The 123,314-nt window shown below is 31.8% G+C and overlaps 11 protein-coding genes across 22 annotated transcripts; 7 read left to right on the forward strand and 4 right to left on the reverse strand.

Moving 5' to 3' along the window:
• The first annotated feature begins 6,678 nt into the window (after positions 1–6,678).
• Positions 6,679–24,639, forward strand: LOC107477894 (probable protein phosphatase 2C 47). 2 transcript variants are annotated; one of them, XM_052256158.1, is made up of 6 exons: positions 6,679–7,039; positions 7,144–7,272; positions 20,129–20,320; positions 22,109–22,314; positions 22,925–23,133; positions 24,184–24,639. In XM_052256158.1, exons 1-6 carry the CDS (start codon positions 7,031–7,033, stop codon positions 24,537–24,539), a joined length of 1,101 nt encoding a protein of 366 aa, XP_052112118.1. In that variant the 5' UTR covers positions 6,679–7,030; the 3' UTR covers positions 24,540–24,639. The 2 variants fall into 2 exon arrangements, with proteins under 2 accessions (XP_052112118.1, XP_015953475.1); XM_016097989.3 differs by lacking the exon at positions 6,679–7,039 and adding an exon at positions 19,290–19,459 and having other exon boundaries at positions 7,143–7,272.
• LOC107475874 (glutamate receptor 3.3-like) lies at positions 12,215–16,140 on the reverse strand. The gene is made up of 5 exons (XM_021136742.2): positions 15,870–16,140; positions 13,794–15,145; positions 13,430–13,707; positions 13,276–13,307; positions 12,215–12,865 (listed from the first exon to the last, which is right to left on the reverse strand). The coding sequence occupies exons 1-5, from the start codon at positions 16,138–16,140 to the stop codon at positions 12,390–12,392; spliced, it is 2,409 nt and encodes an 802-aa protein (XP_020992401.2). The 3' UTR covers positions 12,215–12,389.
• A 3,049-nt stretch (positions 24,640–27,688) lies between the features above and the next one.
• On the forward strand, positions 27,689–28,966 carry LOC107477904 (amino acid transporter AVT3B-like). The gene has a single exon (XM_016098001.3). The coding sequence runs from the start codon at positions 27,689–27,691 to the stop codon at positions 28,964–28,966; it is 1,278 nt and encodes a 425-aa protein (XP_015953487.1).
• Positions 28,967–59,015: 30,049 nt separating this feature from the next.
• LOC127743982 (uncharacterized) lies at positions 59,016–62,452 on the forward strand. Its single transcript, XM_052256251.1, has 4 exons — positions 59,016–59,274; positions 60,239–61,009; positions 61,961–62,008; positions 62,125–62,452. The coding sequence occupies exons 1-4, from the start codon at positions 59,086–59,088 to the stop codon at positions 62,446–62,448; spliced, it is 1,332 nt and encodes a 443-aa protein (XP_052112211.1). The 5' UTR covers positions 59,016–59,085; the 3' UTR covers positions 62,449–62,452.
• Positions 62,453–63,067: 615 nt separating this feature from the next.
• Positions 63,068–66,462, reverse strand: LOC127743956 (uncharacterized). Of its 2 annotated transcripts, XM_052256211.1 has the most exons (6): positions 66,257–66,462; positions 65,909–65,964; positions 65,709–65,788; positions 64,359–65,592; positions 64,044–64,212; positions 63,068–63,771 (listed from the first exon to the last, which is right to left on the reverse strand). In XM_052256211.1, the coding sequence occupies exons 4-6, from the start codon at positions 64,719–64,721 to the stop codon at positions 63,143–63,145; spliced, it is 1,161 nt and encodes a 386-aa protein (XP_052112171.1). In that variant the 5' UTR covers positions 64,722–65,592; positions 65,709–65,788; positions 65,909–65,964; positions 66,257–66,462; the 3' UTR covers positions 63,068–63,142. The 2 variants fall into 2 exon arrangements, with proteins under 2 accessions (XP_052112171.1, XP_052112172.1); XM_052256212.1 differs by lacking the exon at positions 65,909–65,964.
• Positions 66,463–71,283: 4,821 nt separating this feature from the next.
• Positions 71,284–83,227, forward strand: LOC127743891 (uncharacterized). 2 transcript variants are annotated; one of them, XM_052256078.1, is made up of 24 exons: positions 71,284–71,466; positions 73,436–73,569; positions 73,865–73,949; positions 74,063–74,116; positions 74,419–74,510; positions 74,604–74,707; positions 74,810–74,879; positions 75,279–75,684; positions 75,905–76,231; positions 76,454–76,660; positions 76,853–76,948; positions 77,040–77,100; positions 77,200–77,327; positions 77,517–77,763; positions 77,929–78,029; positions 78,135–78,259; positions 78,384–78,507; positions 78,587–78,645; positions 81,288–81,384; positions 81,567–81,756; positions 81,846–81,953; positions 82,185–82,312; positions 82,822–82,881; positions 82,975–83,227. In XM_052256078.1, the coding sequence occupies exons 1-24, from the start codon at positions 71,422–71,424 to the stop codon at positions 83,077–83,079; spliced, it is 3,153 nt and encodes a 1,050-aa protein (XP_052112038.1). In that variant the 5' UTR covers positions 71,284–71,421; the 3' UTR covers positions 83,080–83,227. The 2 variants fall into 2 exon arrangements, with proteins under 2 accessions (XP_052112038.1, XP_052112039.1); XM_052256079.1 differs by lacking the exons at positions 71,284–71,466; positions 74,419–74,510 and having other exon boundaries at positions 73,507–73,569.
• An 86-nt stretch (positions 83,228–83,313) lies between these two features.
• On the reverse strand, positions 83,314–89,914 carry LOC107475909 (uncharacterized). 7 transcript variants are annotated; one of them, XM_052256083.1, is made up of 16 exons: positions 89,507–89,914; positions 88,628–88,920; positions 88,112–88,550; positions 87,584–87,832; positions 87,274–87,406; positions 87,085–87,165; positions 86,925–87,007; positions 86,705–86,802; positions 85,790–85,927; positions 85,559–85,668; positions 84,482–84,839; positions 84,335–84,388; positions 84,158–84,247; positions 83,994–84,080; positions 83,813–83,875; positions 83,314–83,723 (listed from the first exon to the last, which is right to left on the reverse strand). In XM_052256083.1, exons 4-16 carry the CDS (start codon positions 87,651–87,653, stop codon positions 83,655–83,657), a joined length of 1,434 nt encoding a protein of 477 aa, XP_052112043.1. In that variant the 5' UTR covers positions 87,654–87,832; positions 88,112–88,550; positions 88,628–88,920; positions 89,507–89,914; the 3' UTR covers positions 83,314–83,654. The 7 variants fall into 7 exon arrangements, with proteins under 7 accessions (XP_052112043.1, XP_052112042.1, XP_052112041.1 ...); XM_052256082.1 differs by having other exon boundaries at positions 88,112–88,547; positions 88,624–88,920; XM_052256081.1 differs by having other exon boundaries at positions 88,624–88,920.
• Positions 89,915–104,105: 14,191 nt separating this feature from the next.
• Positions 104,106–105,912, reverse strand: LOC127743979 (HMG1/2-like protein). 2 transcript variants are annotated; one of them, XM_052256247.1, is made up of 8 exons: positions 105,746–105,912; positions 105,473–105,603; positions 105,183–105,281; positions 105,039–105,096; positions 104,870–104,914; positions 104,660–104,740; positions 104,512–104,586; positions 104,106–104,407 (listed from the first exon to the last, which is right to left on the reverse strand). In XM_052256247.1, the coding sequence occupies exons 2-8, from the start codon at positions 105,511–105,513 to the stop codon at positions 104,387–104,389; spliced, it is 420 nt and encodes a 139-aa protein (XP_052112207.1). In that variant the 5' UTR covers positions 105,514–105,603; positions 105,746–105,912; the 3' UTR covers positions 104,106–104,386. The 2 variants fall into 2 exon arrangements, with proteins under 2 accessions (XP_052112207.1, XP_052112208.1); XM_052256248.1 differs by having other exon boundaries at positions 105,473–105,606; positions 105,746–105,893.
• Positions 105,913–106,419: 507 nt separating this feature from the next.
• On the forward strand, positions 106,420–110,142 carry LOC127743936 (protein GET1). The gene is made up of 7 exons (XM_052256177.1): positions 106,420–106,592; positions 107,060–107,139; positions 107,665–107,735; positions 108,703–108,761; positions 108,847–108,928; positions 109,200–109,249; positions 109,590–110,142. Exons 1-7 carry the CDS (start codon positions 106,479–106,481, stop codon positions 109,662–109,664), a joined length of 531 nt encoding a protein of 176 aa, XP_052112137.1. The 5' UTR covers positions 106,420–106,478; the 3' UTR covers positions 109,665–110,142.
• Positions 110,143–111,450: 1,308 nt separating this feature from the next.
• LOC127743977 (uncharacterized) lies at positions 111,451–113,507 on the forward strand. Of its 2 annotated transcripts, none has more exons than XM_052256240.1 (2): positions 111,451–111,710; positions 112,527–113,507. In XM_052256240.1, exons 1-2 carry the CDS (start codon positions 111,694–111,696, stop codon positions 113,305–113,307), a joined length of 798 nt encoding a protein of 265 aa, XP_052112200.1. In that variant the 5' UTR covers positions 111,451–111,693; the 3' UTR covers positions 113,308–113,507. The 2 variants fall into 2 exon arrangements, with proteins under 2 accessions (XP_052112200.1, XP_052112202.1); XM_052256242.1 differs by having other exon boundaries at positions 111,546–111,710; positions 112,616–113,507.
• A 3,003-nt stretch (positions 113,508–116,510) lies between these two features.
• LOC127743886 (protein RKD5) lies at positions 116,511–120,944 on the forward strand. The gene is made up of 5 exons (XM_052256072.1): positions 116,511–116,674; positions 116,884–117,136; positions 118,627–118,865; positions 119,372–119,592; positions 120,267–120,944. Exons 1-5 carry the CDS (start codon positions 116,620–116,622, stop codon positions 120,507–120,509), a joined length of 1,011 nt encoding a protein of 336 aa, XP_052112032.1. The 5' UTR covers positions 116,511–116,619; the 3' UTR covers positions 120,510–120,944.
• The last annotated feature ends 2,370 nt before the right edge of the window (positions 120,945–123,314 follow it).

Below are 123,314 nucleotides of genomic sequence, written 5' to 3' on the forward strand. Positions count from 1 at the left end.
TTGTCGGAGCAAGTTGCAACTTTCTTAATTATCTTAGTGCATAAAAAATCGTAGTCTGCAGGTTAGATTTTGTAGATCCGGAGAAACAGTTAGTAAGTATTTCAATAAGATTTTAAAGGCTGTTATGCGTATTCAAAGCATTTTATTTGTCAAGGCTACACCAGTTGAAGAGGATTGTGTTGACCATGGAGAAGGTTTAAGGTAGAGCTTACTCGATTATGTGTATGATTTGTTTTTCAGCCTGAAGGATTTTATATCTGAGTATCATAACTTTCTATGGATTATATAAAGGTGACAATCCCCGAATCTGAAAAGATAAGATATTGAATAAGAAAGGGTAAAATCTGCACCAATGTCTTAGGAGTGTGTAACCGGAAGATGGGATTTGTTTATGTACTTAATGGATGGGAGGAATCGACATCTGACTCACAGATACTTCAAGATGCAATAACTCATCGCAATAGTCTTAAGATACCCCACTGTAATTATGCCATTTTTGGATTTAAGCCTATAAATAGAGCTTGAGTTCATGATAGTTAAGCTTACGTTGTTTGTGTTACTTGTCTATAGGTAATTACTATTTAGTTGATGCTGGTTACACAAATGGTCCGAAGTTTCTAGCACCGTATAAAGGCACTCAATATCATGTTAGAGAGTGGGCCCAAGGAGCACGTGCACTTCGCAATTACCAAGAATATTTTAATAGGGTTCATTCTTCTGCCAAGAATATTATTGAGCGATGCTTCGGTTTGCTCAAGAAGAGATGGTCAATCTTAAAAAGCCCTAGCTCTTATCCTCTAAAGACACGAAGTCAAATAAATATTGCTTGTTGTTTGCTGCAAAACTTTATTCGAAGGAATATGGATATAGATCCGGAGGAGCAAGGTAGCATGTTGGAGGAATTTTCGCCTGATGGAGATGAGGCACATGACGAAATGATTGATGTGGTTTGAAACACGAACGAGTGGACACACTGGCGTGTCAACATAACAACTAAGATGTATGAAGAGTGGCGAACAAGTCGTATGGAGTAGTAATAGCTTAATTTATGTTGTACCAGAGTAATGAACGTTGTAATCGATTAAGCAGTGTTGTAATAGCTGCATTTTAATTGTAAGACTTGTTATGAAAGGAAACATTATAATAGTAACTTTTTATTTGTAATAGCAACTAATTGTTTGTGGTTTAGTATAAAATATTTGTATTTGCTTTATGGAGTGATTTGTGGTTTGTGGTTTATTTATGGTTATTTATGTTAATTTTGTTAATTTTGCTTTTAGGGTAAAATGTTTGTGGTTTGTGCTTTGTGGTTTATTTATGGTTATTTATGTTAATTTTGTGGTTTAGGATTTATTTATGTTAATTACAAATTCTCGCTTATGGTTATTTATGTTAATTTTGTTAGGTGATAATGGACAACAAATGCATATGGAGTGATGAAGAGACTAATGCTTTTGTTGGCTTCATGGAGGAGTTTGTGGTAGATGGTCAGAGGGATGACTGTGGTCAATTTAAACCCGTAACATTTGAGAAACTAGCTTTGAAGATGCTGGAGGCCTTCCCTAGGTGTACCCTAACTGTGAAACACTACAAGAATAAGCATAAGCGATAGAAGGAGAAGTATTAGTATGCCGCTGACATGCTTGGATACAGTGGATTTGGCTGAAATCATGAAAAATAACGTGTTGAAGTTGACAGCAAAGATGTCTTTAATACATAGTTGAATGTCAGTGTGATTCCTACTTTTTATTATAGCATATAAGCATTTGGCGCCCTTTAATTATCTTTCTTTTTGTAATTCAGTTATAATTTTCTCAAGATAAAGAAAATTCAAAGTCAAAACCTGAGGCCGCTTAATTATTTCAAACATTGCAACTAGAGATATAATAATAAAATGCCATAAAAGAAAAGAAAAGAAAAAGAGAATTCAAAGGCAAATGGGGCAAAGACAGTATTATTTAATTTTCACACAACATCAACACTAGAACCAAGTCAACTTGAGCAGTTTCCTACCAACCCCGATTCCCCAATTTTATTGTATTAAGGACTACAAAAGGTCACAGGTTCATGTGAAGATGCAAACAAATTAGCAGACAAAGGCAAATTTCAAAACATGATCTTATTTATCACAGGTTTTTCGTTTCTCACAGGAGGATAGTCTAAAGGCATACTGGTAGCAGAGATAGTTTTAGGAAAATAACGATTTCACTTTTCTAAAATAATTTCAAAATTATAAGCAATTTTGAACTTGGAAAAACAGAAAAAGAGAATCAAACACACGATTACAGTAGGTTCTAAACACACTAGGCTTCGTTCCTTAGCTTCAATATGCAAATAAGCACATAAGAATCGTACCTTCGATAAGTGGACTCCTAGGCTTCTATGTATGCCAGAACATTGGATGCAAGTAAATACTCCAAGACTTGAAGACCTGATATTCAACCAACCCAGTAGAAGTTTACATTTTTACTCTCTCTGCAGTTGAGAAGAGGCACTAGAAAAGAGCAGAAAGAAAATACAGTAGTGATATCAGATTAAGTTTTCAAGATATGCCAAACCAGATATCAACATTGAACTTCACAAACTTACCAGGTCCATTGAGGGACAAACACCCGAGACAAAAGACATAGCTCCGAGACGGTGGCAATGGTGGTGGCGCAAACCCAGAAGCACGCAATCCGCAGCAATGAGAGGACCGTCAGAGGCTTCAAGATGCGATTGTGAACCGTTAGAGACAGACGCACCGTCATTGCTCGGCGTTTCTGCCGGCGACGGGGAAGACCAGAAGATTTGGGGAGAGGAGACGAGAAGAGGTCTGGAGTGGGTTATGGTTGGAGTGGGTTAGGGCGACATTTCTGAAAAACTTAATTTGGATTTGGGATTAGGGTTGCATACAAAATTTAAGGGTATTTTTGTAAATTTAACAATTTCAGTATCTAGTTTTGATTCAAACCAAACAGCATACTGAGAAATAATCCAATCCTGTACACTTCTACGGCAAACATAATACTAAGACTTTTTTAAGTTTCCATCTCTCAGTCACTGTCTCTCAATCACTATCTCTCAGTCTCTATCTCGCAAACAAACGCTACCTTAGAGTTATTGCTTTCTTCTTTTTATCGTAGGTTCTTGTGAAGGCATGTTCTTTATGAATTGTTGAGTTGTATGCACTTTCTATTGTGTTGTTTGATCCATCTTTTTATGTATGTTCTTCTTTTAAAGATGTGTCTTGAATTTGTTTAATTTTCTTTCTCCTTAATCTCTTGATAGGTATGTGGTCTTTGTCTGATGATATTAGTGTTGACGAAATTGGTTCCTATAATCAAAGAATAATTTAAATTAGAAATAAAAATGATATTTTGAATAAGTGCTTTTTTTTGGAGTATTACCTATTCTATTTATTGTAATGGGTAGTGAGGTTCAATGTTTTTGGTTGGAACTAACAGTGTATTGTTAAGAACCTTCTTTGAGATTAAAATCATTTACTTTAACTTCAAATATAAGTGTGAGGTTGCACAAATTTTTCAATTGGAGTGATGCTTCAATGTCATTATTTTTCTGGAATGTCATTAGATTTCAAGCAGTTGTGCCTAACAATTTTTTTGCTTCGCCATCAAATAGTATAAAAGTTATTGTAGCACTTTGATATGAAACCTTTAATTGAATTATAAACCTAAAATAAGTATTGGATTAGTAACTAATAATTTGATAGATGGGATTATGAAAAGTATATAGAGATACCTTATTGTTGGATATTGTGGTGTTTGATTACATGTGCCACAAATATAGTTGTCTCCTATTTTATATGCTTTCTTCTAACACTTTTTACATTCAACATAGTTCCATCCAAATTTGTCATCAATTTCGTTTATAGTTGCTAAAATTGTGAAGATATTTTCCTATTCCAATATTCATTTTATGTTATCATTAGGTATATAATATTTGAGTAAGTATAAATGTATGATGCATAATGTGAGTTTTTTTTTTGTCTTACATGATCATCAGATTCCAATTGCATAGCCATTAGATCTTGGATAATTATTTGATTTCTAATCATTATGCTTTGAAGATTTGTGTTGGCATTGTCTTGGTTTGGTATCTCCATTACTTCTTTATGTTGATCAGTTCTATTTAGGATTTTTTTTATACTTTTTAAATTGAATAAATAAATAAATGAATTAATTTTTGAGAGACTTATTAGTTATGAAATACCCATAAGTCAGTTGTGCGAATTCTTCAATTTGTAGATTGATGTAGATTTTTGTATTCGAAATTGTGCTAATCGAATAATCACTTAAAATATTATAATATAATAGGTTATATAAAATAAGATTGTGTTGTATTTGTCTCATTTAATGCATTATATAAAATATAATTATTTGAACTAAGAAAAACAATAGATTTAAGATTTTTTGAAAAAGATCGTACCTTTATATTCACTAACCAATGTTGATGTGATGCAATAATTTTTTGACTCTTTATTTGTATTGTAATTTCTTTATTTATTTGACTTGATAGATTTCTTAACAATGTGACTTTCAACACATGTTTCTAAAATTATTAGTATTTTTTTGTAACGATATATATAAATGAAAAATGAATTGCTTTAATATTTTTTTACTCTTTTAGTATTAATTTTATTTTTCGTATTTTTGTGGGTTTTCTTTAACATCTACTTATTCTTTTTTTTAGTGCATGCAGTTTTTCAATGACATCTACAATAAAAAGAACAAAAATGTGTGAATTTTTTTTGAATAAGTTATTTTTGATAAGAATAATTGAAATAGTATAAAGTAAAAATAATTAAAGTAATTTTTTTGGAAATTCAATTTAAAAATACAATAAATATGTTTGTTTGTACCTTTTCATCTAATATAATCATTTTTAAACAAAGAGACTCCTCTTCATGTGTGGGTGTTAATGTTTCTCATAGACAAACTACGTGAACTTTGATAAACCAATTGTCTGTTTGTTTGGTGATATTGTCCAAAGAATAATGCTCCATTGAGTAAATTTGAGATGTTGTGTAGTTCAGAAATAAATTTCTTATGCTAAATTTGATATTATTTGAAGGAATAGTGATAAGAGACTTATAAGTAGTTCAAATAGCATGAAATTTAAATATTTGTAATGTAAAATTTATTATGATTAATAATAATATTGTGACATATGTAATATGGATGTTTATTACATTTAATGAGTTATTTATAAAAATTAATAAATTAATTATTAGAGTTATAAATTTATTGTATTGTTTATAACGGTAAGATATAATAAATACAGGGATATGGATTCAATGTCTTTGTAAGTTACAAATTTGGTTGGACATTATTAATTTTTAATTATTGTCATTGGTAATTTTACGCCCTAATTTGCATATATTTCTATTATTTGTATTTTTTTGCTGATTTGAAAATAATAATTGATTTGACAAAAATTAAGTAATTACTTCTAAAATTTTGTCAAATAAACGATATTGCTAATATGGCATTAATAGAAGAAAAAAAAATCTTACAAATAATGTAGATAAACTTATCCACCTATTTTTATATGTTAAGAATAGAATAGAGTTATTATTCAAGTGAAAAAAAATGAAAAAAAAAGCGGAGAATGCGAACAAAAAATGCATCTTCACAATAAATTTGAATAACATCCAAACCAACTTCTTTTGCTTCTGTATAAGATTTGGCCACATTCGCAAATAGGCATACATCATGGCATGGCATGTAAAATAATAAACACGACAAAAATTAGGGGTGCACACGGTTCATTTTGTCTCGAAAACTCAACCCGAGTCCGAAGTATTTGGGATGATGAAAATCTGGATCCGAAATGATTCGGAGTTGATTCGGAGAGAAGAAATAAAATCTGAGAAGACAGTAAAACCGGCTCGAATCACCTGGATCCAGCCCGGTCATCATATACATTACACAATTAAGGCTAGGGTGGGGGGTGTAAACACAACAACGCAACAACGCAGCCCTCAAGCTCCCTACCTCCCTCAGCCATTCAGCCTCACTCCCCCAGTCCCCAGTCCCCAGTCCCCAGTCCGGCAGTCCCCACTACCCACGCTAACCCTTGGCCTCGTCTTCTCTCCCACTCCTAGTATCCTAACACGCACCACGCAGTCGCACCCTCCTCCCCTCCTCGTCTTCTCAGCCCTCCGTGTCTCACACAAGTCACCGGCGAAGTTCGTCGTTCGACTGACGACCTACGGTGCTGTCCTGTTTCTTGGCGACCATTGACGCTTTTCTGCTTGGTCCGGTTGTCTACTTCTTCTTAGGGATGTTCAAAATTGATTGAACAAAACTGATCAACCGAATCGAAAAACCGAAAACTAAATAAACCAAAAATAAAAAAAACTAAAAAAATTGTGTTTGCTGTTTTTATTGCGATTCAGTTTGGTTTTGAATTTTAACACTGAAAATCCTAACCGAACCGGTTCAAAAAAACTCAAACAAGACCAACCCTCCCCCAACCTCCAACAACGTGACCTAACCTAGCCACCAGCCCTCTCACTCTGCGCTCTCTATTCTCGAAACCCACTCCCACTCTCCCAACAGCCAGCACCTCCCACTCCCAACCTACGTGAACCCCGTCCTCCCACCACCTCCCTGCGCCGATGAACCCCTTCCTCTCACCACCTCCCAGCGCCGTCGAACCCTTCCATAGTTCCAGTCTTTCACACAGTGCCGCCGAACCCTTCGTCCCAGCACCTCCTCGCGGACAGCACCAGCCAACACCATCATCGCGGAGCCAGCACCACCCCCCGCCGCCACCCACAGCATCATCTTTGGCCTCGCGGAGACGCGGACACTAGCCTACCCAGTAACCCCCAAGCCCCACCCCCAAACGGAGTACGAAACCTAGCCGCTCTCTCCCTAGGTCTCACAGCCTCGCTCTCTGCACCTCCCAGCTGTGGCGAGGGACCGTTCCGACCACCACCTCCAGAGTTGTCAACGGTAGCTCCCAATGGTACTGAAACTGATACTATGAATGGAATCAAGAAACCCTAAATTGAGTCAATAGCATGCAGCAGGTAATAAAAAATTCCTAGCTTCGAATCAATGTTCCTTTGAATCGCAATCTTCTTTCTATTATTTTCCCTCCTATTTTATGATATTCCATTTTTCGTCGTTGAAGGGAGGAGGATCCGACACGGAAGTGACATGGGAGGACGAGCAGAACATCAATAAGTTGGGAAGATTGAACAATCGCTTTCTGCTAGTCCCGCTCCTTCTGCTCCGCTCTCTTCGCCGGTCTTCTTCTCAGGTAAATAATTAATTTTATTGTTTAATTAATATTCTGATTAGGGAACAGGGATTTTGATTATTAGAATTTGTGAATTTAGGGATGTGGGTGTTGATTTTGGTTATTAAAATTCTGATTAAGGGTGTGGGTGTTGATTTTTTATTATTAGAACTCTGATTAGGTGTGGGTGTTGATGCTTCCAAACCCAAATGGAGCATATTTCTTAGCTTTTGCTACTGTTTTGAACTGAAGCAGATATTGTTACATAATTTAATTTCTGTCATAATTTCTCTTCTTGATTGCTTTGTCTTTAAATGGAGACTCAAGCTGCAAGCTTATTAAAATAAAATTATGCATTTTGCTCAGCTGAAGTCACTCAATTCACGAGCACGAAATAATCTTGTTCTTGACCTTCATTTCAATTCCATTTAAACTTTTTGAGTGTCTCAGTTCAAACTTGTTCATGTTAAACTCCACATATGTAGTTATAATGAAATATAACTCCCAAAATTATGCTTTTTAATATAATGAGGGCATGGTTTAAAGATTGGATTCCTGCACTTTTGTTTTGTCTTTTCATATTTTTGGCACAATACATATGCTGGCTGATTTCTCCCACTCTGTTAATATATGGCCGTAATATGTCATATTATCAGCCACCTCCAAACCCGATCATGCTGATAGACAACCAGCTAAGTTTGGCAAATATAGACACAATCAAAGTGGTTGGAAAAGGAACTGGAGGGGTTGTGCAGTTGGCGCGAGAGAGTTCGAAGTGAGAGGGGTCGGAAATGAGTTTGTTTCAAAGCTTGGAAACACTCTTGAGGCGCAAAAATGATTTGACGGGAAGCCTCAGTAAGATTTGTATGATCATTTATGGAGTGAACTTCCTTAGCTTCAATATTTAATGAATAAAGAATCAATGTGAGACTTAAAATAGAGCCAAGAAAGATGGTAGATATTTCCAACTGAAACTCAAGTGTGTTGAATAGGTTGAGAGAAGAGTTAAAGAAGAAAGACAGAGAGAGGAAGGTTTTAGCAGAAAACAAACCTGGAGAAGGAAAAGTTGTGGCTCAGGTGAAGGAGTTGGAGTCTTTGTTATCTGCCAAGGAAGCTGAGGTCCTAGTTCTGCTGTAACCAAGGACATAGCAAAACAAAATTAAGAAATTCAAGAACACACTAAACTCAACAAAATTAACAATCTTAACACTAACTCAGAAAATTAAAAACCACCTTAACATTAACGCATTTGTATTTTTTCTTCACTTTGTTTAATTGCTTCCTGCAAATTCAATTGGGTAGCCTATTAGCCTGAAAAAGAAACCAGTACCAATGCAATCATGTTACACAAGAACTATGCCAGAAACATAGCTTCTCTCTCAAGATTGATTGAGTCCTGAATACAATGAAGAGAATGACGCCTAAGATATGCTCAAGTCTTCACAAATTCAATTAGGTAGCCTTTGTAAGCAAGGACTGAGATTGGGACTAAAGTGTTAGTTCTAAAACACAAAATTTCAGTTTCTTTAGTACTTCCAGAAAGTCGGACACAGGGAGATTAAAACTTTAATAACATTTATTTTTAAAATAATCTTTATTCAACTTTTTAAATTCCAAATCTAACCCCATTTTTCCTTTTCCAACAAACACTGAGACATAACTCAATCTTGCACATGTTATACTAAATACAATTCAGAGACTTAATTTAGTCTCAGTCTTCCGGCCTCTGTCTCAATCGCTCTTCCAACTGTAGCCTTTACTTACTAAAGAATTAACAACCATGGAATTACCTTTAGACCCTCAGCTGCCTCTCTTTCCATAATATCCAGGTCATGACTTGCTACGTGGACATCCTCCAACATTTGCTTTGCCTCAGCTGAACATCTATTTACGTAATCTTGTGTTTCAGTTTTTATCATGTTTAGTTCAGCTTCCATCTGGTGGATAATGTAACACACAGAGGAAGAACAAAAGTCAGGCAACAATTTTCACAGGGTCGATGATTTCTGCTTCCAATACGCATCTAAATGATTCTGGCAATCTTCAATACTATACAGTATACATTGTTCTTTCATCTTAACCAGAAAAAAAACATTGTTCTTTCATGCTTTGCTGACCTTCCCATAAATTAATGCTTTGCTGACCTAGATGTCTGAGTTTTCAGTGCTCATATTCATTGAGAATAACTATAGTTGTTCATATTGGAATTTCTGGTCATGTTGTAGTTAAGTGATTTTGTGGTGTTGTTAGATGTGACTGTTTTCTTATGTTGCTGCAAGTTTTTTCTCTGCCTTTTGCTGCATCGTGTAAAGTATTAAATGGTCATCTCATAGCATTAAATAAACACAAAAGGGTTACATTCTCCTTTAGCATGATCTTCTCTAATATACTATCAAATAGGCCACAAAAATCTCATCCTATATGGCAAAGAAATTGGATCAAAGCACACATTAGAATAAACTACAAAATTTTAGCCTTTCATTCCACATGCAAAGCCTTCATCAATAGAGTCTTAAAACTCTGCCCTGATACCCTGCAAAACATGCAAACAAAGATATAATAATGTAAAAAACAGAAACCTTAAAACAACTATAGTGAATTTGCATTGCTTCACATAGATTTGAAAAACTAATCAAGTAATGATGGTTGTCTTAAAAAAATTAGTGTTACATACTCATTGATTTGGTTACAGTAGTTTGAAATTTGATTAGTAAAGAGGAAGCTCTCCAACCGGGATGGTTCAGGGAGTGGTTTGAAGATGGGTTTGAAGGATCCTCCTCAGGCAAAGTGTCCTCTCCAGCAGCTTTACGTGCCATGTTCTGGGTTTTTGATCTTTAGTGTTGATGATAATTTAGTAATGTGTGCTGCTGTGCAGTATTTTCTCACCGATTGACTTAGTTGTGGTGAAGATGATTTTATTGAACGTTGATCTTGCTGATACTGCTTTGCATGTAGTAGTAAATACAGTTGATAGTAGCTACGGTTCACAATAACCGTCATTTTAACCTTTGGTACATTCATAAATCTAATCAATGTTTTTAGATACAAATTCAATCCATATATATTGATGTATGAATGTACAAAGTCAAAATGACAATTAATTTGAGCTAGAGGGAGTATGGTTTGGGGCTATGCTGTTGTGTTGTAAGATTTTTGGAAAAATAAAACAACTGGAATGTGAGATCTTGTAAAAGTTGCATGCCTGTGGATTTTGAGGCAGAAACTGCAAATCTAGGAAAGTTTAAAACTTGTTTGCTTGTTGGGATGCTAATTTTACTATTGATCGACATTCGACAGGGAAACCTAAGAACCCAATATGTTGGGTAACATTACTCCAATGTTTAGATAGTGTGATGATCAAGTTTATTGGTCTTCCTTGTTTGATTAGTGATTACATTTCTACAGTATCATAGTCTTCATTCTTGGAACGTGTTCAAGTTCATTATACTTCCTATTGAACTTGGTAGAAGTTTTACTTATTGATGGCATCTTGAGTCCCGCATTCATAAATCTGAAAGTTTTTTATGTGCTTTCTGTATTCTGTGATTGTAGTTTACATATTTTTGTTTCCTCAAGAACCTTCCTACTTTATAATTCTCATATGCATTATCATTATTAACCATTGAACAGGAAGACAAGATAGGTCTTCCGGGACTGGCTGTCATGTGCCAGAATCTTGCTCTCAATATTGCCCAAAATAAAAGTAATTTTTTTATTATTTAATAACATTTTTTAAAAAATATTGCTACAAAAATACTATCAAAATGTAAAAAAAAATATTTTAATTTAACAACATTTATATAACTATCATAACCACCATAAACATAAACATATTAGAAATTGCCATTTTAAAAACCTATATCTAAGAGACTTCACATATTCCTATGTCACATCGACACACAATGATGGCCATAATTTGAAACCATGCATAATGCTACATGTACTATAGTCATGTATATACTTGTAAGCCTTAATTAGGCACCATTTTCAACATGGATGCTAACGTTTGAATCATGCAATGTTGAAACCTCTCCTTCATGAGCCACTCTGTTATCTTTGCGCCTTCTCTTTTTCCCATTTTTATCTTCCATCTCTTCTTCCTCTTCTCTTCCATTGACAAATGAAAAGAAAGATTTGATACGAGAAGAACGCGAAGAAGAAGATGATGAGCCTCCAAGGTTGTCATTACTAGTAGTGTTGTTTGAATAATGCCTCTTAAAACGGTAGGTCATTCTAATAACATGGCAAAGGAGAGCAATGAAGCATGCAATGCCAATAAGAAGGAAGAGGCCCCAAAAGCTCTTAGTCTCAAGCCTATCTATCCCTTGCTTTGCACCTTCTGAGCTACAAGCACTTCTTGTTAGCCATTTGTCATGAATCCTTTGAAGATCACCATTCTCTGAGAGTTTTAGAATAGCTGTTGACATGTCAATTGCTAAGGGAGAGTCTCTTGGAAAGGCCTGTAAATATTTAAAGAATGTGCCTCTTTTAGAAATATCTAAAATATCGAAAATATTTAGTAAAAAAAAAAGTAGCCAAAAACAGATAGAACAAAATTGTTATAATTAATATTTTTAAATTATTGTAATAATTAACAAATGCTAAATAAAATAAGTTTTGCCTGCAATTTTTATCTCTCTAATATTATCGTTAAAATATTTAGATTATTATGTCAATACCTATTTGTTATATTTGATTTTTTAATATATGATATTTACTTTAGCTATTAGTTTCACTCTACTATTCATTTAGGGATCTTTTAGATAGTTCAATTTCAACAGAAATAAAAATAGAAATGGTAGAGTAGTATATATAATAAGAAAAGAAGATCTAAATTAATTTTTTTCATTTAATAATATATAATCAGTTTTTTTCAAAAAAAAAACTTACTTTATTTGTTGATTCAAAAAATTAGTTACATTCCCTTATAAATTAAAACCAGCACTACAATTAAATTATTGATATTATGTTTATGTTTGTGCAAGTGAGCATCAAATTAAAATACAAACATATGAGGAAAAATATAATATATATACACCACCCCCACCAACTGCAAATAGTGGCGGTTTTGGAGGGTTTTTGCGATGATTTCAAACCGTCGCTAAACGGGATGGTAGTGCTTGGTGAGATGTCATCCTTTAAAATTGAATTTTTTTAAATATATATATATTTAAAATTAAAAAAGAAGCATATTTCAAAATACTTACAAAGCCCCAACCCATCTTGGTAAACTCTTGACCAACAATCCCAAATTCACACCTACTTGCTAGGAACAACTCCATGTATGCACGTTCATCTATGATTGCAGCAACACCACCATTAGCAGCTCCATCCTTCAACGCCTTCTCATATTCTGAAGGGTCATTGAGAGGAACAAGCCTTGACCTATGTATGTTGAGTTCATCTGTTAGATAATTCTCAGCAAATGATCCTCTCAAGTAACCAATTCTTTCATTGCTTGTTGCTAAGCTTTCAATCCCCTTAATTGGGGAAGAGAGTTGTTCCACTGTGAGGATTGATGTTAGGCTTGCAATGTAGCTTGAATTCAGTATTAAAACCACAAACAGCCATATGATTAAGACTAATCGGCCAAGAGTGCTAACAGTTTTCTCTCCTACAAAGATAATTAGGCCGGATAAGACACATGAATAGTTGTATCGTAAGAGTTTTAATTTTTTCGATCCGTATAAAATTTGCATAGATTTTTTTATTTTTTATTTATTTTATGCTAAAAATATATTTTATAAAATAATAAATTAAATTCTAAATTTTTTTATTATAAAAATTCTAATACTATATTATAAAACTAATCATTTCAAAATCTTAGGTACAAAAATAATTATATATTCAAATAGTTCTCTACAATTTCACTCATAGATGAAATTAAAGGTGTACTCTAAAATCATTTATGATACTAAACCTATATAAGGTATGTAACCAATTAAATGAGTTATACTATTTGAACTAATACAAGATATAGAAAAACAACAATACCACTGGATAAATAAAATTTTAACCACTTACTATGTGCAAAGAACAAGGTTGAGAAGCTAAACCTGCATAGAGAAATAAATCTAAAAGTTAAAAACTTGTTGAAATTTACACTATTATTATTATTCAACATTTAAGAAAATAAATAAATTTTATTTGTTCTGGCACAAATTAATAATTAAATTACCATATAATGGTGACAAATTGTCTCCTAGGAGTGCCTCTAAAATCATCATTCAAGCGACGTTCTAAAATCCAAACAACAGCCCCAACAGCTAAGAAAAACATTCCTGTGACAAGCCACATCATTGGAGTAAATGGTCTTAGAAAGGCCCAAGCATTAGATTTCATCTTCCTTATTGGTGCCACAACAACTAAACCGGATTCAATGTATGGTTGTGTGAAATCCACAATCTTAGTTCTGTTTGTGGTAATGGTAATGTCGCCCACCACAGCATCAAACTCCTACACATATCATAATAACAAGGGTTTCAATAATCATATAATATATTAAAATGGATACCATATAACATATAATAATAGATACTCACACCAAGTGTGACCCTCTGAAGAAGTAATGAATTCAATGGATTGGCTTTACCATCACCAAATGGAATAAACTTATTTGGGACTGGATAAGGCAACAATTCCAAGGCAGCTGTGAACACATCAATGCAATAACCACTAAACTTGTCAGTGCCTTCAGTTCTTGACACAAATTCATGGTAGCTAACCCTAAGTGGCACCCCAATTCTCAATTGTTTTCCATTGTTGGCAAAAACCCAACCTCTAGGTGTTTGTGTTGTTTGGCCAGGCCATATCACACCATAAAGCCCTTCACTTGAATTTCCATGATTTGGAACTTGTTCACCAGTGTGAAGGCCAGAAGAATTAGACCAAAATCCAATCCTCCTAACCCCAGTTCCAATCACATTAATGATCTCATATGATGGATTCATTAGGTTTCCATCTTGAGAAAACTCTATTCGGCCGGTTAAACCGGTTCGATTAACTTCTAGAATCTTCTGAAGCAACATGCTACCATTAAGAAACATTCCCATAGCATCAAGATGAAGGGTATCACCATCACCCCTTAAAGTGTTTAAACTTGAATCATTTGAAAATTTCAAAGTTCCACCACTTCTAAAGAATGCATCAAGTGCATAAGCTAAGGTCCAAACAGTGTCATAAGCATATAAACCAAAGATGTTCAATCCAAAAGGACCCTCATCATTATTTTGATGAGCTAGTTTGGGCCACCTAGACTCAAAATTGCTCTTGATTCTTGAATCTGGTGTGTGCATTCTCAAGGTGATAACACCTTGCATATCATTCATGATTGAAGTTGTAGCCAATGATGGATCAGAATCAAGAGCAGTTGTGAGCCAATCAGTAACTATCCACACATAACCACTTATCATCATGCCTAATGATTGTGCAATATGAAGAACTTCAAGGCCAAAAGAAGGGTAAATGTGAAGAACTATAACCCTAGACTCCATTAAAGCAATTTTAACTAATGCACTATTCATTTCTTCCTTGTTGACATTGGTATCATCAGGCTTAAGGGCTGCTTTGTGTGATATCTTGCAACGTTTTTCGGCAAGCTTATCACCTAATGCAGCAACCCCATTTCTTCCATGATCATCATCAATGAAGATTGCAATCACATCTCTCCATTGGAATTGATCAATAACATCTGCTACTGCAGACATTTGATAAAGATCACTCTGTGTTGTTCTAACAAAATATGGAAATTGAAGAGAAGTGAGTGTAGGATCTGTTGCTGCAAATGATAAGAGAGGAACTTGCATCTCATTTGCAATGTGTGAGATTACATGTGCCATTACTGAGTATTGTGGACCAATTATGGCCACAGTGTCCTTCTCCATCAATAGCAATGCTATCAAAAAAACATAAAACTTTCATCAACATGGTCTAATATTAATGAGCAAGGAATAGTAAAAGAGTTAAATTTTATTGTTTTTATTTTAGTTTTTATAAAGAAAATGTATAAGAACCAACTTTTATGTTAGTCAACATTAACTAACTTTTTTCTTTTAGTGTTAAAATTACTCTTTTTCTAATTTTTAAAGGCATTTTAAGGATCAATAGAGGGTTAAAAGTGCAAGATAAATTTAGAGTTTGTGATTTAGAATTTAAAGTTCACGATAATGAGAGGTAAAATTATAAGGGTATATGTTAAGAATAACAGTGTTAGTAAAAAAAATGTGACAATAAAAATTATGAATAAAAAGTAATAATTTTTTTTTTAAAAAAGTGATTGAGATGTTTGTTAAAATTTATGTGTTGGGGAAAAAAAATCACCATAACCAAAACAAAAATCAGTTAAATGACAATTTTACAAGAATTTAAAACTTATCTAATTTTGACCAAAAAAAATGTAATAATACTACAGTGAAAAGTAAAATTCCAGTAAAAAAGTATAAAGATTATTTTTTTTAGTAAAAAAAATCTATTAAAAAAATATTATCACATGCAATGTACATAATTTTTTCTAAACTTAATAAATATTCACTCTTCATCCTGATTCTACTCTTTACTAAAGAAATTTGTAAACAAAGAAATATGTTGAGAAATATGTATGAGATTGATAATGCACTTACAGTCAATGATTCCTAGAAATCCAGTTGATAATTTTGTGTCTTGCATAGAGATGTTAAGCTTGGTTCCACTGAGAATGGTTGAATCTGAATTTACATCATTCACTGCTGCTTCTATAGCAATTTTCGCCACCTTTCCAATGGTTGAGTTGAGAGCTAAAATTGCTCCTATGTTAACATTAGGAGGTGGTTTTGCACAAACATTATTGCTGAATAATATTCCACTACTTGAAACAAATATCACAAACACAATAAGAACCCAATCTTTGCTCATCTTCTATATATATTTGTTCTGCATATATGTATAACAAAAAAAAAAAGTCACTCTAACATGCATGTCATTGTGAGTTAAAAACAAAAAAAAAAAACAAAAATTTTAAACACTATTAGAAATTTAAATTAAAGTATATATTTCGGTAAATTGATTTTGTAAAGGCGAAAAAATTTAATTACTATAAAAGACAGGTGTATAAATAAGCACTAACGTACCGATAGTTAACGTACTTCTTTTTTATTTTTTCTTTTTTTTTTTAAAGGAAGAAGCTGAAAGCTTTGAGAGAAATTTACAAAGTATCAAAAATTAAAGGTGTTTCCCTTGCACTTTCACAGAAATAATTTATTGTCTTTGGCATGCTTATGCTCCATAGAATGGAGTCCTTTTATATAGCAAGTAGATCATGATGCATGTGTTTAGTGCTTTCAAAACTTTTAGCTATATCCAAACTAATTATATACATAAATAGGCACTTCTATGTTAAAGTATTAAATGTAGAAAGCATATTGAAAAACTTAAAATTTTAGGTTTCTTTTGTTTTTTTTTTCATTTTTTATTTTTATTGTTAGTATTATTTTTTGTTTTTGAAATTTTATTAAGGAAAAAAACAGTAGAAATAATAAAATTATATTTTCTGTTTTAATATTACCTCTAATTAATCTTCTTTTTTTTCAAAAATTTAAGGACAAAAACAAATAAAAAATACAAATACAAATTAAACACACCTTTAAATTTTTAAAATATTTATTGTATAAAAAATATTATAAAATAAAAAAATTAATATAGGTTACTTTAATTAGGTACTCAAAATCCTTATAAATAGTACAAGCACATATTTACTCAAAAAAATCATAAAAAATTAATTTTTAGTTAGTCAATATTAACTAACTTTAATATTTAAATTTCTAATTTTAGATTTTAAATTAAAAATTTACGATTTAGAATAAAAACTTAAGTGAAACAAAATAATTAAAAAAATTAATTATCTAACATTACTCTTTGTTCAAATATCATATCCACCCGTGTAGCAATTGTCATCATCATCCTCAAGAAGAAATTAAATAACGTTTTCACATTTCACACTTCCATTTATTAGTGGGCACTGTTTGTGACAAACAAAGAATTGACAAACAAAGAATTGAAGCACAAATGCACAATGCAAGCAGCCAAGCACTAATAATATTTGGTGATATTATTGAAGATGACACAGGAAAAGTGCACCAATAATATTGCCGCAAACAGAGAAACAGAATCTCAATTTCAATCTTGCCAGAGATTATATGAAAGAGATAATATAATGGGCTGATCTACCAATTTAAATAGATCATGTTTAGTTTGTGTAATTTTAACTTTTTTTTATATATTTAATTTATTTTTAATTTTGGTTGCACCCATGTTGGAAATAAAATTTAAAAATATTCCATTTAATATTGGGTTTTCTTAATTGTAAAATCTTATTTATGTATTTAAATTATGAGATTGAAAATTAAATTAAATCAAATCATAAGGTTCTTTAATTTAGAAAATATTACATAACATGTTAGTTCACAAACTTTATTTTCTAAATACTTGCACCTTTAATTTGTTAAGAAAACTGTGTCAAAATAGGTCATAAATAAAGATTATACTCATATGTCCGCATTTCATACCTCCACTCACAAACAAATAATTTGCTAATATATCGAACCTTTATTTAAGGAATTATTTATTATTAAGTCTTAAATTCAAGTAGGAAATAAATTAAGACTACTAATTTTTTCTTAACTAATTATCATTGCAAAAATACTATTTATATACTAAAATTAGCTATCAATATATTTGTATATAAATATATGTGTGATTTAATTTAATTTATTTAATTTAACGTATATTTACATTCTAATATATATTTTATAGTGATAGTTGATTTTAATAGCTGAATTTAACATAGTCTTTATTATTGTCACTTGCAATAGATAACCTAAACTAATCAAAATGATTGATTATTATATTTTCATTTAGTAGTTTACTACTTTATCTTGGCACCTTGAAGTTGACTTCTGGTCAACAAGTTGAAAAAGTAAACGAGGCAAAAACTTGAGAGCCCTCGTGTTTTCACAAATACATCAGTAGGTCATTATTTGAATTCGCAATTGGTACGGTAGTGCCACACTATTGTTCAAATTTAATAAAATTTTCATACATGATTTAATTTTATTTAATTTAAATTAATAAGAAATCAAAGTGCAATATAATTTATTTAAATAAAAGATTAGAAACTTCAGTGCTTATGGCACGTTTGCACGTAAAAAGCAATACATAATAAAGCAAAACAAATAAATAATAAAAATATTATTTGTACATTAAATTCAACCACTAAAATTAATCATCAATATATTTATGTATAATTATATATGTGGTTTAATTTATTTTCAATGTTTATTTATATTATAACATATATTTTATATTACTGATTAATTTTAATGTACACGTAGTATAGTTAAATAAATAAATAAATAAAGTGATAACTACATAAGAGAGTAAAGCGAGATATTTGGTAATACTCTATAATTTATTTATTTAAGATTAAATTAAATTTTTGTGATATAGCTTTAACATAAAGGGAAATCATGACATAATTCAAAGCATTTTCATCACCACCACAACACAAGGCTATCCGGTCAACTAGCTAGTAAACCTAATAAAACCTGTGATATATATACAAAAAGAACATAAAATTAAACATTTTAGTTCCCTAATCTCTCTTATTAACCACAAACAATAATAACCACAAAACCTAATATATATACTATCACTTCTCCTTTCATTAAGATCTTCCCTTTAATGCTTCATGGTTTTAAATTTGACATATGGATCAAAGTCACCTATCTATAATTCTATAATTACTTCTTAGCAAAACAAAGTCTCTTTTTGAATGCAAAAAAGAACTAACCCTTTTGTTTTGTGATCTTCCTATCTCCCATGTTCTTGAATATCAAGTGCAAAATCATCACAATATTAAGATAGTTGTTTTATGAGACATGTGATCATCAAGGGTGACTAAAATTCAGGTTGCCTATGGACAAGGTTGTTGTTAAAAATAATATATATTAATTTTTTTTCTTGAATAGGCACAAAAATTTGATTATATTGGATGATTTGTGCTATAGGAAATTAAAGGATAATGGCTCTAGGAACTAATTTCAAGCCTCAAATAGCTACATTATTGGATCAAAATGGTGAAAGAATTATTGGGGATTTAAATCACAATATTAGAAAACCTCCAAAAGATCATTCAATTATTCGCCATTGCAGCAGTAACGTATGGTTGGCTAAATCGGTTAGTACAATCAAATTCTCTTTCTTCATCCCTCGGAGTTTTGTATAATAATGCCAAATTCAATATTATAATTTTAAGAAGTTTATGACTTTTTGTGCATGCTATTTTTCGTGCATATCTTTGTTTCAATCGATTAATTTCTTATGATAAAATTTGTAAAATCATGAATAGAGATTGTTAGAAACCAAAAAAAGTGTTTAGAAAAAAGGATAGATATGTTTACTATGTGTCAATAACTCAAAATAAATTAAACATACACTAAAATTAACTATTAAAATAAGTTATAATATATTAGTGTATAAATATATATATATTATTTAATTTATTTTTAATATATATTTTATATTAATGATTAATTTTAGTATATAAATAATATTTTTAAACTTTATATAATACAAAATATTATAGGTGCTAAATAAATAAAAAATATAAAATAATTATTTAATTTAAATTCAAATATGAATATAAGTTTTTAAGTATATCATTCTAACTAATATTTAAATACTACTCTCTAACCGAGATATTCGTGCCTTCATTCTGGTGAAATAGAAATTAAATTAGAAATTGGATGTTAATTATTATTGTTCAAGTAAGTTGTGTACTTGTGATAATGTTTTCTTATTAATACAAATATTTATATATTTTATTTTCTATATCACACTTTATTAGGAATTAGACATTGGGATTGAAGACTTGAAAGCAAATCCAGAAGAGAAATCAAAGTTTTCACCAACATTGCGATTTGGAAGTTGTTCTGAGAAAGGACCAAAGCAGTTCATGGAAGATGAGTTTATTTGTGTTGATATCATTCACGAATATTCCAGTGCTGCCACCATGCCTTCTCCAGCAGGATTTTATGGGGTACAAAAAACCTTCTTGGCTTTAAATTAAGGGCGTGTTTGTTTCAAATTTTCAAAAAGGTAACAATACAACTAAAATTTTTATATAATTATAAAAATTAAAAAATTAATTAATTTTTTTTATAGAATTTACTAAAGATGTTTACAGATTTTCGGGTATAAAAAAAATGAGAACCAAACCCATAAAAATTTATTCGATTCAGTTTGAATTGGATAATATGTTATATTGTAAAGGGATCTAATTAAAAATTAAATGAAGTCGGATTGTGTCGATTCGGATAATCGATGTATCCAATTAAAAATTAAATTTAAATAAAAAAATTGAAAAAAATTCTATAAATATGTAATGGTAAAAAGATAAATAAAAAGAGAAATATGTGAATGAGAAAATATACATAATATATCATTAAATTCATTCTTAAATAAATATCATAAAAAAAATTGATGAACAAATTAGTATTAAGGTTCGTTGATAGTATATGTTTTATTTTTTTAATATAAATATAAAATTAATCAGGTCATCGAGTTACACAACCATAAATTTAAAAACTAAACTAATTAAAAATTAGTTTTATTGGGTCTTACCCAGTTAGATCCGATTATTCAACGAGTGCCAAAACTAATTAAATTGGGTCAAATTGGCTTTAATCGGATTACCCATACAGCCATACTTATGAATGAATATCCCTAAATTTTATCATACAAATTGGAACTCAATTTTTTTTATTAAAAAATCTAGATATTTTAAAAAATGATCTAAATTAAATATGTGAATTTTCTTTTTCAATTTACAAACTCTTTTCTAGCCATATAAGCTGCCCGATTGACAATTTTAGTACTATCCACAAGAGACTGAGATTAAGAGATAGAGATTGAAATAAGTTTTAATATTATGTTTGGATTAAAATAAAAATAAAGCTCTAATTTAATTTGCACAAATAATAAAGTTAGAATTAATTAATTAAAATAGGAATATTTTAGGTATAAAATGTTATTAAAATTCAATATCGTTTTTTAAAATTTCAATCCCCCATGTCCCCACTTTTTGAAAGTATTCAAATACTAAAATTATTAGGGCTGCACATGGATCGGATAATATCTGCATATCCGCGGTAATTATCCGCATCCGATCCGAATTTTGCGGATATTATCCGATCCGTAGAGCTATCGGATCGGATCGGATCGGATTGCGGATTTGGCAGTGATATCTGCGGATTCGATCCACAAATCTGCATATCTGAACATCACATATAAATAGGATAGTTTAAGAAAATAAACCCTAATGTGATATGAATTTTAGTGTGTTATTTTATGAATTTTATGATATCTTGTTTTTTATTTTTTATGTTGTGCTCCGACTTAGAATAATTAAACTTAAATCTTGTGTTTTTTTTTTATTATTCAAGAGAACTTTTATTGATAATATTTTAGAATTAAATATGAAAAATAATTTTTTTTTGTAAAAACAGCTAAATAGAATTTAAATTTTTTTTTAATTATGTGGATATACCCGATATCCGATCCGATCCGATCCGATCCGCATACTTGCGGATCGGATCGAATTGGATTCGGCCTGAAAATTTAGGCTATATTCGATCCGATCCGATCCGTGTACAGTTCTAAAAATTATCGGGATAAAGTGAAATTTTAATACCAATCTTTATACCAACAAACATGATATTAAGTCTCAATCTCCTAGACTTCTAATCTCTGTCCCAATACCTCAAAACAAACCTACCTTAATTCCTAGATACATAGTGAGTTATTGCATTATTATTAATAATTATAGGTATTTGATGGGCATGGAGGAATTGATGCGGCATCATTTACCAAAATAAACATTCTTAAGCTAATAGTTGAAGATTCACATTTTCCATCCAACATTAAGAAAGCTATTAAGAGTGCATTTGTGAAAGTGGATCATGCATTTGCAGATGCTACTTCACTTGATAGTTCTTCAGGCACCACAGCAATTGTTGCCCTTATTTTGGAAAGGTTAGTACCATATATAATGTGATTAATTTTTTGTTGCGATGAAATCACTTTTCACTTATTTTAAAAATTTAAACCGATAAAAAGAAGTACATAAATTATTATATATTTATCATGCAACTTCATACGAAAATATCTTTTTTGAAAACTTGGGTGAGCTTTGCATAAAATTATTTTTTTATAACAAAAATCGAATTATAAATTTTGAAGTTATATAAACTTTGATATTATATCATACAATTATAATTTCAAAAATGTAAATCAATAAAAAAAATTTATTGATAAAAAAATAGATAAATAATTATATACCTATTATATTTTTTTAGTCAAGAGTTTTTTTTATGCGAATCTATATATTTTTATTTGTTTTATGTTAAAATTAAAAAAAAAATCAATAAGGATTGGCCTTTAAATTCTTAGATCATAGAAGCTGTCATACCAAAAATTAAAGCCAAATAAAAAATGCATTAACAATTATATATCTATTAATCAATCATGTTATGTTGCACTCATCACTTATTGCTACTTCTAATAAAATGTATCATCTAACTACTATCTAGAATATCTAGTTAATTAGTGTGAATTTCACTCTCTCTATATTCCATATTTCTAGGGACTTGATAGTTGCCAATGTGGGGGATTCTCGTGCCGTAATGGGAAAAAGAGGTAAAGCCATAGAACTTTCCAAAGATCATAAGCCAAACAGCACTTCTGAAAGATTAAGAATTGAGAAACTAGGTGGTGTGATCTATGATGGATACCTCAATGGACAACTATCAGTGGCACGTGCTCTTGGGGATTGGCACATCAAAGGTTACAAAGGTAATTAATATAAGGTTTAGTTACTTTGTGGTTCCTATCATTTTATCGAATTTTTAATTAGGTCTTTATATTTTTTTCTTTGTAATTAGGTTTTTATATCATATCAGATTTTGTAACTAAGTTCCAACTATGACAAAAACGTTAGAATTAACAGAATAATCAAGTGTTAGGCATATTCGTTTTGTTTAATTAAATATTCCGTTAATTCCAACGTTTTTACCACGACAAATACTTAATTACAAAATCTGATATGATATAAGGATTTAATTAAAAATTTAGTAAAATTATAAGAACTGACAAAATAATTAAACCTTAATATAAAGTAGTAATATGTATATAACATGCTTAATTCAATTAATAGAATTACTTAGAGTGAAATAGTGTATGGTAGTTAATACAACTGAAAATTGCAATGAATTATATTAAAGGAAGTTGAAAAATTCTCTTTGAACTTATTTTCTTTATATCTTCTCTATGATTTATTAATTTTAAGAGAACTTTTTTGTGTAGTTACAACAATGTTAGTCACAAATAATTAGAGGAGCTCAATTTTTTAGAAAAGTTAGAATTGTGTCTATTTTTTTTATTTAGAAAATTAAGAATAGGAAGAATTGAATTTTATTTTTTTTTCATAAAAACTCTAATATTGTATATGCCATAAATTTATTTTTTTTTCCGAAAATTTAAGCCGTTAAATGAAGATATTACAATAATATTGTGATAGCAACTGTAATTGTGAACGTAATGTAAAACCCTAAAACCCTTTTTACCCTAATTACTCATAAAAATATTATTAAGAAAACGTTCGTTATTCCATATCATCATTTTCATTCATATTGCATACATTTACAATAAAAAATATTTGATAACTAAAACAAATTAACAAAAAAAATTAGAATTTGTTTTATTTAGAATAAATTCGGACTGTTTTTTTGTTTCTTAGCATGCGTTACCGTTTACAATTATACATACAAAGAGAAGCTCTATTATATATTATGTCAAATTATAATTAATTTTCAAATTTTCTTACATATATATATATGATTACAGGTAATTCAATGTGCCCATTAAGCTCAGAGCCAGAATTAGAAGAGGTTGTATTAACAGAAGAAGATGAGTTCTTAATAATGGGGTGTGATGGATTATGGGATGTGATGAGTAGCCAATATGCTGTAACAATGGTGAGAAAGGAGCTGATGAAACACAATGATCCAATGGAATGTGCAAGAGCTCTTGTTTCTGAAGCACTTCAACGCAATGCATGTGACAATCTCACTGTTTTGGTCATTTGTTTCTCCATGGATCCACCTCCTAAGATTGAAATCATCTCTAGGTTACATAAGAGGAGGAGTATTTCTGCTGAAGCCATTGATGTTCTCAAGGGTTTGATCAATGCCACAACTTAAATATACATTAATTAATTAACTAGTTAGTGCTTCAATTTTGCAAGAGAATGCTGTTTGTATATATAAAGGGATTATTAATTATATTATATTCATATGAAGATGATCAAAATAATCTTTATGGAAAGATAATATATACTTATGATATGTACATATATTATGTCAATTTAACAGTTTAGTTAAATATAATAAATAATTTAACCATATATTTTAACTAATATCTTTGTATAAAAATTATTTTAAACATCTTTATCTGAGCCGTTAGCTATCTGTAGTTATAATTTAATGGTTACATACAGAATAAATAATTGATTTAGTAGTAAACCTTTTATATAACATTATAATTGATTTAGTTCTTGTTGCTTTGTCCTTTAGTCTTTGTACTTCTTTAGCTTAATTATATTCTCTCCGTGAGAGTTATACATTTTTCAATAATTATAATTATAAAAACAAAAAAAAAGAAAACAAAAAGCATAATTAGTTATCAATTAGTTTTAAATTAAGAGATTTGACAATGTTGAACCATTTCAATAAAACATTTTTTGACAGTTTTTCTGCTATTTATTAGTAATCATTTTAATTGTCGTTAATTTTTTTTCACAACAACAACTATAAAATTATTGTTTATTTGTGCATCATCATTATTATAATAGCGACGGCTTTGGACAACTGTAGATAAAAAATATTCCTAAATAATTTGTAACGATTTTAAACTAATCAAACATTTGCTAATTTGCAACACTTATTCGAGTGGCTTTTTGTATTATATTTAGTTTCAGTTGAAAACAATCCTAAATGAATAGTTTTTATTATAGTTTTATTATTTTAATATTTAGCGACATTTTTAAACTACCAAAATTTTAGAAGGTATAAATTTAAAAGTTTTAAATGGTAGTTAATATTGATCTCTATTATATTATTAAAAATTTCAATTTCAAATTAAATATTCGCATTCTTTTTACATGAAAAAATTATAATATATATTAAAGATTTTATTTATTGTTCATCAAATTCATAATATATGTATCTAAGAGAGTAAGTATTATTTTACTCTTATACTAAGATTTTTAAGTTCAAATTTTGAGAATAACGATAATATTTTTTATAATATATAAATAATATTTAAAAAATTATATACCAACTCTATTTCACGTTTATAATATAGAATTAATAGTCAAAATTGTTCCTAAAAGATACCTCAATCTTTATTTTCTTTCTCGAAAAAATAAATTAATCAAATTCGTCTCCCAAAGATAACAGACATGATCGCGTTAGTCCTTCCGTCATCTCTTTTGTTAGTCCTTCCGTCATCTCCTTCTATGGTAAAATTTTCTATGAGGCATTCTATCAAACATCTTATATGCATCATACTTAACCTATCAGACTTTATCCTACAGTGAAATCTCACGGCTTCAAGCAGAAAATAATTTTTTGCATATTCTTTAAGTATGGTGTGCTAAAGTATATCGAGCTTGTCGTGGTCGTTGACAATGTCAAAGGCATATGAGGCTTCAGAGATGCTGTCGAACTTGTAGAACAAGTGTTAGTGGTAGAAGTCGTTCTTGAAGATAAGGAGAAGGAATTGGTGGAGCTCGATGAGAGAGTTGCAGATCTCTAGAAGAGCCAAAGAAACTGCCTAGCCACCGACAATTGAAAGAGCAAGCATCAGAATAAATAGCGCGGAATGAGGCACGGTACATATCCGGAAAGGCAGAATAGAATCTTGAGTGATGCAGTGATGAAGTCCAACGAGACAGTGCTGTGGTGGTTATGGAGTTTCAGGAAATTAAAGAACGACATCTATGGCTATTCAGGTAAGAGTAATTGCTATGGAGTTTCAGTGTTCAGAAAGAGAATAAAAAAGAAGAAAACCAACAAAAAAAAAGATGGCTGATGGGTGGGATTTTTTGGACTGGTAGGTCGGGTTTAGGCCTTTGTTGGGCTAGCTCATGAAAAAATGACATCGTTTTATATATTAAAATATACTTTAACGTGCCATGTCATTTTCTGTTAATACTATCAGTAAGTAAAATGATTGTTACTTGTTTAAATGTTAATCTAATTAAATTTAGTTAGTTTAATAGTTAATTTATTAGTTTATTTAAGTAAGTATTATAAAATATTTTAAATTTCGTTTTGTACATATACAATAACTTATTAGTCAATAAATTAATATTTAGCTTGTTAGATTATTAAGAGATACCACAGAAAAAAGATACTGATTTCACTTGTAACTTATTGAAGCATCAGCAATTAGATTTAAGAGAGTAAATTGAAAAAAATAAAGAAAAAAATTTTTTATATTAAAAAACCAACAAGAGTTACTTCTGTTTGTTTTATGTTAATTTGAACAATATTTATAGTAAATGTTAAAATATTATTTCTAAGAAATTTCATTGCACACTTAGAGAATGAAATGCATGTGAACGTTAATATAGTTTAAAATATATATTTTTTCATTAATTCTCTTTAGAAAAATTAACATCAAAATAAATATATAAGTTTAAGAATTCAATATAATTCATTTGTGACAAGGATTTATATGAATGTCAATTAGCAATATAAACACCTATTATTTGACTTTATATTATTATTTTAATTGAAAAAATTGTGATACACGCAGTTTAAAAAACAAATAAATCTAGAAAGACACATCACACTACTTAGGAGACCAAATTTTTAGATACAAAAAATATAAATAATTGTTGAATCGAAAAAAGCAATGTAACTCATCATTTGTTTATCCAAAAAATAATATGCATAATACCATATCATTTTACTAAGTAAATTCAACTAACCTTTTTTTCAAATTTTTGTACCAAAAGAAAATAAAAAAGTTTTAGTTTATTTTATATTAAATAACAAAATTAGATAATAATAATAACAATAATAATATAATAATAATTAGCATACCATCAAATCCAAATCCAATATTCACCTTTCTTCAACCTCAATGCTTTACTACAATAATAGGCATTTGTCTATTGTTTAAGAAAATAAGCTACTAAATTAGCATTTGCCAAAATTTGATTCACATTTCACATAATCCCTTTCTCTTATGAAGAATGCATGCATGTTTAACTACATAATTATACCTCATAATAAGATACAATATCGTATCATTGAATTTGATCCCATCATTATTCAAAGCAATGGGGCTTCAAAAGAAGAATCGTACAAAGTCTTCATCATCATCAGCACCAAATGAAGATACTCCTCTATTGGGTGGCCATTATCAACCACTTTCCTCCAAAACCAAAACCTTTGCAAATATCTTCATAGCCATTGTTGGTGCAGGTGTTCTTGGCCTTCCTTACTGTTTCAAAAAAACGGGTTGGATATTAGGGCTAATTATGCTCTTTACCGTGGGCTTCTTCACACATTATTGCATGATACTCCTCGTCCAAACGCGGCGCAAACTCGAATCATCTTTTTCCCACACTATCTCCAGAGGATCCTCGAAGATCAATTCATTTGGTGACTTAGGCTATGCTATATGGGGACCTTTTGGCAAATCGTTTGTGGATTTCATGATTGTGCTTTCGCAATTCAGTTTTTGTGTTGGTTATCTTATTTTCGTATCGACCACTCTCGCCTACCTCTCAAAATATGATTCAATTCTTGGTTTGACGCCCAAGGTGTTGATCCATTGGGCTTGTTTCCCATTTCAGCTTGCCCTAAATGCAATTCCAACCCTAACCCATTTGGCTCCTTTGAGCATTTTTGCCGATATTGTTGATTTCGCGGCAAAAAGTGTTGTGATGATTGAGGATGTCTTCATATGCTTTGAGAATAGGCCTAATTTGAAGGCCTTTGGTGGATTCCCTATGTTCTTCTATGGTATTGGTGTTGCGGTTTATGCTTTTGAAGGAATAGGGATGGTTTTACCATTGGAATCTGAGGCCAAAGATAAGGAAAAGTTTGGTGATGTTTTGGGTTTGGCAATGATGTTAATTTCTATATTGTATGGTTCATTTGGTGCATTAGGTTACTTTGCTTTTGGTGATGAGACACAAGAGATTATAACTACAAATTTTGGGCAAGGGCTAATTAGTGATTTGGTGCAATTTTGTCTTTGCATCAATTTATTCTTTACTTTTCCATTGATGATGAATCCTGTTTATGAGGTTATTGAGGGTAGGTTTTGTGATTCTAGGTATTGTTTGTGGATGAGGTGGTTGATGGTGTTAGGGGTAAGTTTGGTAGCAATTTTTGTACCTAATTTTACAGATTTTCTATCTCTTGTTGGGAGTAGTGTTTGTGTTATTCTTAGTTTTGTGATGCCTGCTTTGTTTCACTTAGTTGTGTTTAAAGAGGAATTAGGTTTGAAGTGTGTGGTAAGAGATGGGGTAATTATGTTTTTTGGATTTGTTATTGCTGTTTCAGGAACATGGTCTTCTCTATTAGAGATTTTTGAGAATGACGTTTGATTATTTAAAAAAAGGTTATTGTATTATTATTTGTATATATAAAGTGAGTGTTTGCAAAGAAATTTTGCTTATTCCAATAATAGAATATAATAGTTTCTATTTTAATTGTGTATATTAAAGAACTAAATTGAGTCTCACACTTTTAATATTATATTTCAGTTAGTTATTGTTTCTATTTTATGAACATAAATGAGTATTCAAAAGAAATCAACGTGTACACATTAAAAAAGAATAAACTAATATAAATGATAATGATATGATATTGTTTTCATTTAATAAAAAAAGTGTATGAGAAATTATAATATTAATATACTAGAATCATATAAAATGAAATGAAAAATAGGTTTTGGCAACTTTGACTGAATATTTTTGTTTCCGAACATTTTCCTTTCATCTATAGCCGCTATTAGTATTTATAGGTTTTTACCCTATCAAAGGAAAAAACAAAGAAACCAAGTTGATGTAATAATGCTAAAAAAGGCAGAAAAAAAAAAACACTCGCACAAAGATGTGAGAAAAAAAATTAAATAAAGAAAGTGGATCTATATATTTTTTCGGAGGGTTCAACTTATATAGTTATAATTAAGATATATTTAGGTTAGATTGTTAAAAAAGCTATAAATAAATATTTAAATAGATCTCCATAAATTTTGTATCGAATATTTTTATTCTAATTAAATTTTATTATGTTTGAGTGAGGTTTTTGAATTTTATTTTTGTAAAATAAATAGATTTATCGGTTAGTCATCAGAGTCGGTAGCTATTAACCAGTGATAGATCTAAAAAATTTTAATAGTGGGGCAAAATATATATATATATAATAATAATAATAATAATAATAATAATAATAATAATTTTTATAATAAAAATATTATATTACATAAAAATCAGTTATCAAATTATTCATTAACCGTTATGTATTTATATGTAAATATATGTATTATTTAATTTATTTTTAATGTATATTTTTATTTCAATATATATATACAGGTGGTTATTTTCTATATACATATAACATGATTAATTTTTAAAATATCTAATTTATAAATTAAAATACTAAAATAGTAATTTAAATAATAACATATAATTTAGAATTTTATTATTTAGGTTTCGTATTTTAAAAAAATTAAGTAATCTTTTTCTTAACAATACAATTAAAATATCTATCTTTTTATATAGGATAATGCTACATATTCATGTTATTTTGTTAACCAAGTCTACCTAAATTAGTCCAAGATAATAAAAATCAGTTATCACTAACATTATTTTAAGTATTATTGTTTAACTTAGTTAGACTTAGTTCATAAAAAGACTTGGATGTGTAATATTATTTTTACATATATATAAATAAATATTGATTTAAAAATTTATTTATCATACAATTAGAAGACAATTCTTATTGAGATTCATAGTTGAGAAAATTCTTTTAATTAATACAATTTTTATGAAAAAAAAGTTAAAACTAATATAAAAAAAAGATAAAGAATACTCTTTCGAGTCGATTTCTAAGAAAAGATACAAATTTCATTTAAATTGAGAATTAATCATTTTAATGACATCTAATATGAAATTTTTAAATTGATTATAAAATATTAAAAATTAAATAAAAAATTATTGTAGAATCAAATTCAATAATTTAATAAAAATAAATAAATATTATTATCATATACTACTCAAAAAATTTTCAAATTGTAATGAGTTGGTTGCCCCACAATTATATGTATACGTCCGTCACTGCAGTATTAACGAAGAGATTCTATATGGTCATTAAATGACGTATCCATGATTATGTCACGTATCAAGATAAATACATCCACGTTAAAAATTTAACACAGAAGATAATGACATCGTTTCATAACTTCTCAAAACGATGCATTTTAGTGAAAAATAGGTCTCCAACAAATATAATAAGAGGTTGATTTGTGTAGATGTAATTTTTGACAAAATGACATATATACTTATTAGTGATACTGTTGATGCATATAGACACATCTGATTCATATAGACTTAAGATTAAGACTAATTAAGTAGATATAATTTCATCTTTAGTTATTCACCAGGACCAAAACTTTAAAAATATCCACTATTTTTTAATGATATTATAATATATATTATAATATGAATTTTGGTTGTTGGATTTGAATATTGTACGAGTTTAATTGTTGATCTGAGATAGATTTATTGTGGTGATTGTTATGATGATGATGAATGGTATGTTGCATTGAAAAGAATGCAGGTTTGAACTCGAAAAGGGTGGCAAAGTCCGAGTTTTAGAGGAGATGCTGCCGAAAATTTTATAAAAATTAGAGACATTGTTTATATGATTATTTAAAAAGATTTAGATTCAAAGGTTATATGGTTTATTTTTGAATTATTAAGGAAATTAAATGAGTATGTTTTAAGTTTGATTCATTTAGAAAAGGATGAATTATGTTTTGAAATGGAACTATTGATGGACAGAATGGGAGGTGTGATAATGAAGGATAAGGATTGAATATGATTGATGTATGATGACGAATGAGATGCGATTGAGGATGATGTGGATGTTGATGAATTATAATTGAATTATTTATATGGCTTATGAAATTGAATAATCTGAGATACGAGATTCCCTGGATAAAGTGCCGTGGCTTGCCACCACGTGTACCAGGTAGAAAACTCGATACTCTGTTGACCCTACGACGTAAGTGTGACCGGGCACTATATAAATTTCCGGAAATGTTACCCCCATTGAGCAATATTGATTATTTGAGATAAAGTTATGCATAGACTCATAGGGATGCACGTCGGGGGACAGTCTAAGTACAATTTATACTTGTTGGGTTGGCTGGATGACCGACAGATGAGCCTCATCAGCCATAGGACAGGCATGCATCATCTGCATATTACTTGAATTACTTGCTTGTGCATTAGTTGGGTGTGTCTAACTGTATTTGCCATGTTAAATGTGTAATCGTTACCTGCCGTATTTGTAACTTTCTTGTGCTTGCTTATATCTGTTTAACTGTCTGTGAAATACTAAAGGAAGTGGAGGAATGGAGGAACGGCAATATGAGGTTTAGACTTAAGGTTAAGTTAAGTCAATTTTAGATACTCTTAGAAAATCACCTTTTATGACTTCTGTTTAATACATTAAGCTCTATAATTTGAGTGTCGGCATTCTAGGATTGCCTCTAGCATTTCCAGGACCTTATATCTTATGTGTGTGGCACATTTACCATACTCAGAACCTCCGATTCTCATTCCATACTATGTTGTTATTTTTAAGATGCAGGTCAGGAGTCATCTCGTTAAGCGTCTGGACTCTTAAAGCGGAGGGGTTACTGGATAGTGTTGTTGTATAGTTTTGTTGTACAGTGATGTATATATATGTACTTAATTTTCTCTCCGCATAACTTGTCCTTTTTGATCCTCTTAGAGGTTTATGGAGAGGCAGAATTTTGTATATGTACTTTTGGGTTTTAGATATGTATGTATATATGTGTAAATATTCTCCGGCTAGTCTTGACTTTGCAGGCTGAGTTAGGAGCTTGTTATTTTGCATCTTTGGCACTCTATTCCTACTTCTGTTATCTTATGTTTGACAGTTATGATTTTCTTAGCACGCAAGTTAACTCGTTTCTTGAGCGTTGCGCTTTTATCTCGCGATTTTTATTTCCCCTATTCTTCTAGGCTCTTAGCATATTATAATTCTTCTGCTATTATATGTACTCATTTGGTTTTAGAGGTCGTAATACCACACCACCTTCATTTTATGACTTAAGCGTAAAGCTTAGTGTGGTAGGGTGTTACATTATGGTATCAGAGCATTTCGTTCCTATAGAGCCTGAAAGACGGACTGATTATACTTCTGTGCATTCTCTGTATATGTGTTTATGTGCTATTAGGATATCTGACTGATATATATGGCATAAATATTTGTGAGCATGCATTTGGAACTTAAAGCATTAGACCTACGATATTGAGACTAATCAACTTAATATCACTTGTTTGGTGTGTATAGGGACCAGATGTCGACTCCCAGACGCGGTCGCGGGCGAGGTAGAGGTAGGACAGGCATCGTTACTTCTGCCCCTATAGGGACTGACCCAGTAGATTTTATGGCCGCCCTGGGAAATATGGCTGTAGCTATGCAGGCAACAGCTGAGGCACTGGGTAATCAGATAAACCAGGGTAATCATGGGAACAATAATGATGAGGACGGTCTTATGACACTTGCTACATTTCTGAAAGTTTGCCCTCCGACTTTTAGGGGAACCTCAAATTCCACTGATGCAGATAATTGGATTCAGGCTTTGGAAAGGGCCTTATAGGCACAACAGGTTCCTGAGGAGCAATGGGTTGAATTTGGAACTTATCAGTTGCAAGGTAAAGCTCAGTATTTGTGGTAGGAAACACGACGTATCCTGCAGCCTGATGGTGCTGCGATTCCTTGGGAGGTTTTCCAAACAGAATTCTATAAGAAATACTTTCCTAATTCAGCTAGAAATGCCAAGGAACTTGAATTAATGCAGTTAAAACAGGGACATATGACTGTTGCTGAGTATACTAGTAAGTTTGAGGAGTTGTGTCACTTTTCTCGTATCTGTCAAGGGACACCAGAAGATTTTGCCGAATGGAAGTGTATTAAGTATGAGGGAGGTCTTCGGAGTAATATTCTGAGCTTTGTTGCCCCAATGGAGATCATGGTGTTTTCTGAATTGGTGAATAAGAGTAGAGTTGCTGAAGATTGTGTGAGAAAGGCGGCAACAGAGAAAGGGAGTTTGAGGGTGCCTTTTCAGAGGCCTTCAGGAAGGAACTTTGCTCCGAGAAGTAGGAATTTCAACCGTGGAGGCTTTGTTTCGCAGCAGAATCAGGGCCAAGGTAATTATAGAAGGTTGAATACTAATGCTAGTCAAGGAAGAAGGTTTGGGAAGCAGCCACAGTAGGATCTGAATTGTCAGAGGTGCGGAAGGTATCATCCTGGAGTTCCGTGCAGAGTAGGACTTGGAGTATGCTATTCCTGTGGACATCTCCGACATATGGCCACTAATTTCCCAGAGAAGAAGAAGTATGAGAATGGTAGGGTGCAGCAGCCAGGGAGAGTATACACCACTTCTACCATAGGTGCTGAGGGATCTGAGACACTGATTAAAGGTAATTGTGAAATGGCTGGTAAAATTCTAAATGCTTTATTTGATTCAGGAGTGTCTCATTCATTTATTGCATTTGAAAAGGCCCATGGATTAGGATTGAGAATGGTGGTTTTAGTATATGATTTGAAAGTATATAATGCTACTTATGAAGCTATGATGACTAGGATAGGGTGTCCACAAGTTCCCTTTCGAGTGCAACAGCGTGAATTTGTACATGATTTGATTTGTTTGCCTATGACTGGTCTTGATCTCATCTTGGGATTGGATTGGTTATCTAAGAATCATGTTTTGCTTGATTGTTCTGAGAAATCAGTACAGTTTATGCCGGAAGGGTCAGAAGCACCGGTTGTGGTGAATAGTTACTATTTGAATTCTATGATAGTAAACTGTTCTAGAATTGAATGTCAGGGTATTATGTTATTAAATGCGGGAGTATCAAGTGATGATTAGAGTTTAGAGCAGATTCCGGTTGTATGTGAATTTTCAGATGTGTTTCTAGATGATATTAATGAATTCCCACCTAACTGAGAGGTTGAATTTGCAATCAAGTTGGTACCTGGATCCGGTCCAATTTCAATTACTCCTTATAGGATGTTACCTTTAGAAATGGCTGAACTGAAGGCTCAGCTGGAATATCTGTTGGGTAAGCATTTTATCCGACCAAGGATGGTAGTATGCGATTGTGTGTCGATTATCGGCAATTGAATAAGATCACTGTGAAGAACAAATATCCATTTCCTAGAATTGATGACCTAATGGATCAGTTACAGGGTGCCGGTGTGTTTTCTAAGATTGACCTATGATCCGGTTATCATCAGATAAGGGTTAGAGACGAGGATATTCCGAAAACTGCTTTCAGGACACGTATGGTCATTATGAATATACGGTGATGTCTTTTGGATTAACTAATGCCCCGTCAGTATTTATGGATTATATGAATAGGATTTTCCAACCGTATCTGGACAAGTTTGTTATTGTCTTCATTGATGACATTCTTGTTTATTCTAAGTCTGAAGAGGAACATGTTGATCACTTGCGAACTGTATTGCAAATTCTGAGAGACAGGAAGTTATATGTTAAGTTATCTAAATGTGAGTTCTGGAAGAGTGAAGTAAAGTTTCTCGGCTACGTGGTGAGTAAGCAGGGAATAGCTGTGGATCCTGCTAAAGTGGAAGCAGTGATGAATTAGGAGCGACCAACTTCAGTGACAGAGATCAGAAGTTTCCTAGGTTTGGCGGAGTATTATCGCAGATTCATTAAGGGATTTTCACAGCTCACCTTACCTTTAACTAAATTGACTAGGAAGGATACGCCTTTTGACTGGACTCTAGAGTGTGAAGAGAGTTTCCAAACATTGAAGCATAGGTTGACTACTGCACCTGTATTGGTATTACCTGAACCAAGTGAACCGTTTGAAGTGTATTGTGATGCATCTCTGAAGGGTTTAGGGTGCGTTATGATGCAGCACCAAAATGTTGTAGCATACACCTCACGGCAGTTAAGGCCGCATGAGATGAACTACCCGACACATGATTTAGAACTTGCTGCTGTTGTGTTTGCTTTAAAGATTTGGAGGCACTACCTCTATGGCGTTAAGTTTCATGTTTTCTCAGGCCATAAGAGTTTGAAGTATCTTTTTGAGTAGAAAGAGTTGAATGTGCGTCAGAGGAGATGGATGGAGCTTCTGAAAGATTATGATTTTGAATTGAATTATCATCCAGAAAAAGCGAACATTATGGTGGACGCCTTGAGTCGGAAATCTTTATATGCAGCTTGGATGATGCTACGGGAAGAAGAATTACTAAAGGCATTTCAAGGTTTGAATTTGGGAATTAGAGAAGAATCTGGAATCCTTTGTTTGAGTCAGTTACAGATTTCAAGTGATTTTAAATTAGAACTTCTGAAGGCTCATCGAGATAGTGAAGCGTTACGTAAGGTATTACCAGCAGTTGAATAGGGAAAATAGTGGAGAGTGTCAGAAGGTCAAGATGGTTTATGGAGGTTCAAGAACCAGATTATTGTGCCTAATGTTGGAGACCTGCGACAAAGTATCTTGAAGGAAGCTCATAAGAGTGGGTTCTCAATTCATCCAGGGAGTACCAAAATGTATCAAGATCTGAAAGCGATGTTCTGGTGGCCAAGGATGAAGAATGATGTGGCATTACATGTATCTAAATGTTTAACGTGTCAGAAGGTTAAGATTGAGCATCAGAGACCATCAGGGACCCTTCAGCCTTTGGAGATTCCACAATGGAAATGGAAGAGTATTGCAATGAATTTTGTGATAGGTTTGCCTAGAACCTGATCTGGTTATGACGCTATTTGGGTGGTTGTGGATTAACTGACGAAATCAGCTCACTTTCTTCCTATCCGAATAAGTTGCACAATGGAAGAATTAGCTCGAATGTATATTAAAGAGATTGTCAGGTTGCATGGCGTGCCTTCTACCATTATATCTGATAGGGATCCTCGCTTTAAATCAAGATTATGGGGAGCTTTTTAGCGTGCATTTGGGACTCAGTTAAGTTTGAGTACTGCGTATCACCTTTAGATAGATGGTCAGTCAGAGAGAACTATTCAGACCTTGGAGGATATGCTAAGGGCTTGTGTTTTGGACAAGCCTGCAAGCTGGGATCGGGTATATGCCATTAATAGAATTTGCTTATAATAATAGCTATCATGCGAGCATTGGAATGGCTCCATATGAGGTTCTGTATGGCAGGAAATGTCAATCTCCGTTATGTTGGTATAAAACTGGAGAAAGGAGTTTATTAGGGCCTGAGATGATAGCTGAAACAACTGAGTAGATAAAGAAGATTCGTAGTCGAATGCTTATAGCTCAGAGCCGCCAGAAAATTTATGCGGATCAGAGGCGAAAGCCTTTGGAATTTGAGGAAGGGGAGCATGTATTTCTGAAAGTTACACCAACCACTGGAGTGGGAAGAGCTATTAAGACTAAGAAACTGAATCCCCGTTAGATTGGACCATTTGAGATCCTGAAGAGAATTGGGCCAATGGCTTATAGAATTGCCTTACCGCCATATCTTTCGAATTTGCACGACGTGTTCCATGTATCACAGCTTCGGAAGTATACTCCTAACACGAATCATGTTTTGGAACCAGAACCAATCCAAGTAAGAGAAGATCTAACACTTCTAGTAATTCCAGTGAGAATTGATGATACTAATATTAAACGATTACGCGATAAGGAAGTATCATTGGTAAAAGTAGCTTGGAGTCGAGCTGGTATTGAGGAACATACCTGGGAGCTCGAATCAGATATGCGAAAAGACTATCCACATCTCTTTTCAGGTAACTAGATTTGAATTTTGAGGGCAAAATTCTTTATTAGGTGGGTAGGATGTAAACTCCGGTTAAATTAGTAAGTAATTAGTTAATAAATTAGTTTTTAATAAGGAATATTATATTAATCACTCTCAGCCCTCTTTTCCCCCAATTTTCAAACTTTCAATGGGAAGGTTGAATTTCTTTGATTTCTGATGTTTTAGGATCCAATTAGCTTGAGAAAAACGTTCACTCTTGCTTATGTGAAGCTTGGGTAAGGTGAGGATACGATAATTTTATTTTAATTTCATTAAATTTGAGCTTTGAATATTAAATTGGGTATATATGTGTTATAAATGTGTATTAGGTCATGAATAAATAATTGGAGCTTAAAATTGTGAATATTAAAACTTGGAGGAAGCTGATTAGTTGAATTTTGAAGGGGCTGCCTTGGTTTTGAATAAATTACTTTGGTTGTTACGTGGAGATCGGCCAAGGTATGGTTTAGGTTTCTTGTATTTAATATATAATATTCTGTGAAAACATAGGCTAGATGACCATAGGATAAGTTAGAATGCAGGTGTATATTAATGTTTAGTAATTTTTTGTCAAATATATTTGGTGGTGCTTGTGGATTAACTGGTGATTTGGTGAATTATTGATATGAGGTATTTTGTGTTAAAAGCCTAGGATTTGTGAACTATGATTCTTAGTTAAATTTTGGTTGTTGGATTTGAATATTGTACGAGTTTAATTGTTGATCTAAGATAGATTTATTGTGGTGATTGTTATGATGATGAGGAAGGGTATGTTGAATTGAAAAGAATGCAGGTTTGAACCCGTAAAGGGTGGCAAAGTCCGAGTTTTAGAGGAGATGCTGCCGAAAATTTTATAAAAATTAGAGACTTTGTTTATATGATTATTTAAAAAGATTTAGATTCAAAGGTTATATGGTTTATTTTTGAATTATTAAGGAAATGAGTATGTTTTAAGTTTGATTCATTTAGAAAATGATGAATTATGTTTTGAAATGGAACTATTGATGGACGGAATGGGAGGTGTGATAATGAAGGATAAGGATTGAATATCATTGATGTATGATGATGAATGAGATGCGATTGAAGATGATGTGGATATTGATGAATTATAATTGAATTATTTATATGGCTTATGAAATTGTATAATCTGAGATACGAGATTCCCTGGATAAAGTGTCGTGGCTTGCCACCACGTGTACCAGGTAGAAAACTTGATACTCTGTTGACCCTACGACATAAGTGTGATCGGACACTATATAAATTCCCGGGAATGTTACCCCCATTGAGCAATATTGATTATTTGAGATAAAGCTATGCATAGACTCATGGGGATGCACGTCGGGGGACAGTCTAAGTACAATTCAGACTTGTCGGGTTGACTGGATAACTGACAGATGAGCCTCATCAGCCGTAGGACAGGCATGCATCATCTGCATATTACTCGAATTACTTGCTTGTGCATTAGTTGGGTGTGCCTAACTGTATTTGCCATGTTAAATGTGTAGTCGTTACCTATTGTATTTGTAACTTTCTTGTGCTTGCTTATATCTGTTTAACTGTCTGTGAAATACTGAAGGAAGTGGAGGTATGGAGGAACGGCAATATGGGGTTTAGACTTAAGGTTAAGTTAAGTCAATTTTAGATACTCTTAGAAAACCACCTTTTATGACTTCTGTTTAATACCTTAAGCTCTATAATCTGAGTGTCGGCGTTCTAGGTTTGCCTCTAGCATTCCCAGGACCTTATATCTTATGTGTGTGGCACATTTACCATACTCAGAACCTCTGGTTCTTATTCCATACTATGTTGTTGTTTTTCAGATGCAGGTTGGGAGTCATCTCGTTTGGCGTTTGGACTCTTAAGGCGGAGGGATTACTGGATAGCGTTGTTGTATAGTTTTGTTGTACAGTGATGTATATATATGTACTTAACTTTTTCTCCGCATAACTTATCCTTTTTGATCCTCTTAGAGGTTTATGGAGAGGCAGGATTGTGTATATGTACTTTTGGATTTTGGATATGTATGTATATATGTGTAACTATTCTTCGGCCAGTCTTGACTTCGAAGGCTGAGTTAGGAGCTTGTTATTTTGTATCTTTGGCATTCTATTCTTACTTCTGTTATCTTATGTTTGACAGTTACGATTTTCTTAGCACGCAAGTTAACTCGTTCCTTGAGCGTTGCGCTTTTATCTCGCGATTTTTATTTCTCCTATTCTTCAAGGCTCCTAGCATATTATAATTCTTATGCTATTATATGTACTCATTTTCTTTTAGAGGTCGTAATACCACACCACCTTCATTTTACGACTTAAGCGTAAAACTTAGTATGGTAGGGTGTTACACAAACCCTACCTCCACACCATTCTTTTTAATAAATTTAAAGATTATGGTAGGTGGAAAAAAATACAAGCCAATAAATTAATCAACAATAATTTTATAGTAATTTTATTAGCTTCAGTTGATTCATTTTTTAAAACCTTGACTGAAACTAAATTTATTTGTGTTTTAAAAATTATAAAAATAAAATAATAAATTTTGTAAAAAGAAGCACTATTATCATCATCTATTATCATTTTCATAGTTAGAAATAACAATAGTATAATTTCATAGAGTAATCTATTCTATTAATATTAATATATTATCAATATCTATTAATATATAATAGAAAAATATTAGTAAGTTTTTTACTCGACAAATGGCACGTTCAATGATTGACAAGTGTTAGCTTTTATTGTATGACATGTGTAGCTTATCAAAACAGCAGCAGTAAAATTTGAAATTTGAAGTTCAGCAGAATTTTTCCAAAAAGAATAGCTCCAGTAATATTGAATCTTTTTCCATTTCAAATCCATGATTTGAATCCCTCTCTTGCTTTCACTCCTCATTATGCTCTACAGCTCTGAAGAAGTAGATTCAAATTTTTAGGATTCATTTGGTGTTTACTTTCATTTCCTCCCCGTATCGGCACTAGTGACACGGCACCGTCTACCTCAGCCTAGTACGACTTGCAGAAAGTACTAGCCTTAACTGTACACAGTTGGTACTTCTTCATCATGCCTCAGTCTCAAAGAAGATACATTCAGGTGAGTTTTCGTGAATTATTTTCACTATTTTTCTTTTAAAAGCTTATATAATTGTTTACATCTACCAAATACTTTGTTACCTATCTTTACTAACCCATCTTCCTACCGAAGCAGAGAAGAAGAAAGCTAAGGCATTCCACGAAATGCAGCCCAAGGTTGAGAAAGAGATGGATAGTGTTTAAGGTTTTTATTTTCCCCTAAAATCAGATTTTCACTTATTTAAGTTTATTTGTTTCATTTTATCTGTTAATTTTAATTTAATGTTCAATATTGAGGTTTTGTTCAAGTTGGTAGTAAGTAGTGACATTTTCTATTATTTTCTTAAGGTTGTTGAAGATGAAAACCTAACTTTTACCCTTCAAGAGGCTAATTGAGACAATTAATTTCTTTTCTGTATGTGAAATCACTTGATATATTATAGTATGTGATTATAAAAGTATAAACTAGACAAAATTTAAATGAAAAAATATAAGCTGATTGTTGATAAGCTGTGATTTGTGGTTGGAAAATGTGATGGAATTGACTGAGATTATGGTGTGTGGTAACATGTAGGTAGATGAAGAGGATTGTTATGCAAAGATCCTAAAGAATGCTATTATCATGTGAGATGAATCAGCACTCCCATGGGTGGATCCAGCAATGACACAATAGCTACTAAAGGACTGCTCATGCCAAGGGACAGCAAATAGGAGAATAAGGCTAAGGATTTCAAATAAAGGATTTGTCCTCCTTTAGCTACCGTAATTTGTTTCCAAGGTTTGATACCATAGTTTTTCTTATTTAGTTTGTTACGGTATAGAACTTGAGTTCAGGCTTATTAGTCCTAAAGATGATTGGTGTGAATCATTTAGTACGTATCCCATGACATATGATCCCAGTTTTTGAATGGTGCCACAGGTTTTATCAAATTCATTTAAAAAATTGTAGAATCTGCTATGATTATTTCTACGTATTTTCAAAATTAAATATATTTTTTATACTTGCACCTGGAGTATTAGTATCAAGAAAACTAAATATATTTTCTCATATCTAATTAATGAGCAACATTGTGCATTGAATTGGACTAACAATAATTTAGTGGTTAGTAGAATCACTACTTTTCTTGACAAATGATATTTGAGAAGGAGAAAAAATCTCATTGATCTTGAGACAGATATGAGGAAGAATAATTTTCCTAACTTATATGTTTAGTTGTAGATAATTACTAGCTAATTGAATTTAGCAAACAACTTTCTTTTAACATAGTAATTCACAGAAATGTGTATTCAAGCTATGTGTATTTTTACTATTTGTGTTTCAAGATGTTATTTTACAGTTATAAGTTGATTTACCCATGGCTCTTTAGTAAACAAAGCTCAAAACTTCAAGAATGCATATTTATGTCAGAAAAGGCGGTCAAATTATCAGGCTGGCGTAGCAAAAAAAATACTGTCTTGGGAGAGGAACGAGAAATACCAATTCAGGTAGGAATACAACAATCTTTTCATCATAAATCTTGGATTATGAATTTATAAAACGTAAATCATATGATGGAGTCTAGCACATAGAGTACATCATTTTCTGTCAGATATGTCGACTATGTGGCTAATTTACAAGCATGGAGGATAAAACTTTAAAACATATAATTAAAATTAAATATCAAAACATATGGACCACTGTGATTGCAAAAATACATAGACCACTAAGTTGAACATTAGAATTTACCACCAAATCTTGTGAATATTTTGAGCGTTTTTTTTTTTCTATTTGTTTTACTTGCTTTATTTAAGGCTAAATATTTTGTCTTAAGGCAGCTCTTTAAAGTAAGTTTTCAATTAATACTCCCGAACCAATTGGTTCAAGCCTTCAAGGTGTTAGGTGTTGAGACACTTCTAAGAATAATATACTTACTCAAGTCTCTTTTCTTAACACATGCACACCATAGGCATATAACTTGAATATTTTCTCTAAACATTGGTGTTCATAACCTCTTTGGGTTGCTAAGTGTTTTGCTACAAGCAGTGAGAATCCAGAAAATTTATGTTAGTGGCAAAAATAATACACATTACTATCAAAAGATATATTAATTTAAATTTAAAAAAATAAAAGTGCACATTAATTATTCGAATAAAAAAAACAAAAATTACATTAGTCGCTAACTTTCTTCTCTTCAAATCTTGAAGGTACTTCTCTTAGAATTTACCACCAAATTTTGGGAATATTTTGAGCTTTTTTTCCCATTTGTTTTAAACTCTATCTTTTTGGCTTTTGAGATGATGCATGATGATAGGATACTATTTAGCATTTTTGAAAAAATAAATTTATATATAGAGAGAATATGATTTTATATGTGATTTTGTACGAAGAAATCTTAAAGACTATAAGACATTGTATTAACTAGCCTTTTAATTATATATCTCTTACATTAGGATTGATTTGTTTCTCTCCTTTTTTTTTGTTCTCTTTTTTGTACTTCTTTAGACATCTGTTTGATTCTACAAAATAATATCAATGCAAGTTTATAGATAGCTAGATTAATTTGTAACAATCCATTCAAAGTTTCCAAACAATATAAAAAATAAAAATTGTTCATAGTCAAAATGATGCCTAAAGAGATCATGTATATGTTAATGAAGCTCTTCAAAAACTCAGTGTCTAAATTTGATTTACCAAATATATTAAGTTTGTCTTTTAATTAACTTTTTATTAATACAAGTATTTTTGATTAAATTGAAAGTTAAAATTTTCAAAAATCCAATTATACGACAGCAGATGGGAGAATACAAATACATGAGGGGAAAAAAAATTTCTTGGTGCAATTTCCTTATGTGCGATTTAATAACAAATTATGCCCTGTAATCATAATATTTCAAAATTAAAAATAAACAACAAAACTGATTGAATGGATTTTCAACGAAGTCCAAAGTTTCTTTGTCTTTTGTTGTGTGTGTGATTATGGTAATAATGTTTTGGCAGAGAAGATACAAAATGTAGTAGGTCAATGCTGCTGTTAGAATAGTGTCTGGCAAAGGAAAGAGAAGATGGTGGCAAGTGAAAGATAGAGTGGTTTGGAAGAAGAGGAGGGGAAGGAGAAGCCAGTGAAGGGTGAGAAATAGATCAAGCACAAAATGAAGATTGATTCATAGTTGAAAGTTCTGGAGAAAACTTATGTTGGTAAGTGAAAGTATTTTAACTATTTTTGAAAAATATTGTAATATTCCTTTTCTTTTGTTGGTTTTTTTTCACGGTTTTAGTGTTGTGCATTATTTTGGTTTAGAGGAGGCTTACCTTTCAGAAGTAGTGCAAGTTGAGTTATTTTGAGAGTATTTTCAAGTATTGGTAAGTGGTAACTAAGACCTTTATTTTGGGCATACTTTCAAGTAAGATGTTTTTGTTAAAAGTTTTTCGAATGCATTCACTTTGTCAGTAATTTTTGTTGCCATGCCTTCATAAAAATCATAGCTACCTGCACTGCTGAAGACCAGTTTAGAGATTAATGCCATCAACCTACTCAAAAGAGATATCTTGAATCTCAATATTAAATTGGCAGAGTTTTAGGGACTACTTAATGAGAAAGAGGCGAAGTTATCACACTATAAGAGGTAAGCATGTTCAATTCTCTCGAGATTCTAATGAGATATAAATATTGATTTTGTTAATTAGTTGTGGTTGACGTATGGAAGGGAGTATTAGTTTATTGATAAATTTTGCGAGACAAAAATTCTCATATGTCAAGAGGCTACATCCATCTCCTGCTTTTGGTAGTTTTCCTAATCTTGAAGCATTGGTAATTGAGCAAGTAATGCTGAAGAAATGGATGAGAAACATTTTTGTACATGTAAGTGCTCAATATTCATGATAGGTGGATTTAACATCTTAAAACAAATATTCCTATATAAGCAATTCTATTCATCCATTTAATTATTTTTTAATAATTTTTAAAAATTAAAAAAAAAACTAAGATAACATTCTTAGCACACTTATATGTCCATACAAGACCAATGTATGATCAATTTTTTTTGTTATTTTTCAGCACATCTGAAATTGTGCAATTGAAACTAAAAAAGTAATAATTGAAATTGTCTTAAATAAACAGTAGTTTTCTATTATTAGAAAATTAAGTAGGCTTAGGCATCTAAAACATAAAAAATAAAAGTCGCTATATGTATGTCATGTTGTATATCATACATATTCTTATTGTTATTCGTTTATGATGAGTTTGGAAAACTCTAAATTAACACTTGTGATGACTAAATATTATTAATTTAATTATTTGCAAAAATATTAATTCATATATGGTGATTAAGTTAATTTTTGCTATGCAGTTTTAGCATTGGGCTGAAAATAAAAGAAAATGTTGCAAGCCCAAATGCTTTATAAAAACCTTCAACATTGATGCAAAAGTGCTCTGATTATTGGAGCTGAATTATTTTTTATTGGGCCAGAATGAATCTCATTGCTCCAAAGCCCAACTATGATCTATGCTAAGTGATCTAATGCTTGATCCAAAAAAATCCATCAGGAAAGCAAATGTTATCATTTGCCTTGTGCCTTCCCACGGATTCCATTTCTCATTAAGGATGGATTTCAAAAATTAACTTGGTAGCATTGGAAACATAAATGAGAGAGAGAATATGAGTGACATGATTGATGTGTTTAATGCTACACGCCACTCTAGCAAGGGAAGTAAAAGCAACTCATTTTAATTAATTTATTCAAACACACTTGATTGCTTTTCTTCACATTTTCTCTTCTCTCTCATCACTTTCCTTCTCTTCTTCGGTTATTACACAGCAAACCATGGAAGCAAAACTTAGCTACCGAAATGAAGGAAGAGCACGCTACAAGACCATCTCAATGATGGCAAGAAAAAGAAAACAAAAAGTATGCTGTGGCTGAGATTCTTATCACTTGTGGAAAGATTTTGTGATGCGATCTTAGCTTCTCCATACCAAAAATGGTTGAAGAAGATTTCGGCCAGCAAGGTGAAGATCCTTGGAGGCATGGCTTGTCTCTGATTTTGCTCAACCACCACAGAAGATAGCTAAGGTGGCTACGTGATGGAAAATGCAGAGATTGGAGCAGATGAAGCCATCATCATCATGAAGCATCAACGGCTAGAAATTTATCTTGGAGAGCAAGCCAAGGATGGAGCGCTCGGATTGATGAAGTCTGATGACCAAGGAAGAACTAGAGGTATTTGCATGTTGGGTTTTGCATGAGTTACCTCTTCTCTCGCTCTGGCCGAACCGGTTATGTGTGAAGAAAAAGAAGTTAAGCTTGGTTTTTGTTTCAACTGTGGAGGCTTCCCTCTTCTATAAAAAGGGTGAACAGCCATGGTTTGATTCAAGGAGTTAGAAGTAAGCAGTGAGAGTGCAAGGCATAGAATTCTCATAGCTACCTAAGCTTACAGATTTTCTTCTCCTTCAATGTATTCTGTTTTGTATTTTTCTGTTTAATTTTGTCATGTATTGAGTCTCATAGAAAAAGGCAAACAGTAAGGTTTGTATGAAAAAGCCATAGAGCGAAAAAAGGCAGAGAGTGCAAAATTAAAAGAAAAAGCCATAGATGTCTTTAGAGTTCCTTTGTTCATCTATGTTGTATTTCATGATTCTGTGGGAATCCCCTTGTAAGTTGGGTTAGCACTTTACATTCTGTAATCAAGGAGATTATAGTGAAATTCCTTCACTGTTGTGATGGAAACTGGATGTAGGCTGCACTGCACTTAGCAGCTGAATTAGAATATATCTGGGTGTAATTTTCTCTCTCTTATACTCCATTTCTGTTTCTATTGCACAGGAGCTAAAACTGAAAAAATATCTCGTGCCAAGTGACGAGAAAAAAATAAAAGTCTCGTGGCCAAGGACGAGACAAAAAATCAAAAAGTCTCCTCAAAGACCAGCAAGTGTAATCAAGCAAAAAGGGGGCTAAGATTCAACCTCCCCTTCTCTTAGCCACTGAAAATCATCAATTGGTATCAGAGATTGGTCTCAAAGAGATCAAGCTTTGCAGCTTGGAGAAAAGATCTACATGGCAGAAAGTAGTGGCTCAAATCTGGTGTCCTACAACCTTACAGAAGGATAGTCAAGTAATAGACCGCCTCTTTTCAATGGGAAAAACTATACCTATTGGAAGGAAAAAATGAAAATCTTTGTGCAAGCAGTAGACTACAAGCTTTGAAAGATCATCCTAGAGGTTCCTCAATTTCCAACTAACACAAGTGCTGAAGGAGTAGTCACACTTAAACCAGAAGCTAGCTGGACCGAGGAAGATAGAAAGAAGGTTGAGCTAAATGCCAAGGCTGTAAATCTACTCAACTGTGCTATCAGCTTTGAGGAATACAGACGGGTATCACGATGCACAACGGCAAAGGAAATCTGGGACAAACTGCAAATCACTCATGAAGGAACCACCATTGTAAAGAAGACTCGGATAGACATGTTAAACAGAGAGTATGAAATGTTTGCAATGAAGGAAGGAGAATCTATTGATGAACTATTTGAACGGTTCAATACCATCATTGTTGGCTTGGATGCTATGGGAATAACACATTCTGATTCTGTGCTTGTGAGAAGAGTGCTGAGATGTCTCACTAAAGAGTGGGAAACAAAAGCTTTAATTATTTCTGAGAGCAGTAGCCTTGATTCCATGACATTTGATGATTTGAGAGGAAGCCTTCTTACTTTTGAAAATACTTATTTGAAAAAAGAGTCAAAAAAGAAAGGAATTGCTTTTTCTTCTGTAACTAACCCCTTAGATGATGAATCCAGTGATAACTCCTCTGAAAATGAATTTGTGTTGTTTGCCAAAAAATTCAGGAAAATGGTGAAGTTCAAAGGCAAAGGCGGCAGCTCAAGAAAATGAAGAAAGACCTTAGCAAAGTAACCTGTTACAACTGCAAGGAAATGGGGCATTTCAAATCTGATTGTCCCAAGTTAAAGAAGGAGGAGAAGAAAAAAGGGGTGAAGAAGAAGGGTCTGATGGCATCATGGGAAGACTTGAAAAATGACTCAGAAAGTGATGAAGAATCTGAGACCAAGTCACAGCCTTGTCTCATGGCAAATCATATAGATTAGGTATTTTTTCAAAACCCTGACACTGAAGACCTTCATCTTATGATAAATCACCTTTCTGAAAAAATAAGATGTTTTCTGCTTGATAATCAAGATCTTGAACAACAAATTATCATTTTTAAAGCTGAAAATAATTTTCTCAAAGAAAAGCTAAGGGAGGCCGAAACTGCTTGTGATCTTGTGGAAGAAAATAAGCAGTTGAAAGCTCAACTTAGAAGTTGTGAAAGTGATCATTCGATAGTTGCATATGTAAACTGTTTTCAGGAAAATGAAGAGTTGATGAAAAAGGTTAAAAGTCTTGAAAATGACTTAGCCAAGTTTATTCAAAATTCTGAAAATTTAAATCGAATTTTGTCTAGTCAAAAACCACTCTTTGATAAAGTTGGTTTGGGGTTCTATAAATCTGATAAGAAACCTTCTTTTAAAAATAGAGCTTCTTCCTCTAATGACACAAGGTTTCAAGATCCCACCTACTTTAACAAAACAGCAACTCCAAGGTTTTGTAGGCTATGCAACTGAAACGGTCATTTTCCCGTTCAGTGTTTTTTTGGTGAAATAATGATTGGTGATAAAGTTTACAAAATTGTTTTTGATTACAATGATTTGGGACATAGGAGATGGTTTAACGTGAAAGAATCCAAGAAAATTTGGATACCTAAGTTCACTTGAGCTTATTTTGTAGGTATGCCTAGCATCCAAGAGGAAGGAAAATATGTGGTACATGGACAGCAGATGCTTTAGGCATATGACCGGAAAGACAACCTTTTTCATAAAGCTTGATAAATATGATGGATGACTTGTCACTTTCGGTGATGATGGTAAAGAAAAGATAGTGGCCGTTGGAAAAGTTGGTAAAAGCTTTTCATCTTGTATAAATGATGTTCTTCTTGTAAATGGTTTGAAATATAATTTACTTAGTGTAAGCCAATTGTGTGACTTGGGTTTTAAAGTCATTTTTAGAAAGTTTGTGTGTTTGGTTGTTTGTGAAAAAACTGGGGATATTCTTTTTGAAGCTAAAAGATGCAACAATGTGTATGGATTAACTCTTGAGGACTTGAAAGAACAAAATGTAACATGTTTTACTTCTCTTGAATATGAAAAATGGCTATGGCATAGAAAGTTGGGTCATGCTAGCATGTACCAAATTTCTAAGCTAGTAAAGAAAAATTTGGTTAGAGGAATTCCTAAAATCAAATTTGATAAGGATCTTACTTGTGATGCTTGTCAATTAGGCAAACAAGTTAAATCCTCTTTTAAACCAAAAGGCCATTAGAGATGTTACACATTGATCTTTTTAGTCCAACAAGAACTCAAAGTCTAGGAGGTAAACACTATGGTTAGGTAGTGGTAGATGATTACTCTATATTTGGTTGGGTACTTTTTTTTGCTCATAAAAATGATGCTTTCCATGCTTTCTCAACTCTTTGCAAGAAAATTCAAAATGAAAAAGATTTAAAAGTGGCCAATTTGAGAAGTGATCACGGAAAAGAATTTGAAAACCAACACTTTGAAAAATTCTGTGATGACTTTGGAATAACTCATAATTTTTTATGTCCTAGAACACCTCAACAAATGTGGTTGTTGAAAGAAGGAATAGAAGCCTTCAAGAAATGACTAGGGCTATGTTATGTGAGAATGAGGTTCCTAAATTTCTATGGGCTGAAGCTGTAAATACAGCATGTTATATTTTGAATAGGACCATTATTAGAAAAGGGTTAAAAAAACTCCTTATGAGCTATGGAAAGGAACCCCTCCAAATCTTAAGTACTTTTATGTTTTTGGATGCAAATGTTTTGTGCTTAACAACAAAGAAAATCTTGGCAAATTTGATCCAAAATCTTATGAAGGAATGTTTGTTGGATACTTTACCACTAGCAAGGCCTATAGGATTTATCTCAAAGAACATAGAACCATAGAGAAATCCATACATGTTACTTTTTGTGATTCTAATATAATTTCTAGTACTGTGATAGATAATGATTCAGATTGTGAAGAAGCTGAAACAAGCAAAGAAAATCCCAAGTCTGCCCAAAATGAAGAATCTGCCAGTCCAGTTTTGTCTCGTCAGAATGGAGGAGACATTTCCATTTTGTCTCCTGAGCCAGCAAGAGAAACTGAAACAGTGAGGCCCACAGAAGCTCATCAAAGCTCAACACCTCAAAGGAAGCCTATAGAATGGAAGTCTATAAGGGGTTATCCTCATGACTTTATCATTGGAGATCCCTCTCAAGGTGTGACAACAAGATCCTCAACCAAAAGACAATCTGAACCAAGCAATCTTGCACTCTTGTCACAAATAGAGCCCAACAATGTCAAACAAGCTCTTGAAGATCCATCATGGGTGAAAGCCATGCAAGAGGAGCTTGCTCAATTTGACAAGAATGAGGTTTGGACACTAGTATCTCATCCGGATGGTAAGAAAGTTACGGGTACTAAGTGGGTGTTTAAAAATAAACTAGGTGAGGATGGACAAGTTGTTCGTAACAAGGCTAGATTAGTGGCCCAAGGTTACGATCAAGAAGAGGGTATATATTTTGATGAGTCTTTTGCTCCGGTAGCTAGAATAGAAGCAATTAGGTTGCTTCTTGCCTATGCTACCCACAAGGGATTTAAAATGTTTCAAATGGATGTAAAATTTGCTTTCCTTAATGGCTTCATTGATAGAGAAGTGTATGTGGCACAATCCCCCGGTTTTGAACATAAAGATTTTTCAAATCATGTTTTCAAACTTTCAAAGGCTCTTTATGGCCTTAGGCAAGCTCCAAGGGCTTGGTATGAAAGGCTTAGTGCCTTCTTATTGGAAAATGAATTTCAAAGGGGTACCACTGACACAACTTTATTCATTAAAGCATCTAATGATGATATACTTCTAGTTCAAGTTTATGTGGATGATATTGTGTTTGGGTCAGCCAATGAGTCCTTGTGTGAAGAGTTTGGAAAACTCATGACTAGTGAGTTTGAGATGAGTTTAATAGGAGAGGTAACTTTCTTTCTTGGTCTCTAAATTAAACAAACTCCTAGTGGTACTTTTATTCACCAAGGAAAGTATGCAAAAGAACTTATCAAAAAGTTTGGCCTAGAAAACTCTAAACCAATAGGAACACCAATGCATCCAAACACTAAACTTGAAATAGATGATGATGGCAAAGATGTGGATGAAACACGGTATAGAGAAATGATTGGTTCACTAGTGTATCTTACATCCTCTAAACCGGATATTGTTCAAAGTGTAAGTGTATGTTCAAGATTTCAATCTCACCCAAAAGAATCTCATCTTGCAGCCGTTAAACGCATCATTAGATACATTAAGGGAATATGTGATTATGGCTTGTGGTTTCCAAAATCTGATAATTTTTGTGCAGTAGGTTTTTGTGATGCAGATTATGCGGGAGATAGAGTGGATAGAAGGAGCACCTCCAGCATGTGTTGCTTCCTTGGAAGCTCACTCAACATGTGATCAAGCAAAAACAAGCCACAGTAGCTCTATCCACAGCTGAAGCTGAATACATATCCGCTTCTGCATGTTGCTCACAATTAATTTGGTTAAAAACGCAGTTGGAAGATTACAAATTAAAGATCAATAGTATACCACTATTTTGTGATAACATGAGTGCTATAAATATTTCAAAAAATCCTGTTTTGCACTCAAGAACAAAGCACATTGAGATCAAATATCATTTTATTAGAGAACAGGTGCAAAAGGGTACTATTGATATTCAATTTGTAAAATATGAAGATCAACTTGCTGACATTTTTACAAAACCCCTCTGAAGACAGATTCTGTTTATTAAGAAAAAGCTTGGGAATGATTGATCTTTTTTCTGTTGATAATTTGTGAAATTTTGATTCTGCCCTGTTTTGTCTCGTAGGAATGAATGAGATAAAAATAAGAATGAAGGAAGAGACGTGATCTAGGGGGAAGCTGTGCAGAAATTAATTTTCGTGGGCCATACCAAATCTCTTTGACCCCACCATGACCGTTTTGTTAGTTCATCATTCTTTGAAAATTAAAATCTTTTTGTGGTCTTATCAAATCTAGTTGAAAGAGGCATAGTGTCAAATCAAATCTTTCCTTTCAACTAATCTCTTGATTTAAAGAAACCACTTTTTCAAATTCTTTGAAACCTCCTGGTTAATAACTGTGCTCTTGATGGTCATTAACTTCCTCCACCATCTCTCTCCAATCCACATTTAATGCATCCTTATCTTCCCTCCTCCCTCACTCTATTCGGTTCCTACTCAACCTCCTCATATTCCACTTCTCCATTTTCACTACCATGAAAAAGAAAACTGCTCCTAGGAAAAGCGAACGGATTCTCCTTTCTAAAAAACCGTCCACACCCCAATCTCATACACATATACACATTCACTCGACAACATCATCTTCTCCCTCACCTCCCTCCAAACACACAGACACCATGAGAGGAAAAGTCATAGCCAAGAAAACTTCTTCAAGAAGGAAGAAGGGAAAGGAGCCTGAGGAGGAAGAGGAATCACAAACATCCTCCATTCCATCACCACCGCATTCATCACCCAAGAAGGCCACTCCAGGAAAGATTACTCAGAAGACTGACGGTTTTGCACTGCACGACACCACCGAACCTGCCAACTTGGAATCCATGGAATTCAAGAACAAGTTCAGCAAACTACACTCCCACTATGACCCTGCCAGATTCAACTCCTGCGCCTCATATGAATTCCACAAAGATGTTCTAGAAAGGCGTCATCTCTGTCTAACCTATCTTGTCAACCTTGACAATCTCTCCAACAAAGGAATAAATGTATCACCTCTGTTTGAATTGCTTCAATGGACTCCATTATTTCACATTCAAAAACCATTTTACCCTAGCTTAGTCCGAGAATTCTATGCCAACATGAGACTCATTGATGGCACCATCCACTCATATGTGAAAAGGGTTCACATCACTCGTGATACTGGAACTATTGGGACAGCGTTGGGGTACAAATATGAAGGGCCGAAAGCATACATGGCCGAAAAATGGGATGCTCAAGTCGGAGTTACTTATAGGGTTGTTCTTCAACACATCTGTGCAAATCTCCGTGGTTTGGATGGCACTACCCCTACCCATAAAGCCCTTGGTCCCGTCAGCTCGCTACAGCACAGGATCATCACCCACATCTTGACCCCTCAAAGCGGCTCTCACAATAGAGTAACATATTCTGACTCTCTCATCTTATTTGCACTTGTTACCTCTACTCCTATTTCTTTTGGTTATCTTATGATCCGCCATATGTGGAACTCGGTAAAGAGCACCAAAAAGGCAAATCTTTCCTATGGTATGTTCTTAACCAGTATCTTTGAATTTTTTAAAGTTGACCTTTTGAATGAGGCAGTAGAAAATAAAGTGTCAATGGTCAAAGGAGGTGGAGCTATTAAAGGAACCAAGAGCAAGAAATCCATGGCTTCGGAGAGTGACTATGAGAGCAGACCTGAGTCATCCAAAACAACCGAGTCCATCAAAGAAATTCTTACCAAATTTTCAACTATGTCCGAATTCATGGTCCAATCTCACAAGGCGGCACGCAAACTGGCATATGAAAGTGAAAGAGCTTGGATGAGATGCAAGGACAGGGTCAATTTGATGTTAGAAAATTTGGAGAAGGAACTGGGAGATGCAAGTGAGGACGGGGCTGAAGAATCTGACTTTCATCTATCTGATGATTAATTCTCTGTTTAGTTTAGGATATTGGCTTAAGTAGGCTCAATTTGATATTATGTTTTGCTAGGTTTGATACTTTGTGATACTCTGTGATACTCTGTTTTGCTTAGTTATATTTTGCATATTATGTTTCCTGTGTCAAACTCTTTTTGCAGGTGCCCCTTTGATGACAAAAGGGGGAGAAAGTGCTGAAAATTGAAAATGGAAAATAGGGGATGAAACTCTCTTTTGAGAGTTCATGATCACCCTTGTTAAAAGGAATCACCTAATGCTTGATAAAGCACACTAATAATGCTTGGTTGAATATGATTGTGATGCATTTGTTTTGATATTATGGCTGCCTAGTTGTTAATTGATTCTTGTGAAAGTCTTATCTTGATGAATATGCTTGCTACCAGTGGAATAGGAATATTCTGATTCATCTTGGTAAACATGTTTGCAGAATAAGTTATTTTTGGCTGTTCCTTTAAGCATTGAGTATGGAAATAAATGTGAAAATTGCTGTGATCATAATGTGGTTAAAAAATATTTTCTTACCATAAGTATGTTTCTCTGATTTGATTGGAAAATATTTTAAAACAGCAATTTATGTTCAAAATTTTTTTGGTTGATTAGAGTTTGAGCAGAAAATCAATTTATGATATCAAATGAGTTTTGATTATCAATCTCTCTGCTCATAAATCAAGCATTTAGCATCATATAATGAATTTGCTAAATAACACTGTTACTTGAAGCTTGATTAACATGTTACAGGTTAGTGCTTCCCTTGGTAAAAATGGCATATATTAAGGGGGAGCCATGTGACAATTTGAAAGGGGGAGAAATTCAAAAGTTCAAAGGGAGTATTCTTTACTCAATCTTAAATTTCTTTCAATTTCAATTTTAATAATATTTGTCATCAAGGGGGAGATTGATGAGTTTGGAAAACTCTAAATTAACACTTGTGATAACTAAACATTATTAGTTTAATTATTTGCAAAAATATTAATTCATATATGGTGATCAAGTTAATTTTTGCTATGCAGTTTTAACATTGGGCCAAAAATAAAAGAAAATGTTGCAAGCCCAAATGCTTTATAAAAACCTTCAACATTGATGCAAAAGTGCTTTGATTATTGGAGCTGAATTATTTTATATTGGGGCAAAATGAATCTCATTGCTCCAAAGCCTAACTATGATCTATGCTAAGTGATCCAATGCTTGATCCAAAAAAATCCATCAGGAAAGCAAATGTTATCATTTGCCTTGTGCCTTCCTACGGATTCCATTTCTCATTAAGGATGGATTTCAAAATTTAACTTGGTAGCATTGGAAACATAAATGAGAGAGAGAATATGAGTGACATGATTGATGTGTTTAATGCTACATGCCACTCTAGCAAGGGAAGTAAAAGTAACTCATTTTAATTAATTTATTCAAACACACTTGATTACTTTTCTTCAAATTTTCTCTTCTCTTTCATCACTTTCCTTCTCTTCTTCGGTTATTACACAGCAAACCATGGAAGCAAAACTTAGCTACCGAAATGAAGGAAGAGTACGCTACAAGACCATCTCAATGATGGCAAGAAAAAAAACAAAAAGTATGATGTGGCTGAGATTCTTATCACTTGTGGAAAGATTTTGTGATGTGATCTTAGCTTCTCCACACCAAAAATAGTTGAAGAAGATTTCGGCCAGCAAGGTGAAGATCCTTGGAGGCATGGCTTGTCTCTGATTCTGCTCAACCACCACAGAAGGTAGCTAGGGTGGCTACGTGATGGAAAAGGCAGAGATTGGAGCAGATGAAGCCATCATCATCATGAAGCATCAAGGGCCAGAAATTCATCTTGGAGAGCATGCCAAGGATGGAGCGCTCGAATTGATGAAGTCTGATGACCAAGGAAAAACTAGAGGTATTTGCATGTTGGGTTTTGCATGAGTTACCTCTTCTCTCGCTCTGGCCGAACCGGTTATGTGTGAAGGAAAAGAAGTTAAGCTTGGTTTTTGTTTCAACTGTGGAGGCTTCCCTCTTCTATAAAAAGGGTGAACAGCCACGGTTTGATTCAAGGAGTTAGAAGTAAGCAGTGAGAGTGCAAGGCACAGAATTCTCATAGCTATCTAAGCATACAGATTTTCTTATCCTTCAATGTATTCTATTTTGTATTTTTCTATTTAATTTTGTCATGTCTTGAGTCTCATGGAAAAAGGCAAACAGTGAGGTTTGTATGAAAAAGCTATAGAGCGAAAAAAGGCAAAGAGTGCAAAATTAAAAGAAAAAAACCATAGATGCCCTTAGAGTTCCTTTGTTCATTTATGTTGTGTTTCATGATTCTGTGGGAATCCCCTTGTAAGTTGGGTTAGCACTTTACAGTCTGTAATCAATGAGATTATAGTGAAATTCCTTCATTGTTGTGATGAAGACTGGATGTAGGCTGCACTGCACTTAGCAGCTAAACCAGGATATATCTGGGTGTAATTTTCTCTCTCTTCTACTCCATTTCTATTTCTATTGCACAGGAGCTAAAACTGAAAAAATATCTTGTGCCAAGTGACGAGACAAAAATAAAAGTCTCGTGGCCAGGGACGAGACAAAAAATCAAAAAGTCTCCTCAAAGACCAGCAAGTGTAATCAAGCAAAAAGGGGACTAAGATTCAACCCCCCTTCTCTTAGCCATTGAAAACCATCAGTTTATAATGTATAATCATTTATTGGTTTGAATTATGATTTCTTAAATGTTCTTCATATCTATGTGTCATTCTGATTTAGATGGAGGAGAATATGAAAAGTCGGTTGAACACCTTTGCTACATCTTTTTAGATTCGGAAGTTCAACGAAAAAAATAGATTCTATTCGTTGGCATACTATAGTCGTGTAAGTGATGTTGTAAAAATACTTTAGTGACGATAGCATCATCATTCTTTTTGCTTGATTCTTTTGGTTACACTTAGTAAGGATGAAAATAATTACTTTATAAATGAGAATTGAAACTTAATTTGTAAACATGACACTTGGTTTACTATTTTTTTTAATTTTTTTGTGAGATATATGTAAAAGTTATTTGGCTCTTTTTTCTTTTTACAATCCTTGAATATCTTGGTGAATAAGTGTATTGGTTTTGCTGTTTTTTCTTTTTTTTTTTTGATCTGTCACCTGAAGTATAACTACCAACTGGAGGAGGGGTGGAGGGTGTTTATTAGATGTGCTATGGGTACTTTTTTATTATTTTGTTTATTCGTATCCATCTATATCTTAGGGATAATCGTCTCATTCTCCTCTTTTATGTTTTACAGCTTTTTGTGGCAGCTGATAGTCTGACAAGGATTATACCATGTTCAACTTCTGAAAAATTTGAGATCCGAGATTATTGATGCTGATATTCTGAGCTAGGCAAACAATAAAGTGAAAAAAAAAAGTTTCAAAGGTAATCAACCAAATATTTATCAGTTATAAGTTATCAATCTTTTATCATGAGTACATTGTAAACTGGCTCCCAAAATCTTTTTAATTAAAGATTAGTATTTAAGAATTGTGTGGGTCAAGGGAAGAAGGTCATAACAGTTCCTTTGATATGTCTTTTACAGCTCCTATATCACGTCTGATTGGAAGTGTCTACAGCAAAAAAGTTTTGCAGTAAGTAATATCAAAATCAGTTTCTATAATTTTTTAGTATAGTATCAAACTGAACCTCCATTCTAATTAAGTTAGTATCTAGATCATAATCCACTATTGTTTTTATTTTTAACATATTTTTATTGTTGACCTAATTTGGTATATTTAATCATATTTTACAAATGTAATATTTATTAAGCTCTGTATTAGTGGGTTTTGTCTTTGATTTTATTTTATTTATTTACTTTTTAAGGATTTTCATTCTATTGATCTGTAAAGGGGGCGGATCTTTTGCTACGAAAGATTATTAAAATTCTTAAATCATTGAGTTTCATTTTAAATATTTTTATATTCTTATTTCTCATATTTGAATCGAAGGTAACAAAAATAATATTTATTGAATGTCTCTAAGATATTGAAATGGTGAGAAAACTAATTTGTTAATTTTATAAGATCTATATATACTTTCTTACCTTTATTTATAAATAACAATATCAATTAGGGAGTTTCGGTAATCGTATGCCAATGATTATGGAAAATTGGCCAATAGTTGGTTTTAGAAAATTTTACTATACCATTTTTTTAAGCATAGAATTCTAAATATATAAATTTGTTTGTAATAGTATACTGACAAGTTTGGATCAAACAAACTCATTCAGTTACACATTTTAAGGATTTAAGAAGAGAGGTGAAAATTCAACGTAAAAAAATTTTTGCTTTTAGAAATATATGTATATGCAAAAAGAAGAAAGAAAAATAAACAACACATCAAATAGAAAAGAAAAGAAAAATAAAGAAACTGACAAAAGAATACAAAATAACGAAGAATTGAACAAACTATGAATTTTTTTTGTTCAATTTTATATCATTGTCAAAAAAAATTATCATTTAGCTATACTAAAAACATTCATTAATAATACTCCAACATAATTTAAATTCTATAAAATTTATATTCTTTGAGAATTTGTGTGTACAAATTGATTGAAGTTGGTATCATACATGATTATGTTTGTGAAACATTAATCATAAATGAAGATAAACTCTCTCATTTATATTTTTTTGTTATTAAATAAAAATTATAAATATTTTGTTCATTAATTTTTTTTGGTCTATTTATTATTAGGAGTAGAAAAGATGTAAGTTAAAAATATTTATCGGTTTAAACATTAATATAATAAAAAAATTGAGATAAAAAATTTTTTTGTATACTAATAAATTAATTCTTTCAATAAATATATGTATTAATGTTTTTGTATACAAACTATACATAAATATAATAAAGTAAATTAAGTATAAGATTTGTGTGTAACGCAAACCATATATTAGGGGTCTAATAATATAACTAAATGTTATTTAGTTGGTATTTGTACATTGTATGATTACAATATAAACTATTTTTATTAAAATTTTAATTTTTTAATTGTATTATAATAATAGAGTATAATAATATTTATTTAAATATACAAACATAATAACTTTTATATTTAAATAGAATTTACTAATATGGACTAAAAAAATAATAAAATTATTTTGGTTTGTAAAAATAGAAAATGGAATAATCTTATACATTGTACAATAAATTTGAATTTTTTATATATAAAATTTTTTTAAATTAAAAATAACAACTATTATTATCAATAAATAAATATCAATAAATTTTTATAATAGAATAATATTTAGCTCGGACGTAGCCCGAATTTTATACTAGTTTTATTTAACTTTTATTAATTTTGGAAGAATATTTATAAGAAAAGTCTAAATAAAATATTGGATATTTCTTCAAACCAAGAGAAATATTGTGAAATAAATTCTTCCTAGCTCTCTAAACAATTTTAAGGGAAAAAAAAAAGAGAAAATATATATAGAAAAAAGTGGAGGTTTATAAGAGAGAAACTTTGTGAGATTTGAAAAGGCAATTCTTCAGCCATGCATGCACACTCTCCCCCGAAATTTCCGAAACAAAAGCTTCAAATTCTAGTCACCTTCGTTCACAATCATACAAATTATCCCAACATCTAATCATTAATTGCAAAAGAAAAAAAAAAAGGACGGCTAAAAAATAAACACTCCAAATAAAAACAATAAAAAAAACAACCTTTTTGGGTGGCAAACAAAAACAAAGAGAAAAACATTAAAAAAAATAAAAAAAAAAAGGATCACTTTCCAAAATTTGAAGCAAAAGGGTGAAACATTATCCTTTTCTTTTGTGGTGAATTAATTGTGATCATATATAGGAAGAAGGTGGTGATTGATGATGTCGTGTTCTCCATCATCATCATCATCTGAAGAAGAAGATGAGAGCTTTGAATCTTATCGAAGAGGAGGGTATCATGCTGTTAAAATTGGTGATCAATTTGCAGGTGGTAGGTACATAGCACAAAAGAAGCTTGGTTGGGGTCAATTTTCCACCGTTTGGCTTGCTTATGATACTAAAGATGAGGTATATATAAATATATAATTATAAATTTAATTTTTATATATTGTCAATAAAAAAGTTTTACACAGATAATTAATCATGTATTGAATAAATTCCTTCAAATCCATGTTATGATTATTTGTTATGTTATGGAGTTGTTTTGTATTGCCCTAACTACAAGACACACGGTAAATTATAACGGTTTATTTTGGTAATAGCGACGGTTTATTTTTACTTTGTAACTTGCGAGAGAATTGATTTAATTTTTGAGATGGATATGTTATGTTCTTAATATTATTAAACTTTTTCTTCATGTCATTGTGGCAACTATAACTTTGAAATTATAGGTACACATATTTTGGGTTTTCTAGTTAATTATCCATCATGAGTTAACATCTTTTTGTTCTTCCTTTTCTTTTAGACTTTGAACAGAGTTCGATATTGTTTCTGTTCATTATTTTTATTTTGATTGTTTTATGAACTCTTTTGACTATTAGATTTTTGTTACCTACGCTTTGTAATTATTTTTTTAAGGATAAAAAAAATTATCTATCATGATTTGTCAATTTTCTCTATTTGGTTGACAGTGGAAATTTTTTTTATTATTTTTTTATTTATCAAATTAAGATAATCTTTGGAGTTTTTTTTTAACTTATGTTAATACTTGTAAGCCACTTTATTTTTTAAATATAATTAAGAAGTATTTAACTAGCTCTCAGATTAAAAAAAAAAAGGGCCAAAAATAGTAATATTAAAAAAACAAAAAAAAAATCAGAAGTTATCTTATCTAATATTTATTAATTATTACTAGATATAGTATAAGTTTAGCAATAATTTTAAAAAAACTAAAATCATATATTTAATTTGTATTTGTATTTTTTATTTTTTTTATTTATTAAATTTTGTGAAGAAAAAAGAAACTATATCTGTACAAACATAATTATTATGATTGATGAGTGAACAAATTTGTTTTCTTATGATTTTTCAGAAATATGTTGCTCTAAAGATCCAGAAAAGTGCAGCACAATTTGTTCAAGCTGCACTGCATGAGATTGATATCCTTTCAGCCATTGGAGAAGGAACTCCTTCACACACAAAATTTGTTGCTCAACTAATTGATCACTTTAAGCACACAGGTCCAAATGGCAATCACCTTTGCATGGTTCTTGAGTTTCTTGGTGACAGTTTGCTTCGTCTAATCAAATACACACGTTACAAAGGAATTCCATTGAAAAAAGTTAGGGAGATTTGCACTTGTATATTGATTGGTTTGGATTACTTGCATAGAGAACATGGCATCATCCACACTGACCTAAAACCCGAAAATATTCTTCTTATTTCTCCCATCAATCCATCTAGAGACCCTTTAAGCACAGGAGCATCTCCCATTCTAGAAAGACCTGAGGGAAGCATCTCTCCATCTCCTAGTCACATGGAGAAGAGGCTTAAGAGGAGGGCGAGGAGGATGAGTATGAGTTTATCAATGGGGCGAGGCGATTCAATAGACGAATATCCGAAAAGGAACATAGAAGAAATTGATGTTAGGTGCAAGATAGTTGATTTTGGGAATGCTTGTTGGGCTGATAATCAATTTACAGATTTGGTTCAAACAAGGCAGTATAGAGCTCCTGAGGTTATATTGCAAGCTGGCTATTCCTACTCTATTGATATGTGGTCTTTTGCTTGTATTGCTTTTGAGCTTGCCACTGGTGATATGTTGTTCAACCCTAGGGCTGGACAGGGTTTTAGTGAGGATGAGGTATGTATCATATTTTTTTTTTTGACTCACTGCTGCACTACTAAAAAAATTACTTTTAGCAATTATTTATGGTGTTTTTAGCTATAATGAAAATAGTTACTAAAATGTTTGTCGATAATTAGATATTAGTTGTATTATGTTTTGTGGTTAAAAAATTTTAGTTGTAATTATATAATTATCGGTGAAAATTTTTCAGGAACAACAAAAAGTATATAACTACTATTATAACAATAATAATAACGATAAATATATAATTTTTGTAGAAATATAAGTTAAATAATACATATTATGATCATTATATTATTGTTACTAAAAATGATTTTTATTATAATGCTAATCCAACTTGAATTATATTACATTAATATTTGTGAAGGTTAACTAAGATTACACTCCGTTACATTTTTATTTGTCATGTCTATTAACATCTTTAGAAGAGACATAAATAAAAGTGGTTACTTATATAAATATGTTTTTAGATGAAGATAAAAGACTGAGATGTAATTATATATTATTTTAAATAATTTAATAAAATATATTAAATTATCTAAAAAAATTTAATTATTATTTTCACATTATGCAAATAAATATTATTATTCTGTTATTAAAACTTAAAAAAAATCATTAATTTTTCTGTTGCTAATGCAGCTTACATTTGTCACTAGTTATTAATTAAAAAATTCATCAAAAAAATCTGTCGCTAATAAAAAATTTTTAGTAATATTTATAAACAGAAAAATATCATATATACTATCAGTTAACCACAAAGGAGGTGGGTGTATGTCATTATTACACAACACAAATCTTTCCATGGTTATTTGTTTATCCATATAATTATTAATGAAACAACCAATTATTATTGCTTTAAAACTTGATGATGAACTACCAAATAAAGTCTTTAAGGTGACAAAGCATATGGGAAAATATTAATCTTATGCATTATGTTGTTTGCAGGATCACCTTGCTTTGATGATGGAACTCCTAGGAAAGTTCCCTAAGAAGGTATATATAGTATACAATGGTCAAATGAAATAAAAGTATTGTGAAATTTAGACAATAAAATTATGAAAAATATTTAATTTGTAATTCTATTAATATATATATTTTTTTTCAAATAGATGGCTACTTCTGGGGCGAAATGTAAGGATTTCTTTGACAGATTTGGAGATTTGAAAAGAATTAGGAGACTAAAAATGTGTCCACTGAAGAAACTGTTGGTTGAAAGATACAAATTTTCAGAGAAAGATGCCAATGAATTTTCAGAATTTCTTTTGCCACTTCTTGATCTTTCACCAGAGAAAAGGCCAAGTGCACAACAATGCTTGCAACACCCTTGGATCAAGGACATAGACTATGCTCCATTTGACATCATCAATAATGGAAATAGTCTTGAAAATCTCAATGTTGGCATGAGAAACCTTCAAATTGCTGTAGGGAAGTGAATCAATTGGAGAAAAATTCATAAGATTCTTTTATTTATTTATTTATTTACTTCTTGGGCTCACTTGCAAAAATGCAATAATTTGGTGAAGAGTTTTGTTTTCACCCGGGAGATCTTTTTGACAAAAGTAAATGGCAATTTGTTTCTATATTGTTCTTATTATTTTTTAAGTATGAAAAATTCATGTATTCATTCAAACACAAGTTATTTTGTTTTTGTTCCTTTTTCAAAGTTGAAAAATGTATTGATAATACAATGATAAGAAGTTGAACGCTACATTTTGATATGAAACTTTAAGAAGATATGTTATATTTTGTAATATGGTTTAATATGTTATTAGTGCTTATAGTTTATAATTTTATTAAATTTTTAATTAGATTTTTATAGTTTAAAAATTTGTACTTGAATTTTTATGTTAGATATAAAAATTTGTAATTAGATCTTTTTTAGTTATTAAAAACTATAAAACCATAAAAAGTTAAAAACTTAAATAAAAATTTGATAAAACTATAAAAATCAATTGAGTAATTAAATCTTGAAATCAAATTCATAAGAGATATCAATGGATCAATCAATGAATTAAATGAAAAAAAAAACTCAATAATATGATAGACACAATATTTCAATAAAAAATCTTAAAATTGCAAATGTACAATAAATCATTCTTAACAAATGTACAATTTTACCCCTCACATTTAAAATCCCATCATATCCTTTATGAGTTCTTCAACCAAATCATCACTAATTGAACATGCCATCTCCATTTCTAAGACATTGATCTCATCATTCATTAGTCCATACAATGACATGGATCCAAAATCTTGTGCCTTCAAACTATCAAATGAATAAGAACATGTGTTAGACATTGGAGGATACAACGAAACATGGATAATGTCCCATACTAGCTTCAATAGTTCCTTCCCACATGGTGGAGTTTGTATTATGCATGAATTATTGAGTTTCCTTCTGAATTTAGACATTGTCAAAGGTTGTCCAAGAACAATGGAAAGTGCCTCGTTTAACAAATCAAGTAACATTTTGTGATCTAACTTGTTATCAATAATATTCTCTTTAACCAAACATTTCTTGTGAGATTCTTCCACTTCTTCAAAAATTGAGTTGGCTATAGGCTTTGTAAATGTGTCCTCTCTTTGAAGGTATTTGTCCCATGATCCAAAGTAAAGTCCAGAAGCAACAAGAAGATCTCTTATATAAGTCTCCGCCGGATCGAGTAGCCGTTCTAATTTGTACTCGGCAGATTTTCGCTTTGTTGCGAATTCCTCTGAGCTGTCAAACTCAAGTTGGCTAAGTTGCTTACTTAGTTCTGCCAATTCAACAAGAGAAGAAAACCATTGATGAAAATTAGAATTTCTTGTGTCCTAAGGAACCAAAATTAGAATTACTAAAGTGAATTTGACATGAAAATTCAAGCCCAAGGTCTTACAAGCAAGGTTATTAATCATCCATTTGAAGGAAATATGGAATCTAAAACATAAAATATATGTTGATAGAATAAGAAATCTATGATAAGAAACATGGATTTCTTTTATCTAAATTACTGAACTGTTTATAATAATAATAATCATTGTTCCCCACCATTTAAATCAGAGCTGATATCTCCATAAACCTGTGGCATAATGCTATCATCTACTGAAGATACACTTGGAGTTGAAATTGGACTTAAAATTGCATTCTGCCTCCAAAGTTCTTCATGAACACTGCTACACATAGATGCAGGACTAGGAGGAACCTCGGTGAAGTTATCCTAAACATCATAAAAATATATATACCCTCTAATTTAAAAATATTGCGATCAAGTCCTTATACAGTTATCATTGATTACAGGGGCTTGATCGCAAAATTTTGGAGCTTAAGGGATCTAATTGTAAATTGAATGAGGATCAAACTTACATGGTTTCTCCCATGTTTCATGAGAACAGTTGGTCCACTTCTAATGTCTCTCACCATGAAACCATCTTCAATGCTATTAGGAGTTTCAACCATTGAATGAATCCTTTTGGCAAAAATCTTGCCTCTTAGACCAAACTTTTGTTTAAGATAAGAAACTTTTTCTCTAATTCCAAATCTATCTTTCTTCTTCTTCTTAGCATCAAAAGACATCCTTTCAAGATCTTCAAGCTTCTTCCGAATTTGATCACCGTTCGAAAAGCGGCTAAATCTTCCTGATAGAGGAGCTGACAAGGATCTTACAAGGTTCATTGGAGATAACTCCTTCTGAAGCAATGAATCATCATTCAAATTTGCATACTTCATTGTTCCTCTGCTGATAAATTCAGGGGAACTCTGTCCATTGAACTCGATTTCACTTCGAAAAGATCTTGTTGATTGTGAATGGAGTAAATTTGCTTCAACAACATCCCTAGTCACAAAATCTATGAACTCGCTTGATCTATGACAAACCACTTCTTTAGAATTGGATTGTTTTTTAGTGTTATGTCTCTCATTTTCGCTTCCTCGAACCGATCGAAGAACACTTTTCCAAAGTACTTTTCCCCTGCATTTCACTTAACAACTTCACCTTAACTTCCTCAAGAAAATCTTTTACACCAGTACTTGTTCTCCCTTGTGAAGTTTCTGATGAATTGATCAAACTCTCTTCATGGTAGCAATAAGGCTTCAAGATAGTTATCTGAGTTGGTGAAAGTGATGTATCTTCAAATCTTCTTCTAGATTTGTTCATTGCTACCTTTCCCTTTCCCTTTCTCTTTGTCTTTGAATTTGTATTACATGGAACCATTTCTTGAACACTCTTGGTTCTTTGCGAAACGCTTCGAATTCTTTCATCAACTTTTGGACCCTCCTTAAGCCTTGATGCTTGATATGCTTCAAATTCTCTCTTGAATTTCTTGAGTTCTTCTTCCAGCAGCATTGGATTTGTGAACTTTTTTCCCATTCCATCATCATCAAAGATCTTATTCTCCATATTTTGATCAGTTATGCACTGATCTGATAGAAGAACAACAGATCTAGATCCTAATGGCATCATATCTAATCCCATCAACCTCGCCACGATGCTTGGTACATTATTTCGGTTGCATGATTGTGTAGATAACTCCTCATTCATCAATTCTCTCACTGAATTCACATTTGAATAACCATTGTTCTTTGATCCTTTAGTAGAGTGCTGAAATTTCAAATTTGAGTATATTTCATTGTAAGGGAATTAATTATAAAGAGAAACAAGTCACTATGATTAAAAGAAAAACTTGAAGGGTCATTGTTACTCAAAGAAAAACTTACAGGTAATTTAACTTCTGGATTGTACATAATCTTTGATGCTTCTTCTTGCAGCTTCATGCTTTGTTGTGAATTATTCATACCTGCAAAAATAGATACTAGTGGAAAAATTTACATAAAAGTACACAAAATTGAATAAATATTCTATTGATTAAACCACATAGGAACTAAGCTCTTATGGAAAATTAAAAAACGCTTATTACCTTCACTATGTCTCTTATGGTTATGAACTTTTCTGGCCATTATTCAACCCTGAATACTGAATTCAAAAAGCATAGAGTAAGCCTTTACATATAGATAATAATTTAACACTAACATGCTAAAATTAACTAAGATTCAGATTACAACAGAAGCAACTAAGAAGAAGAAAGAAGTGAGATTAAGGAAAGCATGCAATAATATATTAATATTAACATGATGAAAACTTCTTAAGCTTATATCTAAATAAATATGTTGCTTAAAAACTAGCTCATACATGTTTCAATGCAAGATTTTAGAGAAGAGTGGAAAACTTAAAAGAGTTGAGTATGTTATATATTGTATTGACATACCAATGATGAGAACAAACAGAACAAAAGAAAGTATCAACCAACTCAAAAAGAAGAAGATGGGTGTGCTTGAAAAGCATCAAAGGTTGCAAATTGAAAGAAAAAACTTAGATGGGGTGGCATGTCGCATACTCATATATATGAATGAATACAGAATGTGTTTGTGTGACATGAAAAGGTGGAAAACTATGAACTAGGATTGTGTAGACAAAAATAAATAGTAAAGGCTTTAAACTTTATTTGAGATAAAAAGAAAAGAAAAGAATGATGATGACAAAGGAAGAAGCTGTAATGAACAAGTCCTCAATGTTCAATAAATTTTCTTTATTATTTGCTAATCATTCTCTTTATTTTCTTTTATTTTTTGATAAATTTTCTTTCTTATTACATGTTTAATTAAAGTAGAGTAAAATAACAATTAGATCCCTAAAGATTTTGACTTCGGATAAATTAGTCCCTAAAAAAAGTATCAATTTGGTCATTCACGATAGCAAACGGTAGTCACATGATGTCATTTTATCAATTTATCAACTAAAACCTAATAGTGATGCTTATATATACTATTAATTATTCTGACATGTCTATCTATAAGAGATAGTAATGTGAATAATAATTTTTGGAGCGAAATTTCACTTATTTTAATAGGATTTGTGATAAATAGAGAACATGATATTTGCTAATCAAAAGATAATAAATGTTTCAATGTCCAAAACTACCTCGTTTTTCTGCTTATGTGATAGTAACAATACATGCATCACTGTAAATAGTGAAATATATGGACAATTCAGTTTTATTTCGCATTATTTATTCATTAACAGAAGGACATACATATCCATCGTTTACTATTTTAAAAGATCTAATGAATACTTTTTTTCTTTAAAAATAAATTAGTTCAAGATCAATATGTTTGAGATCTAATTGTCATTTTACTCGTTAAAGTATTAAACCATAGACCATAGCTCATGAGCAAATAAAAAAAAACTTTCTCTTGTGAATTTCTTTGCGTTTCCGGTTTGAACAAGGAAATATTTTTATCAAATAATGGAAGTGTTTTGATCATATGTAACAGTTAATCATATTTGTAAGTTTCTTGTGAATTTGTCCTTTGTTCATTGTATTTGTTGGTGAATACAAACATATATATTAATTCCGTAATCTGAATAAGCAAGAAAGAATATAAACATGGAACTTTCCAAGCAAAATATAATGACATAAAAGTTGAAGTCATCATAAGGAATTACAGGTGTTAATTAAAATTTGTAATAATTTTTATTATGGAATGAAAATTTAGCATCATATATATGTTTGGAATCTTTGAATATTTCAGATCTCACGTAACAAAACAGCTAAGAGGGGTGTGGTGATGTAGTTGGATCATGCATGCCCATGAGGGCTCCATTTGGCGCCAGATAGCACCTTCCAATTTTGGATTTTTTATTATTAATAATTTATTTTTGTCCTCTTCTTATTATATCACTTTCTTTCCTTATATTATTCGAACATAAACACAGATCCTGTATTTAGGGGGGTTTTGGCTCATTTGTTATATCTTTCTAAACTAAATACCAAAATATATACAACTATTTAAGGTTATATTTTTTCAAAAATATTTAGTAACTAAAAAAATTTAGCAAAAGTCAGCCAAAACTTGCATTTTAGCATTTATTAATTGTTACAATAATTAATAAATATTAAATAAAATACATTTTAATTTATTTTATCTATCTAGTATTATCATTTTTTTTTGTATTTTTTTTCTTCTTACCATTAGAGTTTAAGTATGATGACTAAGTAATTCCTCCTAAGTATTTTATAGAGGAAATATTTGGTTCGTAGTTTAATAGCTCAATTACTCTTGACATTTTTTATAATTTTACCAAAATTTTAATTAAATTTTTATATTTTAAGATTTTGTAATTAATAATTATATTAGATAATAAAATAAGTTAATTAACTATTTTTTAAAAAAAAATAATTTTTTTAGAATGATTTATTTGCAAATTTTTTTCTAATATCTAATATAAGGATTTAATTCACAAATTTTTAAAGAACCTAATTTAAAATTTGATAAAATTATAAACATTAACAAAATAATTAAAACAAACTATATTAACAAAAATATATTTTAATAATTTGGATATTTTTTGTCATACAAGTGTGACCTTCTTTGTGTAGTTACCATTGGGCCTTTTTTGTTCAAAATCGTGGCCCACTTTTCTATTCATTGACCCATTGAGCTCCATTTTTCTAAATGGAAACATTCAAACACATGGCCCACGGCCCAAAAATAACACATGGCCAAAACAAAAGGGTTCTAGTTTTTTGGATAAATTTAAGTATTGGGAGGGAGAGAGAATACGCTGTACTGTTTTGAATTTTATTGGAGTTTTTTTGGGTAGGGCCTGTTTCAGGCCTTCTCCATGACCAAAAAAAAACATTCAAACACATTTATAAACCTAATTGAGAAAGCACATTAGCATGTTCCTTGGTAGTGTTTGGTGGAGAGAGAGATGAAAAGACTTAAATTGAGAGACAGAAATTAAGAGAGAGAGATTGAAATAAATCTTAATATTCTATTTGGTACAAAGTGAAAGATAAAAGTTGAAACAAAAATAAAATTCTAATTTAATTTGTACAAAAAAGTAAAATTGGAATTAATTGATTGAAATGAATGTATTTTAAGTATAAAATATTATTAAAATTTCAGTCTCCATCTCTAAAAGTTTTAGTCCCCTGTGTTCCTACTTTTTAGAGGTACTGAAATACTAAAATTTCGAAGACAGAGATAGAAATTTTAGTACCAGAACCAACAAACATAATACTGAATCTCGATCTCTCAATCTATATCTCAATACCTCAAAACAAATGCTATATGTTATATTCGGGATCAAACTTTGGTAATGTCAAGTGGTGGATAAGAACTTTTTAAAAATGTTAAGTATGTGAGTTTGTGATGTAATATTTAAGATTGGGATCTGGTTAATCTATTTAAAATAACCAAAAAAAAAAAAACACATTCATGATGAGGTCAGAGTTCACAAGATTTTCGTGGCAGATAAGATATTTGATTGATATTATTTGTCATTGAAGCAGTTGTAATAATTTCATGTACGTAAAAGAAGCAGGGTAAAGGTCACACCACACTTGTTTTCGCTTTCAAGTTTTAGAATTCAAAATAGTTCTACCATGTGGACCTTTTATAAGAGACAAAACGTTACGTTATGTAATAAGGTATACAATTTGATGGGGTAATTTTTTTTCTATCAAATACCTTCTTTATTTTTTGTAATAATGTAAAAACAGGCACATGTCAATCTGATAAATTGGTATATAGTTAAAAAATTTTAGAAAAACTTTTTAAGGATATCAATATACTAATATTTTAATAATTTTTAGTTATTAATTTTAATTATATATATTTTTATAATTAAAATTAACAATTAAAATTATTAAAATACTAATATACCGATACATTTTAAATTTTTTCGAAGTTCTATACTTCTGTTGCTCGTTTCCATCGAAGATGCACATGCAAGTGATGGAAACCTCTTCAATAATATATATATATATATAGTGGGATTGTTATTTAAGTAGACTGATTATCGACTAATCTAAATTGATTAACATAACTTAACATTAGGTAACATTAACATTAACGTTAATGGTACCAAGCAATCCAAAAAGATAGTAATAAAATTTCCAGAAATAAAAGGGGGGTTGGGAGAAGAGAAAACGCAATTGGATGAAGCAAAGTCCTTTCGGTTGTGCCACGTATATGTAATAATGTGTGGGCTCCACCATCCATGGTTTGGGTCCCACTATGCTATCAACAGCTGACACGTGTAGGATCTAAATTGTTCGAGGAAAACAGTAACATGTTCTAAAGAGTGAAGACAAAGTCAAAGTGAGTGAGTGAGATTAAACATTTTAACACTACACATAGTCAAGCATATATGTCTTTTTGATAAATCTTATCCTATCCGCTATAACTTAGATTTTCTCTATTTTTCATTTTTGTAGATTTTGTTTTCTTCTAAAAATAAAAGGACTCATTTGGAGAGAAGACATGTTTTTTTAACTGAAAAGAGTTAACCCTACTCTAGGCTAAAAGAAACAATTTTAATAGAAGATGATATAAATTCTTAAATTTTTTTAATGCATTATTGAGAAAAACAAAATTCTCTACTTCTATACTATATATCGACAATATTTTTAAAAAGTTCATTAGGAAAATCCTAAACTAAATTTCAGCATATTTTTGGGCAATCATCTCAACAAATAGTATAGAACACTAGAAATAATTATATTGATATGGAAAATTAATAATTGTCTTAATTTATTTGTGGTTGGCTATTTATAAATTACATATTTGCTTGTAAAAATATATAATAATTTCTCTGTAACTCAATAAGTATAAGTTTTAGTAAATTGTAATTTTAAAACGTAAATTATATATATTTTTAAATCCTAGTTTAAAATTATAATTTACATACACATAAAAAAATAATATTTAATTATTTTTATTTTAAAAAAATTACATAATATTGTATTTATTTAAATTTATTTGCATAAATTCTAAATTATAATTGTAAAATTATCCAGTTATTTTTTCAAACTTAGACATTTTTTTTTACAGTATAGCTCAACATGGGAAGAATTAATTTAAACAGAATCGGAGTTTAATTTAAAAAGTTATCGCTGATCAATAAATTATCATATATATAAAATAAGATTCAAATTTTTAACATTTGTATAAGGAGACTAATTAACTAACTTTTAAACTAGATATTATCATTATACTTAAATTGACATAATTCATATGCAGTTAATTTTATGTTAGCAGTTAAAAATTATTAAATAATTTAATAAATTTAATTAAATTATTATCTAATACCTCTTAATTAAATTTTACTGAATTTTCAACCGTTAAATTTGGTAGCCAAAAGAAAAAGGATGAAATCTATTAACATCATTGTCATAAGTGAGAAGAATCTTTGGTTTAGTTGTGCTTTCTGTTCTTTGAAAAAGCATTGTATATATTTTCATCAATCACCTCTTCGTCAGAACCAGATACTGCAAACTGCCACAAACTACGCACATTCCCCACTTCTTCTTCTTCTTCAATTTGCTTTCTATGAATTCATATCCTCTCTAAGATTATTTGAACAATGTTCGCCGTGAAGAAGCTGGTTGAAAAAGCCTCCATAAAGAAGGTCAGATCGATCATTATTCATTTCAATTCCATTCTCAATTCTTTCTTCCTCTTCTTCTTCATTATTCATTCTCAACTTCCTAGTTATACCTAAAATTACACTTCAATCTACTTCTTATTCTCAGCATCGATTCATTCCCCTTTAAATTTCCTTCATCTGATTCTCAACTTAGATATTCGAGCTTCGATTATATATTATTTTACATGTAATCTGGATCTACCTTCAACCTTTTTTGTTTAATAGAAAAATGAAACATATCAATGACATTCTCAAAAAAAGAAAATATAGGTAAATAATTTTTAACTAGTTAATTTTAAATAACTGTAATTAATAATTATTAATTTGATATTTTTTAAAAATAAAATTTAAATTAATAACAACTAATTAATACAAAATATAATTTAAAAATATTTATTGATTTATTGTTTATTAGATTTTTACTAGTTATCTAACAGGATTGTATTTTATTTAGTTTTTAAGAAAAATTAATTTTGGTGTGAAATATGGCTCCTTAGTGTAGTTAGTAGTCTTCACAATATATTAGAATTTGAGCAGGTTGGATAATTTTATATGCTTTAATATTACGCCACTACACAGAAAAAAAAAAAGAAAAGAAATTTTAATATTGTCTTGTATATGCTTATATAGGTGACTTTTAAAAGTAATTACTGTATGACGAAAACACTTTTAATTATAATGTAGTGTATACGATTAGATAATTATTTAAAATATTTTAATTTATTATAATATCAAATTAATTTTTTAATTTCATTTCTCTAATATTTGATTAATTTAATAAAACAAATTTCAATTTCCGGACATTTTGTATTCTGTTGAAGAACCGAATATAAATAGGAATTGCTTTAGAAAAATTCTTTTTAGTATATATACAAAAAAATCATATTAACTGTTTAATGCTGAATTGTTGACCAAATAGTGAAGATTGGAGAAAGATACGGTGTTATCCAACTTTGAGAACAGCGGTCGGTGGTATTTTTAATTAGAAGGTCTTTTGTGTGGACCCATTTTTCTTGCATTAATGTTTCTAATTCTATGAAACGTGTTGCTCACTTACTCTCCCCACCAGAATCCAAGGCCCTGGGATTCAGGGAACTAAACAAGTGTCCCAACAAGCAAAGCAATGGAATTGGACTAAGATTTTAGTTTCACTTTTGTGGATTCAAAAATTTGGAGTCGCATATTGGCATATTCAATTAATCTATTTTGTGTCTATGACTATGAGATAGTGTTTGATGGTTAAAGATTGGAATTAAATTTTAATCCTGAACTTAAAATTTCAGTCTCTCCTATACTTTTAGAAAGTGAGAGATTTAGGATGGAGAATGAAATTTTAATATTTTTTTAAAAAATATTTTTATTTAATTTTTTAAATTTTAAATATATAGAAAATCTCAGTCTCTCAGTCTCCAATCTCCTTCCAAATGCAGCCTGATAGAACAAGTGTTATGCTACTTTAATCACAGAGACTTTAGTACAGTAGGCAGCTAGTTGAACTTCTTTAGTTATTTTACTGAAGAGTTTGATAGCTTAGAAAATTTATTATTAAAAGTTATGTAACATATTGTCATAATTATACTGAACTATAATGGTTGTTTTCTGCTAAATAAAAAATTCACTTGATATTTGGTAAAAATGTGGTGAATAGTGGTGATTGTGATGGTAATATAGAAGTTGAAGTTCTTCACACAAGTGTTGGAAAATAGTATTGATAATTTGATAGGGAATAGTTCTACAATCTAACGATGATAGTTGCATAGTTCTTTACATGAATCTACTACTAAAGATGGTTGGCACAGTTAGTAAAGAACAAAGTTAGATTTCACAAGAATCTGAGTCCAATTCTTAGTACTAACATATAGAATCTTTACTATCTATACCAACTATCTTTAGCTTACTTCAAACTTCAAACAAATACAGACTTAACATTGCATTGCATTCATGGTTGCAGCCAGGAGGAAATTCCTCAGATGGATTAAAAGCAAGTGATGTGGATCCAAGGTTGTTATTTCATAATGGGGTGCCATCTGGTGCTGCAAACTTTGCTTTTGACAATACTCACATGATACTGGCCATTTCAACAAAGTAATTTCATTCATTCCCCTTGGCCCTAGCCTAATTCTAAGTCTTTTCAATAGTTTTGTCAACGAGTCTTTTGAGTGTATTTGAAGAATTTTTGTTCTTTCACGAGTAACTTTGTCGTCTTTCGTGGATAATTCTTTTTACTTAACTGGTTTTGTGTTGTTGTACTCTTTCCTATGTGAAATCTATCATGGAAATGGAATATTTGAACATGTTAAGTGTTATTAAATGAGATCCTTTTTTTGTCCTCATAAGCTTCAAGTCGAAACTGATTCTGTTGAGATTTATTTCCAAAAAGGGATGGTCGGATTAAACTATATGGTAAAGGTAATTCCCAAGGCCTACTTGAATCTAGTGAGCCATTGCCTAGCAAGTTCTTACAGGTGATGGCCCTTACTTTTCATGATCAAATTTCCCTATATATAAGTTATATACACATATAAGTATGCATTGTATTGTAACACTCACATTGACATTCACATTTGATATAATGCAGTTCATCCAGAACCAAGGCATTCTTATAAATGTTACTTCCAATAATCATATTGAGGCAAGTTAACTTTCTCTTGCATTTATAACAATTTGTCTAGCTGCCTCTGCATTGCATTGTTGAGAATAATTTCTATGAATTGACAGTGCGAAACACTTTTACAGGTCAACTAATAGATAGCAAATCATCGTAGATAGTTATAATTGGTGGTCATATATCATGACTTGACACTTCCTTAAAATTTCTATTGGTTGACAATGTAAAACTCCTTTGCACTGATATTACATTACATTACAATATCGAAAGCAAAAAATTAATGTGCTAGTAAGTTAATTGATTCTTCTAAGAAATATCATATTTAGGTTTGGGACATAGACAAGAAACTTTTGTCAGATGCTTACATTGTGAAGGAAGAAATCACTTCCTTTGCAGTCATACAACATAGCCTATATATGTAAGTAATAATATGCACAATTCATGCTAAACTATCAAAAATTAATTTTTGAGGGAGGTCCAAAATTTATCATATGCATTTTTCCATTGGCAGGTACATTGGATATTCTAATGGTAATATTTCAGTGTTGAAGATTGATCAAGAACCTTGGCATATGGTTCAAATGCAGTACACAATACCCCTCTCGGCTTCTTACGGTGAGAATTTGAGATACATTAGTATCTATTTTGCTGTAGAATAGTTAATTAACATTGATTCATTAATTATTTGAGCTTAAGTTCCTTAATCACATTATTTAGGAGATTCTGAAGTGCCTGATGATACTGTTGTGACACATATTCTGCCTCAACCAGCAGCTGAAAGTAAAAGGTGAAATTACTCTCAAGATTATCTCTAGATTTTCCACAAATTTCAATTAGGTCTCTATAATTTTAAAGTTTGTAATCAAGTCTCTATAAGTTATATAGAAGTTTGTAATTGGATCCCTAGTTCTAACATTTTGTGATCAAACCTACATAGTACATACCAAATGATACATTGCCATATAAAGTTTTCACACATTATAAAGTTTTGTGATAATTCTTATGGACCTGGTTGAAAAATGTTTGTACAAAATATTGGAAATGAATTTGAAATGTTTAAGCTATAAGAACTTGATTGAAAACTTTTGTACTATTATACACTCGAGTGCATACGAAAAGACTTAATTTTGATGCGATGGCAGTATAAAAATTTCAGTCAATTCAAGTTTCTGTTTTTTGTATGCAGGGTTCTGATAATCTTTAGAAATGGCCAGATAATTTTGTGGGATATTAGAGAAAGCAAAACTGTTTCCAAAACTGGTGGAAACATGTCACAACCACTCCATAGTGAAACAAAGAAAGTTTCTTCTGCATGTTGGTCATGTCCTTTTGGAAGCAAAGTTGTTGTAGGCTACAACAACGGAGAGATCTTCATTTGGAGTATCCCTTCCCTAAACATCGGACGAGACAGTTCTGTATCAGCGCCGGATCATAATACTACACAGAACACTCCTCTTCTTAAAATTAACTTGGGATACAAGTCAGAGAAAATTCCCATAGGATCAATGAAATGGATTTATGCTGAAGGGAAGGCTAGTAGATTATATGTCATGGGAGATTGTGATGATGCATCTTCTTTAAACTCATTGCAGGTATTCGCATGTTTTTGCTGAAAATATTATCAGAATTGCTTGTTTGTATCGGATTTGTGTGATACCGGATTCTTCAAAATACTTTCAGATGCTTCTAGGTTTATTTCTTTAATTTTCATATTAACTTTTCAGAATTTCTATCCTAGATAAGTAAAAGTTCTATAGTAATTAACCTAGATAGAAATTCTTGAGATCATGGTTGAAACTTTCTATGATGCAGGTAGTGTTATTGAATGATAACATAGAATCTCGCACGATTAAGTTGGGCCTTCATTTGTCTGAAAGTTGTGTTGCCATGGAGCTCATATCAGCAACTTCAAATGAACAAAGCAAGCACAGACAAGAATCTTTGATTCTGATTGGGAAATCAGGCCATATATATCAATATGATGATGGCTTGATTGAAAGATATCTGATACAAAGCCAATCCAAGTCCTCACCCTCACTTCCAAAGGAAGTGACTGTGAAATTACCATTTGCAGATTCAAGCATCACAACTTCAAAATTCATATCCAACACTACCGATGTATTAAACATTGAAGAGGAGGTAATAAATTAATAGGGGTTATGAATTTGGATTGTTTTTCACTCGACATAAGAAGCACAGACACTCCATTAAGCTGCATAGTCTGCAAGAAATACTTGCATACTTATGAAGCACATTTAATGAGTGCTCCTGAAATTTAATCCATATATTCATTCTTTCTTGAAATTTACATCTTCTATGCTAATGTACTTGTTTGTGATTTTCTTTTCTATGGTGACATAGTATTATAGAGAGCTGATAAAAAATTATCCACCACTTATTACGGTCGAAACTAATCAAAAGGACGGGTCTACACTGATGAGTTCTGCAAAGTTTACTGGATTCTCAAAAGTTCAAAATCTGTACATAACTGGACACAGCAATGGTGCTCTAAACTTCTGGGATGCTTCATGTCCCCTTTTCATCCCAATTCTGCAGTTAAAGCAACAGGTAATATTTTTTCGTGGTTAAATTATCCTAGACGTCCCAATAGTTTCAATTAATTTTCAATTGGATCTTTATAGTTAGTTTAAAAGTTTGTAATCAAGTCCCCTTTTCCATGTTCATGATTTAGAACTTAATAGTTAGCATAATTTCAGTCATAAGTTCTTTTCTTAATCTTTTTCCTTGATCTTAATGCAGAGTGAAAATGATTTTTCTTTAAGTGGCATACCCTTGACAGCATTATTTTTTGATAGCACATATCCTCTTCTTGTTTCTGGTGATCAGAGCGGAACGGTTAGATTTCTTCGATGATACATTGTGATCATTTTCTTAAATTTTCATCCTTTCCTAGTTATAATATGTTTTCCATAAACATGATTAACAGGTTCGCTTATTTAGATTCAAACCTGAACCATATACTACCAACAGCTTCATGTCTCTTACTGGTATGACATAGAATATAGAATTTTCTTTGTTATCAGAAAGCTAAAACTCTTAAATATTTTAATTAACAGCAACTTTCATTTCGATTCCTCTTTGTGCAGGCGGTTCAAAGAAAGGAACTGATCATATAATCCAGAGTGTAAAAGTTCTGAAGACTAATGGTGCTGTGCTTTCTATGAACATAAATCACAGTTCAACACATCTTGCAGTTGGTTCTGATCAAGGACATGTGAGATTATACTTTATACCTTTTTATTTCAATCTTGAAAATGTGTTTTTCGCTCATTGTCCAAAAGTATCCTTAGATATGAATTTGAGGTCAGATACCTGAGTTGTAAGAAAATATGTGAGTTTTGCATTTATATTAGCCCTTATCATTTGTTTGGATTTTTAGTTCCTTAACTATTGTTTGTTACAGGTTTCAGTTTTTAGCATGGATGGACCAACATTGCTGTATCAGAAAAACATTGCTAGCGAAATATCCGCCGGCATTGTCGATCTACACTTCCTAACATGCAGTCTGCAGGGTTTTGAGAAGAACATTCTAGTGGTCGGAACAAAGGACTCATCTATTCTTGCACTTGATAGTGAAACTGGAAACACACTTGGCAATGGAAGTGTTCATCCAAAGAAGCCCTCTAGAGCTCTATTTATGCAGGTGTTGGGTAAGCCTATACAAATGATAACATAATGATCAAATTTATCAAGAACTCAATGCACATGCTTATTATGTTTAGGATCAATATAGTTTAATAATATTGTTGAATGCTGATATTTATGAAGCAAACTATCAGAAAGATAGAGGTGATTATTAATATCATTGTACACAGATGGACAGGGTAACAGTGAGGATGCAACAACAAAGCAATCACATATTCTGCTTTGTTCTGAGAAGGCTTTGTATGTCTATTCATTAGTTCATGCTGTTCAGGTAATTTAATTTAATGCATGATGCCATAATAACAATCCAGAATCATGTCTAACAAGAAAATTATTTGTTAGCCAATGCTTGCAACAAGCTTTTCTTGCATTACAGGGAACAAAAAAGGTGCTCTATAAGAAGAAGTTTCATTCTTCTTCATGTTGCTGGGCATCAACATTTCACAGCAATAATGATATTGGCCTTACGCTCCTTTTCACCAATGGAAAAGTAGAATTAAGGTAATGAGAAGAGTATATAACACAAATTATGACTTAAATTATTCATAATTTCTGGCTTGCACGTCAAGTATTTCGCCTTTTTAGCGAAATGTTTTATAACTAGACACACACTTCAAATATTTAGGTCTTTGCCGGAATTATCCTTAATTGTGGAGACTTCTATTAGAGGTTTCAACTATTCGCCTCCAAAACTTGGATCATTTTCTGACATCCAGATGTGTTGTTCATCAAGAGGAGATCTTGTTTTGGTATGGCCATATTTTTTTACTTGTAAAAGCTTATACATTTGTTTGATTCAAGTAATTGACCCAAATTCCATTTTTACAGGTTAGTGGTGATCAAGAAATTCTTGTGTTCTCAGCATTGGTCCAAAGAAAAATTTTCAGGTAATTTCTTAATAAACCACAAAAATACTACCATATACGAGGATAAGACTGTGCTTAGAAGTTAGAAGTTACAAGATACAACTCGGCTTTAATATTGTTAGAGTATAATGAGGATCAATTAGATCAATTAGCATTCGCATCGAATCGTCTTCATATCATAAAGTTGGACCAATAACTCACCAGTAACCTAGTAATTTGAGGTTTTTGGTATATTGATAACAATGGCATTAACCGTAAAGAGGATTGAGCACTTGACCAACAAAAAGAACAGTTCCAGTAAATTGTTCTCTGATCAGAAACAAGAATGGATGGTCTGCAATAAAGTCAAAAGGAGGAGGAGGCTTCTCCCTTGTTCTTCTTCCTCTTCCTGCAGTGGTAGGTATTTGCAACCTTCCAGCTGCAACAGCTTTGGTCCCTTCTTCGTTCACTTCAATGATGCATTTCTGGATAATGTCGGAAATATACGCTGCTCTCTCCTCCACCATTTCAGTCAAAGCTCCTTCCATGAATGGTAACACCAAACCCATCTTCTTTAACATTGGAGAAGCCTCAACCATAAAAGATAGCCTAAATCTTGGGATCTTTAACACACCTAAGTTTTTATAACCGTTCGGGAGCATGTTTTCAAGAGATTCAGATTCAGTACATGGCGTACATCCTTTTGGGGCCATTTTCGCTGGCTTCCTTGTAATTAAGACTGAGGACCTTGAAATCTTGATAATGATGAGCAATGGCGTAATGGTTGTGACTTCCATCCATGAAGGGAACCTTCACTGAGCCACCACCATCCAAGAGATGAAAGTCACCATCCTGTGTATCTTTTTCTCTGAAGGTGCCACTATCTCTCCATAATCCTTTGAAGTAGAGTGTGTTAGCCATGATCACATCCTTCAATTCGATTGAATAAGGATCAATGATGTTGTTAACAACGCCTTTCGTCTCCCTTTCAGCCCATGAGTTAATCTCCTTCGCTACTTCACCCTTATTTGTGAAATCAAGTGAAGCCAAAGTAGGCTTGTAAGTATTCTCCAATACTTGTGAGAAGGAAGGCTTTAGAGATAGGGTTTTGTCAACCCAAACACCATTCGCGAAAGAGAGGTGAGGTCCACAAGCAAGGAGGACAAGAGCTGTGTTGCGACGGAGTTGAGATCGTTGATGGATTCTGACCGGAGGAACGAGAGGAGTTCGTCACAAACCGGGCCGTTGGACCCGGCGGCAACAATGCCAAGAAGGAGTTTGATGCACAAAGGAGAAAAGGCAACGTTCTTGTAACCGCCGCTTTCTTTCGAGAGTAATAAGTGATTTGCAAGCCTAAATTCAGGAGTGATCACCTGAGCGGTCGTAGCTTTTTCACCGTCATTGGTGGTGGTGGTGGTGGCTGCGTTGGGGGCAGAGTTGGAGAGTGTTTCCATTTTGAATCCGATACCAACGGGTATCATTTCCCCCAAAACAACTTTCTCTTCCAGACCTTTCAACCAAAACTCTAGTAATTTCTTGAGAACTCGTTTCTGATATGGAACACTGGGAATTTAAAGATATTTTTTATGACACCTTATATATCCACAAAACAAAACATAAGGTATTCATATTCTAAATCTTACAAAACGGCTGGCTTTTTATGAGAAGCTTGTAATTTGATTTTTGATGCAGCAAATAAGGGAAAACAATTTTTACTTGTTAGCACAAAAAATAAAGCTGCGGATTTAATAGCACAGGTCGCAACAAGAGCTAGGTGTCATTATGTTAATAAAAAATGGCTCAGCGGTATATTAACCAATTAGTATACTACATAAACAAGACTTCATAAGTTCAGGTCTTTGAGAACAGATAAAAAAGGGACAGAATCCATAGTTTACCCTATTTTAAAGAGACTGTTATAGTACTTGAAAACCTATCTGGGTGGCATTAAATACATGACTGGTTTACCCAATATTTTCATAATCGTTGATCAATAAGAAGAGTATACTACTCTTAGAGAATGTATCACTTTGGAAATTCCAACGATTTGTTTAATCAATACAAATTGTGATCCGAACTCGCAAATATTTCGATTCTAGCTAATGATGATACTATAGCTTCAATTCAGTTCATTCTTAACAAATTAATATTTGCAATTTGTGAAGTTGTTCTAGCTATATACAAAATTCTTAATTAATAATAAAATGAATTATTCCATTGAGAACTTTATGGATTTATAGAATTGGTTACTATAACTAATTTACTAGATCGCGCTGGTTGAATCAAAATAATTCCTTTCAAGTTCTATTTATTTTGAGGGCAATATGAATATTCTATTTTGTTTAAGTATAATTAGGATCAATTAGATCAATTAACATTATTTAGCATATCTGAATATTTATTATAGTATATTACGTCTTTATTATTTCGATTCTTTTAGGGCCTATAAATATACTTCTATATTGTATCATTCCACATAACTGGACAAACTTTTTCTCTACTGTTCTCTCTTACCTTTCTAACAAATATATGATATAAAACTAGGAGAATATTTAACTTAAAATACTAAAGAAGATAGTATGAGAAAGAAGATAGTATATATGAATATTTAACTTAAAATACTAATTTGAAGCATCCATGCATCTAAGTAATTCATTCTCACAAATTGCTTGACTTCATTCTAGGCTTTTGGATTCTGTCAGCACCATCTACAGCAAAGAAAGGATGGCATCACAAGAAGAGCTTGTCCCTAGCCAAGCCATTTATAAGGAAAAGAAAAAGGTACACACAAACTTTATTAAACTTTGCAAACTCTCTGTTGGCCCAAAAGATTTACAGCAATGGATTGTGACAAACTACCCTATTGAGTTAGATTTCATATCATATTCTCCTCACTTGATCCATTCTTAGCTGATATTATCTTTGGAAGTAATGGTGCTTGCTTTGCTCTTTGGCTTCCCTAGGGAATATTCAGCTCAGTTATCAAAGATCTCACCGGTGGTAAAGAAAAGCATGCCCTGATTCCGGAAACAGAAGATTCTAAAGAGAGTATCCAGGAACTCTCAGTGATCTTTTCGAATCCGAATTTTCCTTCTGAGGCAGATAATAATGATAACCTGACTGCTGATGAAGATGATCTTGATCTAAATATAGGTATAAATACTTACATTATCTAAGGCATGAGTCTGTATTCATAGAATTTCTATATACAATCTGAAATGTTCTTAATTGTTCTTGTATAGATGACATTGACATAGATGATCATGAAGAAAAACACAGAGAACAAAACAAATTGGGATTGGGAGCTCTTAACAAGAAGAAATTGGCTGGAAAGTTTCATGCTCTAAAAGGTTAGTGGGAAAATGACTCAATTCAGTTTTACTTCTTGTGAGTCAATTATTCTGTCATGTTCTTCGGTTGATTTTGGGAGAAGTGGAAAGTTTTAGGAACTACCAAACATAAATCACTTTACATAAAAATCAATTCTAACTAGCTAAGAACTTTTGCTTCGTAAGATATAAATGAAGACGATTAAACACTGAACACTAGCTAAATTAGTTGAATTGAGCATCCAAATGCAGGTAAGTTGAAAGAGATGAAGGGAAACATTCACAAAACATCAGCAAAGGAAGATCAACAAGAAGAGCAAGCCGGAACAGTTGATCAAATTAAGAAAAAATATGGATTCTCTTCTTATTCTTGTTCCAATGTAAGTAATATATATCTTCCTGAGTATGCATCCTCTATCACTATCATGCATGGAATTTCCATTTTCATCACATAACAATCCATCTACTTATGCGAGCTTCTCAGTCATCATAGTTAGTTAATCTCAGTAAACTTATTAATCAAGTAATCGTGGTTTCGTAGGTCTAGCGACTACCATTTGAAAAAACTAACACAAACTTTTTGATCGATAATTAGACTCAGAAAATATTCGAGAACTAGAACTTTGTCACCAGAATGAGGTGACATTGTCCTTACTCCTTGGCCTTGCAACGAAAAGGTTGATCCCACCACTAGTTATTGAATCACCGCCGTAAATTCTGACAAAGATTCTTGTTATATTTTGTCTAATCATCGAGTACTTCATGGCTAGACCACCATAGAGTAGTGAGAAAACTATGCTTTAGCACATAATTCATACTTGAAGTTTTTAATAATCTCCTAAGATGCATTAGAAACAAAAAAAGATTCAAAAAAAATCTGATAATGCAGGAAACAAGTGCTGCTAAACTGTCGGAAAGCAAGCTGCGTGAGAACTTGAACAAACTGCAGGTAAAATATTTTGGTTTAACACAAAAAAAATGCAGAACACAAAAAAAGAAGTATGTTCTTCATTTTTCACATTTCACTCTTATGATTTGGCAGGGCATTAATGTTAAAACTGCAGAAATGCAAGACACAGCAAAGTCATTTTCATCATTGGCAAATCAAGTGCTCCGAACAGCAGAACAAGATAGACGAAGTTCATAAAAGGCACTGAACAAGTGGATTCAGTTTACCCGGTTTTTGTTGGAAAAAAAAAAAAAACTTGTATTTAAGTTTGTTTTATAGTTTTGTATATTCTCTTTAAAATTGTGAACCTTCCCTCACACATATTTCTATTAGTTTTGGGTTGTTATTCAGTGTTCAAATATTCACAAATAAATATACATGTAAATAAGCCGAGTTGATGAGAACAGGACCAAAATGAGCATTAAGAAATTGATCTAACAATCTTGCGATAAGGTAAATTATTGCATTGATTCTTGAATCTTCAAACAAGCTAAGTAAAGCATGAAAGAACCAAATTAAAATTTTAAAACAATTAAGGCCTTGCAAGCTTCGAAGCAAAAGCTCCTACTGAACTCGATGCTCAAGTTATAAAATCTATTTAAGGTTAAATACTTAAATTACAGGGTCACTGTTTAAAGAGTATAATATAACTGCAGCACTCTTAATTATGAGAAAAATCATTAATCTAATAATACTAAATAACTGAAAATCCAAAGGATTATTGCAAAGTTAATCATGTACAAAATTAAATATTACTTAATTAGAAAAAAAAACTAAAAAAGTAGTCCAAACAGACTTGCTGCACTCTCAACCTCTTCGAAATATCCCTTGCCTTTTCTCTCCTGAGAAAAAATAAGTTTTTAAGTATAAATTAGTTAATCAACATATTTTCATATATGGAGAAGATCATGGTGGAAAAAGAAAAAATCACCTCTGCAAATGTTCGCCTTTTATTCATAAGTTTGGTCCTTGATTTATCAATAATTGACTTTGTCTGAAAGATAGAATCATGAAATGATAAAGTAACAAAAAATAAATATATGTAAATGAAAAGATGAGTTTAATAGTTATTTTTACTGATATGAGGTAAAAAAGAAGTTTGGCTACTATACCTGTTCTCGCTCTTTCTTTATTTGACTTCTTGTTAATAGTTCAGGATCTTTCCCTCGAGTACCAGGGAGATATACCTTTGCTTCAATCTGTTAGAAATGAAGTAAATTATTAGTAAATTCAAAAATTAAATTTATCCAAGAAAAACAAAATTTATTTTGCTAACCTTTTCTTCGATAGGTTCATATAGACATGGAGTTTCTTCCTCTTCATAATAGGGTACAAATGCAAATAATTCTTGAATGACTTCGTTTTCCTAATATAACAACGATAAAAAAAATCAAATACTTGATAATAAATAAGAGTTATTTATTAATTATGTAGTGATTTTTTAAAAGCTAACCATCAAATAATATGAAAATTCTTCTTCTCCCACAAAATTCTTGAGGAAATTGAACTATTCATAAAAGAGAAAAAAGTGTTAGAAATAAATCAAAATCAAGAACAAACTAGGACCAAGTAAACAATGAATAAATATTGTTTAATATACCTGTGTAATTGAAGTCCATGATGTTAGAATTAATTTTTGTCCATCAAATATTTCACAATATTTTGGACGTTTATCTTCCTTAAAGTACATTAAGACGTCCCAGTCGGTTCTAGCAGCATTGTTGAACATTTGTTTCAGAGGAGGTGCAGTTTTAGCTTCCATTGAAGTACTCTCTAGTTGCTTCAAAATCATGTTTTTAATGTATTTTCTTAATCCATCATAAGACTCTGATAATAATTCTTCAGTTTTAACAAAAAATCTGTCAACTTTATCACGCTCAAATATCAAAGCTAATGCTTCACCAGCAGCAACGCAAGTTGCATCTTCTTTGAGTAATGTCAAGAACCGAGAAATTACCCTGCATCAAGAATCATTAATTAAAGCAAAGTTAAATTATGACAATTAAGATTGTATTGAGGATTTAATTTTCATGTATCGAAGAAGTAGGAGTATTTATGGGCGAGGTCGGGTTTAATTAGATTTAAACCCGGTCCTAGAAAAGCATCAGGTCTATTTTGGCCTGACTCGACTCGAAAACAATTCGAAATAAATCGGATTAACTAGATAAATCCGATGTAAAATTAGTATACACAAATTTATAATTTCTATATACTAAAGTAATAAAATTTTACTTTTAAAAATTAAATTTAATAAATGTTATATTATATTTATACAAAATAAATTATTTTAAAGTAAAAATAATACCATATAATATAAAAAATATTAATTGAAATATAAAAGTATAATATGACATTACTAATTTTACTTTAAAATATATATTTTTATTATAAAAAATAACTTTGGGGTGGAAGTGGATCAAGTGACCCAAAGCATAATCTGAATCTAGTCCTAAAATAACTACAGATAAAAATAATAAAAATAGCTAAGTCTTTAACATCCTTACAAAGAAGTTTACAACTTTACATAGAAATTCGATCATATATTGTCACATTATAAAAAATATTAACTTTTAAATTTATCCAATCATGTATTATCATATTTGAAAAAATTAATTTTTATATTTTCAATGCATCAAAATTGAAACTCTTATACAAAATAGAAAATTAATGGACTTACCCTTGCCAGCGACCGGAGATGATTTCCAACCTATATACTCTTGTAAGTAAAAACATCCAAGCATAAATTAATGTTGATAGAGTAGTAGCAGAGACTTGGTTTTTAAGTGCCTGAAAAAATAAAAAGAAAGAAAAGAAAAGCTTCTAAGTAATAATAAATATATACAAAACAGATCATACTTCAATTAATAAAAATTTAACTAAAGATTTTTGAGTAAATTAAAGTACGTACACCAACCTTGGATTTAGGACAAATATATTCCCAAATCACTTGCATGGCTTCTTGAATTTCCACTGAATTGCTTGCACAGAAAGATGTGACTATGGCCAAACACTCTACAAGAGCAATAAAGCCACATGGTTCCAAAAGCTGCATAGAGATTAAGATTTTATTAAATTTCAAACATCTTTTCATATATTATATTTATTGGTTTATTTATTTATCGATTTTTTCCTGAAATAAAATAAAAAAGTTATTATTTTCCTAAACACAATTTTTGAACTTTAATTTTCCAAATACGATTTTTTTAGAGCAAATTCGACGGCGAACTCCACTCAAATTTTTAAAAATTCATGTTTTTAATCCATATCATCGTCTCCAAAATAGTATCTAGATCTCCAAACAGTACATAGGAGTACACAAAAATATACAGAAAACAAGCATAACTTTTCCAAGAATTTTTTTAATTATAAATTTAAAAAACAAGCCATATTTAACAATGGCACCAATTATCACCGTCTCCAAAAATACACAGGTACATCGGAATAAGCCATATTTAACAAGGATTTTTTTAATTAAAAATTAAAAAAAAACTATTTTCCAAAAATAAAATATGACTTATTCCTATATATTTTTGTGTACTATCATGTACTTTGGAGACGATGACAATGGTTACCATTGTTAACTTTTCAAACAATATGATATATTTGAAGTGAAGTTCGCCGGGATAAGACCAACTTTATAATTTTTATAGAGTTCAGGTGCGGCGAACTTGCCCAAATGCCAAAAAAAAATCGTATTTAGGGAGTTAAAGTTAAAAAATCATGTTTGAGGAAATAATTATTTTTTATTTTATTTTAGTAAACAAATATTTATTTATTAATATTAACAACTTAAAAAACATTATGAAATTGTATCTTAAAATACCTTGTCAGGAACTCGAAGCAGTTTAGTAACTTGAGAAATTGTGTATCTGTATACTTCGTCTGCATTCTCAGTCTCACAAACTGATATTGCCATTAACCCTGAACTCATTTTTCATATAAATTAAAACATCAAATTAGGTTATAGTTATTGAGTAAGAAAAATAAAAGTCAATAAGCCTATTAAATATTATTATGATTGAGAAAAAGAGTTTAAGACGAACCAAGAGCTTGAGAAGCCAATTGTTTCTCTTTAGTCAAACCTTTTTTAAGGCAATTTAACATTTGCTCCAAGTAAGTGATGAAGCTGTAAAAAAAAGCACTCATTAATAATTCAAATCTATTTAGGAAAATTGAACAAGAATTAATAGTATATAGCCTTACTAGTTTTCCAAAATACTGTCTTCAAATCCTTCGAGAAAGATCTTAATAAAAGCCGATAATCCTTCCTCTCTAACACAAGCTCTTCAATAATAAAAGAAAACAAAAATGTATAATAATAAATATAAAAAATAAACGTATCATATAAAATATTTTTTTTTAATAAAAAAGGAAAAGAAGAAAAAGCCATACTTTTTATTTTCTAATTTTTCTAATTTTCGCACGAAACTTGAGTGAATTAATGTTGGACAACGAAATCTAACAAGCTTAAGCGGTGGTACCACACGATCTTCCTCATCATCGATTTCATGGAATCTTTCTTTGCCTGTAAAATAACATTCCAATCAAGAATTAAACTAAAGTAATAACTCACACATTAACGTCAAGGAACGATACCTAAAAATCTAGAATTGGAGAAAAAAAACAAAAAACTCACAAATTAATAAAAGGATAAAATTCTGTAGAATTAGACCAAAACTGAGGTGATATAAATTATAATTACCTTTCTTTCCCTGTCCAATTTTTTTCGCAGCTTTCCTCATCTGCACACTATCTCTCTTGATCCCCACCATCTCCACTTGAATGAAGGCAAACGACACAAATTGATTGAAGTTGAAGATTTTTAATGCGACTTGTGTGTAACAACAATCGCTTTCTTCACACTCTGGACAATAAGACGTTGAAAACTTTCTTCTTCGAACGTCGCCGATGTAGCGCTGAGTAGGACGGCAATGGAAGTTTTCTTGCAACACTGAAGATGCGAGGTTGAAGAAGATTTTCAGAATTTGAAAACAGGGCGGACATATATATAGAGATAATAAATTTAAAAATCACTGCCTGAATCTTTTATTTATTTAAGATAAGATAAGATAAATAAATTAAAAATTCAAGCAGTGAGTTTTAGATTTTAAACAGAACAAAAAGATACGATATGATAAACACAGATTTTAGGTGAAATTAAAAATTTTGAAGTGATTTAATATTTTCACAATCTCCATTGAGTTGTTTTATCTATATTATCTATACCAACCTCAAGTCTATGTCATTCTTGTCGTTCAACCAAAACCCATGTAAGATCTTCCTCTCAAAATCCTCCCCTTTAAACCGAACATCCTCCTCTTCCCCATCTCCAAAACCGTTTTCTTCACCATTATATCACTCATTCCCATCTCCTACTCCATCTTGTAAGCAAGCATGCTCTCCTCAAACTGTGAATCACACCGAAATCCCTAACAGTCACAACAGTTGACATCCCTTGCCTTCTCGTGCACAACCTGCCAACCTCATCAGTGAACTTCCTAATTCCGCCCCTAATTATGGCATCCACATTTAACCCCGAGACCTCATTAGCATGCCTAGTGTCTAGTGAGCAATTCACACAGCTCCAACCACAATCTATGCCTAGTCTTCCCCTTAATCGAGAAAAACGTGCCATCATTCAAAACCGAAGCCAACCTTTCAGCAGCCTCCTGCCACAACAAGCAAGAATTCACCAAAAACTCAATAAAATCCTCAATATGAGAAGGATCATACTTCAAGTACCTACGATAAACCCGAAGAGAAGTCTCTATGGGCACACCCTCTGACTCACGAAAACCAAATAGGGTTCCCAGATCCTATCATGCTGAGTGACCGGCAAAGCGCAAAGAGCTCGATCGAAGGTTCTCCTGGTTCTTGTTAGCTCAATTAGGTATCGCCACCATAGCTTGAGGCTGAAAGGGTTTCGGAGAATCTCTTCCTCGTACAGAAGGTCGTCTTGGGAAGGGTACAGGTCCTGAGAAATTGACGATGATGAAGGCATCACGGTGGACGAGTTTTCGGAAACGGAAGCTTATCAATCTAACAACAGCAGCAGCAGAAGAAGAGTGATGAGAAGATGTAGACTAGTAACGACTGTGCACTCAGTGAAAAAAATAAAAAATTGCATAGTTTTTATTAAAATGAGTTTTACCATATATAATTTTAAGACTTAATGTAATCCATCAGTGTTTAAGATTAACACAATTTTAAGCCTTAATATACCATATCAAAATAATTTTGTTAACTAAGATTAACAAAGTTTTCAAAACAATTTTAACAAGGTCAACACAAAAATTAACATGCTTTAACAAAGATTAATAAAGTTTTCAACCCAATTTTAACAAGTTCAGCAGAATAACAAGAATTAATCAACCAAGAACGAGTCAGTAACAGAGTTAAAATTGATTTTCAAGCAGTGAGCATAGCTAATCAACCAAGAACAAGCAAGGATGAACAGTGAATCGGTATCAATTTATCATCAAGCAGTAAGCCAGTAACAAATATAATCAACTAAGAACAAGCAAGAACAAGCCAGCAACAGAGTTAAAATTTATTATCAAGCAGTGAGCAAAGCCAATCAACCAAGAACAAAGCACTAAACAATTCTAGTGCATCCTGGCGTTACCTTCGGCGAGGGCAGGGAGTAGAGATTTGAGGGAGATCGACGGACGACAGGAAGCTGGCAACGAACACTGGCGAGCCGGCGACGAACACGATGGGGAGGACCTTCGAGAACAACGAACCAGGAGGATTGGGGAACGACCACCACGAACCAGGCGGCGGCGGTGAGATGAACGGCGGCGCTATGGAGGCTAGGGTTTTCAAGGAAGAGCTGAGATGGAACTATGGAGGCTAGTGGTTTAGTTTTTGGGTTTGAATTCAGAATCCCTTTTGATGAAATAGCAAAACGGCGTCGTTTAAAGGAACCGGTCGGTTTTCAGAACCATCATCAACAGTGACAACTCCACCGAGAGTGTGCAAGAATGCTAAGCACTGGGGAAGCTAAGACCGAAAACAACAAGGGTAAAATGGGTACACCATATTGTTTCATGATGAGATTAAATTAAAAGATTTTATTTCAATTAATTTAAGACTTCTTTTTTGCGACTGACTAATTCTGCAAATTAATTTTATTATGGAGCCACAGTTTCTGACGGCGTTATGAAAAGGAAGAGAGCTTTACATAAGTATAGTATCAGTGCACACAGAAAACAGACCGAACGAGTTGTCCTGGCCAAATCGGACCGAGCGAGAAGTGGGCTGCATGCGGACCGTCCGAGTTGTGGAAGAGTTGTCCACGCGTCGCACGCCTATGGCTCCCCAGGACGGTGCCCCCTTTAACCCCACAAGTCGCGTTCCAATCTTCATTTTTCCCTTCCTTTCCCGCCCAAAGAGTTGCATGCCATCTTCTTCCTCCTTGAAACCCTGAAAGTTTGGTGCTTCTCATCTGTGGGCTCTTTCAAAAATTTTGAAAATGTCAAAAAGATCATAAACCAGAAAGATTGATCGTCCGAAACTTCACATTGTAAAATATCTCAACTATTGATTATGTAAGTTTATTTGTTAATTTTTTTTATATTTCATAGTTTTGATTATTATTTTTGAAATTTAGTTAAGTTTATTGTTGTTTGAACTTGAACTGAGAATCAGTTTATAATTGTATTGATAGAAATTTAGAAATAAATGTTAAAAAAAAAGTGTGAATGTAGTTGATTCTTACTTAAAATGGTTTATAATATAATAGGTTATAAATAAAACAGACGTTTTTAAAAATTTTTGGAGTAATATTAGAAGTTATAATTAAGTAGTTATAGTTAATTGTAGAAATTAAGAATATATATTTAAATAATAGTTAGAAATATATATCTATGTTTAATTTGCGTTATTCTTGTGGCTGAATTTTTGGTAAATATAATAGATTAGAGATAAAAAAAAATAGTTTTTTAGAATTTTTTGTAACAATAGTAGAAATTATAGTTAATTAGTTAACTATTATAATTAATTTTAAAAATTTAGGAATACATATTTAAATGATATTTAGATAAGTGTGTTTAAGTATAATTAATTCTTGTTTACAATTTTATTCCAATATAATAGATCAGTATTAAAAATTACTTGTTTATAAATTTTTGTAATAATATTATAAATTAGAGTTAAGTCTTATAATTAATTTTAACAATTTAAGATTATATGTTTAAATAATAGTCCAGAATATGTGTGCTTAAATGTAATTAAGGAAGTGTGTGGAGAATTTTTTTCAATATAATATATTAGTAATAAAAATGACTTGTTTTTAAGTTTATGTAATATTTTTAGTAATAATAATTAATTAGTTAACTTTTATAATTTCGTTTTATAATTTTTTTGGATTAAATTTTTTGGAATAATGTTGACAGAAATATGTTATTATTTTATGGGAGGTTTTAGTATTATTAGTAAAATTATATGTTTTAATAAGATATTTTTACATTATATAAGATAGTTGTGTAATCACAATTTACGGATGTTGACATGTGATTACCTTGTCCCTCCGGATCGGTAGAATGAGAGAGTAGAGGAGCATTTACGATCTACTGGTTTTTACCATGTCGCCTAAATTGGAGTTGTTCAATGTCAGAAAGCACTAGTAAACGCTTTAGTGGAAAGGTGGCACCCCGACACACATACCTTTCACCTCTGCGGCCAGAAGCTTCGAAGGTGGCGGATCTGACAAGGATGGCGCCGGCGACACGAGCGGCAACTGTGCGTGGCGGCTGGACGGGTCGCGGTCCTCCCTTCCTCGCGGATATCTCCCCTATGCCTGTGGCTCTGCTTGACGGCGACGGACTCAGAGGCGGCGGCGGCAGACACGAAGGCAGGGCTTCTCCTTCCTTGCGTATGCCCTATGCTCTCTGACGATAGCATGGCGACCCAACAGCGGCGGCGGCGCGACGGCTCCTCTCCCTGCACCGGCGATGATGGCGATTCGAGATGAGGACGACGAAGACAGCAAGACGCAACGCAGCTTCTCTCTCTCTCCTTCCAGTCGCGGCCTCTTTCTCTCTTTCTCAATGACTCGACGGCGACGGCGGCTCCCAGTCCCGCCGGCACCGCTCCCTTCCTTTCCCCCTCATCCTCTCAGCTCTCCCTTCCTCTCGTACCCCCCTTCTTCTTTCTTTTCCTTTCTTTTTTTCCTTTCTCTCTGAAACTTTCTTTCCTTCATTCTTTTCTTTCTTTCTTTCTTTCTTTTTTTTTTTGCTTCCTACTGCTGCTTCATATATGTTGTTAGAAAGGGAAAACAAAGGCGGCTAGGGTTAGTTTAGGGGGCTTAGGGTTAATTTGGTTAAAATTAGGGTTTTATTTGAGAATTTAGAGTTAAGGTAAAATTCATATGAGTAATATAACAATTTTATAAATTTAAGAGTAATAGGATAATTGAAAACCTGTTTTATCCTAACACTAATATTTTAAAAAAATACTATTTAATTATCAATTTACAAATTATTCTCAAATAAATAATTCTAATTCGATAACTATAAATAATCTAATTAACTTTCTTTATTCATTAAAATTAAAGTATTAATTTCTAAAATCACAATTATTTAAATCAAATCATGTAAATTCTTATTATTTAAATTAAAATTTTTTATTTCAATTAATTTAAGACTTCTTTTTGCGAGTGATTAATTTAGCAAATTAATTTTATTATGAAGCCAGAGTTTGTGACAGCGTTATGAAAAGGAGGAGAGCTTTACATGAGTATGGTGTCAGTGCACACAGAAAACGGATCGAACGAATTGTCCTGGTCAAATCGGACCGTGCGAGAAGTGGGCTGCACGCGGACTGTCCAAGTTGTGAAAGAGTTGTCCACGCGTCGCACGCCCATGGCTCCCCAGGACGGTGCCCCCTTTAACCCCACAAGTCGCGTTCCAATCCTCACTTTTCCCTTCCTTTCCCACCCAACGAGTTGCATGCCATCTTCTTCCTCCCTGAAATCCTAAAAGTTTAGTGCTTCTCATCTGTGGACTCTTTCAAAAAATTTGAAAATATCAAAGAGATCACAAACCAGAAAGATTGATCGTCCGAAATTTCACATTGTAAAATATTTCAACTATTCTAATTATGTAAGTTTATTTGTTAATTTTTTTTATATTTCATAGTTCTGATTATTATTTTTGAAATTTAGTTAAGTTTATTGTTGTTAGAACTTGAACTGAGAATCAGTTTATAATTGTATTGATAGAAATTTAGAAATAAATGTTAAAAAAAATGTGAATGTAGTTGATTCTTGCTTAAAATGGTTTATAATATAATAGGTTATAAATAACACAGACGTTTTTAAAATTTTTTGGAGTAATATTAGATGTTATAATTAAGTAGTTATAGTTAATTGTAGAAATTTAGGAAGATATGTTTAAATAATAGTTAGAAATATATATGTATGTTTAATTTGCGTTATTCTTGTGGCTGAATTTTTGGTAAATATAATGGATTAGAAATAAAAAAAATAGTTTTTTAGAATTTTTTGTAATAATAGTAGAAATTATAGTTAATTAGTTAACTATTATAATTAATTTTAAAAATTTAGGAATACATATTTAAATGATACTTAGATAAGTGTGTTTAAGTATAATTAATTCTTGTTTACAATTTTGTTCCAATATAATAGATCATTATTAAAAATTACTTGTTTATAAATTTTTGTAATAATATTATAAATTAGAGTTAAGTCTTATAATTAATTTTAACAATTTAGGATTATGTGTTTAAATAATAGTCCGGAATATGTGTGCTTAATTGTAATTAAGGAAGTGTTGTGGAGAATTTTTTTCAATATAATAGATTAGTAATAAAAATGACTTGTTTTTAATTTTGTGTAATAATTTTAGTAGTAATAATTAATTAGTTAACTGTTATATTTCGTTCTATAATTTTTTTGGATTAATTTTTTTGGAATAATGTTGACAGAAATTTGTTATTTTAGGGGAGGCTTTAGTATTATCAGTAAAATTATATGTTTTAATAAGATATTTTTACATTATGTATGATAGTTGTGTAATAAAAAACGTGATTTTGCTATGCGTGTGCAGGGTTTACGGATGTTGACATGTGATCACCCTATCCCTCTGGATCGGTACAATGAGAGGGCGGAAGAGCATTTACGATCTACTGGTTCTTACCATGTCGCCTATATTGGAGTTGTTCAATGCCAGAAAGCACTAGTAAACGCTTTAGTGGAAAGGTAGCACCCGGACACACATACCTTTCACCTTCCGGTTGGTGAATGTGCCGTGACACTGGAAGACGTGGGTATGATCTTCGGTCTTCCGACCGATGTTCTTCCAGTGACAGGAATGACTTTGAGTAGTTTTGAAGCCTTACAGGTGGAGTGTCTGCACCAATTTGTGGTCGCACCGTTAAAGTTGGAGTGTCGAGGAAGCGGCATAAAATTTACGTGGCTACGGAATTTAAAAGAACGGTTACGGTTGATTGATGAAAACAGTATGCAAGTGTACGTTAAGTGCCACGTCATGTTGTTGATCGGTACGATCTTGTTTGGAGACAAGTCTGGGACATCTGTCCATTAGAAGTATCTGCCTATTCTCAGTGATTTTGCTAGTATTAGACAGTACAGTTGGGATCAGCATGCCTAGCACACCTGTACAAGAGTTTATGCAGGGCATCACATTTTGACTGTAAGGAAATTGATGTTCCGTTAACACTTCTTCTGTGTTGGGCATGGATGCGCCTACCGTATCTAGCGCCGGTTCCTAGGGAACCCCGCAGACCGCAGTTTTCTGCTTGCAAATAGGTAATATTATCTTACATTTACCTGGTATATTCATATTTAGAATCCAATTGTGTTAATGAGATGCGTTATATTAGGTGGCGTAACTGGGAGCGTGGAGACCGAATCTATAGATATCTTAAGCTTGCTCATTTTAGGAAGGCCTTGGATGATCTTCAGGAAGGCCATGTGTGTTTGCATTAACGTTGTATTTGGGTCAGGTCTAATGATTTAGTTATTTGGATTTTAATTATTTGTTTGCTTTATTGTTACCAGTTTTTGTGGGTTGCATATTCTGTTGATCGTGTTGATCCGGACATAATTTCCGCAAATATCTACATGCACTTAGTGATTTGGAGTGCAACGGTGCCGTTGGTATCTTTTGAGTGTATTGAATGGCATGCTACCGACAGGTTTAGACGACAGTTCGGTTTCGTTCAGGGAGTTCCTCATCAGGAACGAAGTTTATCTTAAACTTGACTAAATAAACTATTTTACAAATGCTAAACGAGTACCTGCACTCATATAATCTGAAAAATTCGGAGCATGCATGCCTTCCAAATCCAAAACTCGCATGAAATATGGCTCCTCAAATGGCACTTCGTTCGCGAGTGCATTTTCAACGTCTTTCACATTCGGAGCCACACTGCCGTCACCTTGATCTTCATCTCCGTCTGGACCAACAACTTCGTAATTACTTTCGAACTCTTTCTCACTGTCACTATTGTAGTCCTTCCGTAAAATATTTCGGTCGGCCTCAGATTGTTCGAATTCAATGTACAACTCGATGAACGAGATTTAAGCACGACTTTCAATATACATTGAAAACATCTCCTGCATGCTTGCTTCGTCCGTTATATATTTCGTCTGAAATTGAACGAATCCACCAAATACTGGTACAGGATATCTGTATAAAATACATGATATTTTTCTTGACATCTCCGAATCAATCTTCTCACAAATCACACCTTTAAACTCTTCAAATGAAATTGTGAACGGAATAACAACATCCAACGGATCTTTACAAACAAATTTTACTCCTTCAGGCGTCTGCAATAAAATATGACCAAAATAATACACTTTCAAAAGAACTCTATCATCCATTCTTCTCACTCAATTAAATAAACACAAATACTTCACTATCAATTTTTTTCCTATTCAAGCCAACCAGCTCAACACCAGACCATGAGGAAGAAGAAGAGAAGTCAAAGAAGATGAAGAATGTTAGATCTGGTCGGCGGATTAAGATCTACACACCTTCGCAAGTGTATATTTACACACACAAATCGGACCAAGCGACTTCTGTAACCTAATTCAAATAAACTATATAATAATAAAAACGGACCATCCGATTTTCTTTATTGAAAATAAAAAAATCTTTCTCCACAACTCGGACCCAGCGAGTTGCTCATCCTAAATCCAAAAATTCGTTAACAAAGAAAACGGACCATGCGATTTCCTTAAAGTAATATAAAAAAAAATTTGTACATGTACAAGTCGCATGGTCCGATATCCCTTATGTTATTTGCATATCTTCACTCCATGTAAAACGGACCCTCCGATTTGCTCAAAGAAATCTAAAAAAAGAAATTGTTTGGTCCGATTTCTTATCACCAATTCTGAGCAAAAAAGTTGTCCCACATCTTGGTCTAACTCCTCCTCATCCCATAACCCGGCACAACACACCCAACTCTTCCATAACCAAAAAAGTTAGCCGATTAATTTAGGAATTTATTGTATATTGTATTATTGTGTGGGAAATTCTCTGGTATGGATCACATGAAACATCCATACATATGGATCCGTTATGGCAGTTAGCATGTTGCGACGCGTAACTTTCTTCCTCTGCGGTATATGGAGAACTGTGCTCGTAAAAGACTGGTAGCACAGGTTGTAGCAGGTCATAGCAGATGGTTAGCAGAGTGTGTTGACGGTATATATTAAAAAGATTAATGTACGTGTGTGATTATGATTTTTTGGAAAGTGGGTTGAAATTGTTTGGCCTTGTAATTGTTTGGACTTCTTTAAGGTTCATGAGTTTTTTGGTTTCTTATAATAGTCTCAAGAAAAGGAAATGGAGTTGAAGGAAAAAAAAAGCATTTTGAGAATCTTTATTTTTATTCTAAATAAATGTATATTATAATTAATTATATAAAGTTGAATGATTTTTTCATTTCGGTCTGAGTGTGAGTGGTATTTTCCAGGATGTTAAAGAAAATTTAATGCTATAATTAAGTTTTAATTTTTAAGAAATCTTTAATGATTTAACAGTAAGGTGTATAAGTACTGATGCATTCTAATCTCTATTTATTGGTCTTTATTATGACCACTTATAGTTGGTTTCTTCTCTTGTTCAATTACTATTTATTAGATGGTATAGAAAAACTTCATCACTGAAGGAAAGGAAGGTTGAGCAAGGGTGTTCTGGTTTGTTTGGCGTGGGAAATAGGCAATATCCTAGGCATTGACACGAAAGTTTCCTTTTCTTTAGTTGACATTGTGTTGGTGAGTGGGAGTTATTTAATAGTGAATGGATAATTTTTTTGTCATTATTCTAAGGATTTTCAGCTTCCATCCAGCCTTTCAATGCACCTGTTGCCTCCCCCACATGGTTTACTCATTTTGAAATAAAAAAACAACTATGCTTTACCTTTTTAGGCTTCGATTATGAGAACATTACATTGTTCATCAGCTTCCAATCCTTTTTTTTTTGGTATTAAAACGGGGTTATTGTCCAAAAAAAAAAGAAACTAAGTACAAACTACTCAGGGTAAAGAAGTTTCCCTTCTATCATTAGCTAGGAGTTGGATAAGCTCTTTAGGAGGCGAATCCCAAAAGTAAAATCCTTGATTTAGATCGATATTCTTTCGAGCTAAGCAATTAGCACATCTATTACCTTCTCGGTAGATATTAACAAAATAGACATTCCAATCTCTCTGTTTCCATCTTTGTATGCTTCTAACTAAGGAATTTGGGTGCTTGTCTAACTTCTTTTGGCTATTCAAAATAGATATAATAGCCTGAGAGTCACACTCCAAAATGAGCTTCCTTATCCCCATAGTCCATGCCATCTTTAGACCTTGATCAATCCCCCATAACTCTCTGTCTTGAAAGCCGTGCAAGAGCCTATGTGGTATGAAAAATTTCCCAATCCATCTTTCATTCTCATCTCTTAGAATATTAATTTAAGACTTCTTGTTTGCGACTGATTAATTTCGGGTGTGTTTGGCAATTATGTTGGAGAGGATAAAAGTGCGTTGAAATTCTTTGAACGCTGCTTCTTGATGTTTGACAACCTTTTTCCCTCTAAACACAGAAGTGATTTTGCAATCTACAAGCGTCTTTACTGGAAGCAAAAAAATTGTTGCTTCTGCGTTCACTTCAACGTGCGTTAGCCTTTGATGATGTTATTGGTTTTTTGCAAAAGAATTTTCATATTTGTTTCAAGTCATTTCAAATATTTTAATTTTTTTTTTCAATTTTTATAACTTTTTTTATATTTTAATTTTTTATTAAATTTGTTATTGTAATTCTATTCTAATATAAATTATTGATCTTATTAAAAATGACAAAATAAATAAAAAACTGACCATACATAATAATGAAATCATAAGTAATAAAATTTTACAGTCCAAAATAATACTAAATAAAAGAATACTGAGAATACTAAAAAATTATAGAATATTTTTTATTTGACATTATAAAATTTATTATTGTAATTCTTGTTCACTGTTTATTATTCTAATTTGTTATAATATGTATTATTGTTCCTATTAAAAACGATAAATTAAATAAAAAATTAATCATAAATAATAATAAAAACATAGTAAAAAGTTAAAAACCAAAACAGTAAACAAAATAACTTATATCTTAATATATATTATTTCCATATTTATTTTTATATTTCTTACTATATTTATCTTACTAAATAATCTTATTTATATATTATTATATTTAATATTTAGTTTAGAATATTTAATGCATATTTCATTTAAATGTATATTTAATGTATTTAAATGTATATTTAATGTAATTAAATGTTTGTTGTCTACATCAGTCCATCTAATAAAACTGAAAATTTAGAATAATATTCTATATTAAAAAAGAACATTATAATTTAATATTATATTTTTTTAGTAATTAACTAATTATCTATCTAGAAGTAATTTTGACTAATATTATCCAAACAATTTCATTTTATCAAAATCAATTTTAGTATAGAATTGCCAAATATAAATCATGTTGGCACAAAATCACTTCTATCTAAAATCAATTTTACAAAATCACTTTCATTCAAACTCCACCTTAACCAACTCTAATCCAAACACACACTTCGCAAATTAATTTTATTATGGAGCCACAGTTTGTGATGGCGTTATGAAAAGGAGGAGAGCTTTACATGGGTATGGTGTCAGTGTACACAGAAAACGGACCGAACGAGTTGTCCTGGCCAAATCGGACCGTGCGAGAAATGGATTGCACGCGGACCGACGAGTTGTGGAAGAGTTGTCCACGCGTCGCACGCTCATGGCTTCCCAAGACGATGCCCCCTTTAACCCCACAAGTCGCGTTCCAATCCTCACTTTTCCCTTCCTTTCCCACCCAACGAGTTGCATGCCATATTCTTCCTCCCTAAAACCTGAAAGTTTGGTGCTTCTCATCCGTGGGCTCTTTCAAAAAATTTGAAATGTCAAAGAGATCACAAACTAGAAAGATTGATCGTCCGGAACTTCAAATTATAAAATATCTCAACTATTCTGATTATGTAAGTTTATTTGTTAATTTTTTTTATATTTCATAGTTCTGATTATTATTTTTGAAATTTAGTTAAGTTTATTGTTGTTAGAACTTGAACTGAGAATCAGTTTATAATTGTATTGATAGAAATTTAGAAATAAATGTTAAAAAAAGTGTGAATGTAGTTAATTCTTGTTTAAAATGGTTTATAATATTATAGGTTATAAATAAAACAGACGTTTTTAAAAATTTTTGGAGTAATATTAGAAATTATAATTAAGTAGTTATAGTTAATTGTAGAAATTTAGGAATATATGTTTAAATAATAGCTAGAAATATATATGTATGTTTAATTTGCGTTATTCTTGTGGCTGAATTTTTGGTAAATATAGTGGATTATAAATAAAAAAATAATTTTTTAGAATTTTTTGTAATAATAGTAAAAATTATAGTTAATTAGTTAACTATTATAATTAATTTTAAAAATTTAGGAATACATATTTAAATGATATTTAGATAAGTGTGTTTAAGTATAATTAATTATTGTTTACAATTTTGTTAAAATATAATAGATCAGTATTAAAAATTACTTGTTTATAAATTTTTGTAATAATATTATAAATTAGAGTTAAGTCTTATAATTAATTTTAACAATTTAGAATTATATGTTTAAATAATAATCCGGAATATGTGTGCTTAAATGTAATTAAGGAAGTGTTGTGAAGAATTTTTTTCAATATAATAGATTAGTAATAAAAATGACTTGTTTTTAATTTTGTGTAATAATTTTAGTAATAATAATTAATTAGTTAACTGTTATAATTTCGTTCTATAATTTTTTTGGATTAATTTTTTTAGAATAATGTTGACAGAAATATGTTATTTTAGGGAAGGTTTTAGTATTATCAGTAAAATTATATGTTTTAATAAGATATTTTTACATTACGTATGATAGTTGTGTAATCACAATCGTAATTTTGCTATGTGTGTGCAGGATTTACAGATGTTGACATGTGATCACCATGTCCCTCCGGATCGATATAATGAGAGGGCGCAGGAGCATTTACATTTACTTGTTTTTACCATGTCGGCCATATTGGAAGTGTTCAATGCCAGAAAGCACTGGTAAACGCTTTGGTGGAAAGGTGGCACCCGGACACACATACCTTTCACCTCTGCGGCCAGAAGTTTCGAAGGTAGCGAATTTGACAAGGATGGCGCTGGCGACACGAGCGGCAACTGTGCGTGGCGGCTGGACGGGTCGCGGTCCTCCCTTCCTCGCGGATATCTCCCCTCTGCCCGTGGCTCTGCTTGACGGAGACGGACTCAGAGGCAGCGGCGGCGGACATGAAGGCAGGGCTTCTCCTTCCTCGCGTATGCCCTCTACTCTCTGACGATAGCACGACGACCCCACAGCGGCGGCGGCACAGCATGGCGACCCAACAGCGGCGGCGGCGCGACGGCTCCTCTCCCTGCACCGGCGATGATGGCGATTCGAGATGAGGACGACGGAGACAGCAAGACGCAAGGCAGCTTCTCTCTCTCTCCTTCCAGTTGCAGCCTTTTTCTCTCTTTCTCAATGACTCGACGGCGACGGCGGCTCCCAGTCCTGCCAACGCCGCTCCCTTCCTTTCCTCCTCATCCTCTCAGCTCTCCCTTCCTCTCGTGCCCCCCCTTCTTCTTTCTTTCCCTTTCTTTTTTTTCCTTTTCTCTCTGAAGCTTTCTTTCCTTCATTCTTTTCTTTCTTTTTTTTTTTGCTTCTTACTGCTGCTGCGTATATGTTGTTAGAACGGGGAAACAAGGGCGGCTAGGGTTAGTTTAGGGGGCTTAGATAATCTCCAGTAGGGAACTCATCCCAGTCTCTATTTATAACCCACCTGTCATAAAAAGTAACTCCACATCAGCTTTTGTTTCATAAACAGTAAATAGGAACTCAAAGCATCTCTCTCTTCTCTATTAGGAGGAACTAACTTTAGTCTCTGGTCCCACTTAATTAATTTATTAAAATACTTGAAATTAATGTAATTAATTTTTTTCAATAATATAATTTAAATATTTAAATTTAAAAAAATTCACTAATAAAAGATATTAATATTAAATAAATTCATATATAACAATAATACACAATATATCATTCGGGGTTACACTAATTTGTAAAATTATTTAATACAAAAAAATATAATTAAGTTCTATAATTGACGAACGGAAACTTGGAAGAAGATGAAGAAGAATAGTAAAAAGTGTGAGAATAGAAGTGTATCTAACTGGTATATGTAGAGTAACAAAATATTAATTTATTAATAATAAAAGTAACATAATAACGACTAATTTCTAACGACTAATTTTATAACGGCTAGTTTTATAACGACTAATTTAATATAATAATATAAATAATATTTAATATTAATTATGACATAAATAATTATTATAAATTATTAATTAAATAAAAATTAATTATTTAATTTAATAAACAACTTGTCATTGGCAAGTTATTATTGGTCATTCCTAAATTCTCATTCAGAATGACTCATTTTTCGTGAAAAATATGTAAATTTTTTTTCACTTTTCTTTTAACAGTTAAAAATTTTTAATCATTTATTTTAATATAATTATTTAATATAATTAATTAAACTTTATACAATTATTTATTTAAATAATAACTTGCCAAATCGTTACTGCCAGTCCCTATTTAGAGGAACTTTGTTCCATCGGTCCTTGTACAAGAATCCATTCCATTTTGCTCCAACGGTGAGGAATTCATTTGTGTCAGAAAAAGTTAGCAAGGCACTCACTATTGGAGTTGCTCTTAGGGTTAATTTGGTTAAAATTAGGGTTTTATTTGAGAATTTAGAGTTAAGGTAAAATTCATATGAATAATATAATAATTTTATAAATTTAAGAATAATAGAATAATTGAAAACATGTTTTATCCTAACACTAATATTTAAAAAAATACTATTTAATTATTAATTTACAAATTATTCCCAAATAAATAATTCTAATTCGATAACTATAAATAATCTAATTAATTTTCTTTATTCATAAAAATTAAAATATTAATTTCTAAAATCACAATTATTTAAATCAAATCATGTAAATTCTTATTATTTTACGAATTCTAAACTTTATAATTTAAATATGAAAATTATCCAAAAATTATAAAATTAGATAAAATTTTTAATTTAATTATCAAAACTTGATTTAGTTAATTTTAATAAAATAATTTTTTATATTAAAATATTTAACGAATAAATAAATTAAAATTAGTTCACAATAAATTTTTTCGAAAATTTTGAGTCTTACAAAAGAACATTTTTAATCTCTACTTGGGAATAAAAGTTTGCAATCTTGGAGATTATCTATGTTGAGAATTTATTTATTTATTTTTTTTTTTTGTCTCAGATTGTGCAATGTTATTATTGTGTATTGTGCAATGTTAGCTATTGTTAATAATCTCCTAAGGTGCATTAGAAACAAAAAATGATTCAAGAAAAAATCTGATAATGCAGGAAACAAGTGCTGCTAAACTGTCGGAAAGCAAGCTGTGTGAGAACTTGAATAAACTGCAGGTCAAATATTTTGGTTTAACACAAAAAAAATGCAGAACACAAAGAGAAGCATGTTCGTCATTTTTCAATGTTAAAACTACAGAAATACAAGACACAACAAAGTCAATTTCGTCTGCAAATCAAGTGCTCCGAATAGCAGAACAAGATAAACGAAATTCATAAAAGACACTGAATATTGGGAAAACTTAAGTTTGTTCTATAGTGTTGTATATTCTCTTTAAAATTGTAATCCTTCCTTGGCACACATTTTTATTAGTTTTGGGTTGTTATTCAGTGCTCAAGTATTAACAAACAAATATACATGTAAATAAGCCAAGCTTATTAAAAAGAAAAGGAAAGACATGCATATCCCTTACTTTCCTTGCTTGTGGGAAATTTTGTTAGTAGCATTTCACAATAATAATATAGGTCACTAGAATTGATAAGATCCTTTGAAAGTTTGAAGTAATACAGAAGATGGGTCAGGAGAGGAGATCCGAACTCAGAATAGGTGATTCTCATTATCAAGTCAACATCCAAATGCGTCGGATTGTCCAACCATTATTGTTGATGAGAACAGAAAAAAAAAGAGCATTAAGAAACTGTTCATGTAAATGGAGAAAGAGTGGAGAAACTTGATCTAACAATCTTTCGAATAAGGTAAATTATTGCATTGATTCTTGAATCTTCAAACAGGCTAGTAAACATGAAAGAATCAAATTAAAATTTTAAAACAATTAAAGCCTACGTCGAGCAAAAGCTCCTACTGAACTCGTTGCTCGAATTATAAAATCTATAAAGGTTAAATACTCGATTACAGGATCACTGTTTAAGAGTATAATATAACTGCAGCGCTCTTAATTATGAGAAAAATGAAACATTATCACGTATAACACAACAAAACTATTCACAAACAAAAGGGAGCATATTAGGAGAATCGGTTCAGTGATTGCGGAAGCCCCCCACTCTACCGACACTATTCTATTCTTTATGCGAAGAACAAAAAACCATCTTGTGTGGAAATCCTTGGGAGTATATGAAATTTTCAATTCTAAATAGTAAAATTAAAATGTAGTTCAAACTTCAGTTACTTCCATTTCAGTTTTCACTGTGCTAAATTGGCGGCGTTTCACTGTGACAACAAACTAAATTAACTCAGGAGACTGAGAAAATTAATCGGCAAGAGAAAAAGTATAATAGATAAACCAAGTATGTGACTGAAGATACTAGAGAGGTTAACTATAAGTACATAATCATGATACTATTAACCCTAATTAACATCGTTCACTAATCTAAACCTAAAGAGAGAGCATAACAAGAATTAAAAAGCTAATAATAAGCAAGATATTGGAATTGGGTAAGAATCCTATCGAATACTAAATGGAACCCTAATTATCCGAAAACAATTGCTTCTCCCATTTCCATGTTAAACTTCCCGTGTTACCAAGCAAATTCACTCGTCATCATCATCCTCCTACAACAGCAAAGAACAAAAACATAATTAATACCAACAAATCAAACATGTAAAAGCGATAAAATTAAAGTACAAAAAGCAATCAGCATATATATTGATTCCACCTCATCCTCATCCTCATCATTTACTTCAGACTTTGACTTGTCAGATTCATCTTCCTCAGAAGCACCCTTACTCTCCTGAATACATAAAAACCAATAAAAAACAAGGATTATTAATTAGAATTGTGACTTCTAAAAAGTATGTAGTTACCTGTTTTTTGTTGTAGGCTTGCATACTCCTTTCATACTCCTCTTTCTTTTTCTCTGCCTTAGCTTGGTAGGGAGCTTTATCCTAAACCACAAAGTAATAAACAAATTAGGACCATAAAATATAAGAAAACAATTACAAAAATAACAGAAAAAACCAATCACCAATCATAGAATAGCATCGAAAAAAGAAATTCAGAATTTAAGTACTCACAGCATCAGACATTGATTTCCACCTGTCACCACCAGCCTTGCCAACCTAATTGATTTGAAGCAGCAACGTCAAAAACAATTTAAAATTCAAACTAAAAAATAATTTGAAAACTCTTTCAAAAATTTTTAAAACAAGTACTGAACAGAATTCCACGTAAATAAACACTCACAACTGCAACGGATTTGTTGCTTGGGTGCTCCTTCTTGTACTGTTCTCTGAACTCAGACCTGCAAAACAAAAACAAATCGATCTCAGCCACAAACAGTTAAATCTCTAACAAAAGCGAAGTAGCTAAACAATTTGAAAAACATACATGAAAACGAAGAAAGCGCTTGGAGGCCTCTTCGGCTTGTTAGGATCCTTAGCTTTCTTAGCCTGCTTCCTTCCGGTTCCAGCGCCCTTGCGCTTCAACCTAAAACCACACGCGACCGAGAAAATCACAAAAAATTTTCAAAAATCTATGCCGAAACAGCAAACTTCATACCACTTGAAATCAGATCTGAAAACAGAAGTTTCAGTATCGCAAAATCCAATTTCGTAAACCTAGCATATCAAGGAGTGAAAACCAACTGAACAAATCCTTATTCCAAAAAAAAAACTCACCGGTTATCAGCAGCTTTCGCGTCGGCTTTAACCTTCGGCATAGCAAATCGTGAAGACTCGAAATCGAACGAAGAACGAGCTGCGAAATCGCAGACTCAGTCCGAGTCAGAGCCGCAAGGGTTTCCGAGTCACTACTAAACGAAAAAAAAGAACAAATAAATAATAATAATAATAATAATAATAATAATAATAATAATAAACGAAGGCTGTCAAATAATTATAGAGAGCGAAAACGAAAGCAAAAGGGAAAGACTGGAAGGAGAAAACACTAACGTGATTTCGTGAGAGAGTGCGTAGCGTTGTGTTGCGTTGTGAGAAAGAAGGGTTTGGGCGCGAGAATAAGAAGCCTGAGAGGGTAGGGGCAACGAAGAGAAAACGCTAACACAAAATTTTGGAATCGCGGAACATAAAATAAAATTGAAGTTTTGGGTTTACGCGGGATCTCTGAGATCTTCTGCCACGTCATCGATCCCCGTTATGCGAAATCATTGGCTCCCGATCCGCTTGTGCTTCCTCTGTGTGTGTGTTTTGGGCGGACGCCGAATCCATTTGGGAGAAAATAGCACTATTGCGTTGTGCTTTGAATGTTTGTGACGCGTGCTGTTAGGCGAGGGAAATTACCAGTTTGGGGTTTTTGGGGTTTGAGAATTTACCAAGTTGCCACGGGATAATGAGCAACGCGCCCACGCGAAGTTGACGTGTAGATATTCTGCGCCTTCCAAGGTCATGTTCGTAAATTCACCTTACAGATATTTCATAGCCTTTTGTTAGGCTTATTAGAATTTAGAGTTGTAGAGTTAAAAAGGTCAAAGGTCAACGATTGTTGTTGCTGGATTTTTATTGGGCCTATTTTGAAGTTTTTTGAAAAAGATAACGAAACTAGGCCCAAGTGACAGAAAAGTTTAACAAAAAGAAGCATAAACAAAAATTAAAACAAAAACACATAAGAAGAAAGGACCGAAGTGAAAGAGCGGAAGCGTTTTTGTGATTGGAATCGAAGACGAAGATGATGGAAGCGGAAGCAAGTGAAGAACGACGAAGGTCGATAGCAGCACCTTTCATATTCTTCATCATTTTCGCTTTTCATTTCGGATCAAATTGGATCGAACGCCACAAAAAGGTTCTTCTCTCCATTTACGCTAATAATAATGCTTTCGGAGAAATAATTCTCGATTGGAATTTTTTGACGTTTAGCGATGATATATCTCATGCATAGTCCAGCTGAATAAAGTCTCGTGCATGCTCTGTTCTGTTGTAAATTAAATAGGAAGAAGCATAACTTAATATTATTGATATTGTTATGTTTATAATTCTAGAGGTTATATGTCTCTAAGAATATATGAACTTAAATTTATAAGTTGTCAATCATGTGCATTGTTGTTATGAAAATATTGTGCTGATTTGGATTATCTTTTAATGGGAACAACTACAATTGAGCTAAGCTCAATTCTATCTAACATGATTTTGAACTTTTCATGAGACATAGTGGACACTATTTTCGAATGCTTATCAGTTATCATTATTTTCTGTTGGTAAGATATGTTGATTGCAACATTCAATTCCTTTGTTCGTATGCTTTTGCTGCAGAGTCGATCCGAGCAAGAAAAAGAGAACCAGATGCGAGCACAAATAAAACAACTTCTGAGGGAAGCAAGTACACTGTCACAGTAAGTAACTCATGCATTGGCCACTGTCTCCTCTATTGAAAGGAATTGATCATTGATAGAATTGAAATTATATATGTGGTATTTTATATTTGTTGTTTCTTGCATTGAAACATTTTTATTTGGCGCTTTAGGACTCAAGTTTGAGTTGCTCAGCCATTCAGACTTGCTATTATATGATTGAAAGTGGAACTTTATTTATACTTGGTTTCTTTTCTTATGTGCTTGCTTAGTTTATGGCCATTGGAAGTGGAAGGGTAAATCTATCGTTTTGCCAGTATGTTCTCTGTGCCCTATGTCATAGATATTTTGGCTTTAAAAGTGCATGTTATAATAAGAATATTGAAACAAAAATATTGAAGTGGACAAGGGCCAATATGATAGAGAAGTGTCTATATCATTGGCAACTGCCATAGATATTTCATAGCAACATCAGAAATTCATTGATTTAAATCTAATATAAGCTTAATTTCATATGTGTGCTTTTGTGATAGAATGTGTACATGAACCCATTGTTTGTCCTCTCAGGCCAGCCACCTTTGCACAGGCAGCAAAACTCAGAAGACAAGCAGCTGCTAAAGAGAGAGAACTTGCAAAGTGTGAGTTATATCTTGCTGCAATTCATTTTTGATGTTGTATTTTATGCAGATGTAGATTGACACAATGAAGAGCTATAATGTTAAATCTTTGAACTTCTACATTGAAATAAAGAAAATTATAGTTCTAAATATGTTCTTGAATTTTGGAAGCAATAAGTAGTAACTGAAAATGAGAAGGCTGTAATTATTCAAGTTGTTCAATTTAAACAATATGTTGCTGAAAAATTGAAACAGGGTCATCTAAATAAATATACACTTTTTCATATATAAAATAAAAGGTATGATTTTAAACTCATTAAATGTGTGCTCTTTTGTATTAACAGTATTTTTTATAATAGATGCTAAGGAGTTAAAGATAATTTTTATATCCTTTCCATTTTTATATCAACTTCTTTTTTTCTGTTGTTTCATATCCTTTTGCTGGATTTTCTGTGTTTTGGGAGGATTTTCTTTGCACTTCATGATGTATGATGTATGTCGCATAGCACAACAGAAGAAAGGGAACAATAAGAATTTTTTGAGTGATTGTGAAAGGAATGCAGGACAGTATAAAAAAGTGGTAAACAAAACTCTAGTTCCAGAATCCCATTTTCAAATTCTAATATTGAAGTACTTTACAATTCTTAGATAAACCACAGCCTGATTGTCGAGCAATCAAGTTATTGTAAAATCCCTACTAATCCCAACAATTGAAATATCAAACAATTGTCCCCCCCCTGTAAAATACCTAAAAGTGTCCAATTAATGATATATTCTCAGTAATGTTGTAGTCACATAATCAGTTATGCATAAAATGTGTGGAAATTCTTGTGCATGTATATTGTAAAACTGCCGTAGGTGTTTTCTACTTCATAAATCTAGCATTTATCATCATTTTTCATTTCAACATCCTTACATATTATTTTGGTGGATAGTTTCTTGTTCATGTAGATTGAAAGATTATAATTTATTTTAAATTAATCTGCAGGTCAAAATGTACAGAACAAGGATAATGCATTGTACTCAAAAGTTCTGCTCATCGCCCGGGTATTTACAAATACAATATTTGTTTTGTAGTTTGTTTATTTTATTTCTGTATGCTGATAAAGTGCTATCTGGATATGCTGTGTAGGTTTTAACATATTTCGTTTTGCTTATCTGGTTTTGGAGTGTTCCTGTGGCTACCATATCTCAACAACTTGTGCAACCATTTGGTAAATGCAATTACAATTATTGCTTCAAATTTTTTAGGTTATAATACGGCATTATTGCCCTTTTTTTTTGTTTAAAAAAAAGGAATAAGACCTAAAAGGTTTATTAGCTTTTTTCATGTGGAAAAAATCAAATTTGGCTTTCTTATTTTTCTTGGATTTCTAACATTCTTTCCGAAGGATGTCGTAGCTGATAACTTTCCTACCTCATCTTTTATTAATAGCAAAAGTACATAACACTAAGGTTTTGTTTTGTGTTCTGAACTTTTTTCAGGAAGATTATTATCTTGGAGGACTGGTGGGTTTCAAAATGGCAATGTTATTGTAAGTAATTGCGAGTATCTTTCCTTACATGCATATTTCTTCAAATGAAGTGATATTTTAAGGCAATGCAAAGGAGAAAATTGATATCAGCTTTATACTTTGCATTTGCATGGGTTATGGTACTTCAAAATCCAAATAATTTTGGTACACATTTTGCAGTAATTTTTTACTTTTGGGGTATGTTTGATTAAAAGGTTAAAGTGTGGGAGATTTAACTTTACAATTTACCTATTTACATGGCGTATGATACACAATGCAATCACGTTGTCTACACTATGCATTCTACTAGCAGTTGGTTTCTAAATGTAATTGCCAACTTTCTTTTTAAATATCGTTGCAGATTGGGATTATACCTTGGCTAATAGTATCTACCAGGGTTAGCAAAGTTATTTGTAGACTCGTCTATTTTAAATAGATTTTTGCGATCTTCAACTACAATGCTGGAAAATCACAAGCTCCCTTGACTAGTATCATGGATCTGAAAATGAAAAGAATGAAAAGTTAATAGATTTGTACACCATGACTGGGCTCCCTTTTTCTTTTCTTTTTTTCCAACATTGGATGGTCAGTTGTAAGCAAAGTTATCAAACTCTAAGACTAGACTTGTAAATTCTTTAGTTTCCAAATTCGGTTTATGAGTTTATAGGTTGATTTTTATGATTTCCACTAGTTTAGAAACTTTATTTTGATAACCTTGGCTGTAAGTATTCCATTACTTTTGCTTTTGAGCAGAGGCCACTGAGTAAGATCCATTCTGCATTTGCTTGTTATATGATAGCCATTACCTTGCTGGGTTCTTTTTGTTTCTTGTTGTATCTTAGACCTTATCAAGGAATTTTATCATTTGATTCATCTTGAATTGCAAAAGCTTCAGTGGCATTCTGTTCTGTTCACTCCAGCCGGGTTAGCAATCATTTTACGCAGTTACAAGATGTGTTAAGATGCTGTTATCATATAGAACAGTTTAAATATACTTTTTCACCAACAGGTTCAGCAATGTCCTTTTGATGCTTAGAGTTTCTTAGAATTTAGCTAATATCTTCAGTGCAGTGTTTGGCTCATATCCCTATGATAAAGTGTTCTTTTGAAGGACTGACTAGTAGATACTTGACAAGGTGATTGCTATGAGCTTTAAAAGTGTTTGCCTAACTTATTAAAATGGGTTAAAAATTAATATTTAATTTACCACTTGACAATTGACATCATATAATTAGACCAGTTTCAATCTATGTGCATATGATAATCTCTCGGATGTATTTCATATCACTAAACTAAACACTAAATTCAGGTGTGTAACTGAAGTACTAGTTTAACAAGAATATATATATTGTTTATTTTGAATGCTCATTGATTTCTTGGTCAAGAAACTCAAATGTTTTCCTTACATGATAGCTTCTATTACCATTTAATCATATCTGATTCTACGGATATCCACGAAGAAAGAAAATATCAAATAGATATAAGATATGCGAACTTACGAATTTTAGTTTTTTATAAGATATGGGAATACAATATGTATATTTGGAAAGAAAATATCAAATAGATATAAGATATGCGAATATACGAATTTTAGTTTTTTATAAGATATAGGAATATAATATGTATATAAAATATAAGATATGGAGACATTATAATTTATAAAAGTGTTTGTGCTTTTTAAACTAATAGAATAGTAAATATTCTAGTTAAGTTTTTTAAAAGGATAATTCAAGAATTTGGGACAAATATCTTGATGGAATCAGGAAAGGATTCAATCTTGGAGTTGGATAGAATGTTTCTTATTAGAAATAATTAAATAAATTAAATAAGAGTGGTTCACAATTTCAATGGTTCAATTCGCTATGTGAAAGGGTGTTGGAGTAAGAGGTACTTTAAAGCGAAAAAAAAAAATAAAAATAACATATTAAATAGACTAACTACTATTAATTTATAATTGTTTATTTTTTATCATGTGTGAGACTGTAAATTTTATTATTTCAATTTAATAATGATTAGATTTTTACTTATTTATTTTTAAATTTTTTATTTTAAAAAAAATTGATCCAGAGTAAAATATTTAAAAAATAAAAAGATAATGAAATAAAAAGATCCAAGCCAATAAATAATTTTCAAATCAATCACAGAAAATGTTAATAATAAAAAGATAATGCTAACTAACCAATAACTTTCTTAAAATAAAAACAATAATAATATAAGCATAACGAACACGCCAACCCAATAAAAAAAACTCTCCGGGGAAGGGTGCGCAGTGTTCCACCACGAAGAAGCTCGTTAACGTTATTGTAACCCTAACTAGGGTTTCTTTTTTCTTTATCGCGTTCCATTTTCTTTTTTGATTCTTCATTGGATTTGGGGATTTTCGTCCAATCGCAGCACTGGATCCGTATCGTTTTCCTCCGTCAACCGACCCCCCCTTTGCTCGATCGTTCGGCGATCTCGGTAACATGTACGGTCCGAGAGGGTAAGGCTGCCATAACTTTATCACTTTTTGTTTCCGTCTCTATTTGATTCGAATTTCCGTTTATTGTACCATTATGCTGAGCTCAATTTCTTTTTTTTTTCTGCTCGATTTGTTCTCTGTTTTTTTTATTGTTTTGATATTAATCTGGAGTTAGGTTTCTGGTGGCGATGCTTATCTGATTTGAGGTTGTGTTTTTGTGCATCTGAGTTTTGAAAAGGAAAAGATCATTCTTTTAAGTTTTTTGCAGTGATATTCTTATCAATTTTTTTTTTTAAATTAGAGGGAAGAGTGGCTGTGTTAAATGAGAGTAGTTTTATTTACATGTGGGCTAGAATCTGATAGAGGAGTGGATTTTGGCTATGTATATCAATTTTACGTATAGAGCTATGTTTTTTGGATAATCTATATCCCATGTGCTGATTTAAGTTACCTATGTATTTTGTGATTCTTACTGAAAAATTAATAGGGAATAACCGACTCTTTGTTGTTTGTGTTGATTTTATATACATCTTTGATTAGCTTCCTTGGGCTTTGTTAGTTTAAGGGTAGGTATCTCTACTGTTAACTTTGAGTCGCATTCTCTGAAAGATATATGTTTGTGGACCTTTTATTGGTAATACTGTGTTCTATTGGTATAGCTAGTTGATATATAGTTACTGCCTTCTATATTGTTTGGTTTTGGGAGTTTTAATCAATATGATATATTTTATTACATTAGGAATTAGAATTAGGTGTCAGGGAAAGTGTGGGTTGGGTTTGGCTTTATTAACATGTTGAGTGGGGGATTCTTTTTTTTATGGGTATGGAAATTTGAAGGGCAATGTTGGGAAGCGGGGGGGTTTCGGACGGGTACGAGGTTGGCTCAAAGAGACAAAGAATGATGGAATCCAATCCATACTTCGCAGTGAGCAGCGGAACAGGCAGCTTTCAACCCTATGGATACGGTGGTGGCTTCCAGCCCCCTCCTCCATTTCCTGTGGTTCGTCTCAGGGGACTTCCATTCAACTGCACTGACATTGACATCCTGAAGTTCTTTGCTGGACTGACCATTGTGGATGTGTTGCTTGTCAACAAGAGTGGACGATTCTCAGGAGAGGCCTTTGTAGTCTTTGCAGGAGCAATGCAGGTTGAATTTGCTCTACAGAGAGACCGGCAGAACATGGGTCGCAGATATGTGGAAGTCTTCAGGTGCAAGAAGCAAGATTACTACAATGCTGTTGCATCTGAGGTCAATTATGAAGGAATATACGATAATGACTACCATGGAAGCCCTCCTCCATCTCGGACCAAAAGGTTCAGCGATAAAGATCAGATGGAATACACTGAGATATTGAAGATGCGTGGACTTCCATTTTCAGCTACTAAAGCTCAAATTATTGATTTTTTTAAAGATTTCAAGCTGATAGAAGATAGGGTACACATTGCTTGTCGCCCAGATGGAAAAGCTACTGGAGAGGCTTATGTGGAGTTTGTTTCCCCCGACGAGGCCAAGAGAGCAATGTGCAAGGATAAAATGACAATTGGATCAAGGTACGTGGAGTTGTTTCCTTCGACAACAGATGAAGCTAGGCGGGCAGAATCAAGATCAAGGCAGTAACAGATATACACTTCCGCTAGGGACTGTGTATCTTACTTTAGGTCCTGAAACATTGTTATATTTTCTGGTACTATTACTACACTGTTTAGCTTTAGATTATGGTGCTTATGGTATTAGTTCAACTTGCTAGCTATATTTCAATGTCTCTGAATTGCATGCATTAATTTATGATTAATAGATAAGATCCATAACAGTGGTCATTAGTGGACTGTTCTCTAGAATTAAACAGTTTAGTTGTGTATGTCACAATCAAGATTTTGATCGGAACTATATGCCTACCTGTTTCACAGACTGGCCGTTGGCCAAAAGTTACTTCGATCAGCATGTGGCTCGACGAATGTGGTGCGGTAGTGTGCCATTTTACAGAACCCATGTCAACCTAACCGTTTCACGAGTTTTGCTTAGGCCTGGCCAATAAAAAAGGGCTCACATGCTATTTACCAGTTTGGTTTTTCTTTTTATTTTTAGTGTCCTTTTAAGATATTTGAACTGAATAGTGAAATCAGGAATGGGCTTATCGACATCGTTATTCCTGTCACTAGTCACTAGCTGGTGGAGAATTGATGTTTTACATAAAAATAGTTGTTTCCAAAGTACACTATGGCCTCGAACAGATTCTTCTTCAGATTGTGACCTAACTCGCCTTCAACCCTCAACTGAATTCAACCATTTTAACTTAATGAATTAAGGGGATTAAATGTGAGTTTGATTGGATTAAACGATGCATAAAAGGACTGTTTAGTAGAGTTTTTTTTTTTTTTTCTTTAAAGGAACTTTTTTTAAGGGGGATATTCATCATTCAAAATAGGAAACTAGGAATTTGATAACAAAAATGTATATTGTCTGTGGTGGAGGTTCAATATTTCTATCAGATGAATCATTATGTGAAAATGATGAGGTTTTGAACATTACGTGAGAATGATAGTAGAAGACCAGAGGTTTGGAACATTGTGTGAGAATGATAGTAGAAGACCAGAGGTTTGGAACATTGTGTGAGAATGATAGTAGAAGACCAGTGTTTTTAGCAGATCTACGTGAAAATGGTGGTAAATGGTCAGTATTTTTTACAGAGTAAAAAAGGAAAGTAAATTTTTTTTAAATTAATTTTTTTTTTAAGTAAGTGGTTGAATGACTTATTGAAAAGCAGAGAAGTCATATATTTCTACTTCAAAAAACTGCAAATTAACTTTTTAAGAAGTTAAAAGTTTTTTTTAAAATAGTGTCAAACATGCAGATTGTGACTTTTCATAATTCAAAAGTAAAAAAAAAAAGGTAGCTTCTATTACTTCCCAAACGGGCTCTAAGTCCTATAGTTATATATACTCGGAAATTTGTTGGGGATCTATTAGTAATTTAGAGTTCAAGAGGGTATAATGTATTTATTTTGGCTGAAGTGCTTTCAACCAAGTTTTAGGAGTTAGTTTGTACAATCCAAACTTGATGCCAGTTAAGGAGATTTTGCGAAGTGCAACTAAATCTCCATAAAGCGCAGATAGATGTAACAAATTTGTCTTCTTGAGGTCTGACTTGTGGAAAAGAACAAAACAATTTAGATAGTGAATTTGATCCAATTAAACACTTACATGAGGAGATTGATAAATGTTGATTTATTCCATCAATTTTTAGTTTTTTACCCAACTTTAAAAACAAAAATTCTTTTAAATTAAATAAAAAAAATTGAGTTCCATTCTAACCTCTATCTCCCTCAATTCCCCAACCCCTCTAAAAAAAAAAAACCTTCAAAACCCCAAAACCATAAAACAAAAAGAACAAAAAGCTTAGATTCTTCTTTTGACCAACTTAAACATTTAGTAATATTTTATTATATTTATACGACTCACTTTGTTAGCTCACACATTTGCTTCGATTTTGAGGGTTTTTTTTATTGTTGAATCATTTATATCATAACCACTTTTTATACAAAAAATTGTTTTATAGAGTTTAGAAATTATTCATTATATATTTGCATATATTTATAAAATTCTCAGTAGAATAATCAATTATCAAAATAAATGTGAATGAGAGGTCAATTGTGTTTCTAGTTTCTACAAGGATAAATGATTTTTTGTATTTATATAGTATAATTATATTTTTAACCTTTTAATAAATAATTTATTCTTTATTTTATTTTCGGTAATACTAGAAAAACAAAAAACAGTCAACCTAAACAGTTTAAATTTCTCTTATTTAATATTTATTTATTATAAAATACATTAAATAAAATTAAAAATAATAAATTTTGACAGTTTTTATTAATATTTTTTATTATAAAATATTTTCGTATTTTTAAACAAAAAGGAATGTAAATGAATAAAACTGCTCCGTATCTGAATTAAAATAGAGGATCTAAACACAACACAGAAAATGGAAAACAATAAATGAAAATAAGTGAAAGATAATTAAAAAAATCCTAAAAAGATAGAAAGGATAACCAAAACAAGAAAGTACATCAATAAAATGCATGTGGCCAAAAACCAAAAGAATTTAGATTGTACATTTGACCAACTTAAAGGATAGGATTATACAATTAATTATATGTTTTTTAAATAAAAAATTTTAATAATGTTAAATTGACAAAAAAATAATCAGTTAATTCATGAATGTTTTTTATTCTAATATATATTTTATATAAATAATTAATTTTATGATTAGTTTTTTGTCTTCATGTAATATGATTTGTATTAAATTTACACGACTCTTTAATTTATATGATTCGCTTACCTGCATAGCACTTATATTGTATTGAAGCTACTAAGTAAGAATTATTAAATAATTTAATATATTTAATTAAATTATATTTAACTATTTTTAATTATTATCTTGAATAGTTATCTTTTTTATTAGTGAATATTTTTATAAATTTTCTATAATAGTTTAGTCGACACAATTTTATACCTTATTTTATATGAAGTTAACTTTGATTTATTTAACTAAATTTTCTTTAGATAAAAAGTTGATAATAAAAGAACCAATTCAAATTCGGATCTAAATACAAAACTAAATAAATAAATAAATAAATAAAAGATGAAAAAAATCAATTTCACTTACATCTATATTTTTTATAATAAATATCATTTTATATTAATATTTTTCAATAATTAAACACTAACAACAAAACTGAAAAAAAAAAATTCCTTCGACATGATCCTAAAAGTGATATAAAATGACCAAACAACACAGACAAGAAGATCATGCACCTGCAAACAAACTCCAAAACCTCGTCTTTTGTCTCGTTGTTTCTCCCTTTTATCACCACAACGACACTGTTCCTGCTTCGTACCCAATAGTGATGGTAGCATCTTCAACCTCGCCATGAAGAACACCTTGCTCACCACCCTCCTAGTCTTCAAGAACACCATTAGAGAAGGTAACCACCTCAACCCCACCATGCACTTCACCTTTCATATTATAGATTCTCAACTTTCATGCCTCATTTTCACATAAAGTTTCCTTTTTCCCTCCATTTCATTGGGAAAAAATCGATTTTTTATTGATGGGGTTGTGCAAAATTGAGGTTTTTCTTAATTTTTTCTCTGTAATTTTTTGGGGTTTTTTTTTTTGAGTAAATTTTTGCAGAGTTGATCAGGAGTGTGCATGTATACCAAATAAAGGATGGGAAAGTAAGGGAAGTTGAAAGAGAGTTTGTGTTCTCAGAGAGTGGCTCCTATGGCGAAATGAGGTCCACACCAATCCTCAGATTGCAGAAGAAGCTTTGTGTTGCTGAAGTTTCTGAAGGGTACCAAAATGGAGTGTGGCTTTGTATCTTTTCCTTTCATAGAAATCACAAGCCTCAATTTTCCAGCATTCCAAACTTGCTTTTGCTCTCAAGGTATATATATAGATAATATCTGCTCAAGTCCCTATCTAAAGTTGCTGAAACTTTTTGTATCTGTTCTTAGATTGTGTATTTGCTTTTGGTCATGATTATTGCTATATTATGAAATGCCTTAAGATAGAAAATGCAGAGGCATGAGACTGAGACCAGAGAATATATTTGTGTCACTGTCTCAATTCCCCTGGTCCCCAACTTTTGGATGGATACCAAATTGGGCATATTTTGTCTTAGGACAGCGACATTATGCATTTTCTATGTCTATCTGCATATCCTTCTTTAAAAGTATGAAACAGGGCTATTAGTTCTCACAATTTATATCTTGTTTGGTCCTAAAATGTGAGAGAGAGGGGGAAGGGGGAAGGGGGTTCCTTTTTAAGTTAGATAGCTTAGTCCTTGTCATAATGATTGGAATTGGTTAGCCATGGTACTGAGAATGCTCAGAAACCATGTTTTGAGTAGGGTTCAATCTGAATTTCAACTTAATCCAATATGTTAAGCGAAATTGCATTAAGTCACATTTTGACATGATTTTCAGTCTCACCTCTCACACCACGAATTGAGCCAAAGTTAAAAGATGGTTATATTTCTTTTCCCTGGTAAACCAAACCAAGATTTGCGAAATCGGTACCAAATGTGGAACTAGCTATAGTACTATTACGAGATTTCTTTAGCAGCGTGGAGACTATTTGGTGATAGTGGAATACTTATGCTATCATGAAAAAAATTAAGCTTTTCAAATTTCCAGTCCCCCTCTTGGCTTCTTGTTTCTGGACTTTTCTGATTGTCTTGTGAAAATATCGGAAGGGTACCAAAAGCAAAAAGTCGAAAACATCTGTGAAAATGATTCTTGTTTCAATAAATAATATATTTTAACTTGACTTCTTTTGCAGAACGAACATAATATGTTCGCTTATTCATTTGCTGAATTGGATACAGATTTTACTATTGTCATCTTTATGTGACTGGTCTATCAAGGAATAAACGATATGATCTAATTTAAATTTTTGGGTTTGGGGGCATAGGGGAATCAATAAAAGGTAAAGAGAAGGGAATGGAGTTGTGCAATTCCCTTCCAATCTCCACTCTCATAAAAATGACAACTTTTCTTTTTGGTTACAAAGTGGAGTATCAGCAATAGTAAATTGAAAAATCATTATCATGAAATGTTAAACAACACTAGAGAAAGTATTATTCACAATTTCTTCTTATTAACATCCATTAGTGGGGAACCTTTGCCTTACAACCCCTCTCCTACCCTCTCCTTAAAACTGGCATTTACTCAAAGAGTCATACATATCATGCCAGGCATGGCATTATTTGTAAAATGATTGATTTTGTGTTTTGAATGTCACTTGTGCTTCACGTCAAGTGAAAGTACCAACTTAATTAATAGCATTGTTGATTTGTTCAAATCATTATGCCTCCTCCAATTGATAGAATGTTTTGTTTCCAATTGTTTTTAACTGTCTGTAATGAACTTTCAGAAACCTGAAGCTTCGGACAATCCCAACCTTGCTGAGAGACCTCCGTGTGATATACAAATTGGAAAAAGACAAAGATGTTCTATCAGACTCCACAGGGGAAGAACGCCAAGGAAACAACAAAGATTCCCAACCATTGAGAAAAGTGGTTCCCGTGTTAACTCAGGACCTGAATTTTCTTCCTTATGAAGATGACATGTCCGAATCACCAGACAACAAGCTAGATGTCCAAGCCTTGCCAGGTTTACTCTCAATTACTCTTAATAATCTAATGACACAAACTATTTAGCATGAAATGATTTTGCACAGTTATTGACTTAATCAATCTTCCAATCTGCAAATTCACCATGTTACAATATGTCCTAATTTTGTCTGTCACAGCAATATTGTTTTTTTGTTTCGTAACTGGATTCTATAGTTTCGTAACCTGTGAATACTTTTTAATCAAATCCAGAAAATATTTGTAATGAAACGCATACGGAGTTCCCTCCTTTTTCACATATCGTGCTATTAATTTAAATTTTGTATATTGTATGCTTCTGAATTTGAAGGTACATTGCAACTTTGTGCTCTGTGTTAACTTAAGTAAATTTCTGCCAAGTGGTCTCTGATTATCTGTATGTATTGTGCGGAGGAGAGGACACCGAGTTAAAACGGAATAGATTCTCTCAACATGCATTAGTAGTCTTTCTAATGTTGTTAGGCATACCATATGTAAAGGTTAACAGCTAATAATTGAGGTCAACAGATGCAGATTCTGCAGAAAAGAAAAAACGTGCATCTAGTGACCGGGTAGCAAAAATAACGTTATCAGAGTTAGTCAAGTATTTTGATATACCGATTGTAGAAGCGTCAAGAAGGCTAAATGTTGGACTAACAGTTCTGAAGAGGAAATGCAGAGAATTCGGTATTCCTCGCTGGCCTCATAGGAAGATCAAATCACTTGACAGTCTCATTCATGAAATTCAGGTCAGTTTCTTCTCTTTCCTATTACAAATACTATTCAATGAAGAGCACTTTGGTGAAAGCAAGTAATAGTACTTTGAATTGAAGCATTTAAATTTTGGAGTAATCTCCCAATCTCATCCATGAACAAAACCTCAGGGACCAAGTAGTACCTCAATCTTAAAGTGGCAAATTTGTCTCTCATCGGATAAGTTTGCCCCAAAATAAACGGGCATATTAGTCCTCTTGTACATATACGAATTTCATACGGAAGACCTAAATTAACACCCTTTTTCAAATGGTGAGGAAAAATTTGTCATTTATGAATTTTAGGGAGACTTTATCCTCTTTATTTATTTATTTATTATTAATTTGTCAAGATTTCACCTAGAAAATGAAGTGGTTTCAGCCATTCCTTAATGCCTACTTTTGTCAAATTTGCATCACTTTGTGGTTGTGTCCATTCAAATCTAACCAGCTGTATCATATTGCTTCTTAGTCATTGTGAACTATACACTATAAGTCTATAAGTGGGGTTGCTGCTTTTCTTTTTCATGATTTATTGGTTTCTTAGTGCATCATTCCTACCCATGCTTTTGATATTTTGGTAGTTTTAAATACAGTATTTGGGAGGTTTATTTCTTGCATTTATGCTTCACTATTGTTGAGTGGCTCTCGAACATAAACCGAATTTGTAGGAAGAAGCGAACAACCAAGAATCGGATGACAAGGCTGCAGCATTGGCGGCAATAGAGAAACGAAGGATGTTGGAGAGCGAAAAGGAAAACATAGAAAGGAAACCATTCATGGACATACAAAGTGAGACCAAGAAGTTGAGGCAGGACATCTTCAAGAGAAGGCATCGGGCGCGAGCTCAGGTCAAACATAATTCGACTGTCTCCGGCAGCAGCAGTAGCAACAAAACTACCATTGAAACTTGAAGGTTTCATATTGAAAATTATGCATCTCAAGGTTCTAAATTATAATTTTAGTCCACATTGGAAGTACTACTCTTTGAGGACTTCATACCCTTTTCTCTCCTATAAATGCTTTTTATTTAGCCTCAAGAATTTTCTCTGTATTCACCTTTCTTAGTTAGAAATTCAGGTGAATTTTTTTTTTTTTATTTGAACCAGCAACTAGGCTGTGTTGGAATTTTCCTTTAAAACATTTTTCTATAGAACTATGCCTTTAGACTATTTACCTTTGTTTTTTATGTTAGGTGCCATTGCAAAATGCAAAATTATTATAAATTTGACTTTTTTTTTTGAGTCCTCTCAAAAAAGTTGTATAGTATTCTGCACAATTTTGGATTGGATAAGGTAGTTAAGTAAAATTATTATATCTTAAAACTCATGATTTAAGAATTTGGCTCTCAATTTGTATATTTGGAGCACCAACCATTCCCCATTATATTATTCAGTTATGTTAGATGCACTTATTTTGTAAATGGGATTAACTTATATGTCCAATGATAAATGATGAATAAATTAACAGTGTCTCATGTAAAATGAGTAAATAATAAATATTTATATTATTAATAATAATTAATTTATTTGTCTAATGTCTATTGAAGTCAAAAAGGGCTACCACATGATTTATTTCATATAGTTGAGAAAGCATATAATATGGGTGCAGCATTTGATGTGCCATGGTCCACTTACTTTTGACAAATTAATTTTTTGTCAAAGTACTGCCACTGGTTTTCTCACCTTTGATTTCTTTATTTTATTTTTATTTTTTGCTATTGCTTGAAACTAGTTTGATACTTTCTTATTTCTTTTAAACAAGAAATGAACTTTGTTTATTATAAATTATGGAAAAGAAAATAAATTGAGTAATGTTTAATTTGATAGTGGATTGATTCAACTTAAATATTAGATAATAGGAAACATTTTAGATGCATAATGCATTGAGTTTAATTTAATCTGTCATATATTAGGATAATTTAATAGTATGAATTTTAATCATAAAAATAGGGCCTAGATTTATACAAGGCATTTTTTTAGATAATCCTTGATGTGAAAATTCATATGCAGTTATTTTTATATAAAATCCATAATCAAAAGTCATTAGATGACAATCATCAAACAATTTTTTACTATCAATTTTATATGAAGATAATTGTACGTATATAATAGTGCTTTCTAATTTTAGTCAAGTCTTTGTTACTGATTGATGTTTTTTTTTGGGAGGAGACTGAAATTGTTGATTAACAGAAATCACATTGAATAATCTATTTGTGATAAAGTGATTGCTATGATTAATAATAGGTGAAATTATCTTTTGGCAAAGTAAACTATTTGCCTTTTTTTGTTCTTGTTATCAAATAAATTATATAACTTCTGTATGTATTAAAGGGCATAATATTTATTAAGGTGTCTCTTTCAACTTTAAAACTATATAATCTTATGTTAGTAATATGACTTTTCATGATTAACTTTAAACATTTGATAAATTATTCTCTAATCTCTATCAAAAGTCACATACAAACGAATACTTGCCATTTTATCAGTTGCCATAAGAAATTAAGAATTAAGGAGAAATTGCTATTTAATTCAATTTCACAGTAATTTCAGATTGATAATTGTTACATAATCATATATGACCACATAGAAAATGAATTTGGTGACATAGTGTTAGGTTTTAGTCATGCTTGTATAGTTGTATTGTAATTTGTATCCTAGTTAGGAAGGAAGAAAACAACTTCCAAGGTGGGTTTGACTAGACACTCCTCACGCGGCCGTTGACTCTAAATACATACATTTATATATTTTTTATGTGTAAAAATAATATTTGTAACCATTTTTATCTCTAGGAAAAGGATTATACAATATTTTTTTTTCTATATAATTTCTTTCACTTCTTTTTTATTTTTTTTATTCAAGAGTAAATTTTTTCACCTTGTTAATCATCTTTAAAGGAAAAAAATTCAATTTTAATTAATATTTATTTAATATTTAATAAATATTAGTGAATAATTGCATAAAAAGTATTAACATCGAAATTAAGCTAAAAAATAAATATAAAAGAAAAAGTGTCCAAAATGAAACTTTTATAAATTTTACCTCCTTAAAGAGCAAAGAGACAAGAGCATGCAACAGAATTTTGAGAATTGTAAAACAGATAAAAAGGAAGTTGCTAAAAATATGTAGTTGTTATTATCATCAAAGAAACATCTTGGTATGTTCATTGATGGATGTGTAAGTAACAGAGAAAATCAAATCCAACCCCTCAGTCAAGAAAATACACATAATCAAAAAGACAAATACACTTCTTTCTCCATCTCTCTTTCTCTTTCTCTCTCTCTCTCTCTCTCTGGTGATTTGGTGAATAGTAATCTGCTCTTACTTTCTTCTTTTCCTTTGGGGAATTTTATGGTTCTGTTTTTCCTTCATCAACACCATTTCTAACCAAACCAAACAGAAGAGGAAGAGAAAGAGAAAGAGAAAGAGAGAGTGAAAGAGAGAGAGCTTCACATGGGTCAATGCTTTGGCTCTCTCTCTTCTGCTCAAAACCCTTCATCCTCTACCCTCTCCAAGGCTCAGTATTCAGGTAAAGTTTCTCAATTTTCCTTCTTTTTTTTCCTTCCACTGAAAATTCAGCCCAAAACAAATCATGGGTAGTTACTCTTTTCCTCTAATTCTCCTCAGAAAATGCGAAGTTTCAATTTTTGTTCCCCCTATGTTTGGTGTTAGATCATTCACTGTACATGAAAAACTACATACCAGGGTAAAATTGTACAA

Source organism: Arachis duranensis, unplaced genomic scaffold (assembly GCF_000817695.3).
Source record: "Arachis duranensis cultivar V14167 unplaced genomic scaffold, aradu.V14167.gnm2.J7QH unplaced_Scaffold_165934, whole genome shotgun sequence".
In the NCBI taxonomy this organism is placed as follows: domain Eukaryota; kingdom Viridiplantae; phylum Streptophyta; class Magnoliopsida; order Fabales; family Fabaceae; genus Arachis; species Arachis duranensis.

Bases quoted from the DNA above. Each gene is read 5' to 3' on its own strand.
- LOC107475874 (XM_021136742.2), bottom strand. From the start codon at position 16,140: ATGAGCAAAGATTGGGTTCTTATTGTGTTTGTGATATTTGTTTCAAGT. The intron at 13,708-13,793 runs GTGAGTATCTAT...TGATATGTGTAG, and splicing joins TTCAGAGGGTCACACTTGGT to GAGTTTGATGCTGTGGTGGG. The intron at 12,866-13,275 runs GTAAGTGGTTAA...TTATCTTTGTAG, and splicing joins AACCTTGTTCTTTGCACATA to GAGAGAAAACTGTTAGCACT.
- LOC107477894 (XM_016097989.3), top strand. From the start codon at position 19,304: ATGGCTCTAGGAACTAATTTCAAGCCTCAAATAGCTACATTATTGGAT. The intron at 19,460-20,128 runs GTTAGTACAATC...ACACTTTATTAG, and splicing joins ACGTATGGTTGGCTAAATCG to GAATTAGACATTGGGATTGA. The intron at 22,315-22,924 runs GTTAGTACCATA...CCATATTTCTAG, and splicing joins GTTGCCCTTATTTTGGAAAG to GGACTTGATAGTTGCCAATG.
- LOC107477904 (XM_016098001.3), top strand. From the start codon at position 27,689: ATGGGGCTTCAAAAGAAGAATCGTACAAAGTCTTCATCATCATCAGCA.
- LOC127743982 (XM_052256251.1), top strand. From the start codon at position 59,086: ATGATGTCGTGTTCTCCATCATCATCATCATCTGAAGAAGAAGATGAG. The intron at 59,275-60,238 runs GTATATATAAAT...ATGATTTTTCAG, and splicing joins CTTATGATACTAAAGATGAG to AAATATGTTGCTCTAAAGAT. The intron at 62,009-62,124 runs GTATATATAGTA...TTTTTCAAATAG, and splicing joins TAGGAAAGTTCCCTAAGAAG to ATGGCTACTTCTGGGGCGAA.
- LOC127743956 (XM_052256212.1), bottom strand. From the start codon at position 64,721: ATGAAGTATGCAAATTTGAATGATGATTCATTGCTTCAGAAGGAGTTA. The intron at 64,213-64,358 runs GTAAGTTTGATC...TATGATGTTTAG, and splicing joins TGAAACATGGGAGAAACCAT to GATAACTTCACCGAGGTTCC. The intron at 63,772-64,043 runs GTGGGGAACAAT...TTGAATTGGCAG, and splicing joins TATCAGCTCTGATTTAAATG to AACTAAGTAAGCAACTTAGC.
- LOC127743891 (XM_052256078.1), top strand. From the start codon at position 71,422: ATGTTCGCCGTGAAGAAGCTGGTTGAAAAAGCCTCCATAAAGAAG. The intron at 81,757-81,845 runs GTATAAATACTT...GTTCTTGTATAG, and splicing joins TGATCTTGATCTAAATATAG to ATGACATTGACATAGATGAT. The intron at 81,954-82,184 runs GTTAGTGGGAAA...ATCCAAATGCAG, and splicing joins AAAGTTTCATGCTCTAAAAG to GTAAGTTGAAAGAGATGAAG.
- LOC107475909 (XM_052256083.1), bottom strand. From the start codon at position 87,653: ATGGTGGGGATCAAGAGAGATAGTGTGCAGATGAGGAAAGCTGCGAAA. The intron at 86,803-86,924 runs GTTCGTCTTAAA...AAATGAGTTCAG, and splicing joins ATTGGCTTCTCAAGCTCTTG to GGTTAATGGCAATATCAGTT. The intron at 85,928-86,704 runs GTATTTTAAGAT...ATCTCTATGCAG, and splicing joins TGCTTCGAGTTCCTGACAAG to CTTTTGGAACCATGTGGCTT.
- LOC127743979 (XM_052256247.1), bottom strand. From the start codon at position 105,513: ATGCCGAAGGTTAAAGCCGACGCGAAAGCTGCTGATAACCG. The intron at 104,915-105,038 runs GTGAGTGTTTAT...CAAATCAATTAG, and splicing joins GCAACAAATCCGTTGCAGTT to GTTGGCAAGGCTGGTGGTGA. The intron at 104,587-104,659 runs GTAACTACATAC...TTATGTATTCAG, and splicing joins AAGCCTACAACAAAAAACAG to GAGAGTAAGGGTGCTTCTGA.
- LOC127743936 (XM_052256177.1), top strand. From the start codon at position 106,479: ATGATGGAAGCGGAAGCAAGTGAAGAACGACGAAGGTCGATAGCAGCA. The intron at 106,593-107,059 runs GTTCTTCTCTCC...CTTTTGCTGCAG, and splicing joins GGATCGAACGCCACAAAAAG to AGTCGATCCGAGCAAGAAAA. The intron at 108,929-109,199 runs GTAAATGCAATT...AACTTTTTTCAG, and splicing joins ACAACTTGTGCAACCATTTG to GAAGATTATTATCTTGGAGG.
- LOC127743886 (XM_052256072.1), top strand. From the start codon at position 116,620: ATGAAGAACACCTTGCTCACCACCCTCCTAGTCTTCAAGAACACCATT. The intron at 118,866-119,371 runs GTTTACTCTCAA...TGAGGTCAACAG, and splicing joins AGATGTCCAAGCCTTGCCAG to ATGCAGATTCTGCAGAAAAG. The intron at 119,593-120,266 runs GTCAGTTTCTTC...CCGAATTTGTAG, and splicing joins GTCTCATTCATGAAATTCAG to GAAGAAGCGAACAACCAAGA.